This window comes from Stigmatopora argus, chromosome 13 (assembly GCF_051989625.1).
Source record: "Stigmatopora argus isolate UIUO_Sarg chromosome 13, RoL_Sarg_1.0, whole genome shotgun sequence".
Taxonomy (NCBI): Eukaryota; Metazoa; Chordata; class Actinopteri; order Syngnathiformes; family Syngnathidae; genus Stigmatopora; species Stigmatopora argus.
Genome location: NC_135399.1, coordinates 1,426,674 through 1,570,852, shown reverse-complemented (window position 1 = coordinate 1,570,852; position 144,179 = coordinate 1,426,674). Strand labels below are relative to the sequence as shown.

The following is a 144,179-nucleotide window of genomic DNA, read 5'->3' as shown; positions in this document are numbered from 1 at the left end:
TTACCCATGTGGACAATTACAGACGTCTCTAATCTTTTCAAGTCGGAGAACTTGCACAATTGGTGGTTGACTAAATACCTATTTGCCCCACTGTATGTATGTATGTATGTATGTATGTATGTATGTATGTATGTATGTATGTATGTATGTATGTATGTATGTATGTATGTATGTATGTATGTATGTATGTATGTATGTATGTATGTATGTATGTATGTATGTATGTATGTATGTATGTATGTATGTATGTATGTATGTATGTATGTATGTATGTATGTATGTATGTATGTATGTATGTATGTATGTATGTATGTATGTATGTATGTATGTATGTATGTATGTATGTATGTATGTATGTATGTATGTATGTATGTATGTATGTATGTATGTATGTATGTATGTATGTATGTATGTATGTATGTATGTATGTATGTATGTATGTATGTATGTATGTATGTATGTATGTATGTATGTATGTATGTATGTATGTATGTATGTATGTATGTATGTATGTATGTATGTATGTATGTATGTATGTATGTATGTATGTATGTATGTATGTATGTATGTATGTATGTATGTATGTATGTATGTATGTATGTATGTATGTATGTATGTATGTATGTATGTATGTATGTATGTATGTATGTATGTATGTATGTATGTATGTATGTATGTATGTATGTATGTATGTATGTATGTATGTATGTATGTATGTATGTATGTATGTATGTATGTATGTATGTATGTATGTATGTATGTATGTATGTATGTATGTATGTATGTATGTATGTATGTATGTATGTATGTATGTATGTATGTATGTATGTATGTATGTATGTATGTATGTATGTATGTATGTATGTATGTATGTATGTATGTATGTATGTATGTATGTATGTATGTATGTATGTATGTATGTATGTATGTATGTATGTATGTATGTATGTATGTATGTATGTATGTATGTATGTATGTATGTATGTATGTATGTATGTATGTATGTATGTATGTATGTATGTATGTATGTATGTATGTATGTATGTATGTATGTATGTATGTATGTATGTATGTATGTATGTATGTATGTATGTATGTATGTATGTATGTATGTATGTATGTATGTATGTATGTATGTATGTATGTATGTATGTATGTATGTATGTATGTATGTATGTATGTATGTATGTATGTATGTATGTATGTATGTATGTATGTATGTATGTATGTATGTATGTATGTATGTATGTATGTATGTATGTATGTATGTATGTATGTATGTATGTATGTATGTATGTATGTATGTATGTATGTATGTATGTATGTATGTATGTATGTATGTATGTATGTATGTATGTATGTATGTATGTATGTATGTATGTATGTATGTATGTATGTATGTATGTATGTATGTATGTATGTATGTATGTATGTATGTATGTATGTATGTATGTATGTATGTATGTATGTATGTATGTATGTATGTATGTATGTATGTATGTATGTATGTATGTATGTATGTATGTATGTATGTATGTATGTATGTATGTATGTATGTATGTATGTATGTATGTATGTATGTATGTATGTATGTATGTATGTATGTATGTATGTATGTATGTATGTATGTATGTATGTATGTATGTATGTATGTATGTATGTATGTATGTATGTATGTATGTATGTATGTATGTATGTATGTATGTATGTATGTATGTATGTATGTATGTATGTATGTATGTATGTATGTATGTATGTATGTATGTATGTATGTATGTATGTATGTATGTATGTATGTATGTATGTATGTATGTATGTATGTATGTATGTATGTATGTATGTATGTATGTATGTATGTATGTATGTATGTATGTATGTATGTATGTATGTATGTATGTATGTATGTATGTATGTATGTATGTATGTATGTATGTATGTATGTATGTATGTATGTATGTATGTATGTATGTATGTATGTATGTATGTATGTATGTATGTATGTATGTATGTATGTATGTATGTATGTATGTATGTATGTATGTATGTATGTATGTATGTATGTATGTATGTATGTATGTATGTATGTATGTATGTATGTATGTATGTATGTATGTATGTATGTATGTATGTATGTATGTATGTATGTATGTATGTATGTATGTATGTATGTATGTATGTATGTATGTATGTATGTATGTATGTATGTATGTATGTATGTATGTATGTATGTATGTATGTATGTATGTATGTATGTATGTATGTATGTATGTATGTATGTATGTATGTATGTATGTATGTATGTATGTATGTATGTATGTATGTATGTATGTATGTATGTATGTATGTATGTATGTATGTATGTATGTATGTATGTATGTATGTATGTATGTATGTATGTATGTATGTATGTATGTATGTATGTATGTATGTATGTATGTATGTATGTATGTATGTATGTATGTATGTATGTATGTATGTATGTATGTATGTATGTATGTATGTATGTATGTATGTATGTATGTATGTATGTATGTATGTATGTATGTATGTATGTATGTATGTATGTATGTATGTATGTATGTATGTATGTATGTATGTATGTATGTATGTATGTATGTATGTATGTATGTATGTATGTATGTATGTATGTATGTATGTATGTATGTATGTATGTATGTATGTATGTATGTATGTATGTATGTATGTATGTATGTATGTATGTATGTATGTATGTATGTATGTATGTATGTATGTATGTATGTATGTATGTATGTATGTATGTATGTATGTATGTATGTATGTATGTATGTATGTATGTATGTATGTATGTATGTATGTATGTATGTATGTATGTATGTATGTATGTATGTATGTATGTATGTATGTATGTATGTATGTATGTATGTATGTATGTATGTATGTATGTATGTATGTATGTATGTATGTATGTATGTATGTATGTATGTATGTATGTATGTATGTATGTATGTATGTATGTATGTATGTATGTATGTATGTATGTATGTATGTATGTATGTATGTATGTATGTATGTATGTATGTATGTATGTATGTATGTATGTATGTATGTATGTATGTATGTATGTATGTATGTATGTATGTATGTATGTATGTATGTATGTATGTATGTATGTATGTATGTATGTATGTATGTATGTATGTATGTATGTATGTATGTATGTATGTATGTATGTATGTATGTATGTATGTATGTATGTATGTATGTATGTATGTATGTATGTATGTATGTATGTATGTATGTATGTATGTATGTATGTATGTATGTATGTATGTATGTATGTATGTATGTATGTATGTATGTATGTATGTATGTATGTATGTATGTATGTATGTATGTATGTATGTATGTATGTATGTATGTATGTATGTATGTATGTATGTATGTATGTATGTATGTATGTATGTATGTATGTATGTATGTATGTATGTATGTATGTATGTATGTATGTATGTATGTATGTATGTATGTATGTATGTATGTATGTATGTATGTATGTATGTATGTATGTATGTATGTATGTATGTATGTATGTATGTATGTATGTATGTATGTATGTATGTATGTATGTATGTATGTATGTATGTATGTATGTATGTATGTATGTATGTATGTATGTATGTATGTATGTATGTATGTATGTATGTATGTATGTATGTATGTATGTATGTATGTATGTATGTATGTATGTATGTATGTATGTATGTATGTATGTATGTATGTATGTATGTATGTATGTATGTATGTATGTATGTATGTATGTATGTATGTATGTATGTATGTATGTATGTATGTATGTATGTATGTATGTATGTATGTATGTATGTATGTATGTATGTATGTATGTATGTATGTATGTATGTATGTATGTATGTATGTATGTATGTATGTATGTATGTATGTATGTATGTATGTATGTATGTATGTATGTATGTATGTATGTATGTATGTATGTATGTATGTATGTATGTATGTATGTATGTATGTATGTATGTATGTATGTATGTATGTATGTATGTATGTATGTATGTATGTATGTATGTATGTATGTATGTATGTATGTATGTATGTATGTATGTATGTATGTATGTATGTATGTATGTATGTATGTATGTATGTATGTATGTATGTATGTATGTATGTATGTATGTATGTATGTATGTATGTATGTATGTATGTATGTATGTATGTATGTATGTATGTATGTATGTATGTATGTATGTATGTATGTATGTATGTATGTATGTATGTATGTATGTATGTATGTATGTATGTATGTATGTATGTATGTATGTATGTATGTATGTATGTATGTATGTATGTATGTATGTATGTATGTATGTATGTATGTATGTATGTATGTATGTATGTATGTATGTATGTATGTATGTATGTATGTATGTATGTATGTATGTATGTATGTATGTATGTATGTATGTATGTATGTATGTATGTATGTATGTATGTATGTATGTATGTATGTATGTATGTATGTATGTATGTATGTATGTATGTATGTATGTATGTATGTATGTATGTATGTATGTATGTATGTATGTATGTATGTATGTATGTATGTATGTATGTATGTATGTATGTATGTATGTATGTATGTATGTATGTATGTATGTATGTATGTATGTATGTATGTATGTATGTATGTATGTATGTATGTATGTATGTATGTATGTATGTATGTATGTATGTATGTATGTATGTATGTATGTATGTATGTATGTATGTATGTATGTATGTATGTATGTATGTATGTATGTATGTATGTATGTATGTATGTATGTATGTATGTATGTATGTATGTATGTATGTATGTATGTATGTATGTATGTATGTATGTATGTATGTATGTATGTATGTATGTATGTATGTATGTATGTATGTATGTATGTATGTATGTATGTATGTATGTATGTATGTATGTATGTATGTATGTATGTATGTATGTATGTATGTATGTATGTATGTATGTATGTATGTATGTATGTATGTATGTATGTATGTATGTATGTATGTATGTATGTATGTATGTATGTATGTATGTATGTATGTATGTATGTATGTATGTATGTATGTATGTATGTATGTATGTATGTATGTATGTATGTATGTATGTATGTATGTATGTATGTATGTATGTATGTATGTATGTATGTATGTATGTATGTATGTATGTATGTATGTATGTATGTATGTATGTATGTATGTATGTATGTATGTATGTATGTATGTATGTATGTATGTATGTATGTATGTATGTATGTATGTATGTATGTATGTATGTATGTATGTATGTATGTATGTATGTATGTATGTATGTATGTATGTATGTATGTATGTATGTATGTATGTATGTATGTATGTATGTATGTATGTATGTATGTATGTATGTATGTATGTATGTATGTATGTATGTATGTATGTATGTATGTATGTATGTATGTATGTATGTATGTATGTATGTATGTATGTATGTATGTATGTATGTATGTATGTATGTATGTATGTATGTATGTATGTATGTATGTATGTATGTATGTATGTATGTATGTATGTATGTATGTATGTATGTATGTATGTATGTATGTATGTATGTATGTATGTATGTATGTATGTATGTATGTATGTATGTATGTATGTATGTATGTATGTATGTATGTATGTATGTATGTATGTATGTATGTATGTATGTATGTATGTATGTATGTATGTATGTATGTATGTATGTATGTATGTATGTATGTATGTATGTATGTATGTATGTATGTATGTATGTATGTATGTATGTATGTATGTATGTATGTATGTATGTATGTATGTATGTATGTATGTATGTATGTATGTATGTATGTATGTATGTATGTATGTATGTATGTATGTATGTATGTATGTATGTATGTATGTATGTATGTATGTATGTATGTATGTATGTATGTATGTATGTATGTATGTATGTATGTATGTATGTATGTATGTATGTATGTATGTATGTATGTATGTATGTATGTATGTATGTATGTATGTATGTATGTATGTATGTATGTATGTATGTATGTATGTATGTATGTATGTATGTATGTATGTATGTATGTATGTATGTATGTATGTATGTATGTATGTATGTATGTATGTATGTATGTATGTATGTATGTATGTATGTATGTATGTATGTATGTATGTATGTATGTATGTATGTATGTATGTATGTATGTATGTATGTATGTATGTATGTATGTATGTATGTATGTATGTATGTATGTATGTATGTATGTATGTATGTATGTATGTATGTATGTATGTATGTATGTATGTATGTATGTATGTATGTATGTATGTATGTATGTATGTATGTATGTATGTATGTATGTATGTATGTATGTATGTATGTATGTATGTATGTATGTATGTATGTATGTATGTATGTATGTATGTATGTATGTATGTATGTATGTATGTATGTATGTATGTATGTATGTATGTATGTATGTATGTATGTATGTATGTATGTATGTATGTATGTATGTATGTATGTATGTATGTATGTATGTATGTATGTATGTATGTATGTATGTATGTATGTATGTATGTATGTATGTATGTATGTATGTATGTATGTATGTATGTATGTATGTATGTATGTATGTATGTATGTATGTATGTATGTATGTATGTATGTATGTATGTATGTATGTATGTATGTATGTATGTATGTATGTATGTATGTATGTATGTATGTATGTATGTATGTATGTATGTATGTATGTATGTATGTATGTATGTATGTATGTATGTATGTATGTATGTATGTATGTATGTATGTATGTATGTATGTATGTATGTATGTATGTATGTATGTATGTATGTATGTATGTATGTATGTATGTATGTATGTATGTATGTATGTATGTATGTATGTATGTATGTATGTATGTATGTATGTATGTATGTATGTATGTATGTATGTATGTATGTATGTATGTATGTATGTATGTATGTATGTATGTATGTATGTATGTATGTATGTATGTATGTATGTATGTATGTATGTATGTATGTATGTATGTATGTATGTATGTATGTATGTATGTATGTATGTATGTATGTATGTATGTATGTATGTATGTATGTATGTATGTATGTATGTATGTATGTATGTATGTATGTATGTATGTATGTATGTATGTATGTATGTATGTATGTATGTATGTATGTATGTATGTATGTATGTATGTATGTATGTATGTATGTATGTATGTATGTATGTATGTATGTATGTATGTATGTATGTATGTATGTATGTATGTATGTATGTATGTATGTATGTATGTATGTATGTATGTATGTATGTATGTATGTATGTATGTATGTATGTATGTATGTATGTATGTATGTATGTATGTATGTATGTATGTATGTATGTATGTATGTATGTATGTATGTATGTATGTATGTATGTATGTATGTATGTATGTATGTATGTATGTATGTATGTATGTATGTATGTATGTATGTATGTATGTATGTATGTATGTATGTATGTATGTATGTATGTATGTATGTATGTATGTATGTATGTATGTATGTATGTATGTATGTATGTATGTATGTATGTATGTATGTATGTATGTATGTATGTATGTATGTATGTATGTATGTATGTATGTATGTATGTATGTATGTATGTATGTATGTATGTATGTATGTATGTATGTATGTATGTATGTATGTATGTATGTATGTATGTATGTATGTATGTATGTATGTATGTATGTATGTATGTATGTATGTATGTATGTATGTATGTATGTATGTATGTATGTATGTATGTATGTATGTATGTATGTATGTATGTATGTATGTATGTATGTATGTATGTATGTATGTATGTATGTATGTATGTATGTATGTATGTATGTATGTATGTATGTATGTATGTATGTATGTATGTATGTATGTATGTATGTATGTATGTATGTATGTATGTATGTATGTATGTATGTATGTATGTATGTATGTATGTATGTATGTATGTATGTATGTATGTATGTATGTATGTATGTATGTATGTATGTATGTATGTATGTATGTATGTATGTATGTATGTATGTATGTATGTATGTATGTATGTATGTATGTATGTATGTATGTATGTATGTATGTATGTATGTATGTATGTATGTATGTATGTATGTATGTATGTATGTATGTATGTATGTATGTATGTATGTATGTATGTATGTATGTATGTATGTATGTATGTATGTATGTATGTATGTATGTATGTATGTATGTATGTATGTATGTATGTATGTATGTATGTATGTATGTATGTATGTATGTATGTATGTATGTATGTATGTATGTATGTATGTATGTATGTATGTATGTATGTATGTATGTATGTATGTATGTATGTATGTATGTATGTATGTATGTATGTATGTATGTATGTATGTATGTATGTATGTATGTATGTATGTATGTATGTATGTATGTATGTATGTATGTATGTATGTATGTATGTATGTATGTATGTATGTATGTATGTATGTATGTATGTATGTATGTATGTATGTATGTATGTATGTATGTATGTATGTATGTATGTATGTATGTATGTATGTATGTATGTATGTATGTATGTATGTATGTATGTATGTATGTATGTATGTATGTATGTATGTATGTATGTATGTATGTATGTATGTATGTATGTATGTATGTATGTATGTATGTATGTATGTATGTATGTATGTATGTATGTATGTATGTATGTATGTATGTATGTATGTATGTATGTATGTATGTATGTATGTATGTATGTATGTATGTATGTATGTATGTATGTATGTATGTATGTATGTATGTATGTATGTATGTATGTATGTATGTATGTATGTATGTATGTATGTATGTATGTATGTATGTATGTATGTATGTATGTATGTATGTATGTATGTATGTATGTATGTATGTATGTATGTATGTATGTATGTATGTATGTATGTATGTATGTATGTATGTATGTATGTATGTATGTATGTATGTATGTATGTATGTATGTATGTATGTATGTATGTATGTATGTATGTATGTATGTATGTATGTATGTATGTATGTATGTATGTATGTATGTATGTATGTATGTATGTATGTATGTATGTATGTATGTATGTATGTATGTATGTATGTATGTATGTATGTATGTATGTATGTATGTATGTATGTATGTATGTATGTATGTATGTATGTATGTATGTATGTATGTATGTATGTATGTATGTATGTATGTATGTATGTATGTATGTATGTATGTATGTATGTATGTATGTATGTATGTATGTATGTATGTATGTATGTATGTATGTATGTATGTATGTATGTATGTATGTATGTATGTATGTATGTATGTATGTATGTATGTATGTATGTATGTATGTATGTATGTATGTATGTATGTATGTATGTATGTATGTATGTATGTATGTATGTATGTATGTATGTATGTATGTATGTATGTATGTATGTATGTATGTATGTATGTATGTATGTATGTATGTATGTATGTATGTATGTATGTATGTATGTATGTATGTATGTATGTATGTATGTATGTATGTATGTATGTATGTATGTATGTATGTATGTATGTATGTATGTATGTATGTATGTATGTATGTATGTATGTATGTATGTATGTATGTATGTATGTATGTATGTATGTATGTATGTATGTATGTATGTATGTATGTATGTATGTATGTATGTATGTATGTATGTATGTATGTATGTATGTATGTATGTATGTATGTATGTATGTATGTATGTATGTATGTATGTATGTATGTATGTATGTATGTATGTATGTATGTATGTATGTATGTATGTATGTATGTATGTATGTATGTATGTATGTATGTATGTATGTATGTATGTATGTATGTATGTATGTATGTATGTATGTATGTATGTATGTATGTATGTATGTATGTATGTATGTATGTATGTATGTATGTATGTATGTATGTATGTATGTATGTATGTATGTATGTATGTATGTATGTATGTATGTATGTATGTATGTATGTATGTATGTATGTATGTATGTATGTATGTATGTATGTATGTATGTATGTATGTATGTATGTATGTATGTATGTATGTATGTATGTATGTATGTATGTATGTATGTATGTATGTATGTATGTATGTATGTATGTATGTATGTATGTATGTATGTATGTATGTATGTATGTATGTATGTATGTATGTATGTATGTATGTATGTATGTATGTATGTATGTATGTATGTATGTATGTATGTATGTATGTATGTATGTATGTATGTATGTATGTATGTATGTATGTATGTATGTATGTATGTATGTATGTATGTATGTATGTATGTATGTATGTATGTATGTATGTATGTATGTATGTATGTATGTATGTATGTATGTATGTATGTATGTATGTATGTATGTATGTATGTATGTATGTATGTATGTATGTATGTATGTATGTATGTATGTATGTATGTATGTATGTATGTATGTATGTATGTATGTATGTATGTATGTATGTATGTATGTATGTATGTATGTATGTATGTATGTATGTATGTATGTATGTATGTATGTATGTATGTATGTATGTATGTATGTATGTATGTATGTATGTATGTATGTATGTATGTATGTATGTATGTATGTATGTATGTATGTATGTATGTATGTATGTATGTATGTATGTATGTATGTATGTATGTATGTATGTATGTATGTATGTATGTATGTATGTATGTATGTATGTATGTATGTATGTATGTATGTATGTATGTATGTATGTATGTATGTATGTATGTATGTATGTATGTATGTATGTATGTATGTATGTATGTATGTATGTATGTATGTATGTATGTATGTATGTATGTATGTATGTATGTATGTATGTATGTATGTATGTATGTATGTATGTATGTATGTATGTATGTATGTATGTATGTATGTATGTATGTATGTATGTATGTATGTATGTATGTATGTATGTATGTATGTATGTATGTATGTATGTATGTATGTATGTATGTATGTATGTATGTATGTATGTATGTATGTATGTATGTATGTATGTATGTATGTATGTATGTATGTATGTATGTATGTATGTATGTATGTATGTATGTATGTATGTATGTATGTATGTATGTATGTATGTATGTATGTATGTATGTATGTATGTATGTATGTATGTATGTATGTATGTATGTATGTATGTATGTATGTATGTATGTATGTATGTATGTATGTATGTATGTATGTATGTATGTATGTATGTATGTATGTATGTATGTATGTATGTATGTATGTATGTATGTATGTATGTATGTATGTATGTATGTATGTATGTATGTATGTATGTATGTATGTATGTATGTATGTATGTATGTATGTATGTATGTATGTATGTATGTATGTATGTATGTATGTATGTATGTATGTATGTATGTATGTATGTATGTATGTATGTATGTATGTATGTATGTATGTATGTATGTATGTATGTATGTATGTATGTATGTATGTATGTATGTATGTATGTATGTATGTATGTATGTATGTATGTATGTATGTATGTATGTATGTATGTATGTATGTATGTATGTATGTATGTATGTATGTATGTATGTATGTATGTATGTATGTATGTATGTATGTATGTATGTATGTATGTATGTATGTATGTATGTATGTATGTATGTATGTATGTATGTATGTATGTATGTATGTATGTATGTATGTATGTATGTATGTATGTATGTATGTATGTATGTATGTATGTATGTATGTATGTATGTATGTATGTATGTATGTATGTATGTATGTATGTATGTATGTATGTATGTATGTATGTATGTATGTATGTATGTATGTATGTATGTATGTATGTATGTATGTATGTATGTATGTATGTATGTATGTATGTATGTATGTATGTATGTATGTATGTATGTATGTATGTATGTATGTATGTATGTATGTATGTATGTATGTATGTATGTATGTATGTATGTATGTATGTATGTATGTATGTATGTATGTATGTATGTATGTATGTATGTATGTATGTATGTATGTATGTATGTATGTATGTATGTATGTATGTATGTATGTATGTATGTATGTATGTATGTATGTATGTATGTATGTATGTATGTATGTATGTATGTATGTATGTATGTATGTATGTATGTATGTATGTATGTATGTATGTATGTATGTATGTATGTATGTATGTATGTATGTATGTATGTATGTATGTATGTATGTATGTATGTATGTATGTATGTATGTATGTATGTATGTATGTATGTATGTATGTATGTATGTATGTATGTATGTATGTATGTATGTATGTATGTATGTATGTATGTATGTATGTATGTATGTATGTATGTATGTATGTATGTATGTATGTATGTATGTATGTATGTATGTATGTATGTATGTATGTATGTATGTATGTATGTATGTATGTATGTATGTATGTATGTATGTATGTATGTATGTATGTATGTATGTATGTATGTATGTATGTATGTATGTATGTATGTATGTATGTATGTATGTATGTATGTATGTATGTATGTATGTATGTATGTATGTATGTATGTATGTATGTATGTATGTATGTATGTATGTATGTATGTATGTATGTATGTATGTATGTATGTATGTATGTATGTATGTATGTATGTATGTATGTATGTATGTATGTATGTATGTATGTATGTATGTATGTATGTATGTATGTATGTATGTATGTATGTATGTATGTATGTATGTATGTATGTATGTATGTATGTATGTATGTATGTATGTATGTATGTATGTATGTATGTATGTATGTATGTATGTATGTATGTATGTATGTATGTATGTATGTATGTATGTATGTATGTATGTATGTATGTATGTATGTATGTATGTATGTATGTATGTATGTATGTATGTATGTATGTATGTATGTATGTATGTATGTATGTATGTATGTATGTATGTATGTATGTATGTATGTATGTATGTATGTATGTATGTATGTATGTATGTATGTATGTATGTATGTATGTATGTATGTATGTATGTATGTATGTATGTATGTATGTATGTATGTATGTATGTATGTATGTATGTATGTATGTATGTATGTATATATGTATATATGTATATATGTATATATGTATATATGTATATATATATATATATATATATGTATTTTTAGACGATACATTTTGGCATCTGACTCCAACGGCCTTTATCTATTATGACTGACTTATCGACCTAACAATAGTGCATGTTCAGCATCGGGAGAGACGACCAGGATTCGACGGATTACTCCATAGAATATTTATTCCTGACATATAGATCCAATACAGAGCTGATCCAATACAGAGCTCTGGGTCTCGGGTCCCTAACACAAACAGCTGTGCGTCTACGTGACCATCAAAGGAACACACCCAAACCGAGTTGCCCAGCTTTTATAACACAAACATGAATAATGTATTAACTGATTAAAGGTATTATGTTGACTGGTCGACGACGGTCCCCAGGGCTCCGCCCTCTCCTGGGATCCTCCAGTTGCCTCCGTACCAGTTGGCTGTGTTCGCATCAACAAAAGGGAACACTCCACTTGCGTGTCACCAACCCGAAAACGTGTGATCAATCAAACAGGAGCAATATACAAAAACAAAGCCCCATGCTTCACTGCAATGATCCATCTGCAACAAAACATATGATCAAAAGATGTCCTAGTCTTCATTCCCTCTCTTGGTCTCTGAAGAGACCACACCAACAAATAGCACACAGGTTAGTAAGAAGAGAAACAAAGAAGTATTACATTAGGGTATCCATACTCACGTGTTCAGCGGGGGGTGCAGAGGGGTCAGTTTGGGGCAACTGAGCATACTGAACTTTAGGGAGTGGTCCCACTGCCCTCTCAATTAAACGAACAACCAGATTACGAACAAAGGGAATGATGCAAAAACCACACAGAGTAAGTAAAGCAGTGAACACAGCAATCAGATATGAAGACGCTGCCCACCAAACCTTTCCAGGCAGGTGATGCTCTCTTGTTGTGATACAAGACATCCTTCAGGTTTGAAGGTAAGCGTATTTCAGTTGTGAAATCCACTGGGGAAACAGAAACCGGAAGCAACAAAGACACCAAAGAACACACACCAGAAGCATTCGTAGGTAATCTATCATGCAATTTATAGCTTCCACACCATAACCAGATGTCAGCTCGGGATGAGGGACGTGGCACCGGAAAAGACATATTTACTACACACCAGTCAGACAGAATGCTTCGATTTTCCAGTCCCATTTAATTTGAGACAGGTAAAATTTTGGCGGGCTACTGATTTGTCCAAAATTGTTTTTTTCTTATCCTCTTGGGCAAGTGGGAATATCGAATCGTAATGAGAACAATTAAATGTCGGATTGGTGTTTTTTAGGAGGTCCACAATACATTCATTGTCGACTGGGGCAGAAACAATGCGGAGTACGGGTCGAGCACCCATACACACGAGAGAATCATTTTGGGTTTCGCTGGCAGCTTGCTCCGCCATTAACAGACAATTGTTGAATACTGCCGTAATACCTGTAGTCATCCTAAACCAATCGTCCACTGATGGGTCACCATGGATTATACGGACTTCAATTCAATTCAATTCAATTCAATTCAATTTATTTGGCAAGAAAAAGCACCAGGCTAAGGGCCATGTAACAAGATCAAAAAATGTGCACAAAACGCGGTGTAGTCACTGGTTCACGGCCAAAAAGTCATCCAGAGCCCGCTTGAACTGGGCGACCGTCGGCTTCTCGACCACACCCTGCGGAAGCCGGTTCCAAGGACCGGCGATGCGCACTGAAAAAGCAGCCTTCCGCCGATTCAACCGGAACCCGCGAGGGTACAGCTTCCACGGATGACCCCTCAGACCACGATCAGGTGCGGGCGTGAAGAAGAGGTCACGGGGCACGCTGTAGATACCGTGGAGGATGTTGTAGGCCAGTATCAGGTCCCCTCGCAGACGCCTAGCCTCAAGGGTCGGCAGGTTGAGTCGCTGGCATCTTCCTTCGTAAGACATTAAGCTGAGGCCGCGGACCATCCTCGTTGCAAGCCTCTGGACCCGCTCCAGATGCTGGATGTCCTTGGCGAGGTACGGTGATGCGGCTTGGATCCCATACTCGAGAATGGGCCTCACCAGGGAAACATACAACGGAAGGAAGATGTCTGCTGTGATGACGGCAAAGGACCGGAACATTAGGAACAGCACTCCGCGAGCTTTGTTGGCTGCTTGGATGCATTGGGCCGTTGGTTTGAACGTGTCGTCGACAATGATGCCCAGATCTTTGCACCATTGAGTTCGTTCCAGTTCCAGGCGTCCCGGTTCAAAGTCAAGAGGTGAATCAGGAGGAGCCCCAATAGCCAGATGACTGCATTTCGTGATATTGAGTCGCAGGTCCCACAGGTTCGACCAAGTCCACACATGATGAAGGCACCTACGCAGGTCCTCGTAGTCGCTCCGGGGAGCAACGAGCTTCACATCATCGGCGAAGAGGAGAACCCGCTGGGAGATGTGCTCTGGCAGGTCGTTTACAAACACCACGAACAGCAGTGGTCCAAGAACGGAGCCTTGGGGGACACCGCTGGGGGCGTTGTGAGTCTCTGAAAGTATGCCGTTGACTTGTACTTGAAAGGTGCGGCCAGCCAAAAACGCATCAATCCACCTCACTACCACTGGGTGAATCGCATACGCTTCCAACTTGCGGAGTAGCAAGCGATGGTTGACCGAGTCAAACGCCTTGGCGAAGTCCAGGAAGACCAGGTCGGCAATTTGTCGATCGTCCATTAATTGAGTGACCCATTCCTCCATCATCAGCAAGTTGGTGAGGCAGGATCTCTTGGACACGAATCCATGCTGACTATCGGAGATCGCCGCTGTGTTCTGGAGATGGGCCATCATGGACGTTTTGATAATTGATTCTAACATTTTGCAGATTACTGAAGTGAGGGAGACCGGTCGGTAATTCAACGGGTCCTCTCGGTCTCCTTTCTTATAGATAGGGCAGATGACGGCCCGTCTCCAGTCTTCGGGGACTTCACCTGATTGCAAGGACAGTGTGAAGAGATATGCGAGGGGAAGTGCTATGGTCGGAGCGAGTGCCTGGAGGACCCTCGGGTGAATACCATCCGGACCATGGCTTTTAGTGGCGTCCAGACACATCAAGGCTCGGTAGACTTCAGGAGGTGTAATGGCAACTGCAGGCATTGGGGGAACATCCCGAGCAAATGGGGGTGTTGGTCGCCCATCATCGGCTTTGTAAATGCCTGCGAACACCCTAGCAAAAAGAGAGCTTTGCCCCTCTGCATCCGTGACACCGACTCCATCAGCATCCCTGAGTTTAACCACTTGATTGTGCAGACGTTTGTTGGCTTGAACATGGGCAAAGAAGCGCTTGGGGTTTGCACGAGATGACTGCGCCAACCTCAGCTCATACTTGCTCCGCTCTTGCCTTTCAGTGAACACTGCCCTATTTCGTTGCTGCTTATAGACCTCATATGCAGCTGCCGTGCCTCGTTCCTGGAATTCGCGCCAAGCAACATCTCTGAGAGTCCGTTCCCGCTTCACCTTTTGCGTCGCCCAGGGTTTGTGCTTCTGGTGCCGTGGCATCGACAATGGTACTGAGCGCTCAGTCACCCGGAGTATGGATTGTTTCAACAATGCCCACAGCTCGCGGACTGAAGTGATCTCCATGAAGGAAGCCCAGTCAACAGCCTCGGAAGCCTCCGCCAGTGCGTGATGATTCAGGGTAGCAAACCTTCTCTTCGGAAGCATCTCGCTCTGTAAGTCCGGAATTGTTGCGTGCCAGTTGAACTTGAGCACCACATGGTCAGACATGGAGAGCGGCGGGAGGATGATGAGAGACGATACCGACGACGGGTAGCACGTGAGTACCAGGTCCAGAAGAGACGGGCGTTGGTTACCGCGGAAGCGCGTCGGAGCTGCAACATGCTGTGTTAAAAAGCAGTTATCAACTGTGTCGAGGAGTGCCTGGTCGAACCGGTCGGCTGATGAGCAGACGACATCGCTCCAGTCTATTGATGGTGCGTTGAAGTCGCCAACAATAAGGCAGTCCTGGTGTGATGAGACCGAGCGAATTGCACTGATTACGTGGTTGTCGTCTTCGGCGGTAGCTTGTGGAGATCGGTAGACTCCCAAGATAGGCAGACAGACTCCGCCCACAGTTATATTGCATCGCACAACCTCAAAGAAGTCGGTCTGTTGAGCAGCGGGAGGGAGAGGACAAAGGGAGGGCTTTAGCTCGCCCTTAGCATAGATGATAACTCCACCACCACGTCTGTCTCGCCTGTCGCACCGGAAGGGGATGTAGCCCACCAGGTTTATCTCAGCGTCGTGCACTTCAGAGCTTAGCCAAGTTTCAGTAATGACGATCATATCAGGCTTGAGTCCTGATACAATACTCAAGAGGTCACTGAACTTGGCGATCAAACTGCACGCGTTGGTGTAGATGATGACTAGGGGTGGACCACCGCCATCCCTTGTTCCCTCACCGTCACCCAGTTGTTCTGAGTCTCTGTGGTCACCTTCAGTGGCGGGTGGATGTAGCTTGTCAGGGCTAGTTGGCCGTTGCGGATGCACAGACCTCTTTCGCCCTTCTGACGCCTCGCTGCCAGCTCTGCTACAAGGTTGCGCCAACGAATCCTCTCCCTCAAAGAGTACTTCACTTGATTTAGGGGATAAGATTGATGGGGTCACCTGGCCAGCGTTCGCCTGAGTAGTACTGGGTTTTCTACACATCCCCACCGGCCAACATGGATTGGTACCAGAGGACCACACACAGGGTCAGGAAGCTAGGTGTGTCCCATTCGTTGGAGATTGCGGTGTCATTGGAGCCACATCCGTCTGATTGGGGATCGCCCAACAGGAGTATGATTTACACATGTGGAGCGCTCCTTCAAAAAATAACAAGAGAACAATTAAAACAATAATCAATAAGCAAAAACATCCTGTACCCCAATTCCATCTCTTGGACTGGGATAAACACAGTCCAGACCAGGAACTAGGGGTCATGTTTAGCTGTATGTGACCTGTCCCCGGGAAAATCAAAGGCCGCCTGTGGTGGAGTGTGTGGTCGTGGGTTAGGTGGATCAATGGGTCTAATTTGGGAATAATGAAACCACTTCTGTCCCTTATGTTCAAGTTGAACCGCCTTTGATGTACGAGCAGTCACTTTGAAGGGACCTGTCCACCTGGGTTCCAACCACTTCCGGGATAGAATCAAATCAAATCAAAAGCCTTAATTGTCATCATGCACAGCTGCATAAAATGAAATTGGTGGAAGAACGTGGGTTCCTCCTGTAGGTGATCATGTGCAGCTGCAGCAGCCTCCTCTACCTTTGAAGAAATACTAGACACAAGAGAATGCAATTGAGACTAATATGCTGCATGTGAGAGATCGGGTAACGGAACCGCTTCAGATGGGGTGAGTGAAGAACTGGGACCGGGCATCAGCCGGCCTGTTAGTAATTCAAATGGGGCAAAATTTGTGGTTTTGTTGATGGTTTGACGAATAGAGAGTAAAGCCAATGGGAGAGCTTGGAGCCAAGACATTTTGGTGCCGTACATTATTTTTGCCAATTTCTCTTTCAATGTACGGTTCATTCGTTCGACTTTAAACACAACCAAAACGATGTCTAAGGGCTAACATGCTTTTGACCTTCTGTAGGGTCTTATTGTTAAAGTGACTACCATTATCTGATCGAATGAGTGCAGGAAAACCATGTGAATGGATATAATGAGTCACTAAAGCCTTATAGACTGTTGCCGAGTCCTCCCTAGGACACGGGTACGCCTCCGGCCAATGAGACAATGAGTCTATATTGACCAGAAGGTATTGTCAAGTCAACTTTGGAGAAGATATGTCTGCCCCTCCTCCAGGCCAACAGGGGGCAGAAAAGAAAACCCAAATCAAAGTCACCTCACCTCATTTCCTGCCTGAGATCATAAGGCATGAGCAAGGATATAAGAATTCCGAGTCCAGCCTTGAAAGGAGACAGGCGAGAAAGGAGCAAGGAATACCCTTCAGACCCGATCACACGCAACTGGCAGGATAAAAAATAAGTACCACCTAGATGCCAGCTGATTGATGCTTAATTTGTTTCTCACAACCATACGTTGCATTCTTTGTATTTTCCCTTAACTTGGATTACTCTTATGACCTATCTCTGTAAAGTGAATATTTGTGTTTGATTTACTCAATCAGTTAATGTACCCATTCACTTCCACTCTATCATTTGAACGCTCTTCTGCTTTTCTGTAGTAAATTCAAGATGTTATTAGTAAACTCAAGAGCAACACTTTGATCACCATAGTAACTTAAAACTTGAATGATGTCACATGCTTCCTTCTTTCCCCCTTCTTTAAGGTTTTCAACCTATTCCCTTCCTATCACCAAAAGCTTCAATAAAATTGTAAACTGGAAAGATTTGAGTCGTTACTGCTGTGAAAGGATCGGGGCCCCTTTTCAAGTTTGGGGCAAAATTTGAAGCAAGTAGAGAGAACTTGACAGTATCTTTTCCCGTTTACTTGTTGTGTCATGTCCGTAAAGTCAATGGTGATCTCAGCCTGGGTATGGAGAGCTGCAACAAAATGGAAAAGTGTATTGGAACAAGACCCAACTACAAGTAAACCAAAGAGGCAGAGACTTTCATCAGACCAGATAAAGTCTAGAGCCAAGCAAGCTGTACTTACACTGAGTGAGTACAACGATTCAAAGAGAGACCTCTTCCAGGCAGCCCAAGAGAGCGCATCCTTCCAAGACACCACCCTAAACAGGTTGGCTGTATACAGAGAGGCGGAGACTGAACTCTTGGTCTGTGGAGTAAGATTCCAAATCTTCGACAACGACAAAACTGCCGTACCAATCTTACCCCATGATGCATGGATATCTTCTCTCCTGGCACAAGAAGCCCACAACGAAAACCATGAAGAAACAGCAGGCACACTCCTGCGCATGAGGAAGAAAGCATGGGTTATAAGAGGCCGAAGATTGGCTCAGAAGGTCGTAAATAATTGTGTAACCTGCAGAAAAAACAAAGCCAAAAGATGCCAACAAATCATGAGTGACCTCCCATCCAAGCAAACGACACCAGCCAGGCTATTTCAATACACAACTGTGGACCTGTTTGGCCCTTACGAAGTGAAGGATGAGGTGAAGAAGAGATCAGGACTCAAAGTATGTGGACTAGTTTTCTGCTGCATGGCATCCCGAGCCCTACACACAGACGTAGTAAATGACCTGTCATCTGAAGGCTTCCTGTTGGCCTACAAGAGATTTGCAGCATTAAGGGGACACCCAAAGAAGATATGGTCAGATCCAGGAAAAAACTTCGTGGGAGCCAGGCCATTCCTCAAAGAACTGCATGCCTTCCAGAGGAAGCTGGAAGCATCCAAAGTTGAGGATGAAGCCTCCACACATGGAACGGAATGGAACTGGAAACTCCACCCTGCTGACTCCCCACACCGAAATGGAGCTGCTGAGGCCGCAGTACGCGCTGTAAAACATGCCCTGCACAACCTGGGAGGAGACAGATGCTTCACATGCTGAGGCCGCAGTACGCGCTGTAAAACGTGCCCTGCACAACCTGGGAGGAGACAGATGCTTTACATGGAGTGAGTTCCAAACCTTCCTCTACATGGCTGCCAACTTGGCCAACGAAAGACCCATTGACGCCAGGACGCAAAGTCGTGAGGAGTGCATAGACTACATCAGCCCAAACACTCTTCTGCTGGGAAGAACAGGACCCGAGGGAGATGTAGGAAGCTTCGACTTTCAAGGATACCCCTACAAAAGACTAAGAGCCATCCAGACCGAAGTCGACCGATTCTGGAAGAAGTGGAGCCAGCTGGCGGGACAACTTGTTCATCCGAAGCAAGTAGCACATAACGAACAGAAATGTAGCCACGGGAGATATTGTCAGGCTGGCCGACCAAAATGCTCTAAGGGGCCAGTACAAGCTTGGACGAGTCGATAGTGTCGTCCCTGACATAAAAGGCATCGTCAGAGATGTACACGTCAAGACCTTCCCAAGCTACCTCATCTCTACTACCAAATCTGATCAAGCAAAGAAAACCCCCACAAAAATCCCTTCCACAATTCTGCATAGATATGTACGACACATCATTGTCCTGATACCTGTGGAAGAACAAATATAAACCAGCAAAGAAACGAACGATGAGCAACCAGGAACTGTGTGACCTCTATGGGTTCAAGAACCGAGATGCCAAGTGGGAGGTGTCAAGTCAACTTTGGAGAAGATATGTCTGCCCCTCCTCCAGGCCAACAGGGGGCAGAAAAGAAAACCCAAATCAAAGTCACCTCACCTCATTTCCTGCCTGAGATCATAAGGCATGAGCCAGGATATAAAAATTCAGAGTCCAGTCTTGAAAGGAGACAGGCGAGAAAGGAGCAAGGAATACCCTTCAGACCCGATCACACGCAACTGGTAGGATAAAAAATAAGTACCACCTAGATGCTAGCTGATTGATGCTTAATTTGTTTCTCACAACCATACGTTGCATTCTTTGTATTTTCCCTTAACTTGGATTACTCTTATGACCTATCTCTGTAAAGTGAATATTTGTGTTTGATTTACTCAATCAGTTAATGTACCCATTCACTTCCACTCTATCATTTGAACGCACTTCTGCTTTTCTGTAGTAAATTCAAGATGTTATTAGTAAACTCAAGAGCAACACTTTGATCACCATAGTAACTTGAAACTTGAATGATGTCACATGCTTCCTTCTTTAAGGTTTTCAACCTATTCACTTCCTATCACCAAAAGCTTCAATAAAATTGTAAACTGGAAGGATTTGAGTTGTTACTGCTGTGAAAGGATGGGGGCCCCTTTTCAAGTTTAGGGCAAAATTAGAAGAAAGTAGAGAGAACTTGACAGTATCTTTTCCCGTTTACTTGTTGTGTCATGTCCGTAAAGTCAATGGTGATCTCAGCCCCTGCCACTGGGCTGGATTAAAATCACCAGATCTTGGTTTAAGGGTCGGTTTGGCGTTGATTAACATTGGATTGGATTGGATAATTTAATTAATCCCGTATTCGGGAAATTACTTTGTCACAGTAGCAAGAGGGTGAGGATGCAGAAATAGGAAAGGCATTTTAGATATAAATAGATAGGTAATAAGTAAGTTAATAAATAAGTACATGAATAAATCATACCTGTCAACCTCTGCCGATAACTGCCCTTATAAATGATTATTGATTGCCCTTACAAACCCCCAAAAAACCTTACAAACACCATACGACTCGTACGGTGTTTGCAAGGTTTTTGGGGGGTTTGTAAGGGGAATCAATAATCATTTATAAGGGCAGTTATCGGCAGAGGATGACAGGTATGATAAATATATAAATATATAAGCGTGTTGCTGAAAAAAAAATATATATATATTATATATATTGGATTGGATTGGATAACTTTATTCATCCCGTATTTGGGAAATTTTGTTGTCACAGTAGCAAGAGGGTGAGGATGCAGAAATAGGAAAGGCATTTTAGACATAGATAGGTAAAAGTAAGTTAATAAATAAATACATGAATAAATATATAAATAAATAAGCGTGTTGCTGAGCACATATATACATACATACACATAAATATACATGCATGCATACGGTAGGTCTCAACACTCAGCCATTTTTTTGTTAAAGAGCCTGACAGCTGATGGGAGGAAGGATCTGCGGAAGCGCTCCTTCCTGCAATGAGGGTGCCGCAGTCTATTGCTAAAGGAGCTTCGGAGGGACTCCACAGACTCATGCAGGGGGTGGGAGGTGCTGTATATATATATGTATATATATATATATATGTGCTATATATATATATATATATATATATATATATATATATATATATATATATATATATATCTGTGCATGTACATCTATGTGTATGTATATATGTGCTTATATATGTATGTGTATGTACACATATGTGTACATGTGTATATATATATATATATATATATATATATATATATATATATATATATATATATATATATATTATATACATATATACACATATACACATACGTGGAGTACGGGTCGGGGTACATATACATGTGTATATGTATATATATTGAAGACTATGACATATTTTACTCATATATTTTATTACAGCTACTTCATTTTTATATATTATTATTGTATGATTAAAACACTTGTTTTTAATTCGATTACCACGCGAACGAAGGGTTCCCCTATAATAATGCTTGTACAGTGAACAAAGGCTCTCTGTCCAAGATCCTTGTGAGGTTGAATTACAGACAGCTACAAGGTCAGCAGAGATAAGGAGCCGAGCAGATCGGAGCTTCAATGCCAGCAGAGTTACGGAGAGTTACGGATTACAGACAGCTCCAATGCGAGCGGAGATAAGGAACAATGGACAGTTGAAATCCCAAAGGAAGCACCCTTCAAGACAGTTGTGTCAGCGAATGAATATTCATTTTTGTATTACTATAACTGGGCAAACTCGGGGTTGGACGTTGTCTTTTCTCATCCTCCATTGTGCACTGCGACGCTCAGCTGGCTTATATTTGGGAGGAGGACCCGGAGCTCTGTAAGGATCAATTTCCAGAGCTCTGTAAGGATCAATTTATCAGGAATAATTTATCTGTGGATTAACCCGCTCAACCCTGGTCTCTTCCTCCGATGCTGAATACGCAACAATTGTTAGACGGGATAAAACAGATTTAGGAATTGGAGTCAGAAGCTAAAACTTTACGTCTAACAATTTTGGTGACCCTGTACGTGAGTCGAGGGGAGAGAGGCTGCGTAGACATATAGGGGCCGGTTAATGGTTAATGCCGGAGTCGGGGACTTCGAAGCACGTCGGGGACGTGATATTTATTAAGAATACGTTTGGAACGTGACACGTCGGGGACGTGAGATTAATCAAAGGGGTAGTCCGGGACACCCCGTTGGAGTCGGGGACTTCAAAGCACGTCGGGGACATGATATTTATAAGGGTAGTTTGGAACATCCGGCATCTTTCTCTGGGGACTTCTCTAAACAGGCGCCTGAAATCAGCTAAAAAGGTAAGCAGAACACCTGTTACTTTACCGTCAAAATTCTGCTATTGGATATGTTAATTAGGGAGAAGTCACAGTAGAAATGTGTTTTATATAATACGAGTATTTGTTCAGGGAACATTTCCATGATTATATATCTGGAATCGGTGATTGGGGATTCCAGAACGGTCGTATTGAGATAAAGGAAAACGTTTGTATGAAAACAAGGGAATAAGGGATTCCGAAAAAGGTTGTATGCAGGAGATCTGTTACTTTACCTACAAAAATTCTGCAACCTTATTTTTAAAGTCTTCAGCAGGGAAACGACTGGGTCCACAGATGTTTGATTCTAAGAATTGATTCTAATAAAAATTCCTAATTCCTAGAATTGAATATACTAAAATTCTAAATTTATCCGGTTATTTGTGATGACTGAATTGGTAAAAATGGAAGGAGAGCTTGAGAGAGAATGTGAAAATGTGTGTGTGTGTTGGAAGGAATGTTGGAAAAGAGCTTGAGAGAGAATGTGAAAATGTGTGTGTTGAAAGGAATGCTGAAAAAAAGATAAGAATGCTGACAGAGAATGGAATGAATTGATGAGTTTGTACGGAGATGTAGAAGCACAGGTTTTCAAAGACAAGCTAAAATTAGACGTGAGTTGGAGAAACAATTTTGTACGTTGGAAGGAAATTTACATTTACATGTTAAAAAGGGCGAATGGAATATGAATGGTTTGTCCATTGGATTAAAAAAAGGAGCGTGACGTCACAGCCAAGGCAGAACTATAGAGGCAAAGGAGGGAGAGATGTGGCACTGAACAGATCCCCCCTCTGGCAAGGGAGGAAGTCCATGGCTGATGAGGCTCTTGGACTTGATGAGTGGACAGAGTTGTGCGCTTGACATGAGACAGGCCATATCAGCTTCCTGCACTCAACATCAGGTATGAATGATTGGAGCAGCTATTGTCGAGGGTCTTCCGGAACCTGTCAAAAAGGAGTTGAAGAAGGACCCCGACTTGTTGACAGGTGACGAACCTAGATTTAAACATCACCTGACTCACCATTGTAAGATGTATGATGATGAGAAGGTCAAAGAAAAAGCCAAATCATAAAATTTGATCTCTACTCTGTTAAAACTCCTACTTTCCAAATTCCAAAGTGAAGCCAAACAATCTAAACAGGAAAAGACGGCAATCAGCCCAGATGTTCCAGGGCTATGGTGGGGCCCGAGGTGTTGGTTAGTTCCATGATGGATAAGGTGGTCGCGGGCATGGTTTCTCTGGTGGCCGGGGAAGAGGGTACTCGGGACAAGGCCAACAAGGCAACTGTTTTGTGTGTGTTGGTATTGGACACTGGGCACGTGATTGTCCCAGTCAACAGCAGCAACAGCAACAACTGTTCCCGCGGCAACCCCAAGCACAGCAGTATGGCCCACCACAGCAACAGCGGCCTACGCGCGGAGGAGGACGATGCACTGGCAGACCATGGCGGCCCCAGCAGCCGGCTCAGTCACCTGGACAATATTACCAGGGCGGAGATGATTATTACGGTCCATGGGATCCTCCACACTCTGAATAGAGGTGCTCGAGAGGCTCGCTCGTGTGAATTTGATGGGAAGAGACTTGCTGATGTCTATTGGAGCTACCATCTTATGTGGGCTGGATGGCCTCACAGTGACTACACTAAATGGTGCAAAGATTCCGTGTTCACAACCAGTACGAACATGTGGACAGTGGTTGATGTGTCGTTTGCAACAAGATTCAGAGATAGCAACAATCTATTGGTCACGTTTTGAGCCTGAAACTCCGGCCACTGGGGGACTGCCGTCTGTTTATCACCTGTGGAAATCATTCATTGACTCACTCCGGCTTTACCATACGCCAATGGATAATTTTTATTGTACGATGTTTTATGACACAGATGACTTAGTCTGTCGAGACCATTTTCAGAAGGTTCTTGGAACACCCTGGCAGTTGAAATCCACCAAAATCTAAAATCAAAGACCAAAATCTTTATGGGTCACGAAGGTGTAGCGTCATATGTTGATTTGGATAAATCGAAAAAAGTGTGGTACAAAATGTCGGACACAGCCGACCCACACATTTCTTTGGCTCTGTCTCCTGGTCATGAAGCTCTCCAACTCGGTCCAATGGTCACGGCCAGCACCCCTTCCCAGATGTCCACATGCCTCACCCGACAAACTAAGCACACCCTGTGCAAACAAAAAAACGGGGGTCACCCATAGAGCTTACTGCTCCTTTCACACCAAACAAAGGGCAGGGAAGATGACCACAAGAGAGAGAGAGAGATACAGAGAGACAGAGAGAATTGACAGTATTGGGCTATATTAGTGACAGATTATAGGTCCTCTATTAAACACTGAAATTTATAATTAGGAAATGGCTAAGTGGAAGGTTATTTTCCCTAAATTTTAATTGAGGTAACAATGAGCTACAGAAAATGGTTCTTATTTTAAACAATGCAGAAATGGCATTCATCCAAATTATTAGGTAAATTGTACATTGCAAGTTTAGATAAAATAATTAATTAAGGATAGGCATGATTTCCCTAGGATGGAATAAGCATGAAGTATCTTCAGTGCACGGAAGATATTTCATTGTTTTGCCCTGAACAGATGAAATATGCTTTAGCGTGAGTCATATTAATGACTATTAGAATATCACGGATTGCATTAGCATCAAACAATTGATGTCAACCAACTGATGTTAACCTATTTCTTTTGAGAATGATTAGTGCTGATAGGACAGCAAAAGGTGGTTAGCTGCCAAGAAGCCCCAGACTGGGGATGGCGTTCTCCACTAGTGATGAAAATTGCAGACCACTGATGTCTGAAAATGAATAAGTGTGAGTGTGAATGGATGTTTGTCTTTTTGTGTTTTTGATTGGCCGCCCACTGAGATAATCAATCGATCAGATATCAAGGTGGAAAATGATTTAGAAATTTGAAATCGATTTCTGAAATCGCCAATAAGCCCTTTATCAGTGATGGCGGCGACAAATTATGGAAAAAAATATTTCGTCAAATGAATTTTTTAATGAAAAAAGCATCAGTACTCCAAGTGTGAAACTTGAAGTGGAGGAACAAATCTGCTATGTGAAATTTGGGAGCACTGAGAAAAACAAAAAGCAAAGACAGTGCATGATACGAAATTCCAAAGTACTATTGATTTAGAGCAGAGGTCTCCAAAGCGGTCCTGGAGGGCCGCTGTAGGTGCAGGTTTTTGTTCCAACCGATCCAACACAAACAGTTTAACCAATGAGGTTTCTGCTGAAAAAGAAGCACCTGACTGCAATCCACTGATTGCACTTCTAGGATACCAGATTGGTGGAAAGGTTTCCTCTTACCGGTTGGAACAAAAACCTGCACCCACTGCGGCCCTTTCTGGAATAGTTTGGGGACCACTGATTTAGAGTGATAATGGCATCCAAATTGTGTTAACAGAATAATTGACTGATTTGACAAAAGGTTCCATATTTCATTATGAAATCATTGTGCCTACATAACGAGGTCAAGCGGACAACAAAATATGGAAATCCTATTTGGTGGAATGTACCAGACGCCATTATTCACTACACGATTGGAGCTGGATGATGAGGCTAATCTGGCTATCTGCATAAAAGAAAAAACTTTAAAGAAACGCATTGAATTTGGGTTGGCAGAGGGAGACTGTTTCTCAACAGGAAACATGGAGAAGACGCACAAGCAACCCAAAATTTTGACCCACCAGCAGACTTGAAACTAGCCGATACACCTTGTGCACTGTAAGAAGGTTCTCTCAGTTGAAACGTTTGAGGAGACAGGTAAGATAAATGTTTTGCCGTGATCAGACATAATGGAAAGCACTCCAATATTGATTGGAAAAATTATTGCTCGGGGAGCAATGCTGTAAGTCATAAGGAACTTTTTATATTGTTTTTTTGTCTCCATAAAAAAAGGAGTGACAGTGTTTCATTTGAGACCAAAACTTCTTACAGATAGTTAATGTAAATAATTAGGAAGAAAATGGATAGAAATGTAACTAGAATTGGGACTTGATAAGTATGCATTTTAAAAGTAATGAGTTTTAATTGCTCTAAAGGACACAGTTATGCTAAAATTATTAACCCTGACAAATAAAGGTGGTTCCATTTTAGTGGGTTCAATTCTATTCAGAATTATAAATGTGTACATTTGTTTCTGGATATTAATTGATGTAAATGTAACTGTTGCAGAGAGCGGGAAAGCTGTTTTCCTGAGGAGAAAGCAGCCTGGTTTGCTTTTTGTATTTTTCCTATTTTTAGTATGATTAGTTAATTTGTGTAATTACAGGAAAGAGAAATTGGCAAAATAATGTACGGCACCAAAATGTCTTGGATTCAAGCCCTCCTATTGGCTTTACTCTCTATTCGTCAAACCATCAACAAAACCACAAATTTTGCCCCATTTGAATTACTTACGGGCCGGCTGATGCCCGGTCCCAGTTCCTCACTTACCCCATATGAAGAGGTTCCGTTACCCGATCTCTCACATGCAGCATATTAATCGACAACTGCATTCTCTTGTATCTAGTATATCCTCACAGGTAAAGGAGGCTGCTGCAGCTGCACGTGATCACCCACAAGATCCTCCAAAGGCGGCCTTTGATTCTCCCGGGGACAGGTCACATACATCTAAATATGACATATAGTTCCTGGACATAGTTCCTGGTCTGGACTGGGCTTATCCCAGTCCAAGAGAGGGAAGTGGGGTACAGGACTTATTGATTATTGTTTTAATTTTTCTCTTGTTATTTTTGAAAGAGCGCTCCACGTGTATGTCATACTCCTGTTAGGCGATCTCCAATCAGACGGATGTGGCTCCAATGACACCGCAATCTCCAACGAATGAGACACCATTAGCTTCCTAACCCTGTGTGCGTGGTCCTCGGATACCGATCCATGCTGGCCAGTGGGGATGTGTAAAAAACCCAGTACTACTCAGGCAAAAACTGGCAAGGTGACTCCGTCAATCGTATCCCCTAAATCGAGTAAAGTCCGCATAATCCATGGCGAACCATCAGTGGACGATTGGTTTAGAATGACTACAGGTATTACAGCAGTATCTAACAATTGGCTGTTAATGGCAGAGCAAGCTGCCAGCGAAACCCAAGATGATTGTCTCGTGTGTATGGGTGATCAACTCGTACTCCGTATTGTTTCGGCCCCAGTAGACAATGAATGTATTGTGGACCTCCTAAAAAACACCAACCCGAAATTTAATTGTTCTAAGTACGATTCGATATTCCCACTTGCCCAAGAAAATAAAGAAAAACCAATTTTTGACAAATCAGTAGCCCGCCAAAATTTTACCTGTCTCAAATTAAATGGGACTGGAAAATCGTTGGGAAGCATTCCGTCTGACTGGTGTGTATTAAATATGTCTTTTCCGGTGCCACACCCCTTATCCCGAGCTGACATCTGGTTATGGTGTGGAAGCGATAAGTTGTATGATAGATTACCCACAAATGCTTCTGGTGTGTGTTCTTCGGTGTCTTTGATGCTTCCGGTTTCTGTTTTCCCAGTGGATCTAACAACTGAAATACGATTACCTTCAAACCTGAAGGATGTCTTGCATTGCAATAAGAGACCATCACCCACCTGGATGGGTAACTCCGACCCCACCTATATTGACGCCATAGGCGTCCCATGTGGCGTTCCTGATGAGTATAAACTGGTTAATCAGGTTTCAGCAGGATTCGAAAGTATTCTAATATGGGTCACCCCTAACAAAAATGTTGATCGCAATAATTATGTTCATTACAATGTCCAACGACTTGGCAATTACACTGTTTAGTCGTTTGAGGCGGTACATGAACAGTTAGCGGCAACATCTCTCATGGCTTTCCAAGATCGTATAGCATTAGACATGTTATTGGCTGAGAAGGGTGGTGTGTGTGCTATCTTTGGTGATGCATGTTGTACTTTCATCCTTAATAACACTGCTCCAAATGGACGTCTCACCAAAGCCTTAGAAGGCCTCCGAACCCTGACTAATATCTGTTGTTGTGTTCACTGCTTTACTTATTCTCTGTGGCTGTTGCATCATCCCCTTAGCTTGTACTCTGGTTGTGCGTTTGATCGATAGGGCAGTGGGACCAGACCCTAAAGATCAGTATGCTCAGTTGCTCCAAACTGACCCCTCTGCACACCCCGCTGATTCAAATATTTCTTAGGCCAGCAGAGAAGGCCTTGAAGGCCCTGACGGCCCGCCACTGATGTATGTATGTATGTACGTATATATATATATATATATATATATATATATATATATATATATATATATATGTTGCATTTATACATGTAGTTCATTCACCTGTCTAGACTTTTATTACATCAGTTCTGACAGTGGCACCCTTAGGCCTTATTTCCTGTATTTTGTGGGTGTTCATTTGAACACCTGTCTGGGAGGGTGGTTACAAAAAATAAATCTCAGATTTTTACTAAATACATCATATAAGTCATTTTAGTTAGGATAAATAAATAAATAAGCAAGAAAAACCCAGACGGAGTGAGAGAAAAAAAAAGGAAATGTGGTAAATTCCATTTGAAATGCGGGTTTTGCGCTAACATTAGCGATGCTACGAAGCGGGGGGGGGGGGGGGGGTCGCGGACGCCGTTCAGAATCGCTCGCCCCTCCCCTGGATTCGCTCGTATTGGAGTGTGTACACGGTTTTCAACCTGCGGCCCGCGAGACATATAGACGTCCGGCTGCCATTGACGGCGGTAGACGTCCGATTCATGTTGACTGCTGTGTTATATATCCCCTTGATGGAGCTCTAATAACAGAAATAGCATCTGCACCTCAGTCAACATGAATCGGACGTCTACCGCCGTCAATGGCAGCTTATTGATAATGTGTTTAATTTGGGACAATAATAGTATAAAAGGGGCAAGTTTGTCTATACCAGGGATGGGCAAACTTTTTGAATGGCAACTTATTGATAATGCGTTTGATTTGGGACAATAATAGTATAAAAGAAGCAAGTTTGTCTATACCAGGGGTGGGCAAACTCTTTGGCTTGCGGGCCAGAATGGATACTAAAATTTGACAGCATTTGGAGACGCAATGTAATTTATCAAACCTGGGGATTGAAATATAAGAAAAAAGACACAATTGAAGATGAAAATTTATTTTCAAATTTACTTTCAACATTAAGAACATATTATTATTCAACGAAAGAAGTCTTTAAATTGAGAGTGATGAGCGGTATTGCAGGGCAAAGGGAAATGAATGAGGTCATTGATTTTTACTATAATTTGGACAACGTCGGCGGGCCGGATTAAAAAGCCTAACGGGCCGTATATGGCCCGCGGGCCGCAGTTTGAAAAACAAGTACACCAACTCCAATACGAGCGAATCCGGGGGCGGGGCGAGCGAGCGAATCCGGCGACGAATAACATGTACACACACGCCAATAATACGCAACTTATTGATAATTTTGATATTAGATATTTAGATATTAATGCTCTGACATTTACAAAGTCTCTCTCTCATGATTATAATTTTGAGAGCGAGCGAAGCGAATCCGGGAGCGAGCGAGCGAATCCGGCGACGAATAACATGTACACACACGCCAATAATACACAACTTATTGATAATTTTGATATTAGTTATTTAGAAATTAATGCTCTTACATTGTCAATGCAATTACAAACTCACTCTCATGATTATAATTTTGAGAGCGAGCGAACCCGGCGACGACGAAACGTCCGTTCGACGGAATGTCCGGCAGCGAATCCGTCGACCAAACGTCCGTTCGACAAAACGTCCGTCGACCAAACGTCCGTCGATCAAATGTCTGTCGACGAAACGTCCGGTCACGCCCCATGATCAGTCAGAACGTATAGGGGATGTCCCATCACTGTATGTGTTGTTTTAAGAATCAGTTTAGCAAGCCCTGCGGCATAACGAGTACAATCTGATTGACGGAGTTCAACACTATCCAGTGCTACACTACAATACATCAATACTCGTCTAGCCGCTGAAACCTTCTGAAACAAAACAGCATTTACTGTGGTCGCCGAATTGTACACATCAAGATAGAAGGGTTTATCAAAATCAGGGTTGGCCAGGGCAGCCGCCGAGGCCAGTTCTTGGACCAGAGACACAAAGGCTGCATCCGTTTCCTTTGTCCAATCAAGTTGTGTTCTGAGGTTCTTAACACCTTTGTCTTTGACCAGAGCACGAAAGGTGTTTGTCTTGTCCACATAACATGGTATATAGGTCCTACTGTAGCCACAGAGGCCTAGAATTGACAACATATCTTTTACAGTTTGGGGTTTGGAATGAGACAAAATTGATTTTCGATGTTCAGGTGACATGGACAGTCCTCTGGCTGACACAACACGACCGAGAAAAGTTACTTCTTTTCGACAACACTGAAGCTTCTTTTTGGACACTTTGAAACCAAGATTATGAAGTTTGAGTAGGACCAGCCCAGTGACCTCCAGACAGATTTCAGAAGTAATTGCCGCAATGCAAAGGTCATCCACATACTGTAAAAGAACAGTACCTTCAGGTAAAGTCAGGTCTTGGAACAGGTTCTTCAGACACTGATTCAAAATACCAGGTGAGTTTTTAAACTCTTGTGGCAGGCGCTGATACTGCATGTGGACACCGCTATAGGTGAAAGCAAAGTACTGTCTAGCCGAAGGATGTAAAGGTACACAGAAAAATGTGTTAGCTAAATCAATACAAGTGAACCATTGGTACACTGGACTGAACGAACTCAACATCCTATGGGGGTCTGGTACTGTTAGGATCAGAGTCAGCGTTGCGTCATTTACAGGTCTAAGGTCATGTGCCATATGGTAACTCTGTCCATCTGCCTTAAGTACAGGTCGCAGTGCCGTGTTCCATCGTGAATCAGAAATTTCTATCACACCTGCGTCCCACAGTCCACATAGAGTGTCTTCCATACCTTTGTCTGCATCTGGGGTCCATCTATATTGTGGCCTGTGGATGATGACACTCATCTACTCCTAACGTTACAGGTGGGATTTGAACACAATGGCCCACATCAAATGGTCCTGATGACCACAATGTGTCCGGAATAGTCTTCAACAGATCCTCTGTCTGGTGGTGATCAGTCAATTCCCTGCCATGTTCTCGAGTCAAGATTTGTTCTTCCAAAATGGAGGAGTTTAACAATGGAGTCTGTGGGTCAATCTGATAAGAGTCGTGCATTTTTGAATAAGTCAGTCCTGGGATGTCAGTGGACTGCCAGTCAGTGACTTTAAGACGTCTCTTGACCATTGGACCGAGTTACCGAGCTTCAGAGACAGAGCCAAAGAAATGTGTGGGTCAGCTGTGTCCGACATTTTGTAACACTTAATTATCCAAATCAACATATGACGCTACACCTTCAGGACCCACAAAAATTTGGGTGGATTTCAACTGCCAGGGTGTTCCAAGAACCTTCTGAAAACCGTCTCGATAGACTAAGTCATCGTCTGTGTCATAAAACAACGTACAATGAAAATCATCCATGGGTGAATGGTAAGGCCAGAGAGAGTCAATGAATGGTTTCCACAGGTGATAAACAGACCACAGTCCCCCAGTAGCCGGAGTTTCAGGCTCAAGACGTGACCAACAGATCGTTGCTACCTCTGAATCTTGTTGCAAACGACACATCAACCACTGTCCACATGTTCGTACTGGTTGTGAACACGGAATCTTTGAACCATTTGGTAAAGTCACTGTGAGGCCATGCGGCCCACATAAGATGGTAGCTCCAATAGACATCAACAAGTCTCTTCCCATCAAATTCACAGGCGTTCAGGGTGAATGAACGTGAGGATGGAAGAGAGTCTGTTTCAGCTGGGGGATTTCAGTTCGGAGAGGTCGGGCAGAGCTTGAGGAGAACCCGAGAAGCCAACCAAAGTCACGGCGGAAGAGGAGAGACACCTGGGAGCGAGCGGGATGTTCAAAGATGAATGCGTTGCCCCCGTGTCCACCAAAGCTGATGTTTGTACGCCGTTGACTTTCATGTGAAGCATTGGGTCTGCCGTACCACTGCTTCCCGAGCCTCTCGGGCACCCCTATTCGGAATGTGGAGTATACCATGGACCGTAGGGATCATCTCCGCCTTGGTAATATTGTCCAGGTGACCGCTGGGGCTGCCATGGTCTGCCAGTGCCTCATCCTACACCGCGTATAGGCCGCTTTTGCTGTGGTGGGCCATACTGCTGTATTAGCGGTTGCTGCGGGAATGGTTGCTGCCATTGCTGCTGTTGACTGGGACAATCACGTGCCCAGTGACCAATACCGCCACACACAAAACAGTTGCCTTGTTGGCCCTGTCCTGAGTACCCTCTTCCCCGGCCACTAGAGAAACCACGCCCGTGACCACCGTATCCACCATGGAACTGAACAACACCTCGGGCCCCACCATAACCCTGGAACATTTGGGCCGATTGTCCTGTTTGTCCATAGGGGTCTCTGGCCTTCTTTTCTTGTTTAGATTGTTTGGTTTCACTATGTAACTTGGAAAGTTGGAGTTTTAACAGAGCAGAGGTCAAATTTTGTGATTTGGCTTTTTCTTTGACCCTTTCTTCATCATACATCTTACAATGGTGAGTCAGGTGACGTTTAAATCTAGGTTTGTCACCTGTCAACAAGTCGAGGTCCTTCTTCAACTCCTTTTTCACAGGTTCCGGAAGACCCTCGACAACAGCTGTTCTGAACAAGGTTTCACTCTCAAATAGGCCAGATGGATGGCGGCCGGTGCTTTCTATCCAGTCTTTAACACACTGTTCATAGTGCACCGGGCCTCCCACTCCATTGGTGTATGGGAACACGGTTGGGGCCAAGTCATGAGGTCTTGGGAAGGGATTTTTAATTGCCCTAAACAAGGCGTCTGACACCTGGGTCAATGGAAATTCATGTGGATGTCTAGTAGTTCCTACCTCTTCCTCTATCATTTGTACCTGATGTTGAGTGCAGGAACCTGACATGGCCTGTCTCAGGTCACCAAGCGCACAATTCTGTCCACTCATTAAGGCCAAGAACTTCATCAGCCATGGACTTCCTCCCCTCGCCAGACGAGGTAGTTGTTCAGTCAATGCAGCCACATCTCTAAGAACAAGAGGATCATATATCATGCCTCCTCACTGAGGGCGGAGGGGAAACATACCTCCAGATGTAGTTTGCACCAGCTGCGTGCTGGGCTTCGGTCTCCGCCTGACTGTCTTGTCTGGTCTTTCGTCCGCTCCACTGTTACGTGGGCGGAGAGTAATGTGAAATCCCGAATTTGGTAGAGCCTGTCTGTACATGTCTACACCCTCTTTTTCCCTTTCGTCTGGAATGTCTGAATCACTGTCTGAGTCATGATCTGATCGTCGATTAGCGTCCTCAAACAGTTTAAGATAGTCCGTCAACTCACCTTTTCCTTTCTTACTATGTTTCTTTCCTTCCTTTTTCTGTCGAGTCACTTCCTCTTTCCACTTCTGTTCTCTATAACGTCGGTCCCTCTCTGCCTCATGTCTCGCCATTTTTTCTACTACTTCTGTTTCGGTCATTACTTTGTCATCATTGTCCTCTCGGTCTAGGTCAAGTCTAGTCCTGGGAGTCAATGAACCTGTTGGTGTCCGTCCCGTGGTTAAATCACTCAAGTCACCGCTGGACTGTCTTGTTTTAACTTTCTTGTATTCAAGATTACATGCCGTCTTTATGAGATCTTTTGCCTTGGAGGACATGGGATCCTCCTCATTCTCAAGGATCAAACGTCCACCTAAAGTCACTAAGGGTGGTTGTAGTGAAGCACCATAAGGTCCTGTCAAAGCTTGTTAAGTCGGTGGAGGTGCAGAAGGGACAGTAGGGGGCGACAAAGAAAAAGCTGGTTCAGGAGGGCTAGGATGATCCACTGTTGGTTGGGGTAATGTAGGATAAATGCCACCAGCGGGCGCCACAGGAACACCTGATTTTTGTAATGTATTATTAATGCCACCAGAGGGCGCCACATGATCACCTGATTTTTCAGAAGCAGATGTTGACCTGGCCTTTTCCATAGCCTGTTTGCTCCTCACCGTGGCCAAAGCTGCTCTTCTAATTCCTCCTCCTCCTCCTTCTGTATCGGGTTACGTTTCCACCTACTCACCTCCTTTTGCTTTTGTAGTTCTGCCTTTTTAGCTGTGATGCCACGCTCTATTTTCTGCAAACCGATGGACAAACCATGCATGTCCCACTCCCCCTTTTGACCAGTAAGATGTACATTTCCTTTCAGCGTAGTAAATTGTTTCTTCAACTTACTTCTAGCCTTAGCTTGTTTTTTTTTTACTTGCCACACCACCCAGAACCTGTGCCTCCACATCTCCGTACAAACTCATCAATTCATTCCATTCTTTGTCGTCATTCTTCTCTTTTTCATCATTCATTCCAACACATCCACCAGAATCTTCACATTCTCTCACAAACTCTCCTTCCATTTTCACCAATTCAGTCATCACAAATCACCGAATGAATTTGTAATTTTAGTATATTCAATTTTAGGAATTTGGAATTTTAATATATTCAATTTTAGGAATTTGGAATTTTAGTATATTCAATTTAAGGAATTGGGAATTTTAGTATATTCTATTTTAGGAATTTGGAATTTTAGTCTATTCAATTTTAGGAATTTGGAATTTTAATATATTCAATTTTAAGAATTTGGAATTTTAGTATATTCAATTTTAGGAATTAGGAATTTTAGTATATTCAATTTTAGGAATTTGGAATTTTAGTATATTCAATTTTAGGAATTTGGAATTTTAGTATATTCAATTTTAGGAATTTGGAATTTTAGTATATTCAATTTTAGGAATTAAATATCTGTGGACCCAGTCGTTTCCCCGCTGAATATGTCTTTTAATACGACCGCCATATAGGAATCCCGGATTCCCTTTTTATTTTACTCGTCAGTAAAACACTTAATCCTACCAGTTATCGTGAAATCCCTGATTTCATATATAATCACGAAAATGTTCCCTGAACAAATACTCGTACTATATAAGTCAAATTTCTACTGTGACTTCTCAATAATTTAAACAATCTGATAGCAGAATTTTGACATTAAAGTAACAGGTATTCTGCTTACCTTTTAGTTGATTTCAGGCGCCTGTTAAAGAAGTCACCGAAGAAGATTCGATAGGTGTCCCAGACTACCGTCGACTTGTGGAATAGTTTTAGACTCGGCCGGCAGGAGTGGTGAAATGGCAGGCCACTTTTCAAGATGGACGCGGCTTGCTTGCTTCTTTATCTCTTGTCTCGCCCCCACCCTTCCGAAGAGGGAGGGAGCGAACGGACAGAACACACGTCGATCTGGTAGCTCTGCTCGGCCAAATGCACATCCGAAAGCGGGCCGCGAGACTTTTATTCAAGGTAGGCGGAGACAAACTTTAGGCGGGAACAACAAGGGGAGGCGCTATGTACAAAGTGATGACAGGCCTTAACCAGTAGGTGCCACTAAAATTCTATTCTAGTTGCTAAAAAGATTAAAGAATTACAAGAGAAATACATTTCATATTGCACACACACCCAAACCGAGTTGCCCAGCTTTTATAACACAAACATGAATAATGTATTAATGGATTAAAGGTATGATGTTGACTGGTCAACGACAGTCCCCAGGGCTCCGCCCTCTCCTGGGATTGTCCAATTGCCTCCGTACCAGTTGGCTGTGCACGCATCAACAAAAGGGAATACTCTGCTGCACGGCAATACGCTCGTAACATAACATAAATAAAGTTAATTGAACTTGGATGACACTAAAAAATAAATTTAATTGAACCTAACACTAAACTCAATTCTAATTTTGTTTGACATTTTGATACCTTTCTTCTCCCAGGTTGGGTCTTTTTGCCCCGCCTCCACACTGACTTTCAGTCAATAACGAGGGTTGTTTGAGTTTGTATTCTTCTACTATAATAATATAAATATTCCCAAAATGATGCACACGAATTTCCTCACAATAGGATAACGCATGACAACTTGCCAACGAGAAATAGTATATACGCCATTCGCACTGACTAATGGGGAAAAAAACACTGAAAAAATGCAACCCTCCACTCAGTGCTCGCAGAGACAATACAAAGAGGGAGTTGCGACCAGACATTACACGAGGGAGTTGCGGAGAGAAAGACAGTGCCCATGATGTTCTTATGAGCAGCATCTCGCGTCCGCTGTCTGCCCGTATATTAAAATTTGTCTCGTATCTCAAGATAAATATTTGCCCAAAATTTTACTCGTATCTCAAATTGCTCGTATGTCGGGCCACTCGTATGTCGAGGTATACGTGTATGTATGTATATACATACGGCTGTACACATTAGTGCGTTTGACAGTGACCACCGTGTCAACTGCTTCTGTCGAACGGACATTTTCAGCCCGAAAAAGAATAAAAACTTATGCCAGAAATACAAGAGGACAGACTCAACTGTCAGAATTAGCTTTGATGGCGATAGAAAAGAACTTCTTGATGGACCTGAAACACACGTGTAATCTGTACCACAGAGTAATTGAAAATTTCTTGTGAAAAGAAAGGAGGGTGCATTTTGTGTATAAATAAAAAGAATTTTTGTTGAGTAAAATGCGTCTATTTTCTGAAATAATATTTAAATTTTTGAGTTTATTATTGATTATTTTTATGTGTCGCAGCTGTAGCTGCAGTAAAGGTTTTATAGACATAAAATACTTGTTGAGGGTTGGATTGATTCACACGTAGCACTACTGAAGGCCCAGGTGTGAAATGCACGGCCCGTCACTGATGCAACGTCCATTACGCTACCTTAGGCCGCCATTGCCCTGTATAGTGTCTATGACGGTTATAGTAAGGAATTTATGTTATCGATATTTCATTGTTTACCTTGTCGAATAGTTGAGAATGACTTCTCGAATTTGTAAAAAGAAAGATTGTTATGACCGTATACTGAACGGGTGTAAGTGTACATTATGTTTTGTTTTATAAAGTGTTGCTATAATAGATATCAGTAAAGTTGGATTGAGGAAGCAACAACGAATCCCTATCGTGATTATTTCTCCCTCCCTGTGTTTCCAGGGGAAATGCAGGGTATAACATGTCCATAGTCTCAGCAAGTGGTGCGACTTGGCGCTGAACGTCTTCAACAACCATGGAACTCATCCTGGACTTCAGACGGGACAAGCGCGCGTCACTCTGCTGACCTCACTACTTATTTATTGATATATTTTTCCGTCTGCTGTTATTTCTGCACTATGTGGTGAAAGCTTTTAATCTCATTATACTTGTGTAATGTCAATGAAAGCATTCAATTCAATTCATTTCAGTTAATATAATGGTGAACGGTAACTTGGGTTTTATCTTGGATCCCGCATGCAGAGATTAGATTAAATTAGATTAGAACTCAGTGGTGGACAGTCAGGGCCGGCAAAGCCTTCTCTGCTGGCCTAAAACAATATCTGAATCACAGACTGATGTTAATTATGTTTTGTCCATGAATACTCATTAAATAATTCCAAATTGTCTGTCAGCTTCCTTTCATTGCTTTTATTGATGCTTTTTAAAATAATTTTGTAATTGTTATTTTATGGCACGATTGATCAATTGGACCTGGATCAATTGGATATGTGTCGCAGCTGTAGCTGCAGTAAAGGTTTTATGGGCATAGAATATTTTTTCGGGGTTGGATTGATTCATACATAGCACTGAAGGTGTCAAATTGTTAATTCGCAGCCTGCCACTGTTAGAACTTCATTTCATCCCGTATTGGGGAAATTTCCTTAGTTGCTGTAGCAAGAAAGACACAGAAGAAGAAGGACAAAACCTAAAACTAGAACTAAACCTACCTTTGTCACACTGCCAATATGGTATGAGAATCCAGGTCCAATTGATCAGTCGTGCCATAAAATAACAATTACAATAGCACACCTTCGATTCATGGGCGTATAGACAACAGTTGTAGCTAATAGCTACTGGATGTGCGGCAATGATATATTGCGGAATGCGCTTCCGCCACACTGGATTTGGATGTGCACCTTAGTTAGGATGAAAATGTCTGTTAACGTAATGTATAAGGGAGTGGCTGAAATTCTCAACACCACAAAAGAGAGAGTAGTTTTAGGAGGCCATATGTTCCTGACTCTCTGGTTTATTTAGATTCAATTGGAGAACTAAGTGGTATCCCCGAGGAGTTCAAAGCTAGACGTGAAATTAAGTCAGGGTTAGAGTCCATAGTCCTTTGGATTACTCCGAATAAAAATACAGAGTAGATCAGTTATGTATATTATAATGAGCAGGGTTTCATTAACGATACAGATTGGAGATCAGTGTTGTACTTACATTCCAAATAATTCCGCTAAGGGAGGAACATTTACTGAAGCGATGGCTAGAACTGTGGTCATTCGATTGGCTAAGCTCAAAACTGGGGTATTGGGGTGCTTATTTGGCAAGGATGGGAATAATTGTGTTAATCATTCTAACCAACAAGTTTCCAGGTGCTCACCGAAACACTTTTTCCCCCTGTAGTGACAGGAAGACTCGGCGAGACACGATGGTGCTGGCAGCGCTGACCCAATTTAGTTGTAAGGTAGAACGCTGTGATCCCTGGAACACTATTTTTCTATCGTGACGGGAAGACTCGGTGAGACAGTATTGGGGTATTGGGGTGCTGGCCGCGCTGACCCAATTTAGTTGCAAGGTAGGACGCCTTTCCACGTCATTTGCAAACGTAATTTTTGGAAGAATATCCACCAGCGAGTTTCCAGGTGTTCCCCGAAACACTTTTTCCCCTGTCGTGATTTTTGGAATGTGGAAGGTAACCGGAGTATCCAGAGGAAACCCACGCAGGCTCGGGGAGAACATGCAAACTCCATACAGATGGATATGACCTGGATTTGAACCCAGGACCTCAGAGCTGTGAGGCCGACGCGCTAACCACTCACTCCACCGGGCCGCCCAATATGCGATAACATTGTCAATTTTTTATTCATTTTCTTTTTTACCAACTAGCCACTAATTTTAAAGTATTTTTTAAATAAACCGTCCATTCAAAAATAGCATTAAAAATATTTTTTAAACAATGGCAGATATCATCTGAAAGCTAGGTTAGCATTAAATATGAAATAGGTTAAAAACCTATGTCAATCTTGCTCACTCCTTATAGGAGCCCTTTGAAATCAACAAATTGGTCAAAATGACTGTCTTGCTCTGTTACCAATTTTGAAGCAAAACTAACTAATCATTCACCAATCAACTGAATAGTTTTTAGTAAAACAACCACGCTCTCTCATTATCCAACAATGAGAACTATGCTTACCAGCCTTCTATAAACAATGTAATTTACTTATTTCAACATGGATATAAAATCAATAGATTGTGGAGTAGAAGTGTAGAATATCTTCTCCTCCCTATTTTTCCCGCAAGAAAAAATAATTGCCATTCATTAATTCATTTTCCGGGCCATTTATCCTCACTAGGTTTGTGGGGGTGCTAGTGGCTTTTCTAGCCAATAACAGTTGCAGGATAGGCTCTGAAGTGGTTTCTAGGCAATAGTAGATTATTTCAGAAATTTTAGTTCCTAATACAGTGGTGACCAATTAAATGCCCTTGGAATGTACGTATTCGTAAAACCAAAACTACATGTGTATAGAATAAAGAACATCGATAGGGCTGTTGGGATTAAATACAAATTGTCTAAGCAAATAAACAGTTCTACTCTTCTACTGTGTGCTAATCCTATAATCCTTGGTGCATCTAATTTGCACAGTCGTAGTTGTTTGCTTTTTACACTTTGAAGAGATGCTTTGTATACTCAAGATCAAAATATTTACACATATAGTTCCAATGAAATTGAATGACTTCAGTAGAAGGAAAATTCTGCACCGTCATTATGACCCTGTGGTTATACGGGCAAACAACTCAATGCTCTATAGGCTTTTAAAATCGGGTGCTTGCTCAGGGATTTAGACAATAGGGGGCACACTGTCTTTGTTTGGTATCAGGTATAAAAGATGGATGTTCAGGCAGAGAAGTAGCAGGTCAGGCACAGCTCTCTGAGAGATCCTGAAGATCACCACTACCAATATGGGCAAGGTAGGTATCAGCATCACTGTTTATTACTCTTTAATATATCAGCAAGCTAAACAGGTCTCCCTACCATCCGTAGATCATTCTGTTTGAGGAAAAGAACCTCCAGGGTCGCTCCTATGAGTGTATGAGCGACTGCGCCGATATGTCTTCATACCTGAGCAGATGCCAGTCTTGCCGGGTGGAGAGCGGCTGCTTCATAATCTACGAGCGCACCAACTTCATGGGCAACCAGCACCTCCTGAGAAGGGGCGAGTACTCAGACTTCTTGAGTATGATTGGCCTGGGCAGCGGTATTAGGTCGTGTCGCCTCATCCCCATTGTAGGTCTAATCCACAACGAAATGTTACAACGGGTTTCCCTGCTTTTTTCTCTAATTTCTTACTGTTTATTCCTGCTGAAAAAAGCACAAAGGTCAGTTTAGGATGAAGATCTTTGAGAGGGAGAACCTAAGCGGTCAGATGAATGAACTGACAGATGACTGCGAGAACATTTTAGAACGCTTGGGCATGAATGAATGCTTGTCCTGCCAAGTGATGGAAGGCCACTGGCTGCTGTTTGAGCAGCCCAACCTCCGTGGCAAAATGCTCTATGTAAGGCCCGGTGAGCACCGAAGCTTCAAGGAGATGGGCATGAGCAACACTCGCTTCATGAGCATGAGACGCATCATCGATTCATGCTGATTGTACCTTGCTACCAAATAAATGTGAGTTTCTAAATTCTGGATTTGTTGTACAATTCTTCATTCTAATCGGCCTCATTGGGGCTGTTGTCTGGTTCACCATTAAAAATTCCCCCAAACATCCATAAATAACAAGGGAGACACTATCACAACATTTTGATCATGGTGTCAGGGTGTAACTCAATTTGGATTACGGTCCACGGTCATGGTAATTAGATCTTGGGAGCCGAACCAATTTAATTTTGGCCAAATAAGCTAATGTGTCATGGCTAGTCAAAATGGATTGGACATATACCATCATCAATGGCACTGAAAGATGAGCATTCACAGGTAGTCCTCCCAGTTTAAGTGAATTGGAAATCTGTCGATGTCATTGGCTGGCAATGACTTAATTTTGCATCACTTCCTTGCAGTTTCGGTACGTGTACTTTTACCTTTACATTTTGAATTATTTCCGAATTATTTTTTTAGTTGCTTCCTGTTGTGGGATGTTCTTTTCTTTGTTCTGACAGATCTGGTGAAACAAGTGTTAACAAAAATATAGGCAAGACATTGTTGAAGCTTCCATGACCAGTTCTCTTTATTGGCTCGAGAAAAAGCGAGATTCTTGTTATTCTGACTCCCTTTTTAAAGTCTTCATTGCCTCCACCCAAAGTGGGCGTTAACCTAAACATTTGTTGAGGTAAAAGATTCTCAAGATATAACAACTTTCTTTCAACTAAAGGGACAGGATGTAAAGACAAGCCAGGAATGATCAAATTAGTAAAAGCTTCACAACTGTCAGAACACAGCTAAATTGTTTATACAACAAACATTATGATATGCCTGCTTTTTTTCCACACATTGTTGTGAAGCCTCTGCCCAGACACAATGATCAAATTAGTGGCTATCACTCTGGTACACAAACCTTTAAGTTAAGGTTTATAGCAAATAATTCATAACAATGTTCATTGGTCACTTCCTGTGAATTTTTGGCCAATTCGAGATAATTTCATGTCACTTCTTGTTGGTTTTGTGGCTGTTGGATGTGACTGTCTACGTACACAAAACTCAGCAACGTGTAGTCGTGCACATACTTAATAACACAAGTCACAAATTGTTGGATTTAGTTTTGCGGTGCCAATGTCAAAATAAAACGACCTACCGTAATTACTCGAATATAACGCGCACTCGAAAATAACACGCAGGTATAACTTTGGGCCCAAAAAATCTGGAAAAACGCAGTACTCGAATATAGTGCGCACCTAAAATTTCCCGCTGACGAAAATCAGAAATCTTACCTTTTTTTCTTCGTTTCACGATTGTTTTGTTCAAACAAATTTATTCATTAGAATCCTTCAAATGAAAAGTTCCTCTCTCTCTTTGTCTGTCCTCTCATACATCTCTTCGTTGAGAATCCTATCAACGTCCACGCTTCCTTCATCCACTTCCTCTTCCTCCCACAACACATCATCCGATTGGCTTTACGAGATGACGTAAAATCCGTGCGTCAAAGTGAGTTTGACAATGCTTTTTTCGATCGAAAATTTGTAATTTATTTTAGTTATTGATTATAACACTGAACTGAGAGAGGGTGAACTGAGACGGGTACGAGGCTAGAGGGGGGCAGTGGTGGTCTCGGCTTCACGAGATGACGTAAAATCCGTGCGTCGGCTCTACGAGATGACGTAAAATCCGTGCGTCAAAGTGAGTTTGACAATGCTTTTTTCGATCGAAAATTTGTAATTTATTTTATTCAATTCAATTTCAATTCAATTTATTTGGCAAGAAAAAGCACCAGGCTAAGGGCCATGTAACAAGACCAAAAAAAAAAAAAAAAAAAAAAAAAAAAATAGTTTTTGATTATAACACGCACCCCCAACTATTGGAATTAATTATTTTGCAAAAACCTGCGTGTTATATTCGAGTAATTACGGTAATTTGTTTGGTACAATGTCGAATGTGCGTCAAGAGCCTGTCAAACATAACTCTGCAAGCTGGATTGGACACCTTAGCAGGCTGCTTTTGGTCCACGGGCCGTATGTTTGAAACTCCTGATTTAGATGATGTTGTTTTGGGGCTAAAACAGCAAAAATCAGAAAACTTCTCGAGTAGAAATTTTGACAATGCTCCAGCGTTGTTTAAACGTTTGAAAATGCAAAAGTGTTGGCTGACTCTATACCCTCTATTCTGGAACAGAAGGTGGTGGTAAAGTTCCATTTTATGTTTGCTAAAGCCTAAGCTGTGTACCAGCCAGGTGGTCACGTAATTCACGGAGGCCCGAACAGTTGCAAACACAAGCAGTGCTTTAATGTATTTGATTGCAACATTTCATGATAACAATGGATAAAATTACATATCAAATCACATTTCAGCCATTATTTGTTGCCAGGGTCAGAAATCTGCCTTGAGGCCTTTACAATCAGTTCTGCAGGCTCTGCTGCGTAAAACAAGCGTCAATAAAACTGTTGCTTTAACCCACGTGTCAAAGTGGCGGCCCGGGGGCCAAATCTGGCCCGCCGCATCATTTTGTGTGGCCCGGGAAAGTAAATCATGAATGTCGACTTTCTGTTTTGGGATCAAATTAAAATGAAGAGTATAGATGTATATTAAATTTCCTGATTTTCCCCCTTTTAAATCAATAATTGTAATTTTTTAATCTTTTTTTTTCAGTTTTTAGTTCAAAAATCATTTTGTAAAATCTAAAAATATATATTAAAAGCTAAAATAAACATTGTTTTAGAGCTATAAAAAACGGAATATTCCGGGCTCTCAATCCATTTATAAAAAAAATCTAAATATTATATCTAAAATGGTCCGACCCACATGAAATCGAGTTGACGTCAACACGGCCCGCAAACCAATCCGAGTCTGACACCCTTGCCCTAGAGCACATGTGTCAAAATGGCGGCCCGGGGGCCAAATCTGGCCCGCCGCATCATTTTGTGTGGAAAGCAAATCATAAGTGACGACTTTCTGTTTTAGGATCAAATTAAAATGAAGAGTATAGATGTATATTACATTTCCTGATTTTCCCTCTTTTAAATCAATAATTGTAATTTTTTAATCAATTTGTTTCTGTGTTTTTAGTTCAAAAATCATTTTGTAAAATCTAAAAACATATAAAAAAGCTAAAATAAATACAGTGGTACCTCGTCATACGACCGCTCATCATACAAAATGCTCGTCTTACGGGGGAAATTTCGATCGAATAATTCGCCCGTGATGCAGTCAAAATTTCGTGATGCGACCAAGCCAGGTGGCCATGGCATTTTTTTTTTCATATCTTTCGTGTATAACAATATTTACGAGCACCGGATGAGTTATTCAGACCAGGAAACGCACAACACGCATGCGCGGGGCAAAGAGGGCTTTCTGGGTAATGAAGTATACTCGGGCACACAACGCCGACAGGCAATGGCACTCAGAATAAAACTTTACCCACAATCAATACGTGAGGAATATTATATTACTTCTCGTTGGCTGCTCATAAGAACATCAGGGGGACTGGCTCGCAACAGCATCCCCGGTAGCAACTCTATCATAGGCGCCGTTCAAGGGGATGCGACCACAGATGCTACAAGCTAAAAGGAGCCGCTAGCCAGCGCCCCCAAAGCTCCCATGAGCAGCGGTGCGATCGCTGCTGCTCGTTGGCAAGTGGTCGTGCGTTATCCAATTGTGAGGACATTTGTGTGGATCATTTTCGGAATATTTTGAAGGGAAAAGTACGACAGCAAACAGCCCATCGATAGCGAACGTGAGGGTGGAGTGTTTGTTCCGTTTACAAGTGCGTTGTGTGGAGAAAAAAACCCGAAGCCCCCCGCCCCTTTTGTGCCCCTCTCCCCTCGGCGAAATCCGCCCAATTTTAGTTAGATTAAACACTTTATTTCTATTAAACCACTCGTTATTTATTACTTTGTCAATATATGGCAAACTATAAGAAATAAAAAAAAAAATTCAATCCAATATCCTGTTTTTGGTGTTTTTTTCAGAGAGTTGGAACAAATTAATTTGTTTCCCACTCATTTCAATGGGAAACTTCCGCTCGAGTTACGAGAATCTTGTCATACGAGCTCAGTCCCGGAACGGATTAAGCTCGTATCTCGAGGTACCACTGTATTGTTTTAGATCTATAAAAACTGAATATTCAGGGCTTTTAATCAATTTATAAAAAAAATCTAAACATTATATCTAAAATGGTCCGGCCCAGGTGAAATCAAGTTGACGTTAACCCTAACCCCCAACCTGAGTCTGACACCCCTGCTTTAACCAATCAGATTTCGAGTTGGCGACAATAAGGCCTTCTCACAGGTGTAGGGATACGTCATCGCTTTCACCAACTATGATTGGCTAGTGATAGAGTGGACTAGCCAGAGCTACCAAACTGTATCTGGATCGAGCTCCACAAGCAAATATATTGTTGTGTTGATTTAATAGCGGTTTTGTTAACCTGCAATGGCTGAAGGAGGAGAAGAAATTGATTTGTTTGCAGATTTACTGTCAGAGCAGTTTTCAAGACGGACTTTTCAAGAAAAGCTGGACATCACTAAGAAAGGTCAGACAACTCCAAAGCAAGCACGCCTGTCACAACCGGGAACAAACATTTTCACACTAAATCGAATAAAAACTTATGCCAGAAATACGACGGGAGAAGCTCAACTTTCAGCATTAGCTTCGATGGCGATAAAAAAAGGAGGAAAGAAAGGAGGATGGATTTTGTGTGCAGAAAAAAGTATTTTTGGTGAGTAAAATATGTCTATATTCCTAAATAATATTTCAATTGTATGAGGTTCTTATTGATGCTTTTTTACGTGTGTCGCAGCTCTAGCTGCAGTAAAGGTTTTATAGCAATAAAATAGTTTTTGAGGGTTGGATTGATTCATAGCATTGAAGGTGTCGATTTGAAATTCACGGCCCACCACTGGTTTATGGCAATGTCCAGCGGTTGTAGTTCCTTTGTCAAGCCTCCCGGAATGACCGCAAACTTCGAGTTCATATGCATGACTTGGTGTTTCATTTCAGCCATGATATGGGTGCACATAGAGTCGCAGATCAGCATTGACGGTGTGTTGCAGCTGTAGCTGCAGTAAAGGTTTTATAGCCATAAAATAGTTTTGAGGGTTGGATTGAGTCAGACATAGCACTGAAGGCGTCGGATTGAAATTCACGGCCCGCTGCTGATAAAACCCACCATGTGATAGGGCACAATCTCATTTGGGGGCATATTTTCAGTTTTTTTGTCAATACATTGGACGCCTCGTCCAATAAGGAGCTAGCATGACACTAGGCTAGCGTAGGTTATGCTAGCCACTAGCGTACCTATGTTATACTAGCTGCTAGCGTACCTATGTTATGCTAGCCTCTAGCATATGTTATGCTATCTGCTAGCGTATGTTATGCTATCCGCTAGCGTACATATCTTATTCTAGCCACTAGCATATGTTATGCTAACCGCTAGCATATGTTATGCTAACCACTAGCGCTAGCATGTTTTTTTTAAAGACAGCCCGAGCAAAACTAAGTTTAATAATGCTTTATTGAGGTCAAAGGCACACTCTGATATAAAGAGTTCAGCGTTTAACATGTTAGACTTCACTGTCAGTCAGAGCTGTGTATTCCGGGAACTTGATTCTGGAACTGGTTGTCCGGTATCATCATTGTTGTGTAATGGCACAACTAATCTATTGGACCTGGATTCTCATACCACTGTGACAAAAATATTCAAATCTGCATGTGGGTACCAATATTATTCCCAAGTTACATTCCATTACACCGTTGTATTACCCACATATATTCCTTACTCTGAAAACCACCACTTGCAAAACTTCCATGTTCTGCATTTCTATCAACATTTTTTGTAGGAGGACCATTTAGGGCCATTGTCAGTCCAGAATCGGTACACAAATTAGTTTTAGCACATGCGGGCAGCGGACTCATCAAATGGCGTGTTTTCTTTGAGCCATGAATCAGTCTGCATTGAATAGTGCACAATGGTAGTGAAAAAAGTCTAATCATTGGATTTTCCTATGCCCACTCTCTCTCTTTGCACGCTCTTTGAACATGATTTAAAATTATTTTTCTCTGGGTTCATGACAGACAGCGCAGTTGGAGCCACCGAACATACTCTACAAGACTATACATTCCTCATTTGTTATTTCTCCAAGCATATAAATCCATCTAGACCAGGGGTCTCGAACTCAATTTACCTGGGGGCCGCTAGAGGCCGAGTCTGGGTGAGACTGGGCCGCATCAGGATTTCCACAAGAAAAGCACTGATAAAACATTCCAACGTTATCAAATATCTTTATTTTTTAACAAAAAATAATGAATTAAATAAATTAACTTAAAGATGAATAAAAAATAAATCAATCAGTAATACAAAACCAAATAATACTAATGAGCATACAGTAGATATACACTGGCTGGCTAAGTAGAGAAAATGAATTATTTTTATTCCGTTTCAAATGTCTGTATTAACAGCTCTTTAACCTTTAACTTTCTGAACTTGAATGGAACATTGAACATGAAATATTCTGAACACGGCTTCTCTTGCCTACTCCTTGCTGCTAGAGACCTGGCAGCGTTTCTTCTCACATAGTCACATTTGGCTTGAGGGAGGAAGCAGTGGAGACCCTCAGTAGAGCTTGAAGATGCTCATCAGTAAGTCTGGACCTGTACTTGGACTTATTGAAGTTCAAGGTGGAGAAGAGCTTCTCACACAAGTATGTGCTCCCAAAAAGGCACATGGTCCGTTTGAACCTTCGGGAAAGTTCAGGGAAGCTGGGGGTCAACTCTCTCAAAAATTGCCCAAGCTTGTCTGCTTCTCCACTCACCTCCCTGAACTTGGCTTTGAGTGCAGAGTTGCACTGCAGGTCAATGAGCTCCATTTGAAGCTCAGGAGGGGCATCTTCCACATCAAAGCAGAAGGGGTCCGCAAAAATTTGAAATGTGGCTTTGTGTGTCTTGAAGTCTGCAAATCTGTGATCAAATTCCTCCTGTAGCTTCGAAATGGCCTCAACATACTTCTCACCACTGAATGGTGTGCCTGCATCCACGAGAGCCTTGCATGCTGGGAAATGGCAAAGGTTTGTCTGAGAGAGCTGGGCTTTCCATAACACAAGTTTAGTGCAGAATGCTCTCACGTTGTCATAGGCAGCACTGACAAGTTGCCCCTGGCCTTGTAGCTTCTTGTTCAGTACATTAAGCTCATGTGTGATATCAACAAGAAAAGTCAAGTCCATGAGCCATTTGGGATCACTTAGCACAGGATCAATCAACTCACAAACGGCGTAGCTAGCTTTGACTGCTGCATTACTGTCTTTGGTAGCCTTCTTGAAGAAATCCTGTTGCCTCAGAAGACATGTTTTAAGACTGGCAACCTGGTTGGCTCTCTCATCTCCCTGGTATTTTTCGTACTCCTCAGCATGTCTCGTAGTACAATTACGTTTCAAATTGTATTCCTTGTGCACCGCAACTTATTCAGTGTAAATGGGACACGTCGGGGTGCCCCTGTGTTCAACAAAGAAATATTGCACTCCTCACTTTTCTTGAAACTGTCTGTGCTCATCACCGACCTTTCTCTTCACGGCAGGCTTTGAAAGAGACATCTCTGGGGCTCTGTAATATGTTTTTCCACTTGGAATGAGTCTCGGGTTGATCTTTCACATTCAGTCGCGCGGGTTTGTGGCGCATGTGCACTTTCGCTCTCCGTTTCAATCGCGGAGATGGCTACAGACACTGACACAGGCTGGATCACTGGTCATAGCACCTCATTCAGTTCTATGCTGAGAGCAGCGGAGGAGTGTGCGCGCCGAGCGGAGTGATCGGCCTCACGGCTTCTCCTCCGCCCAGCTGATTGGAGGAATGAATGAGTGAGTGAGCGAGGCACTGGACAGCCCGGCCGATGTCCCGCCCTCCAGAGCCGTATACCTCACCGTGATTGGTTCATTCAGCTCCGAACCAAAGTTCCCTCTAATTTTTTGTTGGTCTGAGCAGAAAGACAACCTCCCTGAGCGCACTGAGTACCAGTGTGAGCGACATCATCGGTACTCGGATGATTCGCCTAAAGACGTTTCGCCGACGGACGTTTGACAGACGGGCAGGTCGCCAAATGGACCTTCCACCGAACGTTCATTCGGCCGAACGGAGGTTTCGCCGAAACGGGATTCGAACGCTCGCCCCGCCGGATCGTGTGTGTACAAGTTTTTCAACCTCGGCCGCGGGCCATATACGGCCCGTTAGGATTTTTAATCCGGCCCGCCGCCGGTGTTGTCCAAATTATAGTAAAAATCAATGTTCGTCTACCATCAATGGCAGCCCGGGAATAAGCACTCTTGGGCGGGCATGGCAGTCCGGGAATAAGCACGCTTGGGCAGGCAGATGTAGCAGAACCGAGCCGTAAAATGACAGCAATCGGGTCAAATCCATCCTAAAACAGCATTTAATGATTAAATACAAATACTGGATGATATCGCGATGGAGGCAAAAAAACGTCTATAGACGTCCATTCGCCAAACGGCTCAAAATGGTCTCAAATTCGGTCAAATCCAGCTGAAAACAGCGTTTAATGATTAAATACAAATACTAGTATTTGTATTTAATAATTAAACTAACAAATACTAGTACGACCTGTCCGTCTGTCAAACGTCCGTCGGCGAAACGTCTTTAGGTGAATCATCCGGTCACGACATCATCATTGCTCGCTATGGGCACACCAGTATCACACCTGCCACAAGCAGGTGCATGTCAATGTTCCCTCTAATTTTTCATGTAAAACATGCTGTAAAACACGAAAAACATGAGTGGACAGAGCTACTGCCACTGGCTGCCACTTAAACGGCGCCATCATGGGGAAAGGGGTAAAAAAAAAAAAAAAAAAAAAAAATCGATTTTTTTTTACTGCGCGCCATATGATTGTTACTGCGCAGAGAAGACGAGAGTAGTGCGCAATTGCGCACGCGCGCAGCTTAGAGGGAACATTGCTCCGAACACAAGTGTCATTCATATCAATTTTGCGGGCCCACGAACATTAATCTTTCATATTAAGATGGGGGCCGCAAATTATCGTCCCGAGGGCCGCAGTTGGCCCGCGGGCCGCAAGTTTGAGACCGCTGATCTAGACCATTGGATTGGATTGGATAACTTTATTCATCCCGTATTCGGGAAATTTCGTTGTCACAGTAGCAAGGGGGTGAGGATGCAGAAATAGGAAAGGCATTTTAGACATAAATAGATAGGTAATAAGTAAGTTAATAAATAAATACATGAATAAATATATAAATAAATAAGCGTTTTGCTGATATATATATATATATATATATATATATATATATATATATATATATATATATATATAAAACTATATATATATATACATACATATATATAAGCACATATATGCAGGGGGTGGGAGGTGCTGTCCATGATGGACATCATCCTGGTCAGCATCCTCCACTCTCCCACTTCCTCCACAGAGTCCAAAGGACAGCCCAGCCCAGAACAGAGCTGGCCTTCCTGACCAGCTTATTCAGCCTGTTCCTGTCCCTCTCCGTGCTCCCGCATCCCCAACAGAGCACTGCATAAAACACTGTAGATGCCACCAGTGTCGTAAAAAGTCCTCAGCAGTGTCCCACACACTCCAAAGGACCGTAGACTCCTCAGTAGGTAGAGGCGGCTCTGGCGCCTTTTATACAGGGCATCTATGTTTGTGGACCAGTCTAGTTTGTTGTTGAGGTGAACACCCAGGTACTTAAAATTCTCCACAATTTCAATGTCTGTACCCTGGATGTTCACCTGAGTGGTCTGTTGAGGATTCCTCCGAAAGTCGATGACCATTTCCTTTGTCTTACTGGTGTTGATGTAGAGGTGGTTTTGCCTACACCAGTCAACAAAGGCTGTGATGACTCCCCTGTACTCCAGGTCGTTCCCGTCCGTCACTCGTCCAACAATAGCGGTGTCGTCAGAGAACTTCTGGAGGTGGCAGGTGTCTGTATTATGTTTGAAGTCTGATGTGTAGAGGGAGAAGAGGAGTGGGGAGAGCACTGTGCCTTGTGGGGCCCCTGTGCTAGAAGCTACCACATCAGACGTACAGCCCTGGAGTCTCACATATTGTGGTCTGTCAGTGAGGAAGTCGATGATCCATGCGGCTAGGTGGTTCCTTACTCCAGCCTCTTCCAGTTTCCCTCTCAGTAGGACCAGCTGAATTGTGTTGAACGCACTGGAGAGGTCAAAAAACATCATTCTCAGCGTGCTTCCCGTGTTCTCCAGGTGTGAAAGAGACCTGTGCATCAGGTAGGTGGTAGCATCTTCCACACCAATGCCTGGACGATAGGCAAACTGCAGAGAGTCAAGCTCTGCATTCATCAGGGGGCTGAGGTGATTGAGGATGATTCTCTTGAATGTCTTGATCAGGTGAGAGGTTAATGCTACCGGCCTGAAGTGGTTTGGCTCGCTGGGGTTCGCAGTCTTCGGAACTGGGACCACACAGGACGTTTTCCACAAGGTGGGGACCTTCTGCACACTGAGACTGAGGTTGAAAATATGCAGAATCACTTTGCCAAGCTGATCCGCACACTCTCTTCCTTGCCTCGATCTTCTTTAGCTGTTTTATCAACTGATTGACAGTAATGCAGAGACCGGTGGAAGAAGGGGAGGAAGAGGAGGAGGAGAACGTGGGGGGAGAGTTGCTTCTGGTCTGGGGGGTCAGGGGAGTGGGGGCAGGACTGAATCTGTTAAAGAACTGATTCAGTTCATTGGCCCACTCCCTGTCTCTGAACTCCGGGTCTCTCTAACTGTTGCCTCCATGGCCCGAAATGGTCCTCAAGCTCCTCCAGACCTCTTTGGTGTTGCCTCTCTGGAGTTGGTTCTGTAGCTTCCTCCTGTAGATAGTCTTTCCCGTCCTTATCTCTCTCTTCAGCTCCTTCTGGACCATTTTCAGACTCTCTTTCTCCCCAGACCTAAAAACCCTCTTCTCATTGTTCAGGAGGGCCCTTAGATCCCTGGTGACCCATGGCTTACTTTTGGAGAAACAATGGACCTTCTTGGAGGGTACAATGTTCTCAACACAGAAGTTAATATAATCTGTTATGCAGTGGGTCAAGCTGTCAATGTCTTTCCCATATGAATTGCACAGCACCTCCAGTCAGTGGTCTCAAAACAGTCCCACAGTACCATGCTGGTCTCCTCGGTCCATCCTGGTGGTAGGTTTTATTTTCCTCACCATAGGTATGTAGGTGGGGATCAGATGGACCAGGTTGTGGTCTGAGCGGCCCAGTGAGGGCAGGGGGACTGAGCTGTATGCCTCCTTTGTGTTGGCATACAGCAGGTCCAGAGTTTTTTGTTCCCTTTATACTAAAATTAAGTGAATATTTTTTAAATGAATTTGTATATTTGTCATCCCAATCACATGTCAGATCTAGTGGGCTATACATCAATATTTCATTGTACTGGCAAATTAAAACCAGTTAGACAACATTTTCCTCAGTCAGAAAAAGGTGGAATGTCAGGGATGAGGTCCTTTCCCAAGTTAACCTATCTTGGGCTCTTGTTCATGAGAGAGGGAAGAATGGAGCAGGAGATCAACAGGCGGATGGGCGCGGCGTATGCAGTGATGTGGACTCTGCATGGGTCCGTTGTGGTGAAAAGGGAGCTGAGCCGAAAGGAGACGTTGTTTGAATCCATTTTGATGCTCTTTGAGTGGAGGAGGGCCCCATCTTTTTGACTTCTCGCCTCTCATCTTGCTCGTTTAAAAAATTGCTGTTTCTTTTATGGAATATCAAATTGAATATGGATTCATTCATTCATCTTCCATACTGCCCATCCTCGAAAGGGTTGCGGGGGTTGCTGGAGCCTAACCCAGCTTTCTTCGGGCGATAGACAGGCCTTCCACACTCCCAATCATACTGCCACCAGCGGGAATTGAGTCCATGCCAGCCCGCACCGAAGTCAGGTGAGTGACCGTCTACACCACGAGGCGGCTAATTTGAACAAGTATAAAATGCAAATACATTTCGTGTTTCTGTAGTGTTTTAAATTGCCGTGCTAGAGTTGCTTTCCCATTGGATATCTCCCAGCAGCTCGCTGGCCTCCCATTCGCTAGTAGGAAGCGGCAGTCAGGTGTAGCAGCCACCGGTAGAGTACGAATGCGACCATCCGATCAGAAGCCTCTTTTCAGAGCACTTTCTTTTTTCTTTCCTCGAGACAATGGTTGATCAGCTCTGGTTGGCGGTGAGTTCCTGATTTATGTGCCTTTGGCCCTTGTTCGGCATGGAGTTGTTTCTTGGGATTTTCCTGAGTGTGCGTAACATAATTGTAGTGTGTTTACGTGTGTGTACATATTGTGGCAAATCGTGTTGTAATGTTGAGGTTGTATTTGAATGCTGTTCTTGAATACACCATGTGAGTGACGAGAAAGAGAGGGGGTCGAGTGGAAGAGCTGGACACAGCACATTTGGATTCGTTTTTTGCTTTGTTCAGTGTTGTTGTGGCTGTCTGCTACATCAAATAGTAGCCATATTTTGTTCCCGAGCTTTAAAATAAATGATTAAAATCCTGCATAAGTAATTACTATTCAACACCAACCTGCTGTTGACCTTCTACCGGTCAGCCATTGGGAGCGTGCTGACCGATGCTGTGTCAGTGTGGCACTCAAGCTGCACAGAAGCAGACAGGAAAAGACTGTAGAAGGTGGTCAACATGGCTCAAAAGACAATCATTGTATATAAATCTATTTTTAAGACAAGTACTTATTTATGTGTGCACTCTTTGGTGAAGCTTTAAATCTAATAGTAGTTGTATAATGATATTAAAGGCATTCAATTCATTGTTCTGAAACCCAACAACCAGGATGCGCTAGGACTGCACAATAAGCGACAATGACATACACTGCATTTTGTCTGTGCGTCATCGTTTTACATTGATTGGCTATAAATTTGGTGTCACACATTGTGTTCAGTGGTTTAAATTTATGTACCTTTCTGTTTTATTTTGGTGGGTTCAGGTCTGCAGTGCTCACCATGGCAGGCTTGCCGCATAACAATCTAAATGTCTACACCTGTGTGTGGTTAGCCTGGCACTTAATGTTTGCTGCCAGTGCGTCACTTTTGTTCTTCTGTTACTGGAGTTTCCTACCCTGTCTACGTTTTGAAAACAGGTGATTATGTGTTACGTCTTTCATCGATCCAGTTGCAGGGAAGCAGGCAGGGACAAGGAAAGTGGTGCTCAAAAGAAAACTTTAATAACTTAGCCAGGATCTTTAGAAAATAACACTGACTTAGAAATCAAATCACAGAATAAAACCTGACGGGAAGACATGGACAGCGGAGCATGGCATGGCAGGGCAACTTGGCATGGTACAAAACAAAACAGACGATCCTACACTGACAAAATAATTCGGGGGTTTAAATAGACAAAACAGGAACTAATTATCAATGACGTGCAGCTGTGCGAGCGGAACTGCAAGTCAGCAGGAACAAACAAGAGTAGGGAAGCGAACATTAGAACACACGGAGAAAACAATGAAATAACAATACTAACCCAAACCTAACATTTTGTGTTACTTCCTTGAGCCGACCTGAGGTCTTCTCCAGGTCAATAAACCGTGGTACTCAAACTTCCTCTTGGCTAGCCTCGTGAAACAAATCTACCCCATCTTAAAACTAGGATGGCCAATCCCAGAAATCATGCCGAGAAGTATCATAAAGTATGTACTGGTTGCAAATCGCTAAAATGATCCTAGCCTCCATATTCACAAAATGGAGTGCGGAAATGATATTGGGGTTAGCAGTTCCTTGCAGTTGATTTGTCGATCAACAAAGCCATTGCAGATTGGTTGTACTGCCAGGCAGCAGCAATTTGTGCGTTCACGAGCACAAATTTCACAATTGGTAAACAATTTCCACCTCTTCATGCTAGTTCTATATAAAATAAATTGAAGGGGAGTGACGTTGCCTCTCGTGTATCAAGCCCATTACACACTGCGGCTTAAAGATGGAATTAATAAGCAAAATTATGTATTGCTTTACAATTTTTTATTGAATGAAGCTAGTTCTCTGTGGTTTAATATATATAATGGAATGTGGATATTTTTCAAATGACAATTCCATGTTAATAATGACGATACTTAATGTTGGCGTGGTAAAGCAGAATGACAGTGAATCATATAGTGATTTCATTTTGTATTTGTTCTGATTGAAATGTTAACGTGTTGTACATACGCTTTGAGAAATATTTTATTATGTTTTTCCAGTGAAACAATCCACAGACCAACTTTTATATGTCCATGATGCGTCGCATGCTCATGAACCTCATGCTGTTCAGCCCTATCTCTCTGAAACTGCGGTAATCTCCAGGTCTCACATACATCATCTTTCCACTGAACTGGGGATGCTCAAACATCAGCCAGTGCCCATCCGTCACCTGACAGGACATGCAGTCGTTCATGCGGAAGCGGTCCATTATATCATCACAGTCCTCCTGTAGGTCATGGGACTGGCCGCTCAAGTTCTCCCTCTCAAAGATCTTCATCCTAAACTGGCCTCTGTGCTGCTTCAGGATAGTTTCCACATATTAAATTCTACTATAGTGATTCTTCATTGATGAAATTATTTGTTAAAAGCTTTCTCGCCTACCATGGGGATTGCGCGACAAGACCTGATGCAGTCTCTCATGCCCATCATGCTCATGGAATCAGCGTACTCGCCCCTTCTCATGAAGTACTGGGTACCCATGAAGTTAGGGCGCTCATAGACCATAAAACAGCCATTTTCAACCCGACAAGACTGGCACCTGCTCAGGTAGGAGGACATGTCGGAGCAGTCGCCCACACACTCATAGAAACGCCCCTGGAAGTGCCGCTCCTCGTAGAAGGTGATCTAGGAAATGGATTGTCAATTTTCAAATAATGACAAACACACTTTCAAGTACGAATGTGTGCGCTTACCCTGCCCATGGTTGTGCTTGCTGTGTTTGTTCCTCAGAGAACTATGATGCTGCTTTGGTGACCACGCCACAATGTCTTTTATACCTGGGCAAATCCAAAGACTCTGTTGCCACCATTGTCTATGAAGCCCTGACACAGCAACATGGTATGGAGGCCCTATGGTATGCTGAGGGGTATTCAGAAAAGTTCCATTTTGGTTTATTGCATCTAAAGGAAGACTTTCCAATCATTTGTGCCCTCACATGGAAAGCAGAACAATAATCATTTTCTTAAGGTTCCCAACTCTGAGAAGGACATTACTCTGTGATTTGCTCAAAACACAATGCATCTCACTCTTATCCGTAAGCCGGCAATTTATAGGTGAGAGTATCCTTTTGTATGCGTACAACAATAGTCTCATATGTCTGCTTACAGAGCACCAGCTGACAAACAAATGAGTTTTTTTCTGCCAGACTGTAGAAGCATGTGAGTTGCTATGAAGGGATATAAAATAGCAAATAATTGATGTTCTGTTAATTACTAGAATCATCGGTGTTATCATAAAGACAAGAGTGACATGTACACCTTTCGGACTTCGTTATGAAAATGCTTATTGGAAATTCCCTTTGGTAAAAATGTTCATACTTGTTTTATTCTCCAGGGCATTATAGCTGAATTGTCTCTATGTTTTCCATTTTACAAGATGTATAGCAGAGGTTTAAAACATTTTTGGCCTTGCGTGGTGTCTACATTTTGTGTACGAAGTTTCTCGTGGACCATTCAAATATAATTTATCACATGCAAAGACACATATACAGTCATACCTCTACTTACGAATGTCTCTAGGTATGAAATTTTCAGGTTACGAAAGCAAATGAGTGCCTCGAGATAGGAAAAACATTCAAGTTACGAAATCCCCCCCATAATTAAATGCATTTCCTGTATTTATTATTTTATTTTGAAATTGTGGTGGATGCATTGATTCTCACTTTTTAATCTCGCTACACTCTATTGGGCTCTCATTGGGTGTCTCACAACAACCACTATCAGTTTAGCTGTTTGTACGCAGAATTGAGGCGGCAATAGTTTCACCTCTAAAGTTTGTGTTAGTCGCCGTCAATGTTTCTCGCATTCCGTTCGAATTTTGCCCATTCCATTTTATTCCTAGACAACCCATCTACTTAAAGCATTACTCAAAGGTTGATATTTTATAATTTGGAGGTGCTAATTTTGAACATAAACATAATTTCATCACTTGTTTCATACCATGAAAGGCCCCACTAAATTTTGGGCATCCAGTGCCAAAGAGAGCCTATTTCCAAATTTCCCTCGAATTTGTTTTAGATATGGGATTCCCATTCCCCAAATATTCCAGAATTCATGCGCCAACGCATTTTGTCAAACCCAAAGCGACAAACATAATCTGTTTCTGTTGGGGTTATTCTGGATACTATTATAGATGTATGCATTTTAATTACTTTTGTATAAGAGTGTCTTTAATTTGAGACTGGGGCAAACTCGAGGTCATCCTCCAGGACAGCTGGCACCAGGTTGTTGACGTAACACCTCACTGGGTCCTCGACTCCAAGGACTGTTTGCTGGGAGATACACCTCGACCCTTTACCCAAATGCAAGTTCACAATGAAGATCTGCAAAGGACGCTTAAATTGTTGTTGATTCAGCGGATGGCTATCAATCAACCTCCGGGATTACTCGCATATGTTTCTCAAATTATGACGCTCGGTTCGCTTGATATGGAATTGTTTTGCCGAATGGAGGCTTGTTTGTTTAATTTCCAATGGAGTTGTTTTTGAGTTCCGACCTTAATTCTTATTAATGAATACCTGATATGCAATTATTATTGCAGTTGTTTTTGACCTTGATGGTGTTATTCGGTTAGTTTATGCAATTATTTGAATCAGATTACCTTAGATGTTTTGAATTATGCGCGACTAAATGGACAGAGGAGGATGCCGCTCTTCAGAATCATCTTGGACAAAGACGAGTCGGGAGTGATTTTCCTTGCAAGTTGTAGCCAGAGTATGTTAAATGATGTCTCCCTGATTTGTATGCCTAACAATAAACTTATCAGTTTCTTAGCCAGATTTTGAAACTTGGAGAATTGTTCCATTTCCCACTTATCTAAGCTTGTTCTTGCCAAATGTTATCTCTGTAACATTTAGGTGCATTAACCCCATAATTGCAATGCTGTAAGTTTTAAGCTAAAGTTCTCTTAATTTGTATGCCCTTAAAGCAATAGAAAGCAACGTCATTTGGTTGTATCACTTTGATCAATGCTTATCCAATCCATAATATCCTAATAGTCATCAACATGCCCCACACCAAAGCATATTTCACCCGCTCAAGACAAACAGGGAATGTTCTTCTGTGCACTTGAAAAACACCCCCCGTTTCTTCAGTCCCAGGGAAATTATGCCTATCCTAAATCAATTATTTTATCTACCCAGCCAGGTACAATTTACCTAATTATTTGGATGAATGCCATGAAATTTCTCATGCCATTTCTGCATTGTTAATTTCATGCCTGATATCATTAACAACCAAATAACTCTCAATACTTAAGATCTAATTTGCATCTCATACGATGATTACTCAAGATAAGAGCTATTTTCCGTAGTTGATCAATAGTGAAAACCTACAATACATAAATGAGAGAAACCAACCTTCTACCAGGCATTTCCTAATTACAAATTTCAATCTTTAGTAAATGACCCACAAATTTTCACCAATATGCCATAATATGGTAAATTTTCTCATCCCTTTTTTTAACCAGCCAATTTTTTATGTTAAAGTATTTTGAACAAACCAACCATTCAAAAACAGTATTAATATTCTTTTATCCTCCAAAAGCTAGTTTTCTTTAATTAAGAGCCCTTCGAAATCCACAAATTGGTCAAAAAATGGCTATCTTGCTCCATTCCCAATTCCAAAGCTTTTACCAAATCAATCTTTACTAAGTAGATTTTCTATCACCTTGAAAGACATTTTTGTTTAAATCCGGAAAATAAATGCGATGGTAATCGCAGAACCCTGCATTTCTAGCAGACCATGTTCTGCTCTTATTATGAAATGTTTAACGGAAGCGCACTGTTAGCCGCTAACTGTAACCTCTACACTCGCTGCAAAAGCAGCATCTCTCCCGCCTCGCACATCTTATCTTTGTTTACAAATTCTTTCCCAGCGAGGTATCATGTTTGAAATGTCGCCTTTTTTTCTGTGCATAATGTATTTTAGAGAAGATTACCATTAATCCATAATAATCTTAATTAATTCCTCTTCCAATATCCAACGATATCACAATATTTTGCCAAGACTCCATAATCAAAATATGCTGCAAGCATAAATATATCATAGCAAAAATCACTTTTGCGCTCAGGTTTGCTTCAGCACCCCCAAGGCAAATTATTGTAATGTCTTCAGGGAAGGGGTCCAAAAATTTTATTTGCTTGTGCTGTCCGGGCGCACAAGTTGTATATTGAATGAATGCATAATCAAGCTTCTGTTTCTAACACCATCTAATCGGTCGCCCTGCGGCCCGCATATTTCTCCGCGTTCCAATCAAATCAGCAGCCGCAGCAAAACAGAGCGCTTCCCCCGCAGTCGGCGCATTATTTGGCAAGTTTAGAGTATGATAAAAAACGCAGGTTTGGCAACACCGCCAAACATTTAATTGGCTGTTTTGTATTTCTTTTTGTCTGTTAACCAAAATATTCCCGCTAGCGGACGGGATCAAAGCCAGGCTAAGCTGCAATAGGCCATTTCACTCCAGTAAAATTGACAGGACATTTAGGCACTATACAGATACTTTACACGTCTATCCATTCGGATCTTGTATCCAAACCGGAATTGTTTCCAAAACGGCGGTATCCTGACCACCTGCCGTTGTCACAAAGACCTTCCTTCGCCTTGTACGTCTACCACCTGGATTGTCCATTTTAATTGCTGTTTTACAAGCTCCAGTATCACAAAAAAAAATCCAATTTAATTCCATTCGCGAAAAATCTGATCCCTGGTTTAACCAAATCAAATGCCAGTGTTTCCATTAAATTTAGCTCAACATCCTCATATTCAAAATCCTCATTCAAATCATTTTGAGCAGCCATGCCTTGTTTTTAGAGACCCTCTTGTCCGGGAAATCATGCGATATATGCCCCAATTTTCCACAAACCCAGCACATAGCATTTTTGAAAACCCGATTTCTGTTTAACCTCCTCATTTGTTTTCTCCCAATCTCTTGGCTAACATTCCTATTCTCTCGCCACCTATCTCGGTAAATATTTTCCCCGTCAGCCGAGGAGGCTCCGCTATTCTTTTTATTTTTTTTACACAACGGACAGGTTCTATCACTCTTCTTTCTGTGGAACAAGCCGTCTCGCTTGTATCTCCATTCACATATTATATATAGATTACCTCTATGCTTAGTGCGTATTTTATCCTGCAGGTTTATTATTTCATGCATATTAAGCTGGCCAGCAAACCCATATTTGTTTATCTATAAGTTTAGGTGTTCAACCCTTGTAGCGGTTTGATTTTCAACAATTTTCCAATTCTTACACGGCAGACGCTATTTTGGATCGTCATCTCTAGCCGCCTTTTGTTATCACTACACACAAACACACAAGTATACTCTCCCGTCTAGTACACTTTCGGAGTTTAAGTACTTTTCCGGACCACAGTACAGGACACCGATGCCCTAAGTTTTATAGACTCATGCTCTGTCTCTTTACCTGGTAGAGACTAGTATACACAGGGTTTTATTGTCTCATTTCTCAAAATGGACCGTCACATGCAATGCCCCTTCGCGCATTTGGCAACCGTCAACAAATGCAGACATTCATGTGGGCTTACCAGAGATGTCCTCAGATGTCTCTCTCAGTAGGATTTGTCTTCAACCGTCGAGAATCCAGGTGCTCCGTCGAATAATCTAGCCCGCAAAGGGTATCAGACGCCGTGCGCACGGTCTTTCCCAGATGTCGATCAGCAGCGCCTGGATTCTTTTTCGGTATGTTGACCCCAGCTCTCGAAGGACCAAATTGATAAGTTTATTCTTAGGTATTTCCAAATTCACATTTCAATAAAAGAGGCATCTGAAGTCACATCCTTTAATTTTTGCAAGAAGAGAATAGATCCACCCGCGTGTCCGGTCAAGATCATTCTCATAACTCGATGTCTCTCTTGCTAACTTATTCATAAGATTTTAACACCATGCCCCACAGATGTCTAAACATTATTAGAGTCTCACAACAATTTAGCTCAGTTCTCAAAACAATTGTAGGTCTGTCAAATCTTCCCAAGAGAGTTTTGATGTGAACCATCCAGAGAAGCTGATGCCTCCCAAAATAATCCACAGTTCTTGTTGTGAGCCATCCTGAGAAGCCGATGCTTCCCAAAACAATCCACCGTTCGATGTGAACCATCTTGATTCTTCCCAAAACAATCCACACTTCGATGTGAACCATCTTGATGCCCAAAACAATTCACAGTTCTCTTGATGCGAACCACAGTCATTACTTTTGCAAGAGCTGTATTAAAATGCTCTTTGTATTAATGTCAATAACTCTAAAATTAAAGCAAAGCATTCTTCGTTGCAAGCACATATATGATGACTAATATTGATACACATTTATAATGATAAGCCTAATAGTGTTTATAGCGTGTGTTTGTATGTTTAAGCTGGTGTATGTTTTGCCATGCCTGACTGCGCCTTTAAATGTGGTGCGTCTTGTGTGTGTCAAATACAGAAATATCACTCATTATTGACACTGCGCCTTTAAATGCGGTGCGCCATATAGTCGTGAAAATACGGTAGATCTAATGAATACATTATGCCTCATAGTATAGAGATTTGCATGGCCGCCTGTTGAACCCAGTTGTGTAAGTCCCCACGAGTTCTGTGTTTGTATAAGCAAGAGTCAGGCTGCCCTGGAGAGAAAGATCTAGAACGTTGTGTTTTCGCCAAGGCGATGATGAAAGAGTGCAGATACATCCTGTTTTCATTCATAACAAGCCTATAAAAGATGCCAGTTTTGCAATAAAGATTTGGGTCTATCTCCTGTCTGAGCGTACATTTTGTTCAAACTCCAATAATTGGTGTCACGGGACCAGGAGCCGAAGGGAAGGCATCGAATGCTGATTGCTCCACACGCACAGTATTGCAAATCTTTGGCCATAAAAGGTAAGAGTTCTTACCATTTGATTGGCCATACGGTGAATGTGTGAGTGGCTGGTTTCAATGCTGTAGTTCTAATTATAATAATTATAATTGTAACTTCCCAGGTGAAGAGGACCTGTGTTGAAAAAGATAGGAGGAAAGACCTCACTCGAATTGGGGCCCAAAAAAGGTTCTCCATGTGTTTTATTTAAAAAAGTCTTGAGTTGAACTTGATTATGGTGACAGGTCTTGGGAAGAAACTGTCCTTGAGTCTGTTGGTCTTGGCAGTTATAGCTCTGTAGCGCCGTCCAGAAGGCAGCAGGTTGAAGTAGTGGAAGCCGGGATATGTTTCGTCTTTTACAATGTTTCCTGCTCTTCTGAGGCACTGGGATTCGTAGATCTTGGGCAGGGTGGGTAGATCACCTTCTGCAGTCTTTTCGGGTCGGCTTCTGTGCAGCTTGAGTGTCACACTGATACAGCGCATGTCAGCATGCGCTCAATGGCAGACAGGTAGAAGGTTGGTGTTCATTTGCTCCTTCCTGAGTACTCTCAGGAAATTTAGCCTCTGGTGCACCTTCTTGATTGTGGTGTATGCTGTGGTGTTTGCCGGCCAAGTGAGATCAGTAGAGATGTGGACTCATAGGAATTTAAAAGTCTCTACTTGCTCCATACGTTCGCCATTAATATACAGGGGCAATGTAGCAGCCTTTTGTCCATCGGAAGTCTAGGGTGAGTTCTCTGGTTTTGGAGATGTTGAGCGGCAACTTGTTAAGAGCGCACCACTTGCTGAGTCTAAGGATCTCATCTCTTTAGGCCATCTCATTCTCCCCACCACCATTGTGTCATCCGCAATTTTCACAATTATGTTCTTAGGGTGTGTGGGTCTGCAGTCATGTGTGTAGAGGGAGTAGAGTAGTTGACTCAGTACACAGCCTTGGGGCGAGTGGGTGCTGAGTGTTCGGACAGATGAGAGGTGGCGAGCCAGCTTCACGCTCTGGGGTCGTTTGATCAGAAAGTCCTCAATCCAGGAGCATGTGGAAGGTGGGTTTCTCAGGTTGGCCAACTGGGGGATAAGAATGTCCGGTCTTATGGTGTTTTCCTACAGCCATCAGGACTCTGAACTTGCGGTAGCACGACACACAATCCCTTCCGTGCAATAACTTCAGGGTCAGGTAACATGAAAGACGTTGGGCAGTGATCTGCCTCCTGCTGGCTTATTGAAGGTAAGTGAGGAGGTAAGTGATCGAAGATGGTGGCGCGCACCGGTGCAGCGCTCTTTGCTCTCCAGTTTGGTGTTTTGTTTCCTCAATCTTATAGTTATTTACTAACATCTGCGAGGCAAACTTTTTCTACAGATGCCAGGATTTAATTACTCTCGGGAGGAGATGCGATATTTCCATCACAACAGATTACCAACGAACCTACAATATCCCCGAGGACATCTCGAGACCACTGTATATCCGTGGATAGTAATAATACCTTAGATTAGGCAATATTTTAGTATTTACCTTAACAGGATGTGACTCTTATATTTCTATATTACTTATTTGTGGTCTTTTGCTGGGAAAGCGCACTATATGTCTGAACATATAAAGGCTGAGCTGTAGTCGATGAAAAGCATTCGGACATAGCTCTCAAGGTGGCTCAGTGCAGGGTGGAGGGTGGTGTTTATTCCATCCTCGGTGGATCTGTTCGGCCGAAATGCAAACTGATGTGGGTCGTGGATGAGGGGAAGACAGGCTTTGATGTGTTTCAGTACATATTTTTCAAAGCACGTGTGAGAGCTATTTGGTGGTAGTCGCCCAAATTGTTAGCGGGTGACTTCTTGGGTACTGTGATGATGGTGGCCAATTTCAGACAGGCTGGGATGGAGGATTTTTCCAATGAAAGGTTGAAAATGTCCATAGAGACAAGGCTTGATGGTAGGCACAGGCCTTAAGTACTTTGACTGGTATGCCATCTGGTCCTGTGGCCTTCCGGGGGTTGACTGCTCGGAGCACACATCTCACATCCACTACCCCTAGGGTGGGGCTTCTTCCTAAGCTTGGTGTGGGATGTACTTGAAGTTTATGTGGTGTGAGTGGGTGTTAGGCATGGGACTCAAAGCGGGCTAAAAAGTTCTTGAGGTCCTCTGTGAGTCCCGTGCCTGAGTCCGCAGGAGTCAAATGCTCTGCCACATCGTTCGAGGGTCTTCAAGTTGGCCTTCTGTCTTCCCTCTGTGGTCTGTTTTGGCAGCCTTAATGCCTCTCTTCAGTTTGGCGCGAGCTGCGCTGTAGAGTGCCCTGTCACCGGATCTGAAGGATGCATTTCGGGTCCGAAGGAGTGATTGGACCTGGCTGGTCATCCACGGTTTCTGGTTTGGGTACACCTGGATGGTCTTCTCTACAGTGACCATAGCCATGCAATACTTGATGTAAGACAGTACTGTGTCTATTAAAGTTCCCAGGTCCTCATAGTGGAAAGTTTCCCACTGTCTGTTCAAAACAGTCTTGCTGTCAGGGGTGGGCGTCGTCAGGCCATGTGATAATGATCATGTGATAATAATTTGTCTTTGTGGCTTTGATTGTTGGCTAAAGGGAAAGTAAGTTGGAGCCATGAACAAAGATATGTGATCTGACTGTCCCAAATGTGTGCATGGCATGGCTCAGTATGCACCTTTAATGTTTGAGTAAACATGATCCAGAGTTTTATCTTCTCTTGTTGGAATATTCAGGCAGAACCGTTTTGAGATTTGCCTGATTAAAATCTCCTGCAATTATATATGTGGCACTTGAGTAGGCGTTCTGGTGCTTGTTTATTGTGTCCATTAGTAGGGAAAGAGCGGTACTTACCTTAGCGTCCGGTGAGATGTAGACAGCAGTGGTTGTAACAATGGCTATCTCTCTGGACAGAAAGAAGGGTCTGCATCTCACCATCATGAATTCTATGTCTGGGGAACTGTGTCTAACCAGAACAGTGCTATTGTTACACCATCCATCATTTACATAAATGCAAAGCCCACCACCACTTTTATTTCCTGAGTCGAATGTCCTGTCTAATCTGTCAAATTTATTCACTTAATAGCATTGCAAGACACAAAATACAAAGATTCACAAGGATAAAAAGTAAGAATAATAAATAAAATAAATAAAATAAATAAAATAAAATAATAATAATAAAAATTTAAAAATTTAAGTGGAACATGACACATAACACATAACTTCACACCTTCCTCACACAGTCGAGGACACTGTATGCGTTGCCGCGGCACACTGCAAGAGAAATGCGCTGTAACAGCCATTGACACTCGTGTGGCTCGTTTGAAACAGCCACGAGCCGGGAACCTACTTCTAACAGAAACTTCAAAGTGGAGTCCCCACATACACCTGAGGTTTCGAAGGCTATGGGCTGGAACAAGTATCTATCGACAAGCGGTGCATACTTGACGGCCTTCATTGACTCTGCCTTGTTCGCAGCTGAGCACGCTTTTATTGCAGATGAAGCAATTGATGATTGAGAAAAGGTATCAACAACTGTCACATCCCACGTCAAACACTTTCCCATCTTCCATGGAAAGATCGACAAGCCGTCAGGCCTTCGCTCGTCTGCACGCACCAGGCCACTTGGCTCGAGGATTGAAGGAACACCAGCTTGACATAGTGCGCGTTTAACGATGTCGTTGATGTTGGAGTGACGAGGGAAGCGACCAGCTTGGACACGGCAGCACAAGGGGTGGAGAGCTCGGCTATCTATTGAATGACCACACTTACACGGAATCGGGTCGCAAACTTTGACACCAAGACGATGAGCAATCGAGATGCGAAGCTCATCGGGGGAGAGCTTATTGCCCAAAGTCACACTTGGCAAGGCATTCAGCCAAGTCCCGGAGGGAAACGTCGACGCTGATAATATTCGACTGCGGTCCCACTGATTCGAGGAATCGATCAAATTGCCTTTCATCCTCAGGCAATTGATTTCGTCCCACTCTTTCTGAACTCCGAGATGTATTGGAGTTGAAGAATGACATTCATTCCAGGCATTTAGTGCGCCATCAATGTCAATTGATTTGTGAGGATCAATTTGAGATGAAGACAAAACAGGTCGCACTAACTCAACTGTAGAATAGAATGATGACAGAAAAGAGGGGAGGGACAAGTCAACAAGGGAACGGATACCAATGCCACCGTGACGAATTGGGAGTTTCGACTGATTCCATGCGGACTGTGAAAAGTCAACATTCAGCAACGAGGATAAACAATCTTTTATGACATGGTCGAAACTCTGTAAACAATTCATGTTGCGAAATGTCGGGGAGCTTCTCATCAAGTATTGAAGTTTGGGAATGAAGAGACAATTGCGTAGGATGAACATGGCCTGATGATTGTCAATTTGGCAAAGATTTGAGGTTAAACGCTTCAAGTCATTGAGTCGTGCATCAAGGAACTCTTGCATTGAATCTTTGTGGAGAGGTGCACCTAACAATGACCATTTATTAGTAGGTGCAACAACAATTGAGGGGAAGAGTTCCTGAAAATGACAAATCGTACTCTGACTTTTGTGGGGGGCAAGGTTTGAAAGGTAAACTTCACATTTGGCGTCGTTGATATCAAGGCCAATGCTTCTGAAATTTTCTTTGACCATCGCAGCGTCCGACCAAACCACATCAGGGTCACCACCCAACGTTGCATCATCCAAGTACCACAAGTTGAGCTTGGATGACACTGCTTTTGAGATATGGTCTACAGCTAAGGCAAAGAGAGCCGGTCCAAGGGGATCACCTTGCTGTATACCGGAGCTTGAGGGGATTATGTGGTCATCACAATAGAGGTTGGATGAATATCCGTAGGATTGACTGATGTATGGCAGGAGTGAGGGATCGAAACTCTTGATGGCTTGAAATATTGAGTTGCGATCAAGGCTGTTGAATGCGTTTCGGACATCGATCTTCATGATGATTGTGGGTGAGATCGAATGCTGGATGAATTCACGAACCGCATGTGAGATAATTTCACAACCCCGAGCTACACCCACGCCATACTGCTGGGGTAGGAGTTTGTTTTTCAACGATGACAGACGTGGAAAAATCAGACATTTAGCAATCAAGCGACGTAAAGTGTTTCCAACTGCTATTGGACGGATATCTCCATTGACTTTGGATAGAGGGAATAATTGAGCTCCGAAAAAGAAGTCACGAATGAAGCTTGGAAACTTCCCATTTGCTCCTAACTAATATCTAATATCTAATCTATATAGCGTGTGTCCTCCTAGCTGCACGGTAGCATCGCGTAGTTGTGGGTGAAGGCATGTCTTTGTGATTATTAGCATGGAGCATTCGCGAATGTAGCGATTAGAAACAAGCTCTAATTCCAAATCGTCCGTTTTGTTTACAATGGATCTGACATTGGAGAGATATATGCTCGGGAGCGGAGGTCTGAGTGGCTTTTTCCTGAGCTTACACAACACGCCCACTTGACAGCCTCGCTTTTTTTTCTTTCTCGTCGCTTTCTCATTCACCGACCAGTCTAGTGTCGCGATCTCTTCCGGTATGCTATGTTCCTGGTGAAAGGTGCTACAAATCATATTTTACTGCTGGTGACCGATGGTTAATAAGTCCAAATGGTTATAGCTGAATTTGAATTACGGTTTTGACAAACAACTCGCGACAAGACACACAAAACACATGAAAAGAATGCACAAGTAGAGAGAGCCTCTGACCGCTGCTCGCGAGGGTGCCACCATCTTGGGAGGAAAAAAAGGTGAGAGAAAACTTGAGGTGACAGTTAGAATCTCTGCAAGCGTTGTGGGTTGTTTCCACTCCGTAAATGAACTGACTGTTTTTATTTTTTTGTTACTCTTGCATTCTTTTTGAATTTCATTGCCCGCTTAAGGAGAATTTAGACTGGCCCTGTGAATACACAACCTCCACTAAAGCTTTTGAATTGAAAGCCTTGTGTCTCAACAGTCCACTATCCAGCTTGATATAAACAGACGGTCTGCGTTAGATCTTGACTTCAATCCATTGACATTAAACGAAGCTAATTTATTTTTATTTTTTCCAAAAGATTTCCACGCGACATACCTAAACAGTTACTTACTAACCTGTTATTGGGAAAACATTGCTAAGATGGCATTTCCCCCGACGATTACTTTGGGAGTCAAACATCCAACAGAGAAAGATGAAATTGAAGACTTTTGTAGGAAATTGCCCAAGCGCAAAAAAAGTTTAAACCTCAGCCGGCCTGCAGGTGGAACGTTTGATTTAAGCTTGAACGAGGATATGAAGGTTAGCAGTAAGGACTACAAACCAAAAGAGAAGAGGGATAAAAGACGAGATAAGAGAGATAAGGAATTGGAAGTTTTACAGTTGTTTAAAAGGGAAGGAGGGTTATTTAGGAAAGGCAAAACGAGATCGCAAAACGAGATCGCAAAACGACGCAAAACACGGGGAGATGAAGCTAAGATAAAAAACAAAGCATGGACAGCTTAATTGTTAGTGTTCAGATGTAGTGCCCTCAGGTCTATCATTTCATCACTGGTAATGTAAAAATTTCAGGGGATGTGGAATTCGACGAAGGATATCATTCTCCTTTGTTGCCGAATGAAAGGATGCCAAGTCCACCACAATACTGCAGGACCGAAAGAATAGACCCAAAGCCAAAAAAGTCAAATGTCCTTGATTGTCATGCTGAAAGAGATCAAGCGCAGTGGGCAAAATACTGGCAGTAGGTGACATCAAAGCAGTGTGGGCAAGATTTCTGGGAATACCAACAATGAAAAATGTCCTGTACCTGAGCGGACATCATTGGATGCATAACCCAGAGGCGGATGGATTTGAGTTCAATCCGTACAGTGGAGACTTGTGGGTAACATGGCGGAGGGAATATCCAATTAAAATTGCCTCAGATGGCACTGAAGGGTGGAGCAAGCAGGAGAAATCAGCAATAAAGTGTTCCTCCTCAAGCTCCAGCAAGATGCTGGGGATTCCAACAGCCCGGTCACATTCGACAGAATTGCACCTCTAATCCATGGACGAATCCTGATGGGTACTGTTATGAATTATTTGCAATAAAAATTAACTTAACGGTTTGTGTATCAAAGTGATAGCCACTAATTTGATCATTGAGTTTGGGCAGAGTCTTCACAACAATGTGTGAAAAACAGCAGGTAGCTGTGGGTGTTTGGTGTATAAATAATTTAGATGTGTTCTGGCAGTTGTGAAGGTTTTACTAATTTGAGTATTCCTGGCCTGTCTAGACACACTGTTCCTTTGGTTGAAAGAAAGATGTTATATTCTGAGAATCTTTTACCTCGACAAATGTTTAGGTTAACGCCTATTGGCGTTTGTTCCTTTTCAACCTTGTACTTACAACACAACGTGTTCTTTTTTGTCCTGGAGGAATTATTTGATAAAGACACAGAAAAAAGAAATGGGATCGCAGGTCATTTCTCAATACATTGTTTATTTTTAAGGCAAAAGACAAAGACTTCCGTGTTCTGACTCCATTTTAAGGTCCCCCTCCCGCAGTCCAAATTGGGCGTTAGTTTTGAATATAAGTGAGTGTGTTTCGTTTACAGATTGTCAGTTTGACACATACAGGTAAAATGGTTTGCTGTAGTCGGATGCAGCGGTCTGCATTTCCTGTTTGATGGTCTCGAAAGCCATTCTGAACTCATTAGTCCAGTTCAACGTAGTCCTCCATTTTTGGTTTTCACCCTCCATTAATTCCCTCAAGGCACTGTTTTAACAGCATGGTCTATTATTCAGCTCGAGTTAAAATCAGTCATTCTCAAGAAGGTCATCATCTGATCCATGGTATGCGGAAGTGACACTTTACTCACTACTTCCAACTGAGAAGGTTCCACTGAAATTGTTCCATGTGAAATGACTCTTCCCCGATATTCTACCTGGGGCTGGCAATATTGCAACTTTGCCTGGGAGGTTTTATGCCCCCCCTCAGCGAGTCCTGTAGTAGTTTAATTGAGTCTCTATGGCAGTCTTCGAGCGTTGGGGCTCAGATCAACAAATCATCCACATGCTGTAACACAGTCCTATTTAGTAGTTGTATCCCTTCAATGTCCTCTCTCAATATCTGGTTAAACACGTGCGGACAATGTTTAAACCCTTGTGGCATTCACGTGTAGCAATATGGTTTCCCTTGATATGTGAACGCAAACAAATGTCGGGTGTGTTCATGTAACGGCACACCAAAGAATGCTGAGCACAAGTCTATCACCATGAAAAATATAGCTGGAACGTTCGTTAGTAGGGTATATGGGTTTGGCACCACGACAGGCCCTTCCTGAACGATGTCATTCACTGCCCTCAAGTCATGCACAAGTCAATATTTTGATTTGTCTGCTTTCTTTACCGGAAATAGTGGCATGTTATACTAACCGTGAGTCTCACTCAACACACCTGCTTTCAAAAACCCTTCGATTGTTGGCCTAATGGCGTTTTCTGCTTCCGGTCGGAACGGGTACTGCGCGCGTCTTGCAAGATTCACATTAAGTTTAAGCGTGACCGGACGTTTCGTCGATGGACACTTGGTCCCCGGACGTTTCGTCGACGGACAATTCGTCGACGGACAATTCGTCACCGGATTCACTCGCTCTCAAAATGATAATCACGAGAGAGAGAGAGTTTACTTGAAAGCGATCAACCAGGTAATCTCTCGCTCTCAAAATTATAATTATGAGAGAGAGAGAGAGTTTGTCATTGCATTGACAATGTCAGAGCATTAATATCTAAATATCTAATATCAAAATTATCAATAAGTTGCGTATTATTGGCGTGTGTGTACATGTTTTTCGATTCGTCATGTTCTCGTGTGTGTATAGACAAACTTGCCTCGCCCGTGCCCATCCCACATTTTATACTATTATTGTCCCAAATTAAACACTTTAGCATTTCACATATACACACACAGTTTACAAGAAATTACAATTAATATACTAATAGTCTCGATGTGTCTGTTCGGCGAGCTGTCTGGCGTCGTCACGGGCTAAAAGTAAACTAAGACTTTAATTTGTTTAATAAAATAATAAATTAAACACTATCATCTCACATATACACAGTTTACAAGAAATTACAATTAACATACAAATAGTCTCGATGTGTCTGTTCGGCGAGCTGTCTGGTTTACAAGAAATTACAATTAATATACTAATAGTCTTGATGTGTCTGTTCGGCGAGCTGTCTGGTTTACAAGAAAGTACAATTAATATACTAATAGCCTCGATGTGTCTGTTCGGCGAGCTGTATGGTTTACAAGAAATTACAATTAATATACTAATAGTCTCGGTATGTCTGTTCGGCGAGCTGTCTAGTTTACAAGAAATTACAATTAATATACTAAAAGTCTCGATGTGCACCTCACAGTCAACATGAATCGGACGTCTACCGCCGTCAATGGTAGCCGATGGGTTAAATGAGTGCTGAGTACTCTGCACCTCACAGTCAACATGAATCGGACGTCTACCACCGTCAATGGCAGCCGATGGGTTAAATGAGTGCTGAGTACTCTGCACCTCACAGTCAACATGAATCGGACGTCTACCGCCGTCAATGGCAGCCGATGAGACTGGTAATGCGGTCTGTGAACACCAGGTAGGCTGCTGGCCCCGATGGAGTACCTGGGAAGGTGCTCAAAGCCTGTGCTGACCAGCTGGCTGGCGTTTTCACAAAAAAAATCAATTGTTCCCTGCAACAATCCATCAATACATCCTGCCTGAAATATGCCACCATTATCCCTGTCCCTAAAAAGCAAACCATTGACAGCCTGAATGATTATAGGACTGTTGCACTCACGCCTGTGATCATGAAGTGCTTTGAAAAGTTGGTCGTTGGCCATATCAGGAATACAATCCCTCCCTCAGTTGACCCTCACCAGTTTGCTAATAGAGCAAACAGGTCCACTGAGGATGCTATCGCCATAGATCTACACCAGGGGTCTCAAACTTGCGGCCCGCGGGCCAACTGCGGCCCTCGGGACGATAATTTGCGGCCCCCGTCTTAATATGAAAGATTAATGTTCGTGGGCCCGCAAAATTGATATGAATGACACTTGTGTTCGGAGCAATGTTCCCTCTAAGCTGCGCGCGTGCGCAATTGCGCACTACTCTCGTCTTCTCTGCGCAGTAACAATCATATGGCGCGCAGTAAAAAAAAAATCGAATTTTTTTTTTTTATTTTTATTTTTTTTTTTTTTTACCCCTTTCCCCATGATGGCGCCGTTTAAGTGGCAGCCAGTGGCAGTAGCTCTGTCCACTCATGTTTTTCGTGTTTTACAGCATGTTTTACATGAAAAATTAGAGGGAACATTGACATGCACCTGCTTGTGGCAGGTGTGATACTGGTGTGCCCATAGCGAGCAATGATGATGTCGTGACCGGATGATTCACCTAAAGACGTTTCGCCGACGGACGTTTGACAGACGGACAGGTCGTACTAGTATTTGTTAGTTCAATTATTAAATACAAATACTAGTATTTGTATTTAATCATTAAACGCTGTTTTCAGCTGGATTTGACCGAATTTGAGACCATTTTGAGCCGTTTGGCGAATGGACGTCTATAGACGTTTTTTTGCCTCCATCGCGATATCATCCAGTATTTGTATTTAATCATTAAATGCTGTTTTAGGATGGATTTGACCCGATTGCTGTCATTTTACGGCTCGGTTCTGCTACATCTGCCTGCCCAAGCGTGCTTATTCCCGGACTGCCATGCCCGCCCAAGAGTGCTTATTCCCGGGCTGCCATTGATGGTAGACGAACATTGATTTTTACTATAATTTGGAAAACACCGGCGGCGGGCCGGATTAAAAATCCTAACGGGCCGTATATGGCCCGCGGGCCAGGTTGAAAAACTTGTACACACACGATCCGGCGGGGCGAGCGTTCGAATCCCGTTTCGGCGAAACCTCCGTTCGGCCGAATGAACGTTCGGTGGAAGGTCCATTCGGCGACCTGCCCGTCTGTCAAACGTCCGTCGGCGAAACGTCTTTAGGCGAATCATCCGAGTACCGATGATGTCGCTCACACTGGTACTCAGTGCGCTCAGGGAGGTTGTCTTTCTGCTCAGACCAACAAAAAATTAGAGGGAACTTTGGTTCGGAGCTGAATGAACCAATCACGGTGAGGTATACGGCTCTGGAGGGCGGGACATCGGCCGGGCTGTCCAGTGCCTCGCTCACTCACTCATTCATTCCTCCAATCAGCTGGGCGGAGGAGAAGCCGTGAGGCCGATCACTCCGCTCGGCGCGCACACTCCTCCGCTGCTCTCAGCATAGAACTGAATGAGGTGCTATGACCAGTGATCCAGCCTGTGTCAGTGTCTGTAGCCATCTCCGCGATTGAAACGGAGAGCGAAAGTGCACATGCGCCACAAACCCGCGCGACTGAATGTGAAAGATCAACCCGAGACTCATTCCAAGTGGAAAAACATATTACAGAGCCCCAGAGATGTCTCTTTCAAAGCCTGCCGTGAAGAGAAAGGTCGGTGATGAGCACAGACAGTTTCAAGAAAAGTGAGGAGTGCAATATTTCTTTGTTGAACACAGGGGCACCCCGACGTGTCCCATTTACACTGAATAAGTTGCGGTGCACAAGGAATACAATTTGAAACGTAATTGTACTACGAGACATGCTGAGGAGTACGAAAAATACCAGGGAGATGAGAGAGCCAACCAGGTTGCCAGTCTTAAAACATGTCTTCTGAGGCAACAGGATTTCTTCAAGAAGGCTACCAAAGACAGTAATGCAGCAGTCAAAGCTAGCTACGCCGTTTGTGAGTTGATTGATCCTGTGCTAAGTGATCCCAAATGGCTCATGGACTTGGCTTTTCTTGTTGATATCACACATGAGCTTAATGTACTGAACAAGAAGCTACAAGGCCAGGGGCAACTTGTCAGTGCTGCCTATGACAACGTGAGAGCATTCTGCACTAAACTTGTGTTATGGAAAGCCCAGCTCTCTCAGACAAACCTTTGCCATTTCCCAGCATGCAAGGCTCTCGTGGATGCAGGCACACCATTCAGTGGTGAGAAGTATGTTGAGGCCATTTCGAAGCTACAGGAGGAATTTGATCACAGATTTGCAGACTTCAAGACACACAAAGCCACATTTCAAATTTTTGCGGACCCCTTCTGCTTTGATGTGGAAGATGCCCCTCCTGAGCTTCAAATGGAGCTCATTGACCTGCAGTGCAACTCTGCACTCAAAGCCAAGTTCAGGGAGGTGAGTGGAGAAGCAGACAAGCTTGGGCAATTTTTGAGAGAGTTGACCCCCAGCTTCCCTGAACTTTCCCGAAGGTTCAAACGGACCATGTGCCTTTTTGGGAGCACATACTTGTGTGAGAAGCTCTTCTCCACCTTGAACTTCAATAAGTCCAAGTACAGGTCCAGACTTACTGATGAGCATCTTCAAGCTCTACTGAGGGTCTCCACTGCTTCCTCCCTCAAGCCAAATGTGACTATGTGAGAAGAAGCGCTGCCAGGTCTCTAGCAGCAAGGAGTAGGCAAGAGAAGCCGTGTTCAGAATATTTCATGTTCAATGTTCCATTCAAGTTCAGAAAGTTAAAGGTTAAAGAGCTGTTAATACAGACATTTGAAACGGAATAAAAATAATTCATTTTCTCTACTTAGCCAGCCAGTGTATATCTACTGTATGCTCATTAGTATTATTTGGTTTTGTATTACTGATTGATTTATTTTTTATTCATCTTTAAGTTAATTTATTTAATTCATTATTTTTTGTTAAAAAATAAAGATATTTGATAACGTTGGAATGTTTTATCAGTGCTTTTCTTGTGGAAATCCTGATGCGGCCCAGTCTCACCCAGACTCGGCCTCTAGCGGCCCCCAGGTAAATTGAGTTCGAGACCCCTGATCTACACACAGCTCTAAGCCACCTGGAGCACCATGGGAATTACGTGAGGATACTTTTCATTGACAATAGCTCAGCCTTCAACACTATAATACCGGACATTCTGACTGACTCAGAATGCTGACTGCTCCCACCTTGGACTATCCTCTTCCATCTGCTGCTGGATAAAAAACTTCTTAACCAACCGACCTCAAACTGTTAGACTTGGTCCCCACCTCTTTTCCTCCATTACACTGAGCACTGGCTGCCCTCAAGGCTGTGTACTGAGTCCTCTTCTGTACTCCCTGTACACATACGACTGTACACCGACCCACCAGTCTAACTCAATCATCAAATTTGCTGATGACATCACTGTGGTCGGACTCATCCCAGGAGGGGATGAGTCGGCCTACAGAGATGAGGTCAACAAACTGTCTTTGTGGTGCTCGGTGAACAATCTCACACTGAACACCACGAAAACTAAAGACATAATCCTGGACTTTCGCAAACACAGCATAGATCTGGCCCCACTCCTCATAAATGGAGTATGTGTAGACAGGGTCCAGTCCTTTAAATTCCTGGGGGTCCACGTCACAGATAAGCTCTCCTGGTCTACAAACACCACGGCAGTAGTAAAGAAGGCCCAGAAACCACTCCATTTCCTCAGGGTACTCAGGAGGAACAACTTGGACTCTAAGCTTCTGGTAACCAACCTTCTATAGAGCCACTGTGGAGAAGGTCCTGGCATACTGCATTACAGTGTGGTACGCTGGAAGCACGGCAGCAGATAGAAAGGCCATGCAGAGAGTGATTAACACTGCCCAGAAGATCGTCGGCTGCTCTCTGCCCTCACTGGAAGACATTGCCAGCCCTCGTTACCTCAGCAGAGCCATACCCATACCACCCCGGTCACAACCTGTTTCAGCTGCTGCCCTCTGGCAGACGCTACTGGTCTCACAAAGTATGGACAAATAGGCTTAAGGACAGTTTTTTTTCCACATCCATCAGGACTCTAAACACAATCCCTTCTGTGTAATAACTTCGGGGTGAGGTAACATGAAAAGACGTTGGGCGGTGATCTGCTTCCCACTGGCTGACTGAAGGTAATTGAAGGAGACGGTGAGAGGTAAGTGATCCGCTCGGGGGATGATGCGATGTATCCATCACGGCAGAATGCCAACGAGTCTGAAATTATCACTTATTTAGGCCTTTGCCGGCAAAGCGCACCATATGGAGAAGCACTACCAATTTCGTCATACGCAGAGATGGGTATGATGACAATTAGGCTTTTGTCAAGTCAATGATGATGACAAAGCCTATGTCCGATTATTATATTATTATGATGAAAAACATAATTTGACGACGTCTTCCCTCACCTGGACGCGGGTCCTTGGGGTTACTGAAACAAACTTGTGTGCGCAAAAAATGCTTTTGCTATGGGATAAAGTTGTGCTTGCGGCATTTTTTGAGATTATTCAATCTCGGCAAATTGTGTGTGGTGGTTGGAAACCGGATGGGGATTAAGTTTATAATGGACAAATGGTAGTCTTTTCTAAAATGCAATATTCACTGCTAAAAAGCGACATTTGTAAACAGAGCAAAACAAGGAATTTGTGATGAATACACTGTTTGTGAGAGGAGAAATCCTGCTTTTGCAGTGAGTCTAACGCTCACAGTTATTGGCTAAGAGCGTGCTTCCGTTAAACATTTCAGAATAAGCATTTGCAGTTTCTGCGTGTGATGACAAGTAGGCTTTTTGTGTTGTGATAATGACAACAGGGCCTATGTCCGATTATTATTATTATATTATTATTAAGAGCAAAACATGGTCTGCAGGAAATGCAGAGTTCTGCGGTTACTTTTGCATTTTTTGGATTTTACACAAGAATGTCTTTCAAAGTGATAGACAATATGTTTGGTAAAAGATTGGTTAGTTTGGCTTCAAAAATGGGAATAGAGCAAGATAGCCATTTTTGACCAATTTGTTGATTTAGAAGTGCTCTTAGGTAAACAAAATTAGATTTTGGAGGATAAAAGATTATTAATACTGTTTTTGAAGGGTTGGTTTGTTCAAAATACTTTTACAAGAGGGATTAGTTGGTTAGAGAAAAAGGGATGACAAAATTGACAGTATTATGACATATCGGCAACAATTTGTGGGTCCTTTATTAAACACTGAAATTTGTCATTAGGAAATGCCTAGTGAAAGGTTATTTTCTCTAATTTACTTATTGTAGGTTTTAATTGTGGTAACAGTAATCTACAGAAAATGGTTCTTATCTTAAGTAAACATCGTCTCCTTGGTGGGGGTGAGACGAGTCGGTTGCAGGAGGAACTCAGCCAGTGAGTTGAGCTATCCTTGGATTGGTTAGCAGTATGGGGGTGATTAGCGAATTTTGATCTAAAATTAAGAATTATTTGGTTGTTAATGATATCAAACATGAAAACAACAATGCAGAAATGGGATTCATTCAAACAATTAGGTAAATAGTAGCTGGCTGGTTTAGAAAAAAATCATTGATTTAGGATAGGCATAAATTCCCTAGGACTGAAGAGGCATGGAGTGTTTTCAGTGCACGGAATACATTCACTGTTCTGTCCTGAGCGGGTGGAATATGCTTTGTCATGGGTCATATTAATTACTATTAGAATATTACAGATTGCATAAGCATCGAACAATTGATGCCAACCAAATGAGGTTGCTTTCTATTATTTAAAGGCATACAAATAAAGAGAACTTTATCTTAAAATTTAGATTATGGGGTTTATGCAGCTAAATGTTAGAGTACAGAGATTACGATTGGCAAGGACAATCTTAGATAAGTGGGAAATTTGCAGTAGCACGACACACAATCCCCTATGTGTAACAACTTCGGGGTGAGGAAACATGAAGGATGTTGGGCGGTGATCTGCCTCCTGCTGGCTGACTGAAGGTAAGTAAGCAGACAGTGGGAGGTAAGTGATCCATTTTATTCTTTGTTGGCATCGGTGAGGCAAACCTTTTCGCAGTCGCCGGGAGTTGGTTGCGCTCGGGAGGTGATGCGATGTATCCATCATGGCAGAGTGCCAGCAAGTCTGAAACTATCACTTGGTTGGGCTCTTGCCTGGGAAAAGCGCACTTTGTGGAGAAGCACTTTCAATTTCGCCATACGCAGCTGGGTATGATTTTAGGCTTTTGTCTAGTCAATGATGATGACAAGCCTAAGTCTGATTTTATTTATTTTGTTTTTTTAAATTGACAAGTCTCCAAACTCCAAAATCTAGCTAAGAAACAGATTATGTTTGTCGCTTTGGGTTTGACAAAATGTGCTGGCGCAAACAACTAAACTGATAGCATTACCAGAGGTGTATAACTTAATGCAAAAAAAGGAGGTTTTTTTTTTTAAACAAATGGTTACTATACTTGTGTGGGGGTGCGTGCGTGTCTCAATGTGTCACAGTTTTTCCATTATTGCATTATTGGCAAACAAAGTGTTAATCACAGCCACTCGCATGGCAGTTGCTCATGCTGACTGACTAGAGTGACGAACGGCTGCAATTGGACATCCAAAACAAATTTCTATTTGTAGATGAGAGGCGTGCATATCTAATACATTAATTACCTATTTCCTTCTGGAATGATTTTTCTGATAGGACAGTAAAAGGGGGTGAGCTGCCAAGAAGCCCCAATGGGGATGGCAGTCTCCACTTGTGATGAAAATTTGCATGCCACTGATAAACAGGTAAACGAACCAAATGGACAGAATAGTGGTTTGCGCATCGACCTCACGGTTCTTAGATATACAGTTGTGGTCAATAGTTTACATACACTTGTGAAGAACATAATGTCATGGCTCTCTTGAGTTTCCAGTTATTTGTACAACTCTCATTTTTTCTCCTATAGAGTGATTGGAATAGATACTTCTTTGTCACACAAAAACATTCATGAAGTTTGGTTCTTTTATGACTTCATTATGAGTGAACAGAAAAAAGTGATCAAATCTGCTGGGTCAAAAATATACATACAGCAGCGCTAATATTTGGTAACATGTCCCTTGACCATTTTCACTTCAATTAGGCACTTTTGGTAGCCATCCACAAGCTTTTGGCAAGCTTCTGGTTGAATCTTTGACGACTCCGCTTGACAGAATTGCTGCATTTCAATTAAATTTGATGGCTTTCTGACATGGACTTTTTTTCTTCAGCATTGTCCACAAGTTCTCAATGGGGTTTAAGTCAGGACTTTGGAAAGGTCATTTGAAAACCTTAATTCTAGCCTGATTTAGCCATTCCATTACCACTTTTGATGAGTGTTTGGGGCCATTGTCCTGTTGGAACACCCAACTGTGCCCAAGACCCAATCTTCAGCTGATGACTTTAGGTTATCTTGAAAAATTTGAAGGTAATCATCCTTCTTCATTATCCCATTTACTCTCTGTAAAGCACCAGTTCCATTGGCAGCCCCACAGTATAATACTGCCACCACCGTGCTTGACAGTAGGCATGGTGCACTTGGGGTTAAAGGCCTCACTTTTTCTCCTCCAAACATATTGCTGGGCATTGTGGCCAAACAGCTCAATTTTTGTTTCGTCTGACCACAGAACTTTCCTCCAGAAGGTCTTATCTTTGTCCATTTGATAAGCAGCAAACTTCAGTCGAACCTTAAGGTGCCGCTTTTGGAGCAAGGGCTTCCTTCTTGCACGGCAGCCTCTCAGTTCATGGAGATGCAAAACACACTTGACTGTGGACACTGACACCTGTGTTACAGCAGCTTCTAATTCTTGGTAGATCTGCTTTTTGGTGATTCTCGGTTGAATCTTCACCCTCCTGACCCATTTTCTCTCAGCAGCAGGTGATAGCTTGCGTTTTCTTCCTGATTGTGGCAGTGACAAAACAGTGCCATGCACTTTATACTTACAAACAATTGTTTGCACTGTTGCTCTTGGGACCTGCAGCTGCTTTGAAATGGCTCCAAGTGACATTCCTGACTTATTCAAGTCAAGGATTCGCTTTTTCAGATCCATGCTGAGCTCCTTTGACTTTCCCATTGTAGCGTGTGTGGGCGTTTGCATCCAATGAGCCCTATTTAAATGGCCTCAGAGAAGTCACCAGCTGTAGTCCCTCATAATCACTCACATGAAGTTAAGAGGCCATGCTATGAAGCTCATTTCACTGACAACTTTCTAAGTCACCAAAATTGCTAATTCGTGTTGCTGTACATATATTTTTGACCCAGCAGATTTGATCACATTTTCTGTTAACTCATAATAAAGTCATAAAAGAACCAAACTTCATGAATGTTTTTTGTGACAAAGAAGTATCTGTTCCAATCACTCTATCAGAGAAAGAGTTGTAGAAATAACTGGAAACTCAAGAGAGCCATGACATTATGTTCTTCACAAGTGTATGTAAACTTTTGACCACAACTGTACATACATACATCTACATACATATACATATATAAACATATACATACATACATATACATACATACACCTACATATACATACACATACATAAACACATACAGACATACATATACAGACATACATATACAGACTCATACATATACAGACACATACAGACACATAAAGATACATATACATACATATACATACATATTCATCATAGGCGCCGTTCAAAGCGGCTGCTAGTTGCAGTGGCTCCCTAAACCCTCACTCGTATTCTGTGTTTTTAGGGCTTTTTTAGAGCTTTTTTATCCTTTATTTTTACATTTTATTGTCTCTTAAGATTTTACTTGTTACTTTGCTTTATATATTATATTCCAAACTTTAATGTTTTAAAACTTTACTTTCAAGACTCTACTCCGAGACTCAAGTTGTGCGAGAGGCAGTCTTTGAGCTATTAGTTTAGTTTATCTTTTGGGAATTCTGGACATTATATTTTGACCCACTCAGCCATGCCTCCGCTGTCTTACACAAAGGATCAGCTGTTAGCGCTACGCAACACCTGGATTCCCCTGGACCTGGACCTGGACCTCCCCGCGGAGTTAAAGAGGAAGAGAAGAGGATGCAGAGCTGGACGAAAATGTCAGGAGAGAAAGCGACGCTTCAGACCCAGCATTTCATCTATTATTATGGGGAACGTAAGATCTCTCCCCAATAAGATGGAAGAGCTAACGGCGCTGACCAAACAACAACGACAATATCGGAATATCTGCATTATGTGCTTCACGGAGACCTGGCTGAATGAACTAATTCCGGACTCTCTCGTCTCCTTGGACGGTTTTCAGCTGGTGAGGGCGGACAGAGATGCTGAGGAGAGCGGTAGGAAGAAAGGGGGGGGGACTAGCTGTTTTTATTAATAGTAGATGGTGCAGCCCCGGGCACATTACTGTGAAGGAGCGACTCTGCACTCGAGATATCGAGCTAGTAGCTGTTAGCATCAGGCCGTTTTACATCCCCCGGGAGTTCTCGCACGTTATCATAATAACTGCGTATATACGTCCCTCGGCCGATGCGACAGTCGCCCGCGAGCTGCTTCACGCCACTGTGTCCCGGCTGCAAACGTCACACCCCCAGTCTCTCCTTCTTATCTCTGGTGATTTTAACCATGCTCCCTTGGCTTCTACTCTCCCCACCTTCACTCAGTTTGTGAAGTGCCACACCAGGGAACAAAAAACTCTGGACCTGCTGTATGCCAACACAAAGGAGGCATACAGCTCAGTCCCCCTCCCCCCACTGGGCCGCTCAGACCACAACCTGGTCCATCTGATCCCCACCTACATCCCTATGGTGAGGAAAATAAAACCTACCACGAGGATCATACAAAGATGGACCGAGGAGACCAGCATGGTACTGAGGGACTGTTTTGAGACCACTGACTGGGAGGTGCTGTGCAATTCACATTGTAATGACATTGACAGCTTGACCCACTGCATCACAGATTATATTAACTTCTGTGTTGAGAACATTGTACCCTCCAAGAAGGTCCGTTGTTTCTCCAACAATAAGCCGTGGGTCACCAGGGATCTAAGGGCCCTCCTGAACAAGAAGAAGAGGGCTTTTAGGTCTGGGGAGAAAGAGAGCCTGAAAATGGTCCAGAAGGAGCTGAAGAGAGAGATAAGGAAGGGTAAGACCATCTACAGGAGGAAGCTGGAGAACCAACTCCAGAGAGGCAACACCAAAGAGGTCTGGAGGAGCTTGAGGACTATTTCGGGCCATGGAGGCAACAGCGAGAGAGACCCGGAGTCTGGCGGCAGGGAGTGGGCCAATGAACTGAATCAGTTCTTTAACAGATTCAGTCCTGCCCCCACTCCCCTGACCCCCCAGACCAGAAGCAACGCTCCCCCCTCGTTCTCCTCCTCCTCCTCTTACTCCCCCTCTTCCACCGGTCTCTGCATTACTGTCGATCAGGTGATAAAACAGCTCAAGAAGATCGAGGCAAGGAAGGCTACCGGTCCAGACGGCCTCAGCTCCAGACTACTGAGAGAGTGTGCGGATCAGCTTGGTATAGTGATTCTGCATATTTTCAACCTCAGCCTCAGTCTGCAGAAGGTCCCCACCTTGTGGAAAACTTCCTGCGTGGTCCCAGTTCCTAAGACTGCGTACCCCAGGGAGCCAAACCACTTCAGGCCGGTAGCATTAACCTCTCACCTGATCAAGACATTCAAGAGAATCATCCTCAATCACCTCAGCCCCCTGATGAATGCAGAGCTTGACTCTCTGCAGTTTGCCTATCGTCCAGGCATTGGTGTGGAAGATGCTACCACCTACCTGATGCACAGGTCTCTTTCACACCTGGAGAACACGGGAAGCACGCTGAGAATGATGTTTTTTGACCTCTCCAGTGCGTTCAACACAATTCAGCTGGTCCTACTGAGAGGGAAACTGGAAGAGGCTGGAGTAAGGAACCACCTAGCCGCATGGATCATCGACTTCCTCACTGACAGACCACAATATGTGAGACTCCAGGGCTGTACGTCTGATGTGGTAGCTTCTAGCACAGGGGCCCCACAAGGCACAGTGCTCTCCCCACTCCTCTTCTCCCTCTACACATCAGACTTCAAACATAATACAGACACCTGCCACCTCCAGAAGTTCTCTGACGACACCGCTATTGTTGGACGAGTGACGGACGGGAACGACCTGGAGTACAGGGGAGTCATCACAGCCTTTGTTGACTGGTGTAGGCAAAACCACCTCTACATCAACACCAGTAAGACAAAGGAAATTGTCATCGATTTTCGGAGGAATCCTCAACAGACCACTCAGGTGAACATCCAGGGTACAGACATTGAAATCGTGGAGAATTTTAAGTACCTGGGTGTTCACCTCAACAACAAACTAGACTGGTCCACAAACACAGATGCCCTGTACAAAAGGGGCCAGAGCCGCCTCTACCTACTGAGGAGTCTACGGTCCTTTGGAGTGTGCAGGACACTGCTGAGGACTTTCTACGACACTGTGGTGGCCTCTACAGTGTTTTATGCAGTGCTTTGTTGGGGATGCGGGAGCACGGAGAGGGACAGGAACAGGCTGAATAAGCTGGTCAGGAGGGCCAGCTCTGTTCTGGGCTGTCCTCTGGACTCTGTGGAGGAAGTGGGAGAGCGGAGGATGCTGACCAGGATGATGTCCATCATGGACAGCACCTCCCACCCCCTGCATGAGTCTGTGGAGTCCCTCCGAAGCTCCTTTAGCAATAGACTGCGGCACCCTCATTGCAGGAAGGAGCACTTCCGCAGATCCTTCCTCCCATCAGCTGTCAGGCTCTTTAACAAAAAAATGGCTGTGTTAAGACCTACCGTATGCATGCATGTACATTTATGTGTATGTATGTATGTATATATGTGCTAAGCAACACGCTTATTTAATTATATATTTATTCATGTATTTATTTCTTGACCTACTTATTACCTATCTATTTATGTCTAAAATGCCTTTCCTATTCCTGCATCCTCACCCTCTTGCCACTGGAACAACGAAATTTCCCGAATACGGGATGAATAAAGTTATCCAATCCAATCCAATACACCTACATATACATACATACACCTACATATACATACACATATACATACACACATACAGACACATACAGACATATACAGATACAGACACACATACAGACATACAGATACAGACATATACAGATACAGACATACAGATACAGACATATACAGATACAGACATATACAGATACAGACATATACAGATACAGACATATACAGATACATACACATACATACACATACATACAGACACATACATATACAGACATACATATACAGACTCATACATATACAGACACATACAGACACATAAAGATACATATACATACATACACCTACATATACATACATACACCTACATATACATACACATATACATACACGCATACAGACACATACAGACATATACAGACACACATACAGACATACAGATACAGACATAGAGATACAGACATACAGATACAGACATATACAGATACAGACATATACAGATACAGACATATACAGATACAAACATATACAGATACAGACATATACAGATACAGACATATACAGATACAGACATATACAGATACAGACATATACAGATACAGACATATACAGATATAGTTAAATAGAAAGATAAATGGATTGATAGAGAGATAGAGAGACAGAGAGATAGAGAGACGGAGAGACGGAGAGACGGAGAGGCGAAGAGGCGGAGAGGCGGAGAGGTGGAGAGGCGGAGCCAGAGATATATTGATATATTTATATATAGTTTTTAGATATCTGGTCTCACTGTATAGACAAGCAAACGTTTTTGGGTGGCAACATTCACAATTGGCTCCCATAGGTCTGCCAATTTGTGTTTACCTCTGAAATGGAGAACACTGTCACCAACATCTAATATGGTCTCTCTGATGATCGGTCAAATCGTTTTTTGTTTTTTTCTGCCATCTTTTTAGAGTTTTGTATGGCATCCAAAAGTGTTTTGAGATGGTTCTTTACAGCCTTAAAAGTCTCTCGGGTGGATTTATCGAGACCTTTTTTTAAACGGTATCTTGTTCTTGAGATTCAAATGTGATGCAGATTTTTAGTCACATAACCAAGTGTTAGAATGATCTGGTCCAAAGGCGCGTGAGGATCGATTCTCTCTTGCAAGAAACCCGTTTATGAGTCAGATGCATCTTCTGTTGAAAGGTGAATTTGGGAATACCTATTGGTGAACCTATCACCAAGTCAAGATCATGATGTGTTTGGAAAGAAAGTGTTCAACTTCTTTTGAACCTTTGTGTCCACTCAAGACAACTATCAACAAATACACGAACAGGTAGGGATATGCTTGATGTGGATATAATCAACATACTCTGTTCTGAATCCATTCGTACTGTATGTACAGAACCTTCAAACACATTTCTGGTTGGAAGGAACAACTGTATGTTTCCTCTCCTCAAGCTTCACCACACCCATGATGGCCTTGTCAATTTGTTCTTTCCAACATCTCACGGTTTTCAGCACTTGACAATAACAATACGGAACAGACTTTGGATCACCCAAAGGTTCCTCCCCACACTGTTCATACATGAAATCTAGCGCTTTTGTCAGGCCCCAGACCAGACTGGTGGCTGGTTGTGCCTGCCATCCAATCACAGGCCCAGCACCTAATGACTCAAGCGATTACAGGTGTGAGTCATTAGCCAGTGAGGACTATTTAAAGCCACCAAGAACATGACCACACCGCTGGATCGTCTTATCAGTTCACTGTTAGGTACCCTCTTGTATTTTCTCCTTGCCTGCCTTTATTGATCTATGACCTCTTGTTTTGCACCCAGGATTCCGACCACGCTCAGCCCCACGACCACGGACCACCGACCATGGACAAGGACTTTGCCTTCCCCCTTTCTACCCTCCACTCTGGAGTTCACGCCTACCGACCTTCCTTCTACGACTAACGACTCGCCGATGCTATCCCCTCTTGTGCCTTTGCCCGTCTCTTGGACGATTCTAATAAAGATTCGAGAAACCAGACTCGCAGCCCTTTTCTGCTTTGGGGTCCGCCATCCCCGATCGTAACAGCACGATCCAGCCAACACGGACCCCGTGGGCTCCAACCATGCCCCCACCAATCAACCAGCTCATGACGTACTGAGGGCCCAAGAATTGGAGCCGGATCCAAGACGAGGTACGCATAAGGATCTTTATGTTCCGACACCAATGGAAATTGAATGAATGAATTGAATGAACACCAATTGGAATCAAGGTGCTAGAATGGACCCACACCTCCGGCCTGACTCGCCACCCGGGGGTTGCCTGCACACTGGCGGTGTTGCGCTAGCGCTTTTGGTGGCCGACGTTAAGGGCAGATACACGATCTTTCGTATCTGCCTGCCAAGTGTGCGCGCAACAAATCCTCCACCAAGCTGATCTCCTGTCTACTTCTTCCACTCCAATTCCTAGCCGTCCCAGGTCTCACATTGCGGTCGACTTCGTCACGGGCCTTCCTGAATCCCAGGGAAACTCTGTCATACTAACCATAGTCGACCGGTTTTCCAAGGCTGCCCACTTCATCGCCCTCCGAAAACTACCTTCAGCCCAGGAGATGGCCGCCCTCCTTACGCAGCATGTTTTCCGCCTGCATGGAATCCCGGCCAACATCGTCTCTAACTGGGGTCCACAATTCACTTCTCACGTCTGGTCTGCCTTCTGTTCAGCCCTTAAGATCACAGCAAGCCTCTCCTCGGGATATCATCCGCAGTCTAACGGTCAGTGTGAGCGCACAAATCAGCAGTGGGAGGCAGCGATTCGCTGCGCCACCCATGCCAACCCAACCACATGGAGCGACCAGCTGCCCTGGATTGAGTACGCCCACAACTCCCACCCTAACTCCTCCTCCAACCTGTCCCCTTTCGAGTGCTCCCTAGGCTATCAACCCCCCTTATTTCCTTCCCTGGAGTCAGATATTGCCGTGCCCTTTGTCCAGGCACACCTGACCAGATGTGGCCGTATCTGGGAGAAGGCCCGGGCTGCGCTTCAGCACGCTTCCACCCGTGCCCAAAGGCAGGCCAACCGCCGTCGTGCCCCCGCACCAGCCTATGTTGTTCATCAAAAGGTATGATCTCCCCCTAAGGAACGAGTCCCGGAAGCTGTCCCCCCGCTTCATCGGTCCTTACGAGATCGAACGGGTAATAAACCCATGCGCCGTGCGCCTCAAGCTCCCATCGCCCCTCCGCATCCACCCCACCTTTCACGTTTCCCAAATCAAGCCAGTCACGACAATGGTTTTTTACATTACAAAAAGACTAAAAGAGTGGGGGTCGTCTTATTTTTGGTGTCCAGACATCATACTCATTCACAATGCTAGATGTCGCAATGTATCTTTAAAGTGAATGCTGAACTTAAATCCCTACGCCAGGGCAAACCCCTGGCTGACGAAAAGTTATGATGCAAACGTCAAGCTGATGTTGATAAATGAGGGCTTCAAACAATTGCAAAGCAGCTGTGAAATATGGTGTCACAGAGTATAATGTGATGGAGAGCTAAAAAAAGATCGCCAAAAAAATGCTCTCAGTCAAAGAAAAGCTTTCCGTGGTTCTCAGAGCGGCCACTTCCAAGAGCTTGACAGGAGGGTGTGCGCGTACGTGGACAAGAAATGAAAGGATGGGATGCCCATCAGCAGGGCTGTCATTCAGCTCAAAGCATACCCACCGCTGACTTCAATGGAAGCCTCGGCTGGTGTAAAAGAATGATCCAGCGTAACGGACTAACGCTCCAACGCAGAACAAGTCTAGGAGCGCCTGTCCTCTGATTTTGGAAAGAAGCTGTTGTCTTATCAGCGCTACGTGATCAACTTAAAGAAAAATAACTCTTACCCACTGGATCAGTTTGGCAATGCTGATCAGACACCTGTCCAGAGCTGCCAACCTCCGTCGACCCCATTTCAGGAGTACCGTTGTCCCATTTCCAGAGTTTTATATTTTCATCAGGAGTGAATGCGTTTCGCACAAAATCGATATTAAATGTAAAAAAGAAATATAGGACAATTTAAATCAAACTGTTATTATCATGTTTTACATTAATATTGTGTTTTTTTAAACAACAGCTTATTGAAAATAAGTATAAAAATTGAACTACCGTATTTTCACGACTATAAGGCGCACATAAAAGTCTTAAATTTTCTCCAAAATAGACAGGGCGTCTAATAATCCAGTGCGCTTTATATATGGACCAATACTAAAATTGTTATCACGATAAAATAAAATGAATCAGTTGATAGGGTACACCGACTCTACTATTTTCCCGTAGACAAAGTACTGCGCAATGACTGCTGGGATATGTAGTAGTTCTTTTGTCAATTCACCCAATGGATTGTGGCCTGTATACATCAACATCAATACAGCTTGACAAAGCATGGAAAGCACCGTTGGAAAAGTTACGCTAGCTACCAGCTAGCTACTAGTTACGAATGGATTGTGGCCTGTATACATCGACATCAATACAGCTTGACAAAGCATGGAAAGCACCGAGGGAGAGGAGCACAAAAGGGGCGGGAGGGCTTCGTTTTTTTTTTTCCACACAACGCACTCGTAAACGGAACAAACACTCCACCCTCACGTTCGCAATCGATGGGCTGTTTGCTGTTGTACTATTCCCTTCAAAATATTCTGAAAATGATGCACACAAATGTCCTCACAATCGGATAATGCACGACCACTTGCCAACGAGCAGCAGTCTTTTATCAGCGATCGCTCCGCTGCTCATGGGAGCTTCCGGGGCGCTGGCTAGCGGCTCCCTTTTAGCTTGTAGCATCTGTGGTCGCATCCGCTTTGAACGGCGCCTATGATAGAGTTGCTACCGGGGATGCTATTGCGGGGAGTTGCGAGCCAGTGCCCCTGATGTTCTTATGAGCAGCGAACGAGAAGTAATATAATACTCCTCGTATTAGATAAAAATAACAGGAAATGCAGCAGCTGAGCTTACCCACGTATTGATTGTGGGTAAAGTTTTATTCTGAGAAAGAGTGCCATTGCCTGTCGGCGTTGTGTGCACGAGTATACTTCATTACCCAGAAAGCCCTCTTTTTCCCGCGCATGCGCGTTGTGCCTTTCCTGGTCTGAATAACTCATTCGGTGCTCGTAAATATTGTTATACACGAAAGATATGCAAAAAAGACAGTGCCATGGCCACCTGGCTTGGTCGCATCACGAAATTTTGATCGCATGATGGGCGAATTATTCAATCGAAATTTCCGTCGTAAGACGAGAATATTGTATGACGAACGGTCGTATGACGAGGTACCACTGTACCTCGACATACGAGTGCCCCGACATACGAGCAATTTGATATACGAGTATTTTTTTTAGCAAATATTTATCTTGAGATAGGAGACAAATTTTGATATACGAGCATACAGCGGACGCGAGAGGCTGCTCATAACAACATCATGGGCACTGTCTTTCTGGTCGCAACTCCCTCGTGAAATGTCTCTACGAGCACTGGGCAGAGCGTTGCGTTTTTTCAGTGTTTTTTTTCCCGTTAGTCATTTCGAATGGCGGAGCTTGTTCGCTAATACAAGAGGAGTACTACTTCCTTGGCAAGCTGGAAAGTGGTCGTGCGTTATCCTATTGTGAGAACATTTGTGTGCATCATTTTGGGAATATTTTGAAGGGAAGACAAAAGCAAACAACCCTCAATAGGTTGCATCTAAAAGTCAGGGTGAAGGCGGGGCAAATAGAGCCAACCCGGGAGAAGAAAGGTATATAAATATTTAAAACAAAATTAGAATTAAGTTTAGTGCAAGGTTAGATTAAATTTATTTTTGAGTGTGTCTGCATCGTAATCCAAGTTCATTTAAATTTGTTTACGTTGTTACGAGCGTGTTGCCGAGCAAAAAGTCTCTCTCTCTCACCCCCATCTCCCTCCCCTCTCTCTGTCCCTCTTCCCTCTGCAAAATCCGTCTAATTTTAGTATACTATTAAACACATTTTAGTACTATTAAACCACTAGTTATTTGTTACTTTGTTAATAGATGGCAAATTAGAGCAATTAGAAATGTTTTTCCAATCCAATATCCTGTTTTTGGTGTTTTTTCAGAGGGTTGGAACAAATTAATTTGTTTTTAGTTCATTTCTATGGGAATCGCTCGTTTGAATTATGAGTAAATCGGCATACGAGCTCAGTTCCGGAACGCATTAAGCTCGTATCTCGAGGTACCACTGTACTGGTGGTTTAGTAAGCCTTAATAATACTTACTTCCCCTATGAAAAAAAGAAAATGTTAAAGTTATAGAGGCTACTACCTAAGCAATCGATTCCGAATCGATGGCCACACTGAAGTCGCACAAGACGAATCATTCGTCAGGACTTGTAACTCGGATGAATCACAATGCACTCATGTTACCGAATTCATTCATTTTTCAGTGCAGTTGAATCAAGATGGCATAAACTGTAGCGATAGTGTGAGTTTTGAAGCGTTTAAATTGGAAATGTGGTACTTTTGCTTAAAAAATGTAAGAGACATTTTTTTGGATTTAGCCTTGCTTCTTTCTGCTACTTCTTTTTTGGAACCATTCAGCCATGCCTACGCTATCATACACATGGGATTAGCTGCGAACAATACACAGCAGAAGGAGCAACACCTCAATGCCGCTGGAAAGCCGGAGCTGGGGGAGCCGGGAGAAGAAGCGATGCTTCTGGGTGTGATGACAAGTAGGCTTTTTGTGTTGTTGATAATGACGACAGGGCCTATGTCCGATTATTATTATTATTCAGACAAACCATTCCATCCATTATTAAGATGGAAGAGCTGTCGGCGCTTACCAGGCCGGAATTGGAGTCAATGTGTTGTACTCTGCTACTGTTAATTCTTCAGCTTCAGACTACTGAGGCACTGTGCGGATAAGCCTGGAAGAGTGACTCTTCATATTTTCAACCTGTAGAAGTTCCCCATCTTGTGGAAGACTTCATGTGTATGGTTCCAGTTTTATCCTCCTTTAAATCGTCTTTTACTTGTGTCTGTATCCGTTTTTGCTACTGCAACCAAGATGGCGCCGCTCAAGTGGCAGCCGGCAGTGGTAGCTCCGTCCGCTCTTGCTCGTTTTGTGTTTTTGCTGCTTTTCTGTCTTTTTTTATTGCACTTTGGAATTTCTTAATGACATCCCATATTCTTTGATTTGCTTTGTACTTTTTGCTTTGTTGTTCTGCGGCCTTTGCGACTTGTCGCACCTGTCGCATGGATTGGTTTCTTTGTGCTAGTCCAAGACGTCTTTGGAGCCGTTCAGCCGTGCCTCCGTTGTCATGCACGCGGGATCAGCTATAATGAAGCTGTGTTTGCCAGCGATCATCCACTGCTCCCACGCCGCTTGTAACTTTGATTTGAAAGCCCGGTTGATGCCGATGTCCAGCGGCTGTAATTCTTTGGTCAAGCCTCCGGGAATGACAGCAAGCTCTGAGTATACGTCACGTAACCAGTCTCGGCGGCGCTCGTGACGTATATGACGGCTCGCCCTCTGTTTTGATTTGCGACTCCATGCCCGGCTGGTGAACACAGCTTCACGAAAAGTGGCAGGCAGCGCCGGGCTTCTTACGCTACGATTTCAATGGATCGTTGCCGCCTGGGCGAACGTGTCTGCTTGCACGGTTGTTCGAGCTTTTGCCAAAGCCTGCATAATTTCTAAGGAGCCACATGGAAATTACGGTGACTCTGAAAATGAAGAGAGGGGGGGATCCGGCTATTTGGAAGGCTCGTTCGGGCAATTGTTTAATTCTGACACAGAAGATGAGGAGTTTGAGGGATTTGAAGGTGATGATGACTTGAGTAAATTGTAAAATGTCCAAATAAAGCACTACCGAACTCAGTTTTGCTTCCATTGCCTTTTTAAAGCTTTGCAGTCTCTCTCATTTGCAGCTGTGCAATGCATCCTGCTGGACGATCGCCAATGTTGACTCGGGTGATGGCATACTCCTAAATTTCACTTTCTTCGGTGTCTCTCCAAAGAAATCTGTGTAGGTGCATTTCTGGTTCTTCCAACCACACCGAGTTGTACATCTTCTTGATGTCTCCAAGGGCTGCATGCACTCCTCTTCTGAATCTGAGTAAAACTGCTCGGATTGGGTTGAGGACGTCTGGTCCTTTCAACAGGATATCGTTCATGCTAAGTCCCTTGAACTTCTGGCTGCTGCTCCAGACTAGGCGCACTGGTGTGGTGACGGAGTGGGGGTTTGGCGCTACCAAGTGGCTAACGTACCACACCGGTCCTCTCCAATTGGTGATCATTTCTTTGCTGAGTTTCTTTGCTGCTCTTCTTTCCACCATTTCATGGACTTGGGATGCGTATGCCACTTTCCACTTGTGTTCTTTCTTGAGTTGTTCTTCTGTTCTCAGAAAGGTTGCTTCTACTCCACTTCTGTTGTAGGGTAGAGAAATGGGGTCTTCGATCCATGGGTATTTCGTATCCCAGTGAGGTTGGTTGACGTGATCATCGGTGGTGACATAGGTGAGGCCTTTCCTGATGATTTCCAGCTCTCTCTCTCCTCGCTCAGTGTCATCTCCTTGCCTCCTGGCTGGCAGTTACCACATCTGCATCCTCCGCACTTTGGTTCGCAGGCTGCCCCAATACTGTCCCATTTCCACCAGTTGAGGAATTCTTTGTGACAGTGCTTCTAGTTTCAGCTTTGAATTCCTCTGGTGCTCTGAGTTCCTGGTATTTCACAGCTGTGGCCCTCATGGACCGTGAAAAGTATGTCCTGGATGTGCGAGCTGCCACACTCTCTTCCTCAAAGAGGTCTGGGTGCGTTCCGCCAATGATCTTCCCCAATGGCCCGTCCCATAAGACGAGGTCGCCGATCACCTTCACCCTCTGTGGTGCGAGGCGTCCTTCCCGGTGACCGATGAGCAGCTCGACTTGCTCTGGTCTGTGCAGGTCCTCTAAGCTGACATCTGGGAAGAACCCTTTCAGTTTTTCGGGTTTGATAGTCCTACCTATCTTTGCTATTTCTTTCAAACCATAACAAGTGAGTTCATGGTCTCTTAGTGTCTTGATTCTCACTCGGAGCAGATATTTTTTAGTTCTTTCTTTCAGAACCATCCTCCCAACACCGTGGACCAATAGAGTGACCTTCTCACTTATGAGGTTGAGTCTCTTGGCTGCGCTGTGGGTAATGTAGTTAGTATCAGACGCCAAGTCAATCAGTGTTCCGATCTTCTGACCTGCATTGGCTGTTACTTCGAGGAGCATGAGCATCACTGGGAGTTCCTCCCCTGCACTATGCCCCATTCCTGCAGACTTGTCCGTGCAGAGCGACCTTGCCGAAACATTGGTGAAGGCTCTCTTGAATTCTTCTGGTGCTTCGGGGGACAGTCCAGACATGAATCGCTGTTGTCGTTCTGTCAATTCGAGCCTCCCCGCGTTTAGTCTTGGTGTCGCGTCTCCTTTTTGACACAAGAAAAAGTGATGGTCTTTCTTGCAGCTCTGTTTCCTGCACAAGTAAGTGTCCCTGCATTCGCTTTCATCTTTGTGACACCCTAGGCACTTTTTGCAGGCTCCCAACCGTTCAACTGCACTCAACTTGTCTTTTGGTTTCAGGTTTTTGAACGCCTTGCAGAAGAAAAGCTTCTCTGGGTGCCCCTCTTCCCCGCAGACAACACATCCCCCTTTGCTCGTGGTCTTGGTCTTGGTCGAGGCGTACCTTCTGGGTTCATTTGGCCTTGGTTCTACTGATCTTCTCTCGGGCTTCCGAGATGTTTTAAGCTGCTCGATCCTCTCCAAGACCTCCTCTTGGTCCTTCAGGTACCTTAGGAGGTTGTCGAAGTGGTTGTCTGGGGTGACTCCATTAGCTCGGTTGGTCATGAAGATTAACCAGTTCGTCATTATTGTTTCTGGTAATTTACTCTCTATTGATCTGATCACAAGCGGATTTTTGATGGCTCCAGTGTAGTCGAGTTCTATGAGATCGTTGAGGGGCTTTTCGATTGCCTGGATCATGTCAATTACTTTCCGGGGTTGGTCTGATGTCAGGATGGAGATTTTTTCCAGGTCTCCAACGATTTCCAAGGCTATTGTTGTTTTGTTTCCGAATCGGTTTTCCAGTATCCTGAATATGTCTTCGGTGGTCTCACAGGTGGACAGGCTTAGGTCTCTGCTGATCCTCCCGTCCACACTTTCAAGGAGCTGGAGTCTTCTGGCTCCCGTCGAGCCAGTTGGCTCGCCTTCTTTCTGAAGACTTTCCCAGGTCTTCTTCCATGGGTGGAAATCTCTCCTGGAGCCATAGAATTTGGGCAGACTGGTGTCCTTAATTTTGAGACCGGGTGGCTGTTCTGCAGGCTTTGTTCGGAGGGTTCCTTCTTTTGTTCCCTCCTTCTCGGGCCTTCCTAGTTGGTCTGCTTTCTTTATATTGATGGCGACCTTTTGTTTCTTAAGGTTCTCTTGTTTCCTCTCCCAGGTGGCTTTTGCTTCATCTGGGATCCATTTTCCCCACTCCTTGTATATTGTCGTGAACTCAAGCACGCTTTTCTTTGCGTTGCTTACGTGCTGTTCATAGGCTTTACATGCCGCAGTCCCTGGGGCCCCAAGGGCATGTTCGCAGTATACTTCTGCTTCCACCATTGCGCTCAAGAGCTCATCTCTACCAAATCTGTCCCAGAGATTTGATTGTACTATTTCCCTTACTTCTGTTAGCTTGGTTTCACAGTCTTCTTTGGTCTTCTTTATTTTCTCCAATATTCCTTCAATATCTTCCTCGGAACCTCCCCGTTCGGCAAGGAGGCCGAGTTCGCAATCGCTATTGGTGCCATGTACCTCTCGTGCTTGTGCATAGAGCCTATTATATTCCTTCAGCAACTCTGATTTTTCCAGTTTTCTTGCCTCTTTGCCTAGGTGAGTGGCTTGATTGATGAAAGCTCTTTCTGCTTTGGCCCTTTCGAGCCTTAGCAGCTCAATTGTCCTCCCAGTGGCTTCTTCCGCCATGGCTTGAGGCCTCGCTCCTCTTGAGGCCCTTCCGACGACTGCGTTGGCTTTGACTCAAGGCCTTTAATCCTTTGTCTATGATGCCATGCTGGTTTTCCACTGTCAAGTTATCTCTACTTTCTTCAAATTTTGCCCCAAACTTGAAAAGGGGCCCCGATCTTATCAACGCAGGAACAACTCAAATTCTTCCAGTTTACAATTTTATTGAAGTTTATGGTGATAGGAAGTGGTTAGGTTGAAAACCTTAAAGAAAGGGGGAAAGAAGGTCATTCAGGTTTCACGTTACTATGGTGATCAAAGTGTTGCTCTTGAGTTTACTAATAACATCTTGACTTTACTACAGAAAAGGAGAAGAGCGTTGAAATGATAGAGTGGAAATGCATGGGTACATTAACTGATTGAGTAAATCAAACACAAATATTCACTTTACAGAGATAGGTGTTAGGTTTATCCAATTGTAGGTTTATCCTTAGGTATTTCAGCTTTCAATAAAAAAGGCATCTGTAGTCACATCACCATTTAATTCTTGCAAAAAGAGAATACATCCAGCCGCTCGTCCGATCAAGATTATTCTAACGAGTGGCATTATGTCCTGCCCATTTAAGGCCTCAAATCAAAACAATTACAAGGTTATCGACAAGATCCAATTGCGTAAGCAAGAAACAAAACAATTCCATAATCAAGCAAACCTAGCGTCAACCTAGCGTCACAAATTAAAACAATATGCTTGATAGCCATCCGCTGAACCAACAACAATTTAAGCGTCCTTCACAGATCTTCATTGCGAACTTGCATCTGGGGAAAAGGTTGAGACGTATCTTCCAGTAATCAGTCCTCGGAGCAAGGACTCAATGTATTGTTTATGTCCTAGCAAACTTGTATCTCTCGCTGGAGCCAGCTGTCCTGGAGAGCGACCTTGGGGTAAGCGTTTGTCTTCGTTGAAAGCGATCAACACATATATATATATTGTTTAATATAGTTACACATTTAGGATGAGCATTACTATTCCTAATAAGCAAATATATTGATTAATATAGTAAGCATGTATATTATAAGGCTTTATATTCATTGCAAACACATTTATAATAATGATTACTCCAACATTCCCCCCTATATTATAAATTTGCACATGATCCCCTTAATAAAACTTCCTTTCAACTTGATTCCATTAATTCCAAATGAACATATAGTAACATCCCAGAATGAACCCAACATTCCCCCTTTTTATTATATGTTCGTTATTTATTTTATGGCAAATCCAAGAAGAGAGGGATATCTCCGTTGGCTGTTTTAATTTTACCCGCTTAGGCCCTACTCGTTCGGCAGGTCTGAAAGCAGAAAACAAAATCATTTTCGCCATCATTTTTCATCCTCGGAATTACCATGCTCTTGAAATTCACTGCTTCCCTCAGTATGTCTCATCAACAGAGGATATAATTCATGCAATTTAGAATATGTAGGGGCAATCGCAGTGGTCATAAGTCACCTTATCAAAGATCTTAAGCAGGGAATAATACAACACCCACATATGTCAAAAGCTTAGCAAAAAGGGCTACGGAAAATGCAACAGATTGGGCCAAATCCAAAGGGCTTATGCCACCAGCTCCAGGCGGATTCTCTGACTCCAGAATGCTTCTTCATATTGCGGTTGAGGGTCTGCAGGCCACTAATGGCTTGGGTGAGGGACCCACCGGGTGACGTGTTGTTCGGTATGAAGGTGCAACATTGATCTCCAAACATTTTACACACGCCCCCTTGCTCCGCAAGCAGCATATCAACTGCTATGCGATCCTGGAACGCCATAAGACTGGTGGCTGCCAATTGTTCCTTTATCGCCACAAATCCCTGTTCGGTATAATTTCCAAGTTTTTGGACATTGTAATGCAGGTAATTTATCCGATCAACATTTTTGTTTGGAGTAATTTAAAAAAAAATAGACTCCCAACCTGCTGCGATCTGATTAGCCAACTTATACTCATCTGGTACGCCCCGGGGATGCCAATCGCATCAATGTATGTTGGATCTCCCTCTCTCCATACCGATCGACACCGTCGGGAGGGACCCATCATCATACTGGATTTCAGCCAATTGTATCTCCTTCACTGTAGATCAGGGGTCTCGAACTCAATTTACCTGGGGGCCGCTAGAGGCCGAGTCTGGGTGAGACTGGGCCGCATCAGGATTTCCACAAGAAAAGCACTGATAAAACATTCCAACGTTATCAAATATCTTTATTTTTTAACAAAAAATAATGAATTAAATAAATTAACTTAAAGATGAATAAAAAATAAATCAATCAGTAATACAAAACCAAATAATACTAATGAGCATACAGTAGATATACACTGGCTGGCTAAGTAGAGAAAATGAATTATTTTTATTCCGTTTCAAATGTCTGTATTAACAGCTCTTTAACCTTTAACTTTCTGAACTTGAATGGAACATTGAACATGAAATATTCTGAACACGGCTTCTCTTGCCTACTCCTTGCTGCTAGAGACCTGGCAGCGTTTCTTCTCACATAGTCACATTTGGCTTGAGGGAGGAAGCAGTGGAGACCCTCAGTAGAGCTTGAAGATGCTCATCAGTAAGTCTGGACCTGTACTTGGACTTATTGAAGTTCAAGGTGGAGAAGAGCTTCTCACACAAGTATGTGCTCCCAAAAAGGCACATGGTCCGTTTGAACCTTCGGGAAAGTTCAGGGAAGCTGGGGGTCAACTCTCTCAAAAATTGCCCAAGCTTGTCTGCTTCTCCACTCACCTCCCTGAACTTGGCTTTGAGTGCAGAGTTGCACTGCAGGTCAATGAGCTCCATTTGAAGCTCAGGAGGGGCATCTTCCACATCAAAGCAGAAGGGGTCCGCAAAAATTTGAAATGTGGCTTTGTGTGTCTTGAAGTCTGCAAATCTGTGATCAAATTCCTCCTGTAGCTTCGAAATGGCCTCAACATACTTCTCACCACTGAATGGTGTGCCTGCATCCACGAGAGCCTTGCATGCTGGGAAATGGCAAAGGTTTGTCTGAGAGAGCTGGGCTTTCCATAACACAAGTTTAGTGCAGAATGCTCTCACGTTGTCATAGGCAGCACTGACAAGTTGCCCCTGGCCTTGTAGCTTCTTGTTCAGTACATTAAGCTCATGTGTGATATCAACAAGAAAAGCCAAGTCCATGAGCCATTTGGGATCACTTAGCACAGGATCAATCAACTCACAAACGGCGTAGCTAGCTTTGACTGCTGCATTACTGTCTTTGGTAGCCTTCTTGAAGAAATCCTGTTGCCTCAGAAGACATGTTTTAAGACTGGCAACCTGGTTGGCTCTCTCATCTCCCTGGTATTTTTCGTACTCCTCAGCATGTCTCGTAGTACAATTACGTTTCAAATTGTATTCCTTGTGCACCGCAACTTATTCAGTGTAAATGGGACACGTCGGGGTGCCCCTGTGTTCAACAAAGAAATATTGCACTCCTCACTTTTCTTGAAACTGTCTGTGCTCATCACCGACCTTTCTCTTCACGGCAGGCTTTGAAAGAGACATCTCTGGGGCTCTGTAATATGTTTTTCCACTTGGAATGAGTCTCGGGTTGATCTTTCACATTCAGTCGCGCGGGTTTGTGGCGCATGTGCACTTTCGCTCTCCGTTTCAATCGCGGAGATGGCTACAGACACTGACACAGGCTGGATCACTGGTCATAGCACCTCATTCAGTTCTATGCTGAGAGCAGCGGAGGAGTGTGCGCGCCGAGCGGAGTGATCGGCCTCACGGCTTCTCCTCCGCCCAGCTGATTGGAGGAATGAATGAGTGAGTGAGCGAGGCACTGGACAGCCCGGCCGATGTCCCGCCCTCCAGAGCCGTATACCTCACCGTGATTGGTTCATTCAGCTCCGAACCAAAGTTCCCTCTAATTTTTTGTTGGTCTGAGCAGAAAGACAACCTCCCTGAGCGCACTGAGTACCAGTGTGAGCGACATCATCGGTACTCGGATGATTCGCCTAAAGACGTTTCGCCGACGGACGTTTGACAGACGGGCAGGTCGCCGAATGGACCTTCCACCGAACGTTCATTCGGCCGAACGGAGGTTTCGCCGAAACGGGATTCGAACGCTCGCCCCGCCGGATCGTGTGTGTACAAGTTTTTCAACCTCGGCCCGCGGGCCATATACGGTTTGGAGATCAATGTTGCACCTTCATACCGAACAACACGTCACCCGGTGGGTCCCTCACCCAAGCCATTAGTGGCCTGCAGACCCTCAACCGCAATATGAAGAAGCATTCTGGAGTCAGAGAATCCGCCTGGAGCTGGTGGCATAAGCCCTTTGGATTTGGCCCAATCTGTTGCATTTTCCGTAGCCCTTTTTGCTAAGCTTTTGACATATGTGGGTGTTGTATTATTCCCTGCTTAAGATCTTTGATAAGGTGACTTATGACCACTGCGATTGCCCCTACATATTCTAAATTGCATGAATTATATCCTCTGTTGATGAGACATACTGAGGGAAGCAGTGAATTTCAAGAGCATGGTAATTCCGAGGATGAAAAATGATGGCGAAAATGATTTTGTTTTCTGCTTTCAGACCTGCCGAACGAGTAGGGCCTAAGCGGGTAAAATTAAAACAGCCAACGGAGATATCCCTCTCTTCTTGGATTTGCCATAAAATAAATAACGAACATATAATAAAAAGGGGGAATGTTGGGTTCATTCTGGGATGTTACTATATGTTCATTTGGAATTAATGGAATCAAGTTGAAAGGAAGTTTTATTAAGGGGATCATGTGCAAATTTATAATATAGGGGGGAATGTTGGAGTAATCATTATTATAAATGTGTTTGCAATGAATATAAAGCCTTATAATATACATGCTTACTATATTAATCAATATATTTGCTTATTAGGAATAGTAATGCTCATCCTAAATGTGTAACTATATTAAACAATATATATATATGTGTTGATCGCTTTCAACGAAGACAAACGCTTACCCCAAGGTCGCTCTCCAGGACAGCTGGCTCCAGCGAGAGATACAAGTTTGCTAGGACATAAACAATACATTGAGTCCTTGCTCCGAGGACTGATTACTGGAAGATACGTCTCAACCTTTTCCCCAGATGCAAGTTCGCAATGAAGATCTGTGAAGGACGCTTAAATTGTTGTTGGTTCAGCGGATGGCTATCAAGCATATTGTTTTAATTTGTGACGCTAGGTTGACGCTAGGTTTGCTTGATTATGGAATTGTTTTGTTTCTTGCTTACGCAATTGGATCTTGTCGATAACCTTGTAATTGTTTTGATTTGAGGCCTTAAATGGGCAGGACATAATGCCACTCGTTAGAATAATCTTGATCGGACGAGCGGCTGGATGTATTCTCTTTTTGCAAGAATTAAATGGTGATGTGACTACAGATGCCTTTTTTATTGAAAGCTGAAATACCTAAGGATAAACCTACAATTGGATAAACCTAACACCTATCTCTGTAAAGTGAATATTTGTGTTTGATTTACTCAATCAGTTAATGTACCCATGCATTTCCACTCTATCATTTCAACGCTCTTCTCCTTTTCTGTAGTAAAGTCAAGATGTTATTAGTAAACTCAAGAGCAACACTTTGATCACCATAGTAACGTGAAACCTGAATGACCTTCTTTCCCCCTTTCTTTAAGGTTTTCAACCTAACCACTTCCTATCACCATAAACTTCAATAAAATTGTAAACTGGAAGAATTTGAGTTGTTCCTGCGTTGATAAGATCGGGGCCCCTTTTCAAGTTTGGGGCAAAATTTGAAGAAAGTAGAGATAACTTGACAGTGGAAAACCAGCATGGCATCATAGACAAAGGATTAAAGGCCTTGAGTCAAAGCCAACGCAGTCGTCGGAAGGGCCTCAAGAGGAGCGAGGCCTCAAGCCATGGCGGAAGAAGCCACTGGGAGGACAATTGAGCTGCTAAGGCTCGAAAGGGCCAAAGCAGAAAGAGCTTTCATCAATCAAGCCACTCACCTAGGCAAAGAGGCAAGAAAACTGGAAAAATCAGAGTTGCTGAAGGAATATAATAGGCTCTATGCACAAGCACGAGAGGTACATGGCACCAATAGCGATTGCGAACTCGGCCTCCTTGCCGAACGGGGAGGTTCCGAGGAAGATATTGAAGGAATATTGGAGAAAATAAAGAAGACCAAATTATCGTAAAAATCAATGTTCGTCTACCATCAATGGCAGCCCGGGAATAAGCACTCTTGGGCGGGCATGGCAGTCCGGGAATAAGCACGCTTGGGCAGGCAGATGTAGCAGAACCGAGCCGTAAAATGACAGCAATCGGGTCAAATCCATCCTAAAACAGCATTTAATGATTAAATACAAATACTGGATGATATCGCGATGGAGACAAAAAAACGTCTATAGACGTCCATTCGCCAAACGGCTCAAAATGGTCTCAAATTCGGTCAAATCCAGCTGAAAACAGCGTTTAATGATTAAATACAAATACTAGTATTTGTATTTAATAATTAAACTAACAAATACTAGTACGACCTGTCCGTCTGTCAAACGTCCGTCGGCGAAACGTCTTTAGGTGAATCATCCGGTCACGACATCATCATTGCTCGCTATGGGCACACCAGTATCACACCTGCCACAAGCAGGTGCATGTCAATGTTCCCTCTAATTTTTCATGTAAAACATGCTGTAAAACACGAAAAACATGAGTGGACAGAGCTACTGCCACTGGCTGCCACTTAAACGGCGCCATCATGGGGAAAGGGGTAAAAAAAAAAAAAAAAAAAAAAAAAAAATATCGATTTTTTTTTTACTGCGCGCCATATGATTGTTACTGCGCAGAGAAGACGAGAGTAGTGCGCAATTGCGCACGTGCGCAGCTTAGAGGGAACATTGCTCCGAACACAAGTGTCATTCATATCAATTTTGCGGGCCCACGAACATTAATCTTTCATATTAAGACGGGGGCCGCAAATTATCGTCCCGAGGACCGCAGTTGGCCCGCGGGCCGCAAGTTTGAGACCCCTGCTGTAGATGGAAAAACAGACACTGGTAAAAGCAGTGACCCCAAGGCACAAAGTCCTGCCGCGTTTCAGCAGGAGTCGTATAATTTATTTCCACCCCACCACCATCAGAACGTGGTACCAGGGTGTAGTCGGTTTTAGGACGTGGGCACACCACGTCTCATTTATCGCCTCCAGCTTCAGACCATGCCCTGTAAGGTTTTAAGCAGGTAAAATGATTTAAAAGCGACATGTGTTGAAAAGTTAGGCTTGTCCTTTGCTGCTCTTGTAACTGGGTAGACATTATTCCATTTCTCACAATTGGGGCTTACATTTTTATTTGTCATTATCTCCATTACACAATCAGGAGTAATTTGCGCGGGCACTACTCGTAAGAGAGGGCGGGGCCCCATACATGTTATGCAGGTTTGATTTATAGTAATAGCTGCATTTTCCATCAACAATAACCAATTTTTTCTTACCGCCTCCCGTTTGGGAACTCCCTGTTGCGGAAATGAATTCTCTGGTCATCTCAGATTTTAATTTTACTATGGCGGATCCGGGTGTTTCCATCTCTGACGATTTTCTTACCGTCTCATAGACATGGTCATTGTTGTTGAGACACAATTGTAGAATTTTGTAAAAAGAGTCTTCTCCACCTGCCCATGGACTTAGGAAAAACGTCAGACAAGGATCCACAAGTTAATTTGTCAGTCTGAATAATGATTTGTAATGCCCCCACCGTATGGTTTAATTTTATCGAAGGCCTGATGGTTTTTTCGCACGGGTGTGTCATCCAAGCTTGCCAATCTAGACCAGTTTCTGCAACAAGGTTTCCCCAATCTGTTTAAATCCATATGTATCCTTTGAAATGGATATGTAGCTTTTGTAGCTTGACATGAGGGGGAATCGCCCGTGTTTTGGCCATATATCTGCATATAGATTGAATATATATAACCTCCCCCTTTTTTGAGGCATGAAATTTACCATGACTCAAAATGGCAGCCCTCCCAGATAAGTCTTTTGTTTGTGTTTAGTCCCCCAGGTTCCCAAAATTTCCCATTGCAGAAATCAAAAAATTTCATTTGGCGAAATTCTTTTTTTTTGTTTCTGTCCTACTCTGCCACCGCCGTCCTCGAAAGGCTTATCAGCGATTTCAGAAATATTCCACCTTGATATTAGAATATTGATATATCCTGGTGGCTAGCCAATTGAAACACAAAAGACAGACACTCATCCACGCTCGCACTCATAATCAAGGAATTTAGAGTGCTCCCCCAATCATCCATAATTTTGGTTTGTTGGAGTAAAACTGGAGTACCCAGAGAAAACCTACGAATTCTTGAGAACACCAGGATTACTCCACACTCCGGAAGGTCTGGATCCACTCCGCATTAGTAGATCCTCGAACCGCAAGATTGATGCCTGAAGAAACTAGATAATTAATGTATTAGATTCACATGCCACATATCTAAAAATAGAAATTTGTTCAATTGCCACCGCCCCTTACCCCACTCAGTCAGCATGTAGACTGCCATGCGAGTGGCTGTGATTAACTATCTATTCGCCAATAATGCAATAACGGAAAAGTTGTGACACATTGAAACACACACACCCCCTTTCAATAATATCGAATTTTGCCCATTCTAGTCAACCCATCTACTTAAAGCATTTCTCCAAGGTTGATATTTTATAATTTGGAGATGTTATTTCTAAAACATAGACATTATTTCATCACTTGTTTCACACCATGAAAGGCCCCACCTGAATTTGTTGTAGATATTCCCCTTTATCTAAGCTTGTTATTGCCAATCGTTATCACCGTAACATTCAGGTGTATTAACCCCATAATTGCAATGCAGTCAGTTTTGGCTAAATTCTTAATTTGTATGCCCCTAAAGCAATAGGCAGTAAAGTCCCAATAGTCATCAATATGACCTATACCAAAGCATATGCCCCCTTCAGGCCAAACAGGGAACGTCTTTTGTGCACTTAAAGACGCTCCATGTTTCTTCCAGGGAAACCATGCCTATCCTAAATCAATTATCTTATCTACCCCAGCCAGGTTCAATTTACCTAATAATTTGGACGAATGCCACGAAATTTCTCATGCCATTTCTGCATTGTTAAATTCATGTCTGATCTCTTTAACAACCAAATAACTCTTAGTACCTAAAACATGATTTGTAAATCACCCCATACTATGTTTACTTAAGATAAGAGCTATTTCTTATAGCTCTGTTACCACAAGAAAAATCTACAATAATTAAATTAGAGAAATCAACCTTTTACTAGGCATTTCCTAATTACAATTTTCAATGCTTAATAAAGGACCCTCAAATTGTCACCAATATGCCATAATATTGTAAAAAAAAAAAATTCCATTCATTTTTCTTTAACCAGCCAATCACCTATATTGAAGTATTTTGAACAATCCAACCATTCAAAAACTGTAATAATATCGTTTTATCCTCCAAAACTAGCTCTCTTCAATCAAGAGCCCTTTGAATTTCACAAAACAAAAAATAAAATAATAATAATAGTATTATTCCCAATTCCAAAGCTTTTACCAAATCAATCTTTGCCAAACAGATTTTCTATCACCTCGAAAGCCATTTCTTATTAAATCCCAAAAATAAATGCGAAGATAATCGCGGAACCCTGCATCCCTTGCAGACCATGTTTTGTTCTTATTCTGAAATGTTTAAACCAGGGGTCTCAAACTTGCGGCCCGCGGGCCAACTGCGGCCCTCGGGACGATAATTTGCGGCCCCCGTCTTAATATGAAAGATTAATGTTCGTGGGCCCGCAAAATTGATATGAATGACACTTGTGTTCGGAGCAATGTTCCCTCTAAGCTGCGCGCGTGCGCAATTGCGCACTACTCTCCTCTTCTCTGCGCAGTAACAATCATATGGCGCGCAGTAAAAAAAAAATCGATTTTTTTTTTTTTTTTTTTTTTTTTTTTTTTTTTTTTACCCCTTTCCCCATGATGGCGCCGTTTAAGTGTCAGCCAGTGGCAGTAGCTCTGTCCACTCATGTTTTTCGTGTTTTACAGCATGTTTTACATGAAAAATTAGAGGGAACATTGACATGCACCTGCTTGTGGCAGGTGTGATACTGGTGTGCCCATAGCGAGCAATGATGATGTCGTGACCGGATGATTCACCTAAAGACGTTTCGCCGACGGACGTTTGACAGACGGACAGGTCGTACTAGTATTTGTTAGTTTAATTATTAAATACAAATACTAGTATTTGTATTTAATCATTAAACGCTGTTTTCAGCTGGATTTGACCGAATTTGAGACCATTTTGAGCCGTTTGGCGAATGGACGTCTATAGACGTTTTTTTGCCTCCATCGCGATATCATCCAGTATTTGTATTTAATCATTAAATGCTGTTTTAGGATGGATTTGACCCGATTGCTGTCATTTTACGGCTCGGTTCTGCTACATCTGCCTGCCCAAGCGTGCTTATTCCCGGACTGCCATGCCCGCCCAAGAGTGCTTATTCCCGGGCTGCCATTGATGGTAGACGAACATTGATTTTTACTATAATTTGGAAAACACCGGCGGCGCCTCCGCTGCTCTCAGCATAGAACTGAATGAGGTGCTATGACCAGTGATCCAGCCTGTGTCAGTGTCTGTAGCCATCTCCGCGATTGAAACGGAGAGCGAAAGTGCACATGCGCCACAAACCCGCGCGACTGAATGTGAAAGATCAACCCGAGACTCATTCCAAGTGGAAAAACATATTACAGAGCCCCAGAGATGTCTCTTTCAAAGCCTGCCGTGAAGAGAAAGGTCGGTGATGAGCACAGACAGTTTCAAGAAAAGTGAGGAGTGCAATATTTCTTTGTTGAACACAGGGGCACCCCGACGTGTCCCATTTACACTGAATAAGTTGCGGTGCACAAGGAATACAATTTGAAACGTAATTGTACTACGAGACATGCTGAGGAGTACGAAAAATACCAGGGAGATGAGAGAGCCAACCAGGTTGCCAGTCTTAAAACATGTCTTCTGAGGCAACAGGATTTCTTCAAGAAGGCTACCAAAGACAGTAATGCAGCAGTCAAAGCTAGCTACGCCGTTTGTGAGTTGATTGATCCTGTGCTAAGTGATCCCAAATGGCTCATGGACTTGGCTTTTCTTGTTGATATCACACATGAGCTTAATGTACTGAACAAGAAGCTACAAGGCCAGGGGCAACTTGTCAGTGCTGCCTATGACAACGTGAGAGCATTCTGCACTAAACTTGTGTTATGGAAAGCCCAGCTCTCTCAGACAAACCTTTGCCATTTCCCAGCATGCAAGGCTCTCGTGGATGCAGGCACACCATTCAGTGGTGAGAAGTATGTTGAGGCCATTTCGAAGCTACAGGAGGAATTTGATCACAGATTTGCAGACTTCAAGACACACAAAGCCACATTTCAAATTTTTGCGGACCCCTTCTGCTTTGATGTGGAAGATGCCCCTCCTGAGCTTCAAATGGAGCTCATTGACCTGCAGTGCAACTCTGCACTCAAAGCCAAGTTCAGGGAGGTGAGTGGAGAAGCAGACAAGCTTGGGCAATTTTTGAGAGAGTTGACCCCCAGCTTCCCTGAACTTTCCCGAAGGTTCAAACGGACCATGTGCCTTTTTGGGAGCACATACTTGTGTGAGAAGCTCTTCTCCACCTTGAACTTCAATAAGTCCAAGTACAGGTCCAGACTTACTGATGAGCATCTTCAAGCTCTACTGAGGGTCTCCACTGCTTCCTCCCTCAAGCCAAATGTGACTATGTGAGAAGAAGCGCTGCCAGGTCTCTAGCAGCAAGGAGTAGGCAAGAGAAGCCGTGTTCAGAATATTTCATGTTCAATGTTCCATTCAAGTTCAGAAAGTTAAAGGTTAAAGAGCTGTTAATACAGACATTTGAAACGGAATAAAAATAATTCATTTTCTCTACTTAGCCAGCCAGTGTATATCTACTGTATGCTCATTAGTATTATTTGGTTTTGTATTACTGATTGATTTATTTTTTATTCATCTTTAAGTTAATTTATTTAATTCATTATTTTTTGTTAAAAAATAAAGATATTTGATAACGTTGGAATGTTTTATCAGTGCTTTTCTTGTGGAAATCCTGATGCGGCCCAGTCTCACCCAGACTCGGCCTCTAGCGGCCCCCAGGTAAATTGAGTTCGAGACCCCTGGTTTAAACGGAAGCGCGCCCTTGGCCGCTGACTGTGACCTTCACGCTCGCTGCAAAAGCAGCATTCTTATCTTTTGTTTACAAATTCCAAAACGCGCTCTTTTCTTTTTGTGCACAAAGCCTTGCCTCCTGTGCACAATCATAATATTTTTTAGAGAAGACTAAATTAATAAACTAAATTAATTATTCTCCCGATATCCAACTATATCACAATATTTTGCCAAGACCCCATAATCACAATATGCTGCAAGCATAACTATATCATAGCAAAAACCCATTTCTGCCCTCAAGTTTGCTTAAGCACCCCCAAGGCCAATTATTGTAATATTCTCCATGGAAGGGGTCCCCCAAAAATTTTAGTCGCTTGTGCGGTCCGCGCGCATACTATACTGTATTATAATGTCTAACACCGTCAAATCAGCCGCACCAAAACAGAGCGCTTCCCCCGCAATCAACGCATTATTTGGCAAGTTTAGAGTATGACAAAAAACGCAGTTTTGGCAAGCCCGCTAAACATTTTATTTGCCGTTTTGTATTTCTGTTAACCAAAATATTCCCGCTAGCAGACGGGAACGAAACCAGGATAAGCCACAATAAGCCATTTCATTCCAGTACATTGACAGTACATTTAGATACTATTAAAAAGTATGTCTAGCACTTGGAAATAACCATTTTAATTGCTGTTTTACAACTTTCAGCATCACACAAAAAATTCCAATTGAATTCATTCACAAAGAATGTGATCTCTGGTTTAAAATTAGCTCCACATCCTCATGTTCAAAATCCTCATTAAAATCATTTTGAGCAGGCCTGTCTTGTTTTTAGAGACCTTTTTGTCCAGGCAATCACGCAATATATGCCCCAATTTTCCACAAACCCAGCACATATCATTTTTGAAAACCCGATTTCTGTTTAACCTCATTTGTTTTTTTGTTTTTTTTCCAACCCCTTGGTAATATTTCTATTCTGTCTCCGTCAGCCGAGCAGGCCGCGCTATCTTTTATTTTTTTACACAACGGACCCGTTTTATCACCCTTCTTTCTGTGGAACAAGCCGCCTCGCTTTTTATCAACATTTTGGCTCTCACTCCGCTCAATTTTCCTAACGTTCCCATCACAACGCTTTTTTGCCATCAAGAACCAATAATTTGTATCCTCATATCCATCATTATCCATTTTACACAGATTACTCTTGTGCTTAGCGCACATTTTATCTCGTAAATCCAGTATTTTATGCATATTAAGCTGTCCAGTAAACCCATACTCGGTTATCCATAAGTTTAGGTGTTTAACTCTTGTAGCGCTTTGACTTTCAACAAACTTCCAATCTCTACACGACAGACGCTGTTTTGGATCGTCGTCGCTAGCCGCTTTTTCATTCGAGCTGCCCATTTTTGGAGGGAGCTCGCGTGCACTCAGTTATCAGTTAGCAAATTTCTTTTCCGCGGAAGGACATACGTAACACACGCAACACGTAACACACGCAACACAAATGTATACCCTAGCTTGATATACTGTCAGAGTTATATTTGTACCTTTCCGGACCGCGGCACAGGACACCCCGAACTGCCCCAAGTTTTATAGACTCATGCTCTGTCTCTTTACCTGGCAGCGACTAGTATACCCAGGGTTTTTACGCAGTCCCCTGGACGCGAGTCGCAGTCCCCTGGACGCGAGTCTCATTTTAAAAAATGGACCTCACGTGCAATGCCCCTTCGCGCATTTGGAACCCGTCAACAAACGCAGACATTCACGTGGACTTACCAGATATGACCCCAGATGTCTCTTTCAGAGGGTTAGTCGTCGAAACCGTCGAGAACCCAGGCGCTCCTTCGAGTTATCCAGCCCGGAAAGGGGTATTTAAGCGCCGTGCACGGTCTTTCCAGATATCGAACGGAAGCGACCTGGATTCTGCTTCGGTATCTTGACCACAGGCTCGAAGGACCAAATATTAGGTTTATCCAATTGTAGGTTTATCCTTAGGTATTTCAGCTTTCAATAAAAAAGGCATCTGTAGTGACATCACCATTTAATTCTTGCAAGAAGAGAATACATCCAGCCGCTCGTCCGATCAAGATTATTCTAACGAGTGGCATTATGTCCTGCCCATTTAAGGCCTCAAATCAAAACAATTACAAGGTTATCGACTCGATCCAATTGCGTAAGCAAGAAACAAAACAATTCCATAATCAAGCAAACCTAGCGTCAACCTAGCGTCACAAATTAAAACAATATGCTTGATAGCCATCCGCTGAACCAACAACAATTTAAGCGTCCTTCACAGATCTTCATTGCGAACTTGCATCTGGGGAAAGGGTTGAGGCGTATCTTCCAGTAATCAGTCCTCGGAGCAAGGACTCAATGTATTGTTTATGTCCTAGCAAACTTGTATCTCTCGCTGGAGCCAGCTGTCCTGGAGAGCGACCTTGGGGTAAGCGTTTGTCTTCGTTGAAAGCGATCAACATATATATATATATATATATATATATATATATATATATATATATATATATATATATATATATTGTTTAATATAGTTACACATTTAGGATGAGCATTACTATTCCTAATAAGCAAATATATTGATTAATATAGTAAGCATGTATATTATAAGGCTTTATATTCATTGCAAACACATTTATAATAATGATTACTCCAACAATAGGTCATAAGAGTAATCCAAGTTAAGGGAAAATACAAAGAATGCAACTTAAGGTTGTGAGGAGCAAATTAAGCATCAATCAGCTGGCATCTAGGTGGTACTTATTTTATCCTACCAGTTGCGTGTGATCGGGTCTGAAGGGTATTCCTTGCTCCTTTCTCGCTTGTCTACTTTCAAGGCTTGAATCTGAATTTTTATATCCTGGCTCATGCCCTATGATCTCAGGCAGGAAATGAGGCGAGGTGACTTTGATTTGGGTTTTGTTTTCTGCCCCCTGTTGGCCTGGAGGAGGGGCAGACATATCTTCTCCAAAGTTGACTTGACAGTATTTAATAATTAAATGCTGCTAGGATGTGGATGTTACCCCATTTTTGTGCATTGATTTATTGATTATTTTTTATGTGTCGTAGCTGCAGCTGCAGTAGAGGTTTTATAGCCCTAAAATAGTTTCTGCTGAAGGCGTCACTAGGAAATGCACGGACCGCCACTGTCCCTATATGAGTAAATATGTGCCACATTGGATTTGTACGTTTTTTTATCGCTTAATAATGGGAATTTCAATCAATAATAAGGGGAGCAATTAGCCGAGGTTGACAGGTATACTGTACAGAAAGATAAAGTTTTTCGTTACAAGTTTCTACCTATCTGCCAAGGTTTGTTATTATATTATTTAATTTAAGGTGGGATCCCATTGATGTAATAGGTGAATTGAATGCCGATTTTAATGTGTACAGCAGCTACCATTTTTTTGCATTTATTTTTTTGTTACCATTAGAAACGACTCCACAGGTAGCACAATGGAACCAGCATTTTTTTTTCATTTTAAACACAAAGAAGGCTGTTGTGTTACATGGTCTTCGGGGGCCGGGTTGCGAGACCACCATGTTAGACATGTGACATGGGGCACAGCTGTACTCCATAGCATGCTGCTGGCTCAGGGCTTTACACAATGGGAACCCGCTGATGCAGGTGGGTGTACTCCAGTATATAACTGATCGTGAAATGAAATGGAAGAGCAGCAGTTCAGTGTTTGCGGTAATAGCTCACCTGTCAACGATGACCACCACTGACATGAGCATGGGCAAGGTGAGTATTCAATATCACAAAATTGGTAATGAGTTCATTCATAAGCCAATCATCACTGTAATTAACTTTTTTTAATATTAGAATATTTTTTCCAAAAATAAAATGTTAAATGTAAACATTTTCGGACGGCACGGTGATTAGTGGTAATGACGTCCGCCTCAAAGTTCTAAAATCATAGGTTCAATGCTGGACTTCGACCTTCCTGATTGGAGTTTTCATCTTCTCCCTATTCCTGCGTGAGTAGTGCCTGGTGGTCAGGTTTTATCTCAAATACCCCAAAATGTATGTTCCAATGGTAGACAGAGTGAAGGCTTGTCCTTTACAACCAAGTATCTATAATTTCAAGGTACGTATATACCGGCTATTGTCCAAAGCTGGCTGCAATAAGTTCCAGCACACTGTGACACTTGTGAGGATACGCTGCTTGCTCGATGAATAGATGTAAACATTTCCACTACAGTGGTACCTCGAGATACGAGCTTAATTCGTTCCGGGACTGAACTCGTATGTCAATTTACTCGTAACTCAAATGAACGTTTCCCATAGAAATGAACTAAAAACTAATTAATTCGTTCCAACCCTCTGAAAAAACACCCAAAACAGGATATTGGATTGGAAAAACATTTTTATTTGTTCTAATCCGCCATCTATTAACAAAGTAACAAATAACTTGCGGTGTAATAGTACTAAAATGTGTTTAACAGTACTAAAATGTGTTTAATAGTACTAAAATGTGTTTAATAGTACTAAAATGAGTTTAATAGTACTAAAATGTGTTTAATAGTACTAAAATTAGACAGCGAGAGGTGGGGGAGAGGGGAGACTTTTTGCACGGCAACGCGCTCGTAACATAACATAAACAAATTTAAATGAACCTGGATACAATGCAGACACTCAAAAATAAATGTAATCTAACATTACACTAAATTTAATTCTATTTTTGTTTTAAATTTTGATACCTTTCTTCTCCCAGCTTGGCTCTATTTGCCCCGCCTCCACCCTGACTTTCAGATGCAACCTATCGAGGGTTGTTTGCTTTTGTATTCCCTTCAACATATTTTGAAAATGAAGCACACAAATGTCCTCACAATAGGATAATGTGCGCCCACTTGCCAACGAGAAGTAGTATATACGCCATTTGCACTGACAAACGGGGAAAAAAACATGCAAAAAAATGCAACGCTCCGCCCAGTGCTCGTAGAGACATTACACGAGGCAGTTGTGACCAGAGACATTACATGAGGGAGTTGCGAGCAGTAAGACTGCTACAGTAAGCTGGTATATCAAAAGTTTCCTCGTATCTCAAGATAAATATTTGCTCGAAATTTTACTCGTATCTCAAATTGCTCGTATGTCGGGGCACTCGTATGTCTAGGTACCACTGTATATTCATTCATTCATTTTCCATACCGCTTATCCTCACAAGGAGAGGTGTTGGACCCTATCCCAGCCAACTATCGGCACCATTCAGACTCAGACTCTTATGGGCAATCTAAACAGTTACCATGTATGTTTTTGGGATGTGGGAAGAAATCGGAGTACCTGAAAAAAAACATGCTAGCCAGAGAGGACACGCAAACTTCACATGGGAAAGTCAGAATCTGGGATGAACCAGAGAATCTTATCTGAACTGTGAGGCCGACGTGCCAAACATTTCTGCTATAAAATTTTGTTAATCAATTCAAAGGCCATTTAAAAACAAAAGCATTTATGTAACCCCCTAACCCATATCAATGTTTTGCATTTTAACAAAATTTAAAAAGCATGGCGTTCTACGTGTTATGCATCTGGAGAACAATACTTTGATTATACTGTCTCAGAAAGTCACAATTTAAGGAAAAGTTTTAGTTTGTGGCCACGTGTATGTTGTCCCCACTTTTCTGGGATAGAAGGTTCAATCCCAGGTTCGTCCTCTTTGTGGGGAGTTTGCATGCTCTCCCCGGGCTTGCATGGGTTTTATCCAGGTGCTTTGCTTTCCTCCCACATCCCAAAAACATGCATGGTAGTTTGGTTGAACACTCTAAACTGGCCCTAAGTATGAGAGTGAGCATAAATCATTTTCCGTCTCCTTGTGCTCTGTGATTGGCTGGCCACCATATCAGGGTGTCCCTCTCCTGGTGTTCATAGTTAGCTGAGATAGGCTCTAGCAACACCCACGGCCCTTGTGAGCATAAACGGTTCGGAAAGTGAATTAATTAAATTTGTAGTTTGTTTGTTTATATTTTTTTCAATGTGTGCCTTTGGGGGGTGCACCAACTTGATTGTGACGTTGCTTAAGTTAACTAAAGCAATTTGAGAAGGCGTGTCTTATGAAGAACAGCTTTGAGTGGGAGGAGAACTAATTAGCACAAATTGTTGCTGTTCTACACATGTTTTATAGGGAACAACAATAAGAACAAGGAAAGCCATCTCTCTTTTGAGATTATTAAGGGAAGCAGAGGTTTCTTTTTAAAAATATGTAATGTTATCAATTCCATATTTTTTCCCAGATCATCTTCTATGAGGACAGGAACTTACAGGGTCGATCCTATGAATGCATGAGCGATTGCTCTGATGTGTCATCCTACCTGAGTAGGTGCCAGTCCTGCCGCGTAGAGAATGGCTGCTTCATGATATACGCGCGTCCCAACTTCATGGGGAACCAACACTTCATGAAGAAAGGCGAGCATGCCGACTCCATGAGTGTGACGGGTATGACCAGTGGTATCAAGTCCTGCCGCATCATTCCCATGGTGAGCAGAAAGTGACATACCTGCTTTCATATTCATAGTCCAGGGGTGCTGAACCATATTATTTATGTAATGTTCTGTTTTATGTTTTCATTTTATTTTATCCCCACAAATATTCCCTAATTGGTTGATTAATTGATGAATGGTAATATTGCATTTCACTACATTAGATTATTAAAATATGCTATCAATGCTGTTAAGAATTTAATTAAATGATAAAACAAATACCGTATTTTCTTGCATATTAGCTGCCTCCGCGCATAAGCCGTACCTTTAAAATCGCCTTAAATTCATTGAATTTTACAATTTCTCTCATATAAGACGCCCCCTGATTCACAATTTTCACCTCCATATTCATGGTTTTAATAGTGAGTACAAATGTGTTCCTTTGGAGAGGAAATCTTGAGAAAAATCATCGCACATGGTATTTCTGAGATACTGTATGAATCGAAAGGATCGTCTGCTGGATTGTACATTCCTAAATGGTGCTGCCTGCATGTAGACAAATTCAAAAAGGAAGTCACGCGAGCAGTACAACCAGAAAGTCTGTCCGTAGCGGTCTATTTTGTCATCCCCAGGTAAGATGGTGAGCAATGCCAGGTACAAGTAACGTAATTTCTCCCATATTAACCGCCTTCGCGTATAAGCCGTACCCTTAAAATTGCCTTAAAATCATTGAATTTGACAAGTTCTCTTGTATAAGCCCCAAAATTCACAATTTTCACCTCCATATTCAACATTCAAAAAGGAAGTCACTCGAGCAATACAACCAGGAATTGTTTCCTTAGCGGTCTAGTTTGTCATCCCTTGGTAATATGGTGGCACCCTGAGCAAGCAATGGCAGGCACAAGTGAGTTTTTTCACTTTTTATGCAAGATACGCCTTTTTTGTTTAGCATCTTATCTTTTTATCTTTTCTCTATTTTGAAATAAATGACAGTATTGGCCACATTGTCTTGCTTTATATGACGTTTCGTCTTTGTCACTTTGCAGTTTCGTGCATGTCAAGTCTAATTTGTATGCATATAAGCCGTACCCTCGATTCAGTCATCATTTTTTAGCGACAAATAAGGCGTATATGCGAGGAAATACAGTATCTCTGGTTTTGCAGTTTTCTGTTTAATATATTGTAAGCATAAATGTTTGACATTTTTAAATTCAGTTAGTTTCCCAGGACGGATTAATCAGTGTTTAAAGATTGAAGATTACTGGTTTAGTTTAGTATTGCATGCAATATTTCAAAAGTAAAATAAACTTTTATTTCAATACAATTTCCATTGTACTTCTATACTGTATTCAATCATTATTCAATGAACAGCCCCCAACCAACACAAAAGCCTATTTGCATTTTAAAACTGCGGGTTACACTGATGCACAATAATATTGAATATACTTCTGAAAAACAACACGACTGTATTTTATGAAACTACTGTACTTAGAATTGCCTATGACATTTTATTGCAAGACAAAAAAGCATCTATTGATTTGGATATCAAAAAGTTGATAACACCTGAAGACACTTTGAGAAATCTCCCATATTTTTTTTATTTTTACTCTTTCCAAACAGCACAGGGGCCAATTCAGGATTAGGATCTTTGAGCAGGAGAACATGAGTGGCCAGTCCCAAGAGCTACAGGAGGATTGTGACAACATCATGGAGCGCCTTCGAATGAATGAATGCTTGTCCTGTCAGGTGATGGAAGGCCACTGGCTGCTGTTCGAGCAGCCCAACTTCCGTGGCAAGATGGCATATGTGAGGCCTGGCGAGCACCGCAGTTTCAGGGAGATGATCTTGAGCAGCACTCGCTTTTTGAGCATGAAGCGCATCATAGACATATGTTAGATGTATAATTTTTACAATTAAAAAAAATGCTGTAAAACATTCTATCCCTTAATTTTGTGTATACAGTGGTACCTAGACATACGAGTGCCCCGACATATGAGCAATTTGAGATACGAGTAAAATTTGGGGCAAATATTTATCTTGAGATACGAGACAATTTTTGATATACGAGCATACAGCGGACGGGAGAGACTGCTTATAAGAACATCATGGGAATTGTCTTTATGGTCGCAACTCCCCCGTGCAATGTCTCTCCGGTCGCAACTCTCTCGTGTAATGTCTCTACGAGCACCGGCGCTTAGCATTTTTAGAGGTTTTTCCACGTTAGTCAGTGCGAAAACAACCCTCGATAGGTTGCATCTGAAAGTCAGGGTGGAGGCGGGGCAAACAGAGCTAACCCGGAAGAGGAAAGGTATCAAAATGTAAAACAAAATTATTATTAAGTTTAGTGTAAGGTTAGATTAAATTTATTTTTGATAAATCCAAGTAATCCAAGTTCATTTAAATTAGTTTATGTTATGATATAGCACATTGCCGTGCAAAAAGTCCCCCCATCTCTCGATCCCTCTCTCTCTCCCCTCCGCGAAATCTGTCTAATTTTAGAACTATTAAAATATTATTATTTTAGTACTATTACACCACAAGTTATTTGTTACTTTGTTATAAGATGGCAAATTAGAACAAATAAAAATGTCTTTCCAATCCAATATCCCGTTTTGGGTGTTTTTTCAGGGGTTGGAACGAATTAATTTGTTTTTAGTTCATTTCTATGGGAAACATTGACAACAACGAAATAAGCTCGTATCACGAGTTACCACTGTATGAGTGAATAAGTACAAAGCAAATCAAAGTAAATGGGATTATTAAGAATCACCAAATAAAATCATTAAGACAAAAAAGCAGCAAAAACATAAAACGAGCAAGAGTGGACGGAGCTACCGCCGCCGGCTTCCACTTGAACAGCGCCATCTGCGTTGCGGTAGCTAAAAGGGATACAGACTCAAGAAGATGTTGTAAAGTTGGACAAAAACTGAAACCACACAGGAAGTCTTCCACAAGATGGGGAACTTCTGCAGACTGTGACCAAGGTAGATAATATGCAGAGTCACTCTTCCAAGCTTAAGACAGCAATAGCAAAGTAGAGCCCCTCGACTCCGTTGCTGGTAAAGGCTGACAGCTCTTCCATCTTATCCCAGCGGCATTGAGGTGTTGCTCCTTCTGCTGCGTATTGTAACAGCTAGTCCCATATGTGACAGCGTAGGCATGGCTGAATGGTTCCCAAAAAAGAAGTAGCAGAAAGAAGCTAGGCTAACAAAACAAAGAAAGTTGTAAAAACATAAAAGTATAAAGTACAAAGTGAAGTAAAAAATGAATGTATTAAGAAATATTAAAATGTAATTAAAAAAAAGATAGAAGGGCTGAAATGCAGTGGCGGGCCGTCAGGGCCTTCAAGGCCTTCTCTGCTGGCCTAAGAAATATCTGAATCATATTATATTTTGTCCATCAATACGTACTTATTATTCCAGATGGTATGTTAGCTTCCTTTCATTGCTTTTCCCCCTGGTTGCACTGCTTCCAGATGTGTGTTTTCATATTGAAGCATTTAACCAATCACATTTCAGCCATTATTTGTTGCCAGATCAGATCTGCCTCAAAGCCTGCACAATCAGTTCTTGCGGGCTCTGCTGCATTAAACTAGACTGTTGCTTTTAACCAATCAGATTTCGAGTTGGCAACCCCACAATGATTTTTCATAGGCGTTAGCATTTTGGTGGCTGGGACATGTCATTGCTTTCACAAACTATGATTGGCTAGTAGGCGGGCCAAAGCAGTACCGAGGCAGCCGAGATCGCAAACTCCACCCACTATGGCCGACAGAAGCAAAAACAAATAGATACTGTTTGCTCACAAAGCTATTTTCTAGACGGACTTTTTCAGGAAAAAAATGGACATCATTAAGAAAGGGCGGTCAACTCCGAAGCTAGCAAGCCTGTTACAGCCGGGAAAATGGTGTGTGGGGCACTTTCAGCGCGCTAACTTAGCTCCACAAGCAAATAGTATATTGTTGTGTTGATTTGATGCCATTTTCAAAACGGACTATGCCGGAAATATGACAGGACAGGCTCAACTTTCATCAATAGCTTCGATGGCGATAGGAAAGAAGGAAGAAAGGAGGATGGATATTGTGTAAAAAGGATTTTTGGTGAGTAAAATTACAAATATGGCTATATTCCTAAATAATATTTCAATTGTGGGCCAAGTTCTGATATCTGAAAAGCTCCAGTGTTTGTATTTAAGCTCCAGTGTTTGTATTTAATCACAAAATGCTGCTAAGTGGATTTTACCCCAGTTTAATTTTTGGCGTTTCACCATTGACGTCCATCGCTGTCTTTTCCCAGGAAAAATCACCCCCCTGGCCTGGTTGTAATGTCTCAAAAGCTCCAGTATTTGTATTCAATCAATAAATGATGCTAGGAAGTGGATTTTACCTAATTTTAGTATTTTAGTGCATTTTTTGTCATTTCACGTATGGACGTATCGACGTTCATCACTGTCTTTTTACTGGGGAAATGGTACTCCGGGCCCGGTTCTGATGTCTAAAAAGCTCCAGTATTTGTATTTAATCAATAAATGCTGTTTTTGGCTGGATTTTACCCCATTTTCGGGCAATGTTTTCCCGTACGCCGTTGACGTTCATCGCTGTCTTTTCCCGGGAAAATCACCCCCTGGCCTGGTTTTAATGTCTGAAAAGCTCCAGTATTTGTATTTAATCATGAAATGCTGCTAGGAAGTGGATTTTACCCCATTTTTGTGCATTAATTTATTGATTATTTTTATGTGTCGCAGCTGTAGCTGCAGTAGAGGTTTTATAGCCATAAAATAGCTTTTGAGGGTTGGATTGATACGTTGAAGGCGCTACCAGAAAATGCACCGCCCGCCACTGCTGAAATGTATATGTACGTGTACGTGTGCGCGTGCGTGGGCAACTGCGTGGGCGCCTGCGCGGGCGCGTGCGTGCGCGTGTGCATGTGTGTGTGTATGTGTATGTGTATGTGTATGTGTATGTGTATGTGTATGTGTATGTGTATGTGTATGTGTATGTGTATGTGTATGTGTATGTGTATGTGTATGTGTATGTGTATGTGTATGTGTATGTGTATGTGTATGTGTATGTGTATGTGTATGTGTATGTGTATGTGTATGTGTATGTGTATGTGTATGTGTATGTGTATGTGTATGTGTATGTGTATGTGTATGTGTATGTGTATGTGTATGTGTATGTGTATGTGTATGTGTATGTGTATGTGTATGTGTATGTGTATGTGTATGTGTATGTGTATGTGTATGTATGTGTGTATAGTTTAGCTTAAAACTTACAGACTTGGCATTGCAATTATGGGGTTTAATGCAGCTAAATGTCAGAGAACAGAGATAACGATTGGCGAGGACAATAAGTGGGAAATGGACAATTCTCCAAGCTCCAAAATCTAGCAAAGAAACAGATTTTGTTTGTCGCTTTGGGTTTGACAAAATGCGCGGGCGCCTGCGCGGGCGCGTGCGTGTGTGTGCGTGCGCGTGTGCATGTGTGTGTGTGTATGTGTATGTGTATGTATGTGTGTATAGTTTAGCTTAAAACTTACAGACTTGGCATTGCAATTATGGGGTTTAATGCAGCTAAATGTCAGAGAACAGAGATAACGATTGGCGAGGACAATAAGTGGGAAATGGACAATTCTCCAAGCTCCAAAATCTAGCAAAGAAACAGATTTAGTTTGTCGCTTTGGGTTTGACAAAATGCGTTGGCGGATGAGATCTGGTATATTTTGGGAACGTGAATCCCATTTATAAAACAAATTTGAGGAAATTTGGAAATTGGCTCTACTTTGCACTGGACGCCTGCAATCTAGGGGGGGGGGGCTTCCATGGCATGAAACAAGTGCTGGAATTATGGTCAAAAATAGCACTTCCAAATTATGAAATATCAACCTGTGAGTAATGCTTCACGTAGACGGGTTGTCTAAGAATAAATTGAATGGGCAAAACTCGAATGGCATACAATATACAGTGGTACCTCGTCATACGACCGGTTGTCATACAAAATTCTCGTCTCACGGCGGAAATTTCGATCGAATAATTCGAATAATGGAGGTTATTTTTTTTTTTACAAATGGTTAATATACTTGTGTGGGGGTGCGTGCGTGTCTCAATGTGTCTCAGTTTTTCTATTATTGCATTATCGGCACACAAAGAGTTAATCACAGCCATTTGCATGGCAGTCGCTCATGCTGACTAAGTAGGGCGACGAACGGCGGCGATTGAACTTCCGAAACAAATTTCTATTTGTAGATGTGTGGCGCGCATATCTCATAAATTAATTACTGTTGGAATAATGATTAAAACCTTTTAAATCATTAGTAATATTTAATTAAAATTGGAAAACATCTCTCAACATAACTGCTTACAACTTGCAAGGAAAATCACTCCCAACGCGGCTTCGTTCGCAAGAGGATTCTGATACTCTTCGGTCCATTTAGCGGCACATAACCAAAACATTCAAAGGTAATCTGATTTAAACAATTGCATAAGCAAAAAGAACTGTCTCAACTGTTTTGAACAATTGTATAAGCCTAACCGAATAACATCATGAAGGTAAAAAAAACAACTGTCACAACAATCTGTTTTTATCGGAACACCTGCGTAAGAATTTGCACAATAAGCATAAAAAGTGACCCGAGCGGATCGTAAATCAAAACAACGGCATTAGAATTTGCACCAGTAAGCATAATAATTTCTTTATAACGTAAACAGAGCAACAGTATATTTGAAAAATAATGCGAGTATTCTCGGAAGTTTGATTCGATATATCGCCATCTGCAGGATTCTGAGACAAAGCAGTTTAAGAGTCATTGTAGATCAGGGGTCTCAAACTTGCGGCCCGCGGGCCAACTGCGGCCCTCGGGACGATAATTTGCGGCCCCCGTCTTAATATGAAAGATTAATGTTCGTGGGCCCGCAAAATTGATATGAATGACACTTGTGTTCGGAGCAATGTTCCCTCTAAGCTGCGCGCGTGCGCAATTGCGCACTACTCTCGTCTTCTCTGCGCAGTAACAATCATATGGCGCGCAGTAAAAAAAAATCGATTTTTTTTTTTTTTTAATTTTTTTTTTTTTTTTTACCCCTTTCCCCATGATGGCGCCGTTTAAGTGGCAGCCAGTGGCAGTAGCTCTGTCCACTCATGTTTTTCGTGTTTTACAGCATGTTTTACATGAAAAATTAGAGGGAAAATTGACATGCACCTGCTTGTGGCAGGTGTGATACTGGTGTGCCCATAGCGAGCAATGATGATGTCGTGACCGGATGATTCACCTAAAGACGTTTCGCCGACGGACGTTTGACAGACGGACAGGTCGTACTAGTATTTTTTAGTTTAATGATTAAATACAAATACTAGTATTTGTATTTAATCATTAAACGCTGTTTTCAGCTGGATTTGACCGAATTTGAGAGCATTTTGAGCCGTTTGGCGAATGGACGTCTATAGACGTTTTTTTGCCTCCATCGCGATATCATCCAGTATTTGTATTTAATCATTAAATGCTGTTTTAGGATGGATTTGACCCGATTGCTGTCATTTTACGGCTCGGTTCTGCTACATCTGCCTGCCCAAGCGTGCTTATTCCCGGACTGCCATGCCCGCCCAAGAGTGCTTATTCCCGGGCTGCCATTGATGGTAGACGAACATTGATTTTTACTATAATTTGGACAACACCGGCGGCGGACGGATTAAAAATCCTAACGGGCCGTATATGGCCCGCGGGCCGAGGTTGAAAAACTTGTACACACACGATCCGGCGGGGCGAGCGTTCGAATCCCGTTTCGGCGAAACCTCCGTTCGGCCGAATGAACGTTCGGTGGAAGGTCCATTCGGCGACCTGCCCGTCTGTCAAACGTCCGTCGGCGAAACGTCTTTAGGCGAATCATCCGAGTACCGATGATGTCGCTCACACTGGTACTCAGTGCGCTCAGGGAGGTTGTCTTTCTGCTCAGACCAACAAAAAATTAGAGGGAACTTTGGTTCGGAGCTGAATGAACCAATCACGGTGAGGTATACGGCTCTGGAGGGCGGGACATCGGCCGGGCTGTCCAGTGCCTCGCTCACTCACTCATTCATTCCTCCAATCAGCTGGGCGGAGGAGAAGCCATGAGGCCGATCACTCCGCTCGGCGCGCACACTCCTCCGCTGCTCTCAGCATAGAACTGAATGAGGCGCTATGATCCGTGATCCAGCCTGTCAGTGTCTGTAGCCATCTCCGCGATTGAAACGGAGAGCGAAAGTGCACATGCGCCACAAACCCGCGCGACTGAATGTGAAAGATCAACCCGAGACTCATTCCAAGTGGAAAAACATATTACAGAGCCCCAGAGATGTCTCTTTCAAAGCCTGCCGTGAAGAGAAAGGTCGGTGATGAGCACAGACAGTTTCAAGAAAAGTGGGGAGTGCAATATTTCTTTGTTGAACACAGGGGCACCCCGACGTGTCCCATTTACACTGAATAAGTTGCGGTGCACAAGGAATACAATTGGAAACGTAATTGTACTACGAGACATGCTGAGGAGTACGAAAAATACCAGGGAGATGAGAGAGCCAACCAGGTTGCCAGTCTTAAAACACGTCTTCTGAGGCAACAGGATTTCTTCAAGAAGGCTACCAAAGACAGTAATGCAGCAGTCAAAGCTAGCTACGCCGTTTGTGAGTTGATTGATCCTGTGCTAAGTGATCCCAAATGGCTCATGGACTTGGCTTTTCTTGTTGATATCACACATGAGCTTAATGTACTGAACAAGAAGCTACAAGGCCAGGGGCAACTTGTCAGTGCTGCCTATGACAACGTGAGAGCATTCTGCACTAAACTTGTGTTATGGAAAGCCCAGCTCTCTCAGACAAACCTTTGCCATTTCCCAGCATGCAAGGCTCTCGTGGATGCAGGCACACCATTCAGTGGTGAGAAGTATGTTGAGGCCATTTCGAAGCTACAGGAGGAATTTGATCACAGATTTGCAGACTTCAAGACACACAAAGCCACATTTCAAATTTTTGCGGACCCCTTCTCCTTTGATGTGCAAGATGCCCCTCCTGAGCTTCAAATGGAGCTCATTGACCTGCAGTGCAACTCTGCACTCAAAGCCAAGTTCAGGAAGGTGAGTGGAGAAGCAGACAAGCTTGGGCAATTTTTGAGAGAGTTGACCCCCAGCTTCCCTGAACTTTCCCGAACGTTCAAACGGACCATGTGCCTTTTTGGGAGCACATACTTGTGTGAGAAGCTCTTCTCCACCTTGAACTTCAATAAGTCCAAGTACAGGTCCAGACTTACTGATGAGCATCTTCAAGCTCTACTGAGGGTCTCCGCTGCTTCCTCCCTCAAGCCAAATGTGACTATGTGAGAAGAAGCGCTGCCAGGTCTCTAGCAGCAAGGAGTAGGCAAGAGAAGCCGTGTTCAGAATATTTCATGTTCAATGTTCCATTCAAGTTCAGAAAGTTAAAGGTTAAAGAGCTGTTAATACAGACATTTGAAACGGAATAAAAATAATTCATTTTCTCTACTTAGCCAGCCAGTGTATATCTACTGTATGCTCATTAGTATTATTTGGTTTTGTATTACTGATTGATTTATTTTTTATTCATCTTTAAGTTAATTTATTTAATTCATTATTTTTTGTTAAAAAATAAAGATATTTGATAACGTTGGAATGTTTTATCAGTGCTTTTCTTGTGGAAATCCTGATGCGGCCCAGTCTCACCCAGACTCGGCCTCTAGCGGCCCCCAGGTAAATTGAGTTCGAGACCCCTGTTGTAGATCATCCGTCTGGCCTGGAACTTGTTGTCCTGTTCAGTCCATAGTTATGAAAACAATTGACTGGCCCCGACAGGAAGACTGGGGGAAAGTGCACTCGGTCCAAACAGTATGGCACAATTTAAATTTTAGCTTCATTACCTATTAATTCCAAATGAACACAGTAACATCCCAGAATGAACCCAACAATTACCTATATCCTTCGGGAATGATTATTGCTGGTATGACAGCAAAAGGGGGTGAGCTGCTAAAAAGCCCCACTGGGGATGTTGGTCTCCACCTGTGATGAAAATGTGCAGGCCACTGATGTATGGGGAAACGACCCAAATGGACAAACTAGTTGTTATCGCATCGACCTCACGATTCTAAGATCTACTAATGACAGCCGGGTGGATCCCTTCCAGTGTGGAATATTCATGGTGTCCTCAAGAATTTGCGGGTTTTCTCAGCTTACTCCAGTTTTCTCCCACAAACCACAATTATGGATGCTAGACTGGTTGAACATCTAAATTCCCCAGATGATAAGAGTGAGCGTGAATGGTTGTCCGTCTTCTTGTGTTTTTGATTGCCTGGCCACCAAAATATAATCAATCGATCAGATATCAAGGTGGAAAAGATTTGGAAATTCGGAATCGATTTCTGAAATTGCCAATAATCCCCTTTTCAGGGATGGCGGCGACAAATTATGGAAAAAATATTTCGTCAAATGAACTTTTTGATGAGAATGCAGCAGTAGTACTCCAAATATGAAACTTGATGTGGAGGAACCTGCTCTGCGAAATAGGGAATTTTGGAACACTGAGAAAAAAAACTGAAAACATCAGCTTACTTGGGTGAGCTGCCATATTGAGTCATGGGAAGTCCTATGTCTCAACAGGGGATGGTGGCCTTGGTACGGTGCCACTACACAACTTGGGTTTAAGTTGTTTGCAGAAATATTTGCAGAGCATGCTTAACCTGTGCTCGGCATATCAGTGCATGGTATGGAATTCCAAAGAACCAAGTAGTGATAATGGCACCCAAATTGTGTTAACAAATTAATTGACGGGATTGGCAAAAGGTTCCATATTTCATTATGAAATCACTGTGCACATAACGAGTTCAACCGGACAACAACATATGAAAATCCTATTTGGTAGACCATACAAATCGCCATTATTCCCTGCACGATTGGAACTGGATGATGAGGCTAACCTGGCTGACTATAAAATAAAATAAATACTTTAAGGAAAGCCATGGAATTTGGGTTAGCAGGAGGAGACTGTGCTTCTCAACAGGAAACAGACTGGACCAAAAGTGGTGCCATGAGCCTGGGTGCTCAACCTACAGCATAAAGAAGCATTAGTACGACCCAAAGTGGGAATTCCCATATCAAGTGTTGCTGACCAACCAGCAGACATGAAAATAGCTGAGAGGGGGATGTGGATCCACCTTGTGCACTGTAAGAAGGTTCTCCCAGTTGAAACATTTGAGAAGACATGTGAGAACAACTTTCTGACTTAATAAACGAAATGAACAAGATAACCACTCATATATTGATTGGAAGGATTATTGCTCAGGGAGCAATGCCATAAAACATAGGGATCTCTTTTTTATTGGTTTTATTGTCTCCATGTGGAAAAAAGGTGAAAGCGTTTCAATTGAGACTAAACCTTCTTACAAAGGGTTAAAACAAACGACCAGACGAGGGAAAATACGATTGGATATAACAACAACTCCCTAAATCACATACCTGTCAACTTCTGCTGATAACTGCACTTATAAATGATTATGATTCCCCTTACAATCCCCCAAAAAACTTTACAAACACCGTACGACTTTTTAAGCCATAAAAAACATTACCGTGTCCTAGATGGTGTCCAAAAATCTCAAAACAACCACAGAACTGCCTTCAAACTTCCGCTTTATCCAAGAGCCAAAAGAAACATCAGTGATCCATCTTCACATAAACAAAAACCTTCTTGCCGATAACTGCCCTTATAAATGATTATGATTCCCCTTACAAACCCCCAAAAAACCTTACAAACACCGTACGACTCGTACTCGGGCTCACCTCTATCCACAGTTTGGGTTCTGGTACCACTCCTCTTGAGGCGGGATGGACACCCTTCCACTCTGGAGTTGCTCACTGTAAGAGGCGCTGAGGGGGTGTGGCAATACTTGTTGCCCCCCGGCTCGGTGACTGTATGTTGGGGTTTACCCCGGTGGATGTGAGGGTAGCATCCCTCCGTCTTCGGGTGGGGTTACAGGACCTAAGTGTTGTTTGTGCATACACACCAAACAGCAGTTCAGAGTACCCCATTTTGGAGTCCTTGAAGAGGGTGCTGGAGAGTGCTCCTTCGGGGGAATCCCTTCTTCTGCTGGGGGACTTCAATGCTCACATAGGCAACGACAGTGAGACCTGGAGGGGAGTGATTGCGAAGTACGGCCCCACTGATCGGAACGCAGGTGGTATTCTGTTGTTGGATTTCTGCGCTCTTCGTGGATTGATAATAATGAACACCATGTTCAAGCACAGGGTGTCCATATGTGCACTTGATACCAGGACACCCCAGGCCACAGTTCGATGATCGACTTTGTGGTCATGTCATCAGACCTCTGGCTGCATGTCTTGGACACTCGAGTAAAGAGAGGGGCAAAGCTGTCAACCGATCACCACCTGGTGGTGAGTTGGCTCCAATGGTGGGGGCAGATCACGTTGCGGCCCGGGAGACACAAACGTTTCATGAGGGTCTGCTGGGAACGCTTGGCGGAGTCCCCTGTCAGAGGGAGTTTCAATTCCCACCTCCGACAGTTTCTCTCCAGGAAGGAGTGGGGGACATTGAGTCAGAGTGAACCGTGTTCCGTGCTTCTATTGCTGAGGCGGCAAACAGGACCTGAGGCCACAAGGTGGTCGGTGCATGTCGTGGTGGCAACCCCAGAACCCGGTGGTGGACACCAGCGGTAAGGGATAATGTCAGGCTGAACAAGGAGTCCTACCAGGCCCTTTTGGCCCATTGGACTCCAGAGGCTGCCGACGGGTACCAGGTTGCCCAGCAACATATGGCTCTGGTCGTCTCCGAGGCAAAAACCCCGGCATGAAAGGACTATTGTGAGGACATGGAGAAGAGGAAATTTTGGTCCACCAGCCGACGTCTCAGCAGGGGGAAGCAGTGCATCGTCAACACAGTGTATAGTGGGGATGGGGTGCTGCTGACCTCGACTTGGGATGTTGTGAATTGGTGGGCCAAATACTTTGAATACCTCCTCATTTCCACCGACATGCCCTCCCATGAGGAAGCACTGCCTCTAGGGTGGACTCTTTTATCTCTGGGGTTGAAGTCAACGAGGTGGTTAAAAAGTTGTAACGCGCGGTTATTGGGGACAGCGACTCTGGATTGGTAGACCAGTGTGGTGGTTCCCCTTTTTAAAAAGTGGGACCGGAGGTGTGTTCCAATTATTAGGGAATCCCACTCCTCAGCCTCTGGGAAGGTCTATTCTGGGTTACTGGAGAGGAGGGTCTGCCGGGAGATTGAATCTCACATCCAGGAGGAGCAGTGTGGTTTTCGTCCTTAGACGTTAGACACGATTGAGAAGGGCGGTGGATATCCTTCACTGTACTGATTAAGAGATGACGAGATGTTCAATAAAGTGGGTCTTTGTTCCTGTCTCACTGCTGTCCAAGTCTGCACTCTGCTTGAGCTTCAATATCACCAATTATGTTAATCTTTTGGACAGAATATCCAGGTGCAGCCGTAGCATTGAGGGGGTCTGTTTGGTGGCCTCAGTATTGCATCCCTGCCTTTTTGCAGATTCTGTTGTTCTGTTGGCTTCATCAAGCTGTGATCTCCAACTTTCACTGGAACGATTCACAACTGAGTGTAAAGCGGTCAGGATTAGAATTAGCACCTCCAAATCTGAGACCATGGTCCTCAGTCAGAAAAAGGTGGCATGCTCTCAGGGATGAGGTCCTTCTCCAGGTTGAGGAGTTTAAGTACCTTGGGATATTGTTCACGAGTGAGGGAAAAATGGAAAGGGAGATCGACAGGCAGATTGGTGTAGCGTCTGCAGTGATGCGGACCACCGGTCTGATGTGGTGAAGAAGGAGCTAAGCCTAAAGGCGAGGCTCTCTATTTACCAGTATTTACCGTATATCTACGTTCCTACCCTCATCTATGGTCACAAGCTGTGGGTCATGACCAAAGTTCCCTCTAAGCTGCACACGTGCACAATTGCGCACTACTCTCGTCTTCTCTGCGGAGCAGCAATCATATGGCACGCACACAAACAAATTCAACCTTTTTTTTCCTCCTTTCCCCATGATGGCGCCATTCACGCGGTAGCCAGTGACAGTAGCTCTATCCACTCTTATGTTTTTCGTGTTTTACAGCCCTTCTATCTTTTTTTAATTACATTTTAATATTTTTTAATACATTCCTTTTTACTTTACTGTGCAAATAGTAGAACAGCGGTGAAATCGGGTGAGAGCTGTCTAAATCTGCTGTGTGTGTGGTCGTGTGCGTGCGTGTGTGTCTAGTATGTGTGTGATCGTTTGTCTTCAACCTACACAATGGACTATAAATGGAAATTAGCCCTTGGCTACAATCTTACATATATATTGTTACGATCTCGCCGCGTCGTCGCGGCGCGATCGGGAATATATTAGGACCCATCCGCGGGAAACGGGAGTTGAATCGACGCAGTTGGCTTCAAACGACATCCTTTAATAAATCAACAGGGATCTATAAATCAACAATGGCATGGAAACAAACGGCAGCATGCTGCGCGCATGCATGAACAGAAGAAACGATCCGGCAATGGTCCTATGACTCATTGCTCTTTAAATAACAAAACAGGAAGCAATCAACAGATTGACTGCAGCTGCTCTATGACGGCACGTCAGGAGGGACAAACAGGCCGCTCCTGACAGTACGTCCCCTCTAACGGACGGATCCTAGACGTCCTAATGCCGAATGTCCATGAAAAGCGAAAGACAAAAATCATGAGCATCGTTCTCATCGTCCGGGGGGCGTCCCTGCCAGCCCGTGAAGAGACGAGAGAGGGGCCGGTCCGGCGGGCATCCGCGTCGGCCGGTGACAAGGCGTAGGAGTGGCCGGCCCGGCGGGCATCCGCGCCGGCCGGTAACGAGGCGTGGGAGTGGCCGGCCCGGCGAGCGTCCGCGCTGGCCAGAGACGAGGTGAGGAAGTGGTCGGTCCGGCGGGCGTCCGCGCCGGCCGATGACGAGGCGTGGGCATGGCCAGTCCGGCGGGCGTCCATGCCGGCCGGTGACGAGGTATCGAGGTGGGCGGTCGGGCAGGCGTCCGCGCCGGCCTGAGACGAGACTTAAGAGGGGCCTATCCGGCAGGCGTCCACGTCGGCCCTTGGAGAGGAGTGGGAGTAGCCGGTCCGGCGGGCCTCCCTGCTGGTCCTTAAGGTGCTGGCCAAGCCCCCTGCCCTAAAGAGACACCAGAATCTTCGAACGGTCGTCGGGCACCTTACTCTGGCTGCTCGGGGGGCTGCCTGCCCCCTCGGCCGGGAGGGCCGGACAGTCGCTCTCGCCGCCGCCAACCCCCTCGTCCGGGGGTGCCTGAGAGTTGCTCTCGCCGTCGCCGGCCCCCTCATCCGGGGGCGCCGGTGAGTCGCTCTCGCCACCGTTGCCGGCCCCCTCGTCCAGGGGCGCCGGAGAGTCGCTCTCGCCGCCGTCGCCGGGAACTGGGGAGGTGGGAACCGGGGAGGCGGGAGCCGGGAAGGCGGGAACCGGGCACCCAAGAACTGGGCAGGCTGAAACCGGGCTGGCCGGAGCCAGCCAGGGAGAAACCGGACAGGGTGAAATTAGGCAGGCGGGGACTGGGCAGACCGGAACTGGGCAAACCGGAACTGGGCAAACCGGAACTGGGCAAACCGGAACTGGGCAAACCGGAACTGGGCAAACCGGAACTGGGCAATCCGGAACTGGGCAAACCGGAACTGGGCAAACTGGAACTGGGCAAACTGGAACTGGGCAAACCCGAACTTGGCAGACTGGAACTTGGCAGACTGGAACTGGACGGACCAGCCGGCACCGGAAGCCTGGTTCGTGGCTTCGGCACGGGTGAGACTGGCGGCCCAGGTGGCAAAGGGAGTAACTTGCGTGTCTTGGGCACGGGTATTTGAGAAGCTTGGAGCGGCGTGGTCGGGCGAGAAGCTTGGAGCGGCGTGGTCGGGCGAGAAGCTTGGAGCGGCCTGGTCGGGCGAGAAGCTTGGAGCGGCCTGGTCGGGCGAGAAGTTTGGAGCGGCGTGGTCGGGCGAAAAGCTTGGAGCGGCGTGGTCGGGCGAGAAGCTTGGAGCGGTGTGGTCGGGCGAGAACCTTGGAGCGGCGTGGTCGGGCGAGAAGCTTGGAGCGGCGTGGTCGGGCGAGAAGTTTGGAGCGGCGTGGTCGGGCGAGAAGCTTGGTCAGGGGCTCGAGCGTCCAGACCCTCCTTCCACTTCTCCCTGCGGCGCTCGCCGCCTCCTCCGGGAGGGCGGCATAGAACTGGACGGGCCAGCCGGCACCGGAAGCCTGGTTCGTGGCTTCGGCACGGGTGCGACTGGCGGCCCAGGTGGCAAAGGGAGTAACTTGCGTGTCTTGGGCACGGGTATTTGAGAAGCTTGGAGCGGCGTGGTCGGGCGAGAAGCTTGGAGCGGCGTGGTCGGGCGAGAAGCTTGGAGCGGCGTGGTCGGGCGAGAAGCTTGGAGCGGCGTGGTCGGGCGAGAAGCTTGGAGCGGCGTGGTCGGGCGAGAAGCTTGGAGCGGCGTGGTCGGGCGAGAAGCTTGGAGCGGCGTGGTCGGGCGAGAAGCTTGGAGCGGCGTGGTCGGGCGAGAAGCTTGGAGCGGCGTGGTCGGGCGAGAAGCTTGGAGCGGCGTGGTCGGGCGAGAAGCTTGGAGCGGCGTGGTCGGGCGAGAAGCTTGGAGCGGGGTGGTCGGGCGAGAAGCTTGGAGCGGCGTGGTCGGGCGAGAAGCTTGGAGCGGCGTGGTCGGGCGAGAAACTTGGAGCGGCGTGGTCAGGCGAGAAGCTTGGAGCGGCGTGGTCGGGCGAGAAGCTTGGAGCGGTGTGGTCGGGCGAGAAGCTTGGAGCCGCGTGGTCGGGCGAGAAGCTTGGAGCGGCGTGGTCGGGCGAGAAGCTTGGAGCGGCGTGGTCGGGCGAAAAGCTTGGAGCGGCGTGGTCGGGCGAGAAGCTTGGTCAGGGGCTCGAGTGTCCAGGCCCTCCTTCCGCTTCTCCCTGCGGCGCGGCGCTCGCCGCCTCCTCCGGGAGGGCGGCACAGCACACCGGCCGCCACGTAGTGGCCCATCGTAGATGGCCAGCCGACAAGGTGAAAGACCTCGCTGCTGTGCCTCCCCAAAAAAACAAGACGGACGGTGTTCAAAACTCCTACCTGAGCCTCCCCGCCGGCCGCCACGCGGTGGTCCCTTGTAGAAGGCCTACGGACCTGGCAGATGCTGGTCGGGGTAATCCAGGTCGGAATAATCGGAGGTGTATTGGTCAACGTCCTCCGGTGGAGCGTATCGGAGTCCAAATCGGCTAAGAAAATCACTGTCCGAGTCCGACTCTCCAGCATACAAATCTATTAGCTCCCGGTCGTCCTCACCTTCAGAAAAGTCAGAGTCCCAACCGACAAAGATTTGGCGTTCCAATGGGGCCGATGGAGGCTGGGGATTCTCCCTCCATTGAGGAAAAAGCTCGCTGGAGTCTGAATCCAAATAACTGGGGCGATGAACTGGGAGTGTCGGAACCTTGGTATCATGACTTAGCTGTGCTGGCAGCCCAGTGCGACGCGTTGAGCGGAGGGTGGGTTTAAAGGTGGATGGAGGCTCAGAACTACCTCCTAGTCGGGAGTCCTCCGCTGCCAGAACGTCTCTGAGGTGCCCACACCAAGGCGTGTCCATTATAAACTCCCTAAAAGACTTTGTGGGGCATCTCAGTGAATCCATGTGGTCGCGGGGCTTCAAAAAGGGTGGCTGGCGTCGACGAGAGCGTCGGCGCGAGCGTGGGTGGCCTCCCGCTGGGTCCATTATGGCCGGATCGTTCTGTTACGATCTCGCCGCGTCGTCGCGGCGCGATCGGGAATATATTAGGACCCATCCGTGGGAAACGGGAGTTGAATCGACGCAGTTGGCTTCAAATGACATCCTTTAATAAATCAACAGGGATCTATAAATCAACAATGGCATGGAAACAAACGGCAGCATGCTGCACGCATGCATGAACAGAAGAAACGATCAGGCAATGGTCCTATGACTCATTGCTCTTTAATAATAATAATAATCAGACATAGGCCCTGTCGTCATTATCAACAACACAAAAAGCCTACTTGTCATCACACCCAGAAACTGCGTGTGACGAAATTGGTGGTGCTTCTCCATAAGCTGCGTTTACTCGGCAAAAGACCTAAATAAGTGCTAGTTACGGACTTGTAATTTGGCATTCTGCTGTTATGGATACAGGTCGCTTACCTCTCACTGTCTTTTACTTACCTTCAGTCAGCTAGTAGGAGGCATATCGCCACCCAAACATATTTCATATTACCGCAGAAGGGAATGTGTGTTATGTTACCGCAAATTTAGATTTCTGATGGATGTGGGGAAAAAACTGTCCTTAAGCCTATTTGTCCGTGCTTTGTGGGACCTATAGCGTCTGCCAGCCTTTTTGTCTGCCGCCGTGCTTCCAGCGTACCACACTGTGATGCCGTACGCCAGGATGGGAAGCAATCAGCAGATTGACTGCAGCTGCTCTCTGATGGCACGTCAGGAGGGACAAACAGGCCGCTCCTGACATATATGTTCATTAACATGAATATAAATATGTTCATTAATATGTGCTATTCCTTATTAAATAAATCAAAGCAAAATCATGGAAAAATATTGAATATAAATGAAAACTTGACTATCTCAAGTAACACGTTCAGCAGAAAAGTCATTTGAACGAGAATGAGAAGTGAGAAGGACAGATGTGTAAAATAAGGTAAAATTTAAGTTGGATTTGTGCATATTGTTTTACCTGTTTTACTGTTTTACCAAAGTTTATTCAATACGTAAATTGTAATACTAGAGGAGACAAAACTCTTGACCATGTCTATTCTAACATCAAACATGCTTATAAAGCCACTTCCCTCCCTCACCTAGCTGGATCAGATCACCTCTGCCGATCTCTCACCCCCGCTTACACTCTACTCCGTAGGCAAACAACGCCACAAATAAAGATAATAAAAACTTGGCCCGACGACGCACTCTCTCGGCTGCAGGACTGTTTTTCCCGCACCAACTGGGAACTTTTTGTACACGACAACCTCCAGGACTACACGGACTCTGTACTCTCTTACATAAAAAACTGCATTGACAACGTCACTATAGATAAACGAATACGGGTTTTTCCTAACCAAAAACCCTGGATGACCAATGAGACACAGGCACTCATCAAATGCCGTAACTCCGCCTTTAGATCAGGGGACAAGATAAAATATAGAGCTGCCAGAGCTGAGCTGAAAAGAGGCATTAAAAAGGCCAAGGCAGCATATACCAAAAAAATTGAGGAGCACTTTACAGAAAATAACCCAAAGAAGATGTGGCAAGGAATACGACATATTACCAACTACAATAACAATAATGTCTGTTAATGCAGATGCCTCACTAGCGGAGGATTTGAACCGTTTCTTTGCCCGCTTTGAGACTGACAAATCAGACCCAGTCTCAACACCCCCACCACCACCCTGCAGCAATACACTGACGTTCCGGGAACAGGAAGTGAGACTGGTAATGCGGTCTGTAAACACCAGGAAGGCTGCTGGCCCAGACGGGGCTCAAAGCCTGTGCTGACCAGCTGGCTGGAGTCTTCACATACATTTTCAATTGTTCCCTGCAACAATCCATCATTCCATCTTGTCTGAAATCTGCCACCATCATCCCTGTCCCCAAAAAGCCAACCATTGGCAGCATGAATGATTATAGGCCTGTTGCCCTCACGCCTGTGATCATGAAGTGCTTTGAAAAGTTGGTAGCCCGCCATATCAGGAATACAATCCCTCCCTCAATTGACCCTCACCAGTTTGCTTATAGAGCAAACAGGTCCACTGACGATGCTATTGCCATTGCTCTTCATACGGCACTGAGCCACCTGGAACACCATGGGAACTACGTGAGGATGCTCTTCATTGACTATAGCTCAGCCTTCAACACCATAAAACCGGACATTCTGACTGACAAACTCTCCCACCTTGGACTATCCTCTTCAATCTGCTGCTGGATAAAGAACTTCTTGACCAACCGACCACAGACTGTTAGACTTGGTCCCCACCTCTCTTCCTCCATTACACTAAGCACTGGCTCCCCTCAAGGCTGTGTACTGAGTCCTCTTCTGTACTCCCTGTACACATACGACTGTACACCCACCCACCAGTCTAACGCCATCATCAAATTCGCTGACGACACCACTGTGGTCGGACTCATCTCAGGAGGGGATGAGTCGGCTTACAGAGATGAGGTCAACAATTTGTCTTTGTGGTGCTCGGTGAACAATCTCACACTGAACACCTCGAAAACTAAAGAAATAATCCTGGACTTTCGCAGACACGGCACAGATCTGGCCCCACTCCTCATTAATGGAGTATGTGTAGACAGGGTCCAGTCCTTTAAATTCCTGGGGGTCCACGTCACGGATAAGCTCTCATGGTCTACAAACATCACGGCAGTGGTGAAGAAGGCTCAGAAACGACTCCATTTCCTCAGGGTACTTAGGAAGAACAACTTGGCCACCAAGCTTCTGATAACCTTCTATAAAACCACCGTAGAGAGCATCCTGGCGTACGGCATCACAGTGTGGTACGCTGGAAGCACGGCGGCAGACAAAAAGGCCGTGCAGAAAGTGATTAACACTGCCCAGAGGATTGTCGGCTGCTCTCTGCCCTCACTGGAAGACATTGCCAGCCCTCGTTACCTCAGCAGAGCCAAGAACATCATAGGGGACCCTTACCACCCTGGTCACAATCTGTTCCAGCTGCTGCCCTCTGGAAGACGCTATAGGTCCCACAAAGCACGGACAAGTAGGCTTAAGGACAGTTTTTTCCCACATCCATCAGACATCTAAACTCGCGGTAACATAACACACATTCCCTTCTGCGGTAATATAAAAGAGGTTTTGGGTGGTGATCTGCCTCCTACTAGCTGACTGAAGTAAGGTAAGTGGAAGACAGTGAGAGGTAAGCGAGAGGTAAGCGACCTGTATCCACAATAGCAGAATGCCAATTACAAGTCCGTACTAGATTTAGGTCTTTTGCCGAGTAAACGTAGCTTATGGAGAAGCACCATCAATTTCGTCACACGCAGTTCTGCGTGTGATGACAAGTAGGCTTTTTGTGTTGTGATAACTACAACAGGGGCCTATGTCCGATTATTATTATTATTATTCTAATGGCATTTATGAAGATGTTTTATTCATAGATATTTTTTCATTCATTTTCTGAACTGCTTTATCCACTTTATCACTCGTGGGGGGTGCTGGAGCCTATCCCTGCTGACTTTGGGCCAGGGGCGGGGGACACCCTGTATCGGTGGCCAGCCGATTGCAGGGCACAAGGAGATGGACAGCCATGCACACTCAGACCCATACCTAGGCTCAATTTTAGAGTGTCCAATCAGCATACAATGCATCTTTTTGGGATGTGGGAGGAAAACGGAGTACTCAGAGAAAACCCACGCAGGCCCAGGGAGAATATGCAAATTCAACACAGGTGGACCGACCTGGATTTGAACCCAGGACCCCAGAGCTGTGAGGCCGACGTGTGAACCACTCATCCGCCTGGCTGCCCATTCATAGATATTAATCATTACATTTTATTATTACTAAATCATTTATGTGTAGTAGACATGCACCTGCTTATGGCAGGTGTGATACTGGTGTGTGCCCATAGCGAGCAATGAAGATGTTGCTCACACCGGTACTCAGTGTGCTCAGGGAGGTTGTCTTTCTTCCCAGACAAACAAAAAATTAGAGGGAACATTGGTCATGACCGGAAGAACGCAAGCGGCTGAAATGAGTTTCCTCCGCAGGATGTCCGGACTCTCCCTTAGAGATAAGGTGAGAAGCTCGGTCATCGAGGAGGGGCTCGGAGTAGAGCTGCTGCTCCTCCGGATCGAGAGCAGCCAGATGAGTTTTCTCGGGTATCTGATCAGGATGCCCCCTGGACGCCTCCCTTGGGAGGTGTTCCAGGCACATTCTGCCGGGAGTAGTCCACAGGACTGACTCAGAGACGCTATGTCTCCCGGATGAGATGGGTGAAGTGGCTGGGAGAGGGGCTTCCCTGCCAAAACTGCTGCCCCCACGACCCGACTTCGGATAAAGCGGAAGAAGATGAGATGAGAAGCGTGTGCCACACATTTACCAATACCAATTTGTTTTAGAAGTTGAACCACAGCCATTAGCCATCGCAGTATCTCAGAATGAAAGGCTTCCTTACCAGCAGATCTGATTAACACTTTGTTAATACAATAATGGGCAAAATCCTGACATGTTGAAAACACGCACAGACACACGCACACACATCTTAACTGTCCTTATACATTTTAACCTCATTTTGCATTAAATTACATACCCCTGTGAATGCTAAGTTTACCTGCTTGTGCCTAGTAAGGAGGCAGTAATGGTTCTGCTTTTTAAATTCAATACATCATATACTGTTTGAGATTTGGCATAAATTCTTAAATGACCTGTCTACATAAATAATTTTGCGTTAAGAGGTTGATCTTTCAAAATTCAGAAGTGCCAACGTTGACAATAGACTAGTGCTTTTTTATACCGCGACAGCCCTGTTCAGTCTTAGGCGTTTATTTTCCTCCAAAAATATTTTGGGAATGTGGCTCCCACTTCTAAAGTAATTTAGAACCAATCCACCACAACAGTTTGTCAAACGCAAAAAAATGACAAATGTAATTTGTTTCTTAGTTAGAGGTCTTGGAGCATTCAAAATTGTCAATTACCCATTTTCTAAGATTGTCAATCGTTACATTTGTACTCAACATTTTGCTGTATTAAAACCTTAATGACAAGTCTGTAAGTCTTAAACACAGTAGCAGGCTGTGAATTTCTATTCGACCCCTTCAGTGCTTTGTATGAATCAATCAACCCTCAAAAACTATTGTAGGGTGATGGATTTATTATTAATACAATTTAATCAAACATGCAGACATCTTTAAACATACACTGGCTAAAACTTGCAAGGAGAATCACTCCCAACTCGCCTTCGTTCAAGAGGATTCTGAAGAGCGGCATCCTCCTCTGTCCATTTAGTCGCTCATAATTCAAAACATCTAAGGTAATCTGATTCAAACAATTGCATAAGCTAACCAAATAACACCATCGAGGTCAAAAAACAACCGCCACAACAATCTCATATTAGATCGAAACCAAAAATACCTGCGTAAGAATTTGCACAAGTAAGCATACAATGTAACCCGAGCAGATCGGAAACCAAAGCAACTGCGTAAGAATTTGCAGAATAAGCCTAATAATTTCTTTATTAGGTAAACAGAGCAGCCGTATTTTTAAACAATAATGTGATTATCGCCATCTGCCGGCGTCCAAGTCCAAGCAATTTATGAGTCCCTTGTAGATCTTCATTGCCAACATGGAAAAAGGTGTCCTGTTCAGTCAATAGTCCTGAAAACAATTAACTGGCCTCGAAAGCAGCTGTGGGGGAAAGTGTCCTTGTGCTTACTTTGTCCCAACATAAACCACAAATTAATTTATAGCTTCATTACCTATTAAAATGCTTAATGAACATGTACTAACATCCCAAAATAAACCCAACATAGGGCTATAAAACCTTTAATGCAGCTACAGCTGCGACAACGTAAAAAAAAGCATCAATAATAACCTCATACAATTGAATTATTTAGGAATACAGCCATATTTTACTCACCAAAAATCATTTTTATTTGTAAACAAAATCCATCCTCCTTTCTTTCCTTATTCTTTTCCATCGCCATCGAAGCTAATGCTGAAAGTTGAGCCTGTCCTGTCGTATTTCTGGCATAAGTTTTTATTCGATTTAGTGCTGAAGATGTTCTTTCCCGGTTGTGACAGGCTTGCTTGCTTTGGAGTTGTCCGACCTTTCTTAATAATGTCCAGCTTTTCTTGAAAAGTCCGTCTTGAAAAAATATATATATATATATATATATATATATATATATATATATATATATATATATATATATATATATATATATATATATATATATATATATATATATATACGTATATATATACATATATATATATATATATATACATATACATATATACATATACACAGCAATCGTTGATAAAACTGTTTCTTTAACCAATCAGATTTCGAGTTGGCGACACCAAGGCCTTCACGTTGGACACGCAATGTAATTTATCAAAGCTGGGGATGGAAAAAACAACACTAGAAGACTTATGTGAAATTCTAAGTGCCTTGGACAGACTAGAGGGCTTAGAGAACAATACCTGAAAATGCCATGGAACACACTTACTTCCAGTTTAATTTTAAATAATTTCCCATTATTTTAGGAAATATATATTCAAAATGATTTGCTGAGAACCTTAATTCAAAGATTAATCTCAAGGTTTTCTATGCTGGTGTAAATTTTCTCGAGTAGGATTTCTGGATTTACAATTTCATTACAGTAGTACTTACTGTTACTACTACTTTATTTTCTCTAATTCTTCTGTCACGTACTATTCTGCGTGATCTCCAAATGGCTACTACTTTAAACGCAAGGATAAAATAAAAAATATAAAAAAAATTGGCAGCACATTGTAGAAGTACTTATATTTAGAAATATGTCCAGCAGGGGGCAGTACATGCCCTTGTTATTCCTAAATGAATGTTATCTGTAACGGGCCGTATATGGCCCACGGGCCGAGGTTGAAAAACATGTACACACACGATCCGGGGGCAGGGCGAGCGCGCAAATCCCGTTTCGGCGAACTGTCCGTCGGCCAAACGTCTTTCAGCGAATCGTCCGAGTACCATGCCTTCGTATTAGTAAATATTTTTTGATGGGAACAGATTAATTTGTATTTAGTTCATTTCTATGGGAAAAAAATATTTGATATACGAGTAAATTGACATACGAGCTCGATCTCGGAACGCATTAAGCTCGTATCTAAAGGTATTACTGTATTGTTTGATTATTTTATGTTCAAGAATGCATATTGTGCTCTTGAGGATGGTTTTGTTTATGGAAAACCTACATTATGCCTTTGAACAGTGGATACAATGCAGGTGACATGGACAGTGGTCTTTGCCACAAGTGCTATCACCGCAAATCACGACGCGTTTGAAGATCCCATTGAATTGTTGCTGTGCACGTGGTGGGGCCTCCGCTGCATGTTGCCTTGTCATGAATTTGAACAATGGGGTCATGTATGCTGTGGGTGTGAGGTCAGGTATAAAAGCAGTCAGGCGACATAGAGAAATCCAAGCAGTTCCTTTGGGCTTCCTCACGTACCACCACAGCAATGACCATGGGCAAGGTAAACTTTATCATTGCGGAAATTAGTTTTATCTGATCTCATCAATTTAATCCATTTTGACTGCTTGGATTTCAGATTATTTTCTACGAGGACAGGAACTTCCAAGGACGATCCTATGAGACCAGCAGTGACTGTGCTGATATGTCCTCTTACCTGAGCAGGTGTCTCTCCTGCCGTGTGGAGAGTGGTTGCTTCATGGTTTATGACCGCACAAACTACATGGGCAACCAGTTTTTCGTCAGGAGGGGCGACTACTCAGACTATCAGCGCATGGGAATGAATGACTGCATCAGGTCCTGCCGGATGATCCCTTTGGTACTGCAACACAGCCATCCAATGTCTACCACTTAATCTGTTCAGAGTCACCAATGAGCAAGGCAAGACAAGTCAATCACAGTGCACACTGAGAAAAACAATCTCAATCTCAAAGGTGTTAGTTTTTTTTCGAGTCAGTATGGACAATTCACAAACCATTGTTTACTGGTATGATTCTCAATTGACAAATTGGAAATATTTAAAGAAAAATCATGATTCACTACATTTACTCTGTGCCCTCATATCCATTCATTCATTTTCTATAACGCTTATCCTCACAAGGGGCGCAGGTGCTTCAACTAATCTACCCAAGGAAAATACAGACGAGCACATGGAGAACATGGCAAGAATCAAACACAGAACTTTTGACTGGCCTCATGCACTCACTGTCCCACAAATTAGATATTTGTTTCCATTACTATTCCATTAAATGATGGACTTGAAATAGAATATTTTCTCTTTTTTTATAACCCACAGCATAGAGCGCAGTTCAGGATCAGAATCTTTGAGCGGGAGAACATGAGCGGCCAGTTCCAAGAGCTGCAGGAGGATTGTGACAACATCATGGAGCGCCTTGGAATGAATGAATGCCTGTCCTGTCAGGTGATGGACGGTCACTGGCTACTGTTCGAACAGCCCGACTTCAGGGGGAGGATGATTTACCTGAGGCCTGGCGAGTTCAGGAGCTCCAGAGAAATGGGGATGATTGGCACTCGTTTCATGAGCATGAAGCGAATCGTGGATTCCTGTTCATAGAAGCAACTATTTGGCAAAGAAAGATTTCAAATAAAAATCACTTTAAAAAGTTTTAATCCTGTTTTCTCAACATCAATAATATTTTCATCATTAACCAAATCCTACTGACTTAGGTAACCTGCATACCCATTAAGTGAGAGGAAAAAAATGATTGCCCGGCCATTTCATTGACATTTTTTCTTCAAATGTCAATGGTGATTTCACCTTGTGATGATGCATTAATACATACCGTAATTACTCGAATATAACGCGCACTCGAAAATAACACGCAGGTAATTTTGGGCCAAAAAAATCTGGAAAAACGCAGTACTCGAATATAGTGCGCACCTAAAATTTCCCGCTGACGAAAATCAGAAATCTTACCTTTTTTTCTTCGTTTCACGATTGTTTTGTTCAAACAAATTTATTCATTAGAATCCTTCAAATGAAGAGTTCCTCTCTCTCTTTGTCTGTCCTCTTCTTCGTTGAGAATCCTATCAACGTCCACGCTTCCTTCATCCACTTCCTCTTCCTCCCACAACACATCATCCGATTGGCTTTACGAGATGACGTAAAATCCGTGCGTCAAAGTGAGTTTGACAATGCTTTTTTCGATCGAAAATTTGTAATTTATTTTAGTTATTGATTATAACACTGAACTGAGAGAGGGTGAACTGAGACGGGTACGAGGCTAGAGGGGGGCAGTGGTGGTCTCGGCTTTACGAGATGACGTAAAATCCGTGCGTCGGCTTCACGAGATGACGTAAAATCCATGCGTCGGCTCTACGAGATGACGTAAAATCCGTGCGTCGGCTTCACGAGATGACGTAAAATCCATGCGTCGGCTCTACGAGATGACGTAAAATCCGTGCGTCAAAGTGAGTTTGACAATGCTTTTTTCGATCGAAAATTTGGAATTTATTTTATTCAATTCAATTTCAATTCAATTTATTTGGCAAGAAAAAGCACCATGCTAAGGGCCATGTAACAAGACACAAAAAAAAAAAAAAAAAAAAAAATTAGTTATTGATTATAACACGCACCCCCAACTATTGGAATTAATTATATAGCAAAAATCTGCGTGTTATATTCGAGTAATTACGGTAATATCATTATTAAATGGTGTATGGACCTTAAACCAAACCCTCTCTCTGCTTAAAAGAACAGACTGGACATCTTTTCAGGTCTGAAGGAAAAACGCAAAACTGATTTTAAAGAAAAAAATTGAGTAGTGAAATCTGCATCTGCCTTTTGATTTGCGCTCTTTTCTGCACCCAGTTTAGTGTCACGTAGAGTGAAAAGTCAAATGCCATTTGACCTGTTCAGATTGCGAAGTGGATTGTACATATGGATATGAAACTACCTCCCACATGTGGTCTCACTCTGTCTCACGGAAATCGCAATTCTGTGCTCTCTGACTGTTCAGACTACAAAAGAGCCATCCATTTTCAATCTTGAAGGGCTAAAAATTGGATAAAGCATTTAGGTCTTCCAATCCCGGAGACAGATGCTTCCAAAACTCCATTTTGCATTTTCAACTGTTTAGATCACAAAGACAGTGTAGACCAGACATCCCATTTTCCAAAATGTCAGTTCAGGAATATTTTTATCAACATTACATACATACACACTTGGGATGAGAAATTTTGTGAAATTAATTCATCATCCATCTTATTTTATGAACCGCTATATCCTCACTAGGGTCGCGGTGGGTGCTGGAGCCTATCCCAGTTGACTTCGGGCCAGAGGCAGGGGACACCCTGAATCAGTGGCCAGCCAATCGCAGAGCACAAGGAGACAAACAACTGTTCACACCCACACTCATATCTAGGGGAAATTTAGAGTGTCCCATCAGCATATCATGCATGTCTTTGGAATGTGGGAGAGAACGGGAGTACCCGGAGAAAATCAGAACATGCAAACTCAACACAGGTGGACCAACCTGGAGTTAAACCCAGGTCCCCCATTGTGAGGCCAACGCGCGAACCACTCATCCGCTGCTTGTTAACTAATTCGACAACCAAATAATAATAACCTGACTAAAAAAGTAATGATGTCGCATGACATCACTACTTTCATCAACTCAATTACTGTATGACCTTTTTTCCTGGACAGATTAGTTTCGTACGTATATTCCAGTGGTGAACTGTCAGGGCCTGCAGAAACGGTATTTCCGTTGTTATATCGCTACCATTAGGCCGCACCGTTCGAAACGGTATTTCCAGTAGTGTGCCGTCAAGGCCTTCAGGGCCTTCTCTGCTGGCCTAAGAAATATCTGAATCACAGACTGATGTTAATTATATTTTGTCCATGAATACGTGATAAATAATTCAAAATTGTCTGTCAGCTTGCTTTCATTGCTTTTACCCTAGTTGTGCTGCTTCCAGATGTGTGTTTTCATATTTAAGCATCTAACCAATCACATTTCAGCTATTTGTTGCCAGGGTCAGAAATCTGCCTTGAGGCCTTCACAATCAGTTCTGCAG

At 42.0% G+C, this 144,179-nt stretch overlaps 4 protein-coding genes and 1 long non-coding RNA gene across 9 annotated transcripts; 4 read left to right on the top strand and 1 right to left on the bottom strand.

Moving 5' to 3' along the window:
* Positions 1–36,967: 36,967 nt before the first annotated feature.
* On the top strand, positions 36,968–39,741 carry LOC144087093 (uncharacterized). Its single transcript, XR_013304642.1, has 2 exons — positions 36,968–37,620; positions 39,296–39,741. It is a non-coding gene; the product is annotated as an uncharacterized LOC144087093 (long non-coding RNA).
* A 2,474-nt stretch (positions 39,742–42,215) lies between these two features.
* On the top strand, positions 42,216–43,025 carry LOC144087091 (gamma-crystallin M3-like). The gene is made up of 3 exons (XM_077617388.1): positions 42,216–42,307; positions 42,381–42,623; positions 42,709–43,025. The coding sequence occupies exons 1-3, from the start codon at positions 42,299–42,301 to the stop codon at positions 42,982–42,984; spliced, it is 528 nt and encodes a 175-aa protein (XP_077473514.1). The 5' UTR covers positions 42,216–42,298; the 3' UTR covers positions 42,985–43,025.
* A 13,149-nt stretch (positions 43,026–56,174) lies between these two features.
* On the bottom strand, positions 56,175–70,243 carry LOC144087092 (gamma-crystallin M2-like). Of its 5 annotated transcripts, none has more exons than XM_077617390.1 (6): positions 69,746–70,243; positions 66,883–66,994; positions 62,749–66,800; positions 57,901–58,066; positions 57,590–57,832; positions 56,175–57,506 (listed from the first exon to the last, which is right to left on the bottom strand). In XM_077617390.1, exons 4-6 carry the CDS (start codon positions 57,907–57,909, stop codon positions 57,231–57,233), a joined length of 528 nt encoding a protein of 175 aa, XP_077473516.1. In that variant the 5' UTR covers positions 57,910–58,066; positions 62,749–66,800; positions 66,883–66,994; positions 69,746–70,243; the 3' UTR covers positions 56,175–57,230. The 5 variants fall into 5 exon arrangements, with proteins under 5 accessions (XP_077473516.1, XP_077473517.1, XP_077473520.1 ...); XM_077617391.1 differs by having other exon boundaries at positions 57,901–57,984; positions 66,707–66,800; XM_077617394.1 differs by having other exon boundaries at positions 56,175–57,503; positions 69,746–70,242.
* LOC144087087 (gamma-crystallin M3-like) lies at positions 69,519–117,321 on the top strand. The gene is made up of 5 exons (XM_077617385.1): positions 69,519–69,786; positions 87,655–97,220; positions 111,629–112,711; positions 115,201–115,443; positions 117,007–117,321. Exons 3-5 carry the CDS (start codon positions 112,589–112,591, stop codon positions 117,280–117,282), a joined length of 642 nt encoding a protein of 213 aa, XP_077473511.1. The 5' UTR covers positions 69,519–69,786; positions 87,655–97,220; positions 111,629–112,588; the 3' UTR covers positions 117,283–117,321.
* Positions 117,322–139,524: 22,203 nt separating this feature from the next.
* Positions 139,525–141,726, top strand: LOC144087090 (gamma-crystallin M3-like). The gene is made up of 3 exons (XM_077617387.1): positions 139,525–140,643; positions 140,719–140,958; positions 141,436–141,726. The coding sequence occupies exons 1-3, from the start codon at positions 140,629–140,631 to the stop codon at positions 141,712–141,714; spliced, it is 534 nt and encodes a 177-aa protein (XP_077473513.1). The 5' UTR covers positions 139,525–140,628; the 3' UTR covers positions 141,715–141,726.
* The last annotated feature ends 2,453 nt before the right edge of the window (positions 141,727–144,179 follow it).

What these genes read in the sequence shown, in the direction of transcription:
- LOC144087092 (XM_077617390.1), bottom strand. An exon ending in CTTGTCGCGCAATCCCCATG is followed by an intron (nt 57,507 to 57,589) that starts GTAGGCGAGAAA and finishes ACTATCCTGAAG; the next exon opens with CAGCACAGAGGCCAGTTTAG.
- LOC144087091 (XM_077617388.1), top strand. An exon ending in CGTGTCGCCTCATCCCCATT is followed by an intron (nt 42,624 to 42,708) that starts GTAGGTCTAATC and finishes TGCTGAAAAAAG; the next exon opens with CACAAAGGTCAGTTTAGGAT.
- LOC144087090 (XM_077617387.1), top strand. An exon ending in CCTGCCGGATGATCCCTTTG is followed by an intron (nt 140,959 to 141,435) that starts GTACTGCAACAC and finishes TATAACCCACAG; the next exon opens with CATAGAGCGCAGTTCAGGAT.
- LOC144087087 (XM_077617385.1), top strand. Translation starts at nt 112,589, where the DNA reads ATGCAGGTGGGTGTACTCCAGTATATAACTGATCGTGAAATGAAATGG. An exon ending in CTGACATGAGCATGGGCAAG is followed by an intron (nt 112,712 to 115,200) that starts GTGAGTATTCAA and finishes ATTTTTTCCCAG; the next exon opens with ATCATCTTCTATGAGGACAG. An exon ending in CCTGCCGCATCATTCCCATG is followed by an intron (nt 115,444 to 117,006) that starts GTGAGCAGAAAG and finishes CTTTCCAAACAG; the next exon opens with CACAGGGGCCAATTCAGGAT.